We start from the raw sequence: 144179 nt of genomic DNA on the forward strand, positions 1-144179 counted from the left end.
TCTCGAACTCGAGCCAAGCTCGAGATACGAAATCGACTCGTTTAAATTAATGAACCGAGCTCTAACAGAGCTAGGTTCGGCTCGCCGGATCGCGAACCGGCTCATTAATTTAATGAGCAACGATTCGGAAATCGGGGGGATTTGGGAAATTTTTGGGAGTCTCTATCGGGACCGAAAGAGAGTCGTGTCGCGGGACTCTCTTCTATTCCGTCTTTGCGATTCCCATATTTCTCTGCCATTTCCCATGCTTCTCTCGCAATTTTTTCAGTATCATCCAGATGTATGCAAGGGGAACAACTGTAGCATTCAATTTCATCGGATCAACGATGCTTACAATGTAAATAATTAAAAAATACCCCCTTCGCTCCAAGTTTTAATCCATTCCCTTGTCTTCCTTCCACAAATTCAGAAAAATCGATAACTGATTTCTTTCGGCGACCCTTTTCCTTGTTCAGATGGTGATGAGCAGTTTGAGGGAATCCGATGAAGATGAATCGTATTCTTACAACACCAAATGCTACGAATACGCGGGTGGTTGCGACGAACCCTTCAGGGGAATGAACGATTCGACTTGGGATTTATGGGAAGAATGGATGGGTTGGGTAGGAGCCGAAATCCGAGACTACTCATCTCACATCAAGCCTTACATCTAATTCCTTTCATCATCATCTTCTTCTTTGATTTTCTTCTGATTCTGTGAATTTCGTCGCCGCAAAAGGAAGAGGTTGTTGGAATTATTATTTGGCATATTTTTTGAAATTTTTGTCTTGATCTTCATATATTCACAAATTTTCTCATTCCCATATATAACTTTAGCTCTGGAAGGATTAGTTATCCTACTTCTTTATTTCTCTTTAGCATATTGTGGAAATTATCTAGTTATCTTGCTCCTCTAAGTTCTTCAATGTATCATTGTATTCAAAACTCTGTGAGATTTATTTCAATAACTGTGACTTGTTTAATTGCTGTTAGTTTCGTATCTCACACTGTAACTGACACTGAGTTTCGCTACTACTGTTTTTGGTCTCTGCTTTTGAGGGTTAGTAGATATCATTCTTGTCTTTTGGTGTTCTTATTTTTTTGAGATTCCTGAAGCATGAGTGAGAGTTCTGTTTTAGTTGTGGCATCTGGAGCTTAAGAGTATGATAAATTTATCTTGTCTTTTCTTCTGATTATTCTTGTTTTCATACTCAATTAAAGTTCTTATCGTATTTTCAAATCTATAAGCTGAAATTCAAGGAAATATCCCAGCATTAGATATTTCTTTATTGTTACTCGAAGCTTCCAACGTGTTTTGCCACCAGATTTGCAAACATTTTGTATTCTCCATTGCTTCCTTTGCTCTTTGCAGTTTTTCGCCTACCGTGTCATTAATAATTTTTACTGTCAAGTATCCTTTTGGCAAGTGATTGCATCCTTATTCACTTCAATAAATACTGAAAATTTGAATATTTCTACCAGATTCTATTTGAATGACAATAACATGCCAAATATAGCAGTGATCTGCATTCTGATTTCTATGGTTTCATTTCAGGTGGGTTCAACTTAAGTTAGAGATGGCAAACTTCAGAATGTACATAAAACTCTTTCTTCATCCAAGAACTTTTATCTTAGTTGTCTGTATCGGTTGTTTTGGTTGTGTTGCCATCTGGGCCGTTGATTTTTTTTCTTCTTCTTTTTGCTCTTAAAAGAATTAACTTATTTTTTTATTCCTCCGGCACAATAGAATATGCCTTAGGAGGATGAATCATCATGAATGTGAAGAGTTGTGGAAAGGACTTTAAAAATTACTCTTTAATATTTAAAAAATAAAGAGTGGAGTAAATATACTTCTTAGGTAGGTGAAAAGGAATATACTTGTCATTAATATGTGACTCTTACCTCATTTGAGGATATTTGCTTGCTTATGTACAGTGTAATCTTGATTCATATTAATATGAACCTATATTTGGTTGGTGATTGGATTTGGAGTTTTGAACTATAGGTTCATATTAATAAAGACTTTTCATAGTTACTTTTAACTGGTGGATGTGGCCAGTGGTCACCAAAGTTCAAACTCCTTCCCCTACTTGAAGATTCTTTTTTTTTTTTGGATTATTGGTTTTCAACGAATTTTCACTTTAAAATCTTATTAAAGTCCTACTTGAAAGTCACAGACACGACTTAACAATGTGGACTTAAAGCAATATAAGAGATGAACATCTGATGCCCTCCTTTTTCTGTTCAGTTGGTGAAAAGAATATGCCAGCATGAATGATTTTCCAGAACAATATTTTTCTTAGAAATTAAAAGTGAAGGCTCCTAAAAAACCCCTATTTTTCGAGGGTACGTTTCTAGGGAAATAATACTTTTTTTCTAAGAATTAGTTTATTTCTACCTAGAATAGATTTCCCAAGGGGAACGGGACAAAGTGACCCTATATATCTTTTGCAAAAGTGGAAATCAAATGGGAATTCATTCTGCCCCTCATGCCCAATCTTATACAGGTATTATATACATAAGTTATGCCCAATTTTATGTAGATGTCATGCCCAATTTTATGTAAAATGTATGCATAATTTTATATACAATTTATTTAATATATATTTTTTGAAAAGTTTTAAATGTATGTTAAAGCTCAAGCTCGGCTCGAATTCAGTTAAAATTATTGGGCTCGAGCTCGATAGAAATTTTAGGCTCAAGACCCGGCTCAGCTCGAGCTCGAGTTCAAAATATTTAAATCAAGATCGGCTCGAACATAAGGTAGATTCGAGCTTGGCTCGGCTCGATGAGACCCCTAGTACCATCCAACTGATACATCTTTGGATGCAAATTATGGAGAAGATATTGATATTGGCAAATATCAAAGACTTGTAGAAAAACTTATCTACCTCACGGTAACTAGACCAAATATATCATATGTAATAAGTGTGGTGAGTCAATACATGCATAAACCACAACTTACTCTTTGGCAGGCCTTGGGAAAAATATTACGATACTTAAAAGGAGCCCTACGAAGAGAGTTGCTTTATAAGAAAAATGGCCATTTCAACGTAGAAGGTTTCTAAAACGCAGATTGGGTTGGATCAGCTGATGACAGGAGGTTCACTTCTGGATACTGCACTCTTGTTGAAGGGAACTATGTTGCATGGAGAAGCAAGAAACGAAATGTGGTTGCAAGATCTAGTGCAGAAGCATAATACAAGGCTATGGCTCACACAGTTCGTGAATTCCTCTGGATCAGGTCCCTTCTTCCCAAATTAGGATTTTGTAAAGGTGGTTCTATGGGTCTATATTGTGATAACCACGTAGCTATTCATATTACTTCAAATCCAGTCTTTCATGAAAGGACCAAACACATTGAGGTAGACTACCATTTTATACAGGAGAAATTTCAAGCGGGTATAATCTCCCTCAAACATGTTTCATCACAAGATTAGCTCAACCTCACACGTCCAAGGTAAGAAAGCCCACACATCTAAGATGTGGCATATTGGTAAATAAGCAGACTTCTCATAAAGATGACATGAAATTGTAATTATTTGTCTCTTTTATGTTTTTTCTCTTGTATTGTTGTAGTCTTAAGGGCATTGTAAAAATCTATAAATAGAGGCCCTTGGTTAAGAGGTAGGGCATCAAACTCTCCTCCTTTTCTCAAATTCGTCCAAGCTCTCTCCCTCTTTGGTAGGCACTCATGCTTCTCTCTCGTCCAAGCTCTCTCCCTTTGGTAGTAGATCTATCCTCTCTCTCTCTTCTCCTTTTTCTTTTTACTTTGGTTAAAATTCTTATCATGGGATCCCAAATTCTACATGTATGTTACAATCCATCTCTTCGAAAACTGTTTTTTCCTAGTGATGTGACATTCTTTGAGGATCAACAGTTTTTATCCATCCACTGGTTCTCCACTTGATTTTTCTATTGCCAATGAGTTTCCTAAACCTATTGTGCCGATTGATGACTCATCAACTCATGGCCATATTAATGTACTCACCCAGCCCCATTACTCTTGGAAAGAACCTAGGGCCTGCAACTAATCTTCTACCTCTCGCTCCATTGCATTTTTTTATCCACCTTCGATGATCACCATCTTGCTGTCAGTTTCTTGCATGTATTATCTAAGGCCCCACAAAATCCAGGATGGAAAACAACCATGGACGAAGAGATGACAACTCTTCATGAGAATCAAACATGGTGCCTTATTTCTCTACCATTTGAAAAAAAAAATTGGTGGGCTCTCAATGGGTCTTCATTGTCAAGCAAAATCTGGATAGCACAGTGGCCCGCCTTAAATCCCGCCTTGTGGCTAAAGGCTATACCCAATGTTATGTGATTGATTATTAGGAAATCGTTTCTCCAGTCGCCAAGCTCAACTCAGTGCATCTCTTATTATCTTTCACTACTAATTCTTGATGACATGTTTTTTAGCTAGATGTAAAGAATGCCTTCCTCAATGGTCATATTAAAGAGAAAATTTATATGCAACAACCACCTGGATATGTGGTTGATGGAGAGTTGGTATGCCACCTTAAAAAATCATTATATGGTCCGAAGCAATCTTCGCAAGCTTGGTTTGACAAGTTTAGTCAAACAATTATTTGATATGAGTTCACAAGGTGCTTTGTGGACCATTATGTATTTGTCAATCAAACTGAGAAAAGGAGTTGTACTACTTGTTGTATACGTAGATGATATTATTTTGACGGGTAGTGATACCAAGAATATCAGTCAAGTAAAAAATAAGATATGCAGTGAATTGAAGACTTGAGACTTGAGACTCCTTAAGTACTTTCTCGATATTGAAAATTTTTAGTCCAAGCATGGTATTATTTTATCGTAGAAAAAATATGTTCATAACTTGCTTGAAGAAACGGAAATGATAGGATGTCAATCGATCATCTAGAAGTGTGCATGCCAAAAATATAAAGCATGATCGATCATCCCATTTGGATTGATTGATCAATACCATCCAAACAAACATATTTTACATGGAATGATCGATCATCCCACTGGATTGATCGATCAGAAAAAAATCTTTCCAGTCAGGTACATAAAACACAATCGATCATAGGAAGTTCATAGATTGATCATACTTGTATTGCACAACCAGTGGAAATTCTAATTGATCAATCATCCCCTATCAATGATCAATCGACTTAACTTTTGGGGACCAACGGTAACATATTGATCAATTAGTCCATTGATTAATAAGTCACTTTATAACAGCAAAAGTGTCGTTATGATTGATTGATTGATCAACCACTTTATAGCGATCAATCAATCTTTACTGACTTTTGCAAATTTGCAAAAAATGACCAGTTTGGCTTGGGGAAGTTATAAATACCCCACACATAGAGAAGTTAATGAAGAATTATTGGTAAATACTTTGAGCACTTACTCTCAAACTTGCAAACTTCTCTAAAATACCTTTGAGTGAAAGTGAGCCACAACATTGCATATCCTTTACTCTTTTCTCTACCTATTCCATGCATTTCACATAGTCAAGCTCCACTACATTCTCGTTGTGTTGAAAAGAGGTGAATGCTTAGATCTCTCAAGGAGAAGGTACTCTCCAAGTAAAGGGTGTAAGTTTTTATTTCTTTTGTTTAAATTTGTGAAAATTTCATATAGAATCTATTCAATCTAGATAGAAAGGGCCAACTAGAGCTAGAATCTAGCATCAATCTCTTGGGGACATTATTTTTGTAAAAGCATAGATTGAGATATAAGGGGCTTAAACAGAGCCAAAATATTTTTGAGTTAAATTCCAACTATTAGAGTTTTAAAATAGTGAAATGTTACAAACAAAGGTTCTTGGGCAGTGAATACCATTAGGGAAACATCAATAACAAAAATTATCCTTGTGTTATGGTGAGTGCATGTTTATTTTCCATCTAAATTACGATTTTGCATGATATTTTGTATACACATCTTACATACCTTATAATTTGAAATACTCAATTCACCCCCTCTTGAGAACCCACTTGGGCCAACACAAACCATATGTGGAAATTGCATAATTTTTATATGGTTTGATGATAGCTCTTAGAGCTCATGACTTAGTGAATTCTTACAACAAAATGGGTACAAAAGAGTTGTGGATAGAACCTTGTTTATTTTGTGTCATGAAGAAGATTTGTCTATTGTCCAAATATTTGTGAATGATATTGTTTCATCTCCTTATGTGAATAATTTGCTTAAGTCATGAAGAATAAAGTTGATGGGTGAAAATTCAATCTTCTTTGGACTTTAGGTGGTTCAAAGTGGAAGTACAATTTGAAACCTACTAGCACACCTAGGAGTGCAGCCTTGAAAGTTGACTAGGGTGACTCTAGTAGACCCATAGAATCAAATAATATGGAGATATAATAGGTTCTTTACTTTTCTTGGCAGCTAGTGCATTATACTTACAATTTTTCCTTTGCACTAGACTTCAATCCGATCTTTGAGAGTCTCACCTAGTGGTTGTAGAAAAATCTATTCAATACTTAGGTATTTAACACTCGTCATTCAACTATATCTTATCAATTATGACAATTTGAGTGTCATTAGCTTAAGTAAGAACTCGACTGCCTATCTTGGTCCAAACACATTAAAATTGGACAATACCTTACTCAAGAATTGGTCAAATTAGTTTGATCAAAATTTAAATTGTTCCTACCCAAAAACCATGAGCAAACATTTCCACTCGTCCTGAGGAGTCAATTGATTCTCTAAGCTAGAAGGAGAATTAGACATGAGCAACCTTCCTTAGACTAACTAGCTCAAGATTAGTGATAATGAAGGGTATCCCCATTAAAAACAAACTTAAAACTTAAAAATTCAAGAGAAAACTTAGGATAGACATTCTTCTTCTTTTTCTCTACTTGTGCCTTACTTGAATATCATCTTTTTGGTGTATGAGAAAAAAAAGGGGGAGAAAATGTGTAGCTTAGATTAAAGGGGAGTTAATATACACCAAATAAAAGCACATTAAAACAACAACCGCCTTGCATGCATAAATTAAGGGAGAGTTAATTACCATGCATGTAAAGATCTAGAGGAAGCCCAAGTTTAGGAAGTTTAGTCCTTGTGCTGTTATGATAGAACATTAGGACTTTACTTCACGTGGTTGATAAATTTTGGAATATGCATAGAAATATGATTTTTTGGCAATAACATACCATTTCCAAAATTATCAACATGTGCTTTTAATGTATAACTTCAATCAAAGGATATTGACATCATAAAAAAGGGTGAGATTGTTAGACCAATGGTACAATCATATTCATCTCCATTATTTTGATGATAACAAAATGGGTAGCTTGAAAGTGTGCTATTACTAGTGTTATCAATGTAGCAAAAGCTCAAGACAAAAAAATGATAGATCAATTTGGCAAGTCAGGACATGAAGCAAAAAACACATTGAAGATTGTTATTGAGAAGAAGAAATTAGAAAAGACATGAATAAAATTTTGAAAACTAGATGTCAAATATCATTAGAAAATCTCAAGAACTCTAGCTATGTAAGTAGATGGCTAACCAAAGTTTGATTTTTATGTACTCTATGTTATGGAGCTTTAAGGCATAAAATATTTCAAAATCATGTTTTTATTGAATGCATATAAATGTTTTACAATGTTAAATCCCTTAAAAATAGCCTATATCATACTTATATGTCAAAATAGTACATTGACATATGGTATGATTGATCATACTTGTGGCATGATTGACCATCAAGAATGTAGTCTGACATAACTTATAAAGTATGATCGACCATCCCTAATTGACCATATAGAATTTTGCATAGCCAGTTCTATAAAAGCATGATCGATTGATCTGATTTGGTTGATCGATCAATGAGTTTTCTAAAAGGTTAAAATTTTCTTGATGGATGTCTTGATCAAACAATGGGCATAGGGAACCTAAAAAAATGTAACCGTTATACACAGTTGATTGACCATACCTTTCGAGTGATCGATCAACACTTTTTGTAGCTTGTTGTTAATGGGAAAAATGGCTAATTTGGCTGACAAACTTATAAATAGGCCCCCAAACTAGTAGAGGATCAAGAGTTGAACTTATATTAGCATACCAAACCTTTGAAAAATCCTTTTGAGCTTAAAATTTCTATTACACCCTTTTTGAGAGAAAAAAAAGGTTGTATTTTCTCAAATCCTTCATCTTCTTTCAAATTTCCTTGCATTCAATAGTTCCATCAAGCTCCTAACAACTTGTCTCATGTGCTTAAAATTTTGGAGGTTGGAATCTCACTTGGAGAAGAGCTATCTCTCCATAAGAAGATTGTAAATTTGACTTCCTTTTGTAGAGTTTCTCTAGTACCTTAAGGGGGGGTTAGTCAACTTGAAGGACGAGATGATCTTCAACCGCATAACGCCCTTCACACTTGAAGTCGTTAGTGGAGAGCAGAGGAAGCTTCATCTCGATGCAGGGGATGAAGGGGTCCTTTATCTCCACGGTTTAATTTTGATAATCTGGAAGAAGGCCTTGTTTGATCTTCTTCGAATTGAAGGATGGGTGACACTCGCTTTTTCCCCTCTCTCTCCTCTCACCCCCCCTCGCGCGTCGTCATTTCTCATTTTTTCTTCCTCACTCCCGCACTCCCTCTCTTGTCTCCCTGCCCCTTGACGTCGCTGCTGCCATAAAATCGATCTCGTCCTTCGTCTCTGTTCACCGTCTCAGTTCCCTCTCGTCTCCGGCCTCATCTCTCAGTCTTCTCTTGCACCCCCTCTCTCGTCTCCGTGACTCCCTCTCTTCTCTCGGGCTCGCTCTCTCTCGCTTCTCTCTCTCTATTCCCTCCCAACCTCCCTTTCTTCTCTGTCTTCTCCCTCTCTTCTCCCTTTCGGCTTCCCACTCTCTTCTCTCTCTTGCTAGTCTCCTTTCCCCCGAAAATACCTTCCGATTTCGTTCGATTTCCCCATTTCCATTTCGATTTTCTTCGATTTTGGACATTTGGGCATCGATTGCTTAATATCTACTTTGATTAGGCATCGATTTCACCCTTCGGCTTCGGATTTCCCCAAATTTCAGAAGGTATGCCTAAACCCTAATTTTTTTTCATTAAATTAGTGTTTTATTTGATTTAAATTTATTTTCAGTGCGTAATTGGGGGTTATTTGTGCATTACTTGGGGATTTAGGGTTACGGTTTATAGTCTAAATTCTTGATTCGTGTATGGATTATTTTTAGGGTTTGCTGCTTGGTATTTAAGGGTCCAGTAATTAGGGTTTAGGGTTTATGGTTAAGGATTTAGGGTATTTTAGGGATTAGGGTTTTTAAGGTTTAGGGGGTTTAGGGTTTTTAAGGTTTTGGGAGTTTTGTGTTTTTAAGCTATAAGGTTTTTTGGGTTTAGGGTTTAGGGCTTTTAATGTATTAAGTTCTGGAATTAGTGTTTAGGGTTTAGAGTTTAGTAGGTGATAGGGTTAAGGGTTTGATGGTTTAGGTTTTTTTTTATGGTTTGTGTTTTGGGTTTAGGGTTTAGGGTTTAGGGTTTAGGGTTTAGGTTAAGGATTTAGGGTATTTTAGGGATTAGGATTTTTAAGGTTTAGGGGGTTGATGGTTTTTAAGGTTTTGTGTTTTTAAGCTCTAGGGTTTTTTAGTTTTAGGGTTTGGAATTAGGGTGTAGGGTTTAGGGTTTAGGGCTTTTAAGGTATTAAGTTCTGGAATTAGTGTTTAGGGGTTTTTAGTCCAATTCAAACATGGTTGAGTCGCCTACACGGGCGTCCATTAGCCAACGAAACCCGACCCCTATCACTGACGAGGTACAGTTCATAGTGACTGCGAAGTTATATGGGGCTCTAGTAGGGGTCTTCGGTGAATTTGGACTTGATGTGTGTGTGTTTTCATTGTTTAGTACATATGCATTAGTGAAAATAATTTAATTAATTTTGAAATGTGTGAGAATGTTGTTGAGAATTTTTGAAGTTCTATGGAATGTTTTTGCCATGTGGTGAGGAGATTCGGGTATTTTACATATCCACCACATGGTATTTTTTTTACGGTTTGTGTTGGTATTTTTTTTTATGGTTTGTGTTTTCGTGACGAGTAAAGGTTGTCTGATAAAGTTTTTTCCGTGAGGACCATCTCGGATTTAGATTATACATGGCTGCAAGAAGACAACCAAGTGGTCGAACATATGATATTTTGACATTCGATAATGATAGCAAAATGCTCGATCTCTTGGTCGAGCAGGTCAATCTAGGGAACAAGTTGCCTAACGGGATGTGGAAGCATGAGGTATACATGGACCATGTAAATAAGTTCAATGAAGACACAGTCATGAAAAAAACTGTTGTGCAGGTGAAGAATCAAACAAGAGCATGGAAGAAAACATACCAAACGGTAACGAGCTGTATCAACACCAGTGGGTTTGGTTGGGATGCAACCACACAACGAGTTACTGCATGTAATTCTGTATGGCTTGATTACATAAAGGTCAGTAAATCTGTATGGCTTGACTACATGATGTACTATAAAATATTTTTTATGTTTTCCACGTTAGTATAACTCTATTCAAAGACGTCTAAATGATGTTTTATTCTTGTAGGAGCATAAAGATGCTGAGAAGTACAGACGTGAAGGCTGCCCCCTGTACGACAAATTAGCTGTAGTGGTGGAAAACACAATTGCGGTAGGGTCAGGAGCTACAACCTTTGTAGATCAGGGCGATGAGGTGATCCGTGAATCAGAACATGTCCCGATGGATGAGCCAGAGGATGTTGATATAGTTAGGGATACTCCATCACCATTATTAAGCATAGATGAGTCTCTAGGTAATCAATCTGAAAGAAGTAAACGGTCATCTTCAAGTCGTCGTAGAAAGAGAACCGAAATGCCCGATGATGACACTAGTAGAAGAATCTTTGATGCAATAGATCGAATTGCTAAGACATTTGAGAATTTCATGATGAAAGACGATATTGTAAGAGATTGGGTCAAAGCCCTCAGGGAAATCCCAGACTTGCCTACAGAATTGAAGTTTCGCGCTCCTTCATGGTTGGATACGCCAAGTAAGAAGGTCATGTTTACGAAGATGACAGTGGAAGAGCGGGTCGAGTGGCTTAAATTTTGTTTTGAAAACTAACTGTAATGCGTTATAAATACACTATTCTTTTGGAATATTGTTATGTATTAGGTATGATATTTGAATTATGAGGTTGCAAGACTTATTAGTATGGTTTGTATTTAAATTTGATATGTTGTTGTGTTTATATATTGCATGGATGAATATGGTGCTTTGAGTATGGATGTGGAATGTGGATGAATGTAGGATGTGGGAATGTGGATGAATGTAGGATGTGATTGAATGTAGGATGTGGGAATGTGGATGAATATTGTTGTTTATAGGTGTGATTGCAAATAGGTTATAATTGAAGATTGATGTTTACTTGTGTTTATGAATTTTAGGCGATTGAATTTGTGGATTTTCATGGATACTATGACAGACGATGAAAAGGTTGCAACTATGGTTGCATTCACAACTTTGTTGATCGCCATGGAAAGATACTATCTGTACCATTGCAACAGACATGTACCACATTCTTGTGGGATGAATGGTCCATTGTATTTGCAAAAGGCACTAGACAAATCACCAGTTAAATTTCGGAAAGTTTACAGGATGAACCAACTGGTATATCACAAATTGGCAGATATACTTACTAGTAAAGGGTTTTTATCAGCAACAAAGACCATCTCAGTTGAAGAATAACTTGCATATTTTCTCCTAACTGTTGGTCAAGGACAAGTGTATAGTGTCACAACAGAGATGTTTGATAGATCAAACTGGAACATAAGTAAGTATTTCAACAAGGTGTTGGATGCAATCCTCAAACTTCACTCTGATTACGTCAAACGGCCTTCAGGACGCACACACTCGAAGATTTTAACCAATTCAATCTTTTATCCCTACGTTAACGTAACATCACTTCCTATAACTAAATAATTTTAGATTAATATACAAAGTTAGTAAATATTAATTGAAAATGTATAATTAGGATTGTATTGGAGCAATTGGAACTCATATCAAAGCCAACATTCCACTTGAAAATCAACCAAGGTTTTGGAATAGAAAAGGTTATCTCTCACAAAATGTGATGGTTGCATGTTCATTTGATATGCAATTCACTTATGTATTTGTTGGATGGGAGGGGTCAGCAGTTGATTCTCGTGTACTGAAGGACGCATTGACTCGTCGAGATAAAATCTTTTTACCTGAAGGTAAGTAATATATTTTTATGCAGTCATTTTTTATCTATTTATCTTCAATTATTTTATGTGGTATATAATTTATATTATAGGAAAATATTATCTAGTCGATGCTGGTTATGCAAATCTTCCGGGATTTTTGGCTCCATATCGAGGAACCCGATATCATCTGCAAGAATTTGGAGATAATATTCCTAGAAAAGAAAAAGAATTATTCAACCGAAGACATTCATCTTTACGGAATATTATTGAGCGAACTTTGGTGCTTTAAAAGCTTGATTTCAAATGTTAAAAGGCACTCCTCCATTTTCTTTTAAGATCCAGGTGAAAATTGTACATGCTTGTTGCATATTGCACAATTATATACGTGCAGAAGATTATGATGATATATTTGAAGATGAAGATGATGATTTGGGTGGTGAGCTCAGTGGAGGAGGTGATGCGGTCTAATTAGGTGCAATGGATGATACAGACAACGACGATTGCGATGATCTTGAGGATGTGGGTAGCCAAGTAACAAACATTCGGAGGCAGAGTGCATTAGAATTCACAAGAGCCGCACAATTTCGAGATGCCATATCGACTTCCATGTGGAACGATAAATGATGGTTTACTCTTATTACTTTTGAACATACGTCATTTATATGTACTAAACTTGTAACTTGTTGATTTTAATATTAAAGGCACGGACTCGTTATTTGAATAATTTTTTTTAGGTTATTTTCAATGTTGTATATGTATTTATTTATTAATTTTTTCAATTTTATTACTATATTAAACTTCATATTTAAGTCTCTGGTAAATAAAATATAATTAAAGTATGCATTTGATTAATTAATTACTTTTAATTTTGTCAAAATATATTATTAATTAATACCATGCGAATCTATCTTATGTTATTAATATAATACTTTTTATTCATTAATCATAATTTTTTTATTTACTCTATTGTATTAGTGATTTAATATTGGTAATTAAAATATTGGTAACTCAAACACTTGGTTTAATTAAATTATTTTTATAATTATAAAATCAATGATTTTAAATTTCTAAGATGAAGATGAAGTTGTCCACACTAACACCCTATTTCGAAGATTTCGAAGATGAAGTTGTTCACACTAACACCCATTTCGAAGATGAAAATCATGTAGATGCATAAGATGAAGATGGAGATCAAATTTTCATTTTGTTGACTGGGGGGAGGGGGGTTCAAGTTCAAGTGAATGAACTAGTTTAAGTTCAAACACTTGTTGGTGTTAGTGTGGATAAGTTCAAGTGCATTGAAAACAGTTTCCAATGTTAGTGCCCAAAATGAAAAATATGATGTATACAAGAGAATAAGTAATTTTTTTATAATATATTTAAATAGAACATATACCTAAATAGATAATTAACCAAAACAAACATAGTTACTATACTAATAAGTAATTTAATGTAGAATTAAAATATATTAATTAATTAAATGAGATATTATATTAACAAATGATTACAATTTATTGTAAATTAATATAATAATTACGTGTGATAATTAACTGTGCACTAATTAATTATAAAAATTAGATAAATAAAAAGAAAAAAATAATAGATCGCTACAATATTCAAGTTAGGGGTTAATCAAATCAGGAGGGAAGTACGAACAAGGGTCAAGTTTAGGGTTCATCAACTTGATTCCTTTTCTCCTTCACCTTTTCCTCTTTTAGATTCTCCTTCGCCTTCTCTAGAAAAGTAAAACCTTAACCTAACGATAGAAGATCTCATTTGAAGCTGCTTGGTGATGGGGATAAGATAGTTCTCCTATGGTTGGCCATTTTGAAATGGCTTCAACAAACATTGGTAGGTAACAACCCATATAGCGGCTTGGACAACAATTGGAAGAGTTTCCCTAGCAAGCAACGGGTGTGTAAAATTGGAGGCATTTTTGTCAGAGTACTAACCCACATAGACACGGAAACTTGGCACTTAGGTGGCCAAAGACAACGACACTTCGATTGACCATTATTTTGTTCTCCACGGAGCCGTTTGCGTGCTGCTGTTGTTGAGTCTTAGATCTCTTTTATGGATCACAGAGATCCATCCAATGATTTACATATGATGAAATGAACGTGTAAATGCCGGTCGCGACATTGTACAGATCAGAGGCGAAGTCGCTGACTCCAAGTGGTAGTGGAGAATTAAGGCATGGAGTTCGGTGAGAGGTTCCCGTAAACGGTTGTCGAAGCGCGGAACGAAACCAACACGGAACACCACCGAGATGTCCGAACTTTTGAACTGAGAAAAAACTGATAAACAGGAAAGCCAGAACGCGAGATTCATATCTGCGAGGGGGCTCACCGAGTCCTGCAACTTGCTAACTATTCGTTCAATCGACTGTATTTCAATTCAACTGCAAAAACAGTCTCGAAAAAGGAGGTGGAGAGCCGATTTAGAAAAAAACGAGAAGTTGGGCCAATCAGGTCAGCAAGACTGTCTTAAATGTTAAAACCGCACTCTTTTGAAAATTCAATGTTTTTCAGATTTTCCAGTTGTCCTTTCGAGAGATGGGGGGCGTGTATTTAAGTTTACTCTGACACTCGCAGAAAGAGAGAAGCTGGAGGTCACTTTCTTCTCCTCTGACGACGAAGAAGCGGTCTCTTTGCTCCTGAGAGGAGACCTCACCATGGACAGTGACGAAATTATCTCTTCCAAGGACAGAATCCATCTGGAGGAAAAGCTAGCGACCGAGGCCGCCGACGAGACAGCGCATCTGATCAGCCGTGGTAATTCTGTGCCTCTGATTCGTCATGTAAATGGCAATCCGGTGTCCGGACTATTAGACTACTGGCATTCTCTAAACTCCTCACATTACTCCTATAAAAAAATTGGATGGAATTTACATTGCCAAAGTTGACCTCATCATCCGTATCTTGGTTTATATATCTTTTGTGAATCAAGAATAAGATGTTCGTTTTATTCCCAGACATCTTTTTTATTTTATTTTTTAAATTTGCGTCTGTCGTTTTACTTGCATATTTTTGTTTAAGCTATGTTGCTAGGGCAATTTCAGTATTTTTTCTAATATAATTTTTTTTTTATCATTTTCTCGAATGAACTTGTTTTAAAATTTGAATGCCACAAACATCAAAAATGAAATTTTACTCTTGTGCTGAGAAAAGATGGATATATGTTGCAAAACCTCCTGTTTCCACATACAGAAGCTTCAACTTTAAACAGAGTGCACACCCTACACAAAAAAAGGACTTTGTTTACTGCAACTGTTAGTCAGCATGATTGTCCTTATTCTTATCTAATACCAAAACCAGTTCCGGGTTTATAAAATTTATGCATTTTAACTTTCGAACTTTTATTCTAAAAGCAGTTGAAATTGCAATTGTACTGACGTCCTTTAAAGACCTTTTCTGTCTGGAGGCACTTTGTGCTCAACATATTACCAAATAAGTGTACATTTGGGTAATTTATTGGGCTTCCAGAAAAGGAAAGAGCCATTGGGAAAGTAGAAATGCAGATTCAAAGACTGTTCGACAGTATATTCTAGGAGTTATTCTTGTGAAAACTATAAATGATGAGACTAGAGCATATTTTACAGGGATTTTGGAAAGCAGAGATTATGTGCTTTTGGTAATGTTTCATATAGGATGAGCTAACTATCACTAAAAAAGAAAGCCATGCAGTTCCAAGAAACAAAAACCATACTGTCCTGTGTGAAACTTTTTATATTTGTACAAGTGGCTGACTTAAATTTGAGGAAAAAGGATTATGGATGTCAGTTCTTTGAAAACCGACGTATATATTTATAGCTTTTTTATTTTTCTATGATATCCTTTTAATTTATTTATTTTTATTTAATAAAATCTTCTTTCTTGTGTTTGAATTGCTATAGATCCTTGGTATCAAGTGGGTTTTGTCCTCACAACTGGAGTTAACAGTGCCTATGTCTTGGGATATTCTGGCGCCATAATGGTTCCTCTAGGTTGGATAGCTGGTGGAGTGGGATTAGTTTTGGCAGCGGCCATATCCCTCTATGCGAGTATACTTCTCTCCCGTCTTCATGAAGTTGGAGGAAAGAGGCACATAAGATACAGAGATCTAGCAGGCCATATATACGGTCTATTACTTACTGAAACTTCTTTAGATTTTATTTTCAATCTGTCTGCTGTCATTGTTAGGAATCTGTAGTTATTAAAAGCTCCGTGAATATATTGTGTTTTATGGTTTATTTAAGAACTATCTTATTTCTTATATCGTCCTCTAAACTGTCTACTGAATGAATTCACGTGCTCTTGGTCTAATGTCTGAATTTCGATGAAACATATTCCCCTCTTCAAGTTCGTTTCTTACATGACAAGCCACAAGGGTCCTAGAGAGCACCTTGTTTTTTTTAAACAATCCAGCAATGTTCTGTAAATATGTCACAGCAGTAAATTATCCTAGTTTGACCATTTGAAGGATCGCCAATTTAGAAGGCTCAGATGTAAAATTCGGATGCATTGGTTATTTCTGTTAAATATGATCTGTGGTTGCTCTTGTTCAATCAACTATTGCAGGACACTCTGACATTTAAATTTCTTCACTTGGCTGATGTATTCTGATTGTGATGTCTGTCTGATGGGCCATTTTTCTAATGGTAGTTCTGGTTTTTTAAGAAGGTACCATATATGGTGTGCCACATGCTTTCCTATCTCTTTTGGATTCTCTGTGTTATACTTGCCGTAGCGATAACTTCTTTGTTTTACATGTCAAGGGTTGTTTGAGTTTCCTTTTACCTCCTGACAGATGTTTACTGCAGGCAAGAAAATGTATTATCTGACATGGGCGTTGCAATACATAAATCTATTCATAATCTGTACTGGATATATCATTTTGGCTGGGCAGGCTATGAAGGTTAGTTGAATTTAAACTGTTTACTCATATAGGACTCCAGATTAAAGAATATTTTTTTCTTATGAGCTCTTGCATCAGAAGATCATTTCTAGAAGTTCAAAATTCTGATCTCTTGCATCAGAAGTCACTTGAGAATAAGAGTTAAGCGCAGGTAGGCTGGTTTTTAAGCTGGCACTTGTTCACCTACTTAATGTTCATTCTAATTAATATGGTACTTATCCCCTGTTCACATGAAGCGAAGGACGGCTTTGCCCTTGCCTTGGCATGAGACGAGCCAGCTGGGTCAGCTTCCCTTCATGCAGAGGGAGGAGAGGGGCATATACTAGCTTATGTTGGTCAATTTTCAGCTTAACAGTTAGCATAGTTTGAGCATCATTGGATTTTTGTTTGTACTTCTCACCAGTAGTCTTGGCAACACTCTAAACAATGTTGATATGTATGTATATATATGTGTTATACATAGAGGGCTGATCCAATACGAAAAACCGTTTGGTGCGAAACATGCGAAACGGCTATTTCAGCCTTTAATCATGATCGGACGGGTGAGATATTGTTTCGCATGTTTCGCACCTAATAGCTTTTTGTATTGGATCAACCCTCATTATACACACACACACACACACACACACACACACACACACACATATATATATATATATTTGAGTGGTGATGATTTTATTGAGGGGAAAGAAAGAGCAACAGGGGGAGGGGAGGCTCTCCAGAGAATACAACAGAAAATTAAAGAATACTCTAAACAATGTTGATATTAAAGAAAGAACAGAAAAAATTCAATCCATCTTACACCAGTTATTATAATGCCTAAGCATTGTTTACTCTATAGCATAACGGGAATCTTCCTTTGTAACCACTGGGAAAAAAAAAAGAAGAAAAAATTCAGCACATTGGATGTCAGTAATTGTAATGCCTGAGCATTATTTATTCTTCAGCATAATGTGAATCTTCCTCAGTAACCACTGCAATGAGCAGCTAGTTTAGCAAGTAAAGGGTTAATTACACTCACCCCCTTGATTGTATTGTTATGTATTCTACAATCATCTCTCCCCCTTTTTTTAAAAATGATTGCCTTTAAATTCTAAAAATTAATTACGGGTCCACCTCTTCACCATAAGTGGAGTCTCTTGTTTTGCCTCTTCTCATCAGAGAAGGGAGGAGGGGATTGGGGGTTTGTGCTCTCTTCTGCTGCTCCTCTTCGTGAGGTAGTGGGAGATTCCGTTCCACCCTCCTTCTCTTTGAATAGAAGAAGAGGAAATGGTGTGGCCTCCACCTGTGCCGAGAGGTTGGCCCTCTTTTTAAAAAGAATACAAAATTTTGAGTTTTTGTCATTTCCAAAATCCTCCATTGTCATGTGGAATCCTGTTGGATCCTGTCAAATCTTATTTAATATGTTAAAATTAATTTACTTCTATGTCCTGTAGACTCTTGTATGATCTTCTTTATTATCTCATCAACTTGCTGTTTGTAATCCTTTTTTCTCTAATTTCACTGCATATCTAAGCCAACTTGCCACCTTCATCTTTAGTAGGAAGTGCTACTTGACTTCCTCAAAGCTGTTTGAATGGTTAGCCTAACAATTGCCTTTGAAGAATTTTACCTTCAACATTTTGAGGATGCACACATTGCATATCGTAGGAGCTAACTCCATCTTTGCCAGCCAACATCCTAGGCTTGTCATCCTCTTCAATTTCTCAGTCCTTTTGAAAAACTGAGCCTAGGCAATAGTAATAGTCTCTTTGGGGGGATGGTTTGACCTCAAACCGCGTTAGAGACATTTTCTCTTGAAATTTTCCACTAAACCACGGTGTACCTTACTATGGTAAATTGGTTTACATTCTTCTACAACAGTACTTGGTGTAATAATTAACCTTTAATAAAATGTACTAGATATGCTGCATCTTCCTTGAAAAAATCCATGTTATAAAGCAGTGGACTGTCCTACACATGCCTGTGTGTTAGATCGCTCTTCTTAAAAAATAAAGATTCGTAAATTGGTTTATTTTGAAGCTCTTGGATTTTCAAGCCTGCTTTTGTAGTTTCATTTTATACCATTTCTTGATTTATCAACCAATACCATTTCTGTAGAATGACTTATGCCTAAGGGGCCACAAGTGTCAAGCACTTTGTTTTACACTGTAGGACTCTTGCGTCCTGGATGATTTAATGACTCTCTTAGGACATTGTTTCTCCTAGTACCAACTGAACTAAAGCTACTTTCTTGTCCCAGTAAATGGGTTCCTAATTGGATAAGTAGGCTGCAGTAGGTTGACAGTGGTGTAAAATGTTTGCTAATCATTAGAACTTAGTCAAGCTGAAAGTTCAGCTTATATATTCTATGCAATCTTTTTTTTTTTTTTTTTTTTTTTTTGTGAAAAAGTATATATTCTATGCAATCGATACAAAAGATATTCCTACTGTGACCTCTTGAGCAAATGAATCGTCATTTCTTGCATTATTTTAAAGATTTTTTATGAGATTTATATTATTTTCATTTGAGCTTTTGCTTTAGATACCAGATGCATCATTATATCATTTCTAGAATTTGTGAGCAATAGTACTGGAGTTCTTTTGTTTTACTTTTCTAAAAATTAAGGTTTTTGGTGGCGGAAGGAGAGAGAAGTGAGAAAAAGAGAGTAGGAGAAGAGAGAGATTGAGAAAAGAACCAAAAGAAGGCTCCCCCCAGCTCTATTTAATGATAGGGTTTGATCAAAATTACAATAATACCCCTATACGTACAATAATACTTATTCTCCTTATATCTCCCTAACTATGTATCCTATGTACACGAAAAGTTAACCAGTAACATAATCCAATGCATAGAAAAAGATTACATATAGAAACAAAACTACGAAAGTAGTGAAATGACCAAAATACCCCTGGGCATATTTTCTAACAACTTGAATATTGATCTGCATGAGGTTGTGCTGTACAACTTCATTTCAGGTTTGACTTATTGTAATTTATATTTGGTTCTCACAAAGCATATTCGCTTTCAATTTTGGGCCTATTGGTCCACTCTTCATTGGGCTTTAACAATGCTATAGGTAGCCAAAAAAAGCTCTTTGCATGCCCTGGTATCACATCTTAGTTTGTACTAATACTTGTGGGTTTGTTCCTCTTTATTCTTGGCAAGTATCTTGCATTACTGGAAAAACTCTTTCAAGTTAAAGTTGCAAATTTAGTGCAATGGTTCTGTAAGTTGTTTCTCAGTTCTTGTAAATGCAAATTTAGTTCTATTGCTTCCCCAATTCTTCCTACATCTGCAACATAGTTGGTCTTACTATTTACCCAGACTATTTGTAGACCTTGCTGCAATGTGATGGATGTAGACTCAATCACCAATACTTTTAGTTTTCAGAGAATAAAGTGGTTCTACATTGTCCACCTTGCTCATCTTGTCTATTTATCAGTTACTAAAAGCATTCATGCTCTCAACATGGAGAATAAGCTGACACAATTTTGAGTAAATAGGCCTTGTCAATTTCAGTTTTGGTCAGTTTCTCCAATTTTCTTGAACTTCTTTGTCTAATCTACTCTTTTGGCAGGCAATCTATCATTTGTCTAATCTACTCTTTTGGCTTTTACAGGCAATCTATATCTTGTATAGGGATGATGGTGTCTTGAAGTTACCATACTGCATAGCAGTTGCTGGCCTTGTCTGTGCCATCTTTGCATTTTCAATACCCCATTTATCAGCTCTAAGGGTTTGGCTTGGAGTCTCAACCTTCTTGAGCCTAATATACATAGCTGCAGCCCTAGTGCTGTCAATCAGAGATGGTACCTACTTCTAGTCCCTCTTTTTTTTTTTTTTTTTTTTTTTTGTTGAGAAATGTGATGAGCTTTTGTTAGATGCAAAAGTGGAGTACAAGGTAAAGGACATTGCTAAAGTACAACATAACATACAAGGGAACCCACAAGGGGGTTGGAAGATACAATTGCTAGAATCTCTCCAAAAACTTCTGCTTTAGCTAGTTTATCTGGGAAGGAATGTGCTGGTCTTGGAATATGCCTCCGTGCAACCGTCCTTGAACTTGAAAAGTCAGCAATCTCATCATATACATATCTCAGTTTCCATGGAGGGGCCTTTTCCTTGCTCATTCAACCACTTATGGCTGAGTCCCTTCTTTTGCCTGTTATAAGAGCTTTCAACTCTGTGTCGTTGGAGTTGCAGATTCCTGCTGGACCGAAATATGCGAGAAAGGTTGATCCACTGCTATTCTGAAATGAGCCTAGGGATGGCAATGGGGAGCATGGGAGGGCTTAAATGGTAACCTCCCTGACCCACTTGATAATGGATGTGTTTCTCTTAAACCCGCATGTGGATGGGATGAGGATGGGTTTAACCTTAAAAATCCAGCCCAACCTGAGATATAAGTATATATTTTATTTCACAAACACACCCTTTATCTTACTTTAAATGATAGTATATGTAAAAGAGTGAATTTTAGGATTTTGGAGAGAGACAGAGACAGAGAGAAAAGATGGGAGAATTCAGAGCGCTGGAAAGTCTTTGGTTGGTGGGTGCTCGACCCCAGGCTTTTTATGAAGTTCTGAAACAAAAATTGCAGAAATGCCCCTTCTCACTTAAAAACACTTAAAACCCTTATATCTCCTTACATGTTCAAATTACATGAAAATTGAACTAGAGATAAAATTAAACACATAGAACAAGATCGTACAGATGCTGGACTTTATAGTAAATGCAAAGAGATAATATTGCTCTTCAATAGATTTTCTAACAGTATAATAGGAAAAAAAAAATTTTTGTTTTCTTTTTTGTGGGGCAGGTAGGCGTGGCAGAGACGAGATTAGAAATCTAACCCTTTCATGGGTTTTCATGGTGCCAGTTTGGTGGGGCTGGTTGTCACCATCCATAAATGAGCCCAAGTTCTAGCTGAATTCGAGCTGTCAATCTAGAACCATCGAACTGGAGTTTTATCCAGCCAGTTGGGGGAATCTTCCAAGAGATCATAGTCGGGGGTGTTCGACTTTTAGAATTGATAATTTGCTGCTAGAATCTTCTGATGATTACTAGGAAAAAAACACATTTCATGAAGTGAGCTGGTCTACAAGAATGTTCTACGCATAATGTTGAATTTTTGGAAAAGAAAAATAATTCATTGATTTTATTAACTAAGTACAATGAGCCTCAATTTATAATAGAGGAAACAAGTAGAATCGTATTTCAATTAAACTACCCTTGTCCCGGTTACACCCAAAGTCAAACACTAAAAGATAAATCCAAGAAAAATTAAACAATCAAACATAAATAAAAGATGAACATAACTAAAACAACTTTAGTTGAGATTCTTCTATGGGATCTCCTTCCCATGAGACTTCTCTTAGACTCCACCATATTAATTTTGGCTCTGTGAGACTTCTTACTATGAGAATCATATAAGACTATCCCATATCTTGTTTTTCAACATGCTCCTTCAAGTTGGAGTTTATAAATTTAACTTTCAATGAAAAAGATTCTTAGTCTTCAATCTGCAATGGCTAATTTTTTATCTTATGTTCTCCCCCTTTCTTTAATAATTTGGTAACAATAAAATTACCACAACATGTGGAATAAAATATCTTTCTTGTACTTTTTTTCTACTTTTCCCCTTCTATCTGGGAGGTATTAGCGAGATCCTAGGTTGAAACAAAAAAATAATTGTAATAATTATCTCCTCCATTAAGGTGTTTCGAGGATAAGTACTTAGTCGGACATAGACTCTCAAAAAATAATAAATATGAATGATAAGAAAAAAAGTGTTGAAACCAACCTTATAAGATTTTGAATAAAATATTAATAATAATCACTAAAAGGGGTAATGCCTGTCACTCAAATAACGACAATAAAAACCCAAAGGATACCAATAAAAAAATCTCAATGGACTTAAGAAACACCTCTTTTTTTTATTTTTTATAAAGATGTATTTATACTAACAAGAGAAAATTTACAAAGGGAGAGGGAGCAAATCCCTTACAACAAGAGATTGCAGGGGAAACTCCCTCCTTGGCAAGCACATCTGCTGCCGAATTTGCAGATCTCAGAATTTGAGACCAAATACAAGACAAAGATGATACAATATCCAAAATCTCCTAAAATATGTCCCAATGCCTCCATGGGGGAGGGGAATTACGCTGGCACCCACCAATCACATACCTTGGAGTCCCCTTCAATATGAATAGGCCCACTGCAGTTGTCTTTAAACACCCGAAGCCTATTAAGAAGGCCATGTAACTCTGTTGACGTAGAGTCAGAGATACCTAAAGGACCAGCAAAGGAGAAACATTGATTTCCAGATGAATCCGAAATCACGCCCCTAAAACCAGCGATCCCTGGATTGCCAAGAGAAGAGCCATCAAAATTCAATTTTAGGTAACCAGTATCTGGGGGAGTCCATTCCTTCATAAGTTGAACCTTGGTTCCAATGTGCATCCTTGCCAACTTCTTGAGGTTGACTTCTTGTCTAGTTTGGACACAACGTAATCCACATTAGAGAAAACTTCAATCATCATATGGCCATTGGGCCTAAAGAAAAACCCTTTCTTGGTCCTCCTTTAAGATACCTCAAAATTCTTTGTACAACATCTAGGTGTATTTTGCGAGAATGCTCCATAAACTGACTCACTACACTCATTGCAAAAGAGATATCAAGTCTAGTAACTGTTACATAAATTAACTTGCCTACTAACCTCTGATACTGTGTTCTATCATTTAATTTTGCACTTTGATTATCGTGAAGATCATGTCCCGCTTCCATGGAGTATCAACTGGTTTTACTTCCAGGAAACCATCTCCTGGAGCATATCAGTTATATATTTTCGTTTTGTCCTCACAACCCCTTTGCTTTTTGCCACTTCAATGCCTAGAAAGTATTTCAATAACCCCAAGTCCTTGGTTTGAAAACGTGTCGACAAATGAGACTTAGTATCCTCTATACCAAAAATATCGCTTCCAAATAGAATTATGTCATCTACTTAAACTAGTAGCATCACAATTCTAGAGGACTTCTTCATTACAAATGAGGAGTGATCACAATGACTCCTCGAGAATCCCATAGATATCACAACACTGAATTTTTCAAACCAAGCTCGCGAACTTTGCTTTAGCCCATAAATTGCCTTCTTGAGTTTACAAACTTTATTTGTCTCCTCCTGAGCAATATACCCCGAAGGTTGTTCCATATATACCTCTTCTTCTAGATCATCATACAAGAAGACATTTTGGATGTCCAATTGACATAGGGGCCATCCTTGATTCACTGCAACTGAGATCAAAATACGAACAGAGGATAACCGAGCAGCAGATGAAAAGTTCTCAAACACATCTATACCATAAGTTTTAGTTTACCCTTTTGCTACCAACCGAGCTTTATACTGCTCAACAGAACCATCAACATTATATTTTATTGTATAAACCCATCTGCAACCAACAAATGTTGCCCCTGAAGGTAAATCACACAGTTTCCAAGTGCCCCGGTCTACTAATGCCTCCATTTCAACCTCCATAACTTGCTTCCAATGGGGAGATAAATGAGCTTCCTGTACTAATGAAGGAATAGTGGAGGTAGAGATGGACAAATCAAACTTTTTATAGTTGTCAAATAAGGAATTATAAGATACAAAGTGAGACAAAGGATACCGCATACCTTTTTTGACACCTTTCCTGAGTGCAGTAGGATCCTTAGATGATTTAGAGTCATGAACCAATATGAGAGAGGAACTTGAAGCCTGAGATGAAACTTCTTTTCTAGTGCTTATACACTTGCAAAGGTTTCTCAACAATGACAACTTATGAACGTCCAATAGGTTCATCAACTGGCATAGGATAACAAGTTTAGGATCAAAAGGTATGACAGGAGTTGAGGGAAACGATGTAGATGAAAAGAAGGGAACATCCTCGAAGAGTGTAACATTTGCAGACACAAATATTTTTCTGGTGAATGGGCAAAAACATATGTATCCCTTTTGTGTGCGAGAGTATCCCAAAAATATACATTTAATTGCTCTAAGTGACAATTTATCCCCGGAAGGTCCCAATACATATGCAAAATATACACAACCAGACACCCAAGGAGAGAGAGGAAATAAGGGAACTGATGGTAAGAGGTCCTGAATAGGAATTTTACCTTCCAAAATAGCGGAAAACATTTTATTGATAAAAAAATAAGCAGTAAGTACAACATCACCCCTGTATGACTTGGGTACATTCAAGTGTATCATCATTGTCCTAACAACCTCCAATAAATGACGATTCTTACGTTCAGTTACATTTTGCTGATGAGTGAAAACACATGAGGTTTGATGAATAATTCATTGATTTTGATAAAAAATATGAAATTTGTGATTCATGAATTCAAGGTCTTTGTCAGTACATAAAATACGGAGTGAGGCAGCAAACTGGTTCCTTATTTCATTGAAGAAAAGTTTTAATACATCAAAGGCCTCGGATTTTTCCTTAAGAAGGTAAATCCAAGTGCATCTACTAAAATCATCAATAAAAGAAATAAAGTTCCTATGACCAAACTTACTAGTCACTGGATAAGGACCTCAGATGTCTGAGTGTACAATCTTAAACAGATGACTGGATTTGTGAGGTGAGACTAGAAAAGAACTTTTGTGATGCTTGCTCAATTGACATGACTCGCGCTTAAAAGAAAGACTCGAACGAAACTCTGTAAAGACTTGAATTAGTTTCGCTGCAGATAGATGACCTAGCCGAAGTGCTACTATAGAGGAGAATCTACCGAGTGTAACACTTGAATATTATCTGGTTGGTGGCTCTCCAAATAATATAGTCAATCTCTCTCATGAGCGGAACCAATCATCATCCTCGTTGTGAGATCCTGAAAAATGCAGTGAGTAGGATAAATGTGAGAGAACAATTTATAGACTTGGCTAATTGACTAACAAATAACAAATTTAAAGGAAACTTAGGGGCAAGAAGCACTGATTGAGGAGATAAGGAGGCTGGAGTGACATTTTCTACTCCTTGAACAAGAGAGGTAGATTCATCAGTTAGATTTACATGTTTTATAGACTCCTTCAAATCAAAAAACAATGATGATATACCTGATATATGCCTGGAGGCCCCTAAATCAAGAACCCAGGATGGTGATGAGTGAACATGATAAGCTGGCATAATTGAGCTAACACTGGTAGGAGTAGGAACAGGGATGGAAGCATGAGTCACGGATGCAAAGGGTGAGGTAATAGAGATTTGAGCCATCCACTATGCAATTTGCTGTTACTGTTGTATCAACTGTTGCATCTCAGTTGGAGCTCCTGGTGTAACAGAGGTAGAAGAGTCTGAATGTCCACTTCCACTATCATGAATGGTGGAGTTAGCCCATGTAGGTTTTCCAAACTTAATCCAACACCTGTCAGAATAGTGATTATTTTGTCCACAGTGAACACATTTTCTTTTTGACTTACCATCATCGTGTCCTTTACCTCAACCTGAGCCCTCTCTACCTCGGCTTCTACTAGTACTTGAGCGATCTCTAGAGGAGTCTGTGGGGACTGATGTAGTGTTTGAAGCATTAAGAGTAACACCTTCATTATCTTATCATCTTTACCTGTTTTGGGTACCACAGTCTTCTCAATCCTCATAATGAGATTAAAGGTGGTAGAGAGAGTAGAGAGAGTAGGTATCTCATCTGAGGCTAATACTTGAGCTTTTATTCCATCAAATTCAGAGCCTAACACATCAAGAAATTTTGCAACCAGCTACTGACTTTGTTGTTCCTTCAATTCCTTTTCATTCGTAGTAAACGGATGATAAACATTAATCTCCTACCATATACCACAGAATGCACTGTAGTACAATGTGACAGTTCTATTGCTTCTTTGCAATCCAAAGAAATCAGTATATAGCTCAAAGACTCAAGAGAGATTACTCTCCAGAGCATATAAAGACTCTAGGGACAACCACATTGCCTTTGTTGTTTCACAATTCATCACTTGATTTCTCAATGTTGAATCAATACTATTGACAATCCATTGTTAGGACTTAGACGCCCTAATTCAAAACTAACGAGAGAAAAAATAATTAACCCAGAAGAAGAAAAAATAAGCAAGCACGAAAGTACAACAAGATTTATACAGGTTCGCCTCTAGGTGAGACTACGTCTTTTCTTCCGCTGCTGCAGTAATCCACTGTGAAGATGAAATAGTTTACAAGAGAAATTGCACACACTCACAAGTGTTTTTCTCTAACCTCTCTCGGCCGCAACTGATGATTTTACTCCGGGTCATAAAACCCTAACAACGGCGCCCCCAAATATAAAGAGAAAACTAGGGCAACCGCAATACAAGAGTAAAATTCCCAAACTACCCTTAATGATCCGTATACCGACTCAGCGTACGGCGTTAATTAGGTTCCACAACTTAACATCCAAGTCATAACCTGGCTGTCCTATGCCTCCCAATCATCATTTGGAGGAACCGGAGGATCATCTTTAATGAATTTTGTCTTCTTTCTGCTCTTCAGATACATTCTGACAGATTTAGCCCAATTTAGATAATTAGACTGTGGCAGTTTCTCAGATATAATCATAATTATATCCTTTCCATCATGTCCTGAATTCTCTCTAGATGGAGTGTAAACTTCTCCTGCATCGGCCATATTATTGAGAACCTATTAACACTTCCAGAAAATTTCTAATTTATCACTAGAGTGGGCCCCGCCTCGCAGAATTAGGTTTTGGGCAAAAGACTAGGATGTGTGCGCTTTAATAGATCAAGAACCAGTAGCATGCATCGAATTCAATGAGAATAATATAAATTACTCAATTAGGGCTGACGTCAACCAAATCTGGAATGATGCAAGCACAGTTACTGGGATGGGTGATGCACATCCCAAAAACTTCCAATATAAACCCAGTTAGGACAATTAAATCATAGAGAATCCCTCAATGATAAATAGAAACCAATAACCCTAAGGTTATGGTAGAGAAAAAGAGAAAAACTTGAACTTTCACGAACCAGTAACCGAAGAACTTGTAAAACCCTTATTCTAGGAAGTTATCCTCTTCTAATATGATGGAAAACTGTAGTAAGATGCTCCTAGAAGTCATCTACCGCTCTGATACCATTTAAAAATTAAGGTTTTTGGTGGTGGAAGGAGAGAAGTGAAAAAAAGAGAGAAGGAGAAGAGAGAGATTGAGAAAATAACCAAAAGAAGGCTCATAACTCTATTTAATGATAGGCTTTGATCAAAATTACAATAATGCCCCTATACATACAATAATGCTTATTTTCCTTATAACTCCCTAATTATGTATCCTATGTACGTGAAAATTTAACCACTAACATAATTCAATGCATAGAACAAGATTACCTATAAAAATAAATTTAAGTGGTAAAATGACTAAAATACCCCTTGACATATTTTCTAACTATCTTCTACCCTGAACAATGGTAGATTTCACTGCTTCTCCCTTGTTTAATCATTCAAAAATAAAATTTGAACTAATTTTATCTTCCAAAATTGCTTTTATCTTTTATGTGAGCTGGACTATCCAAAGGTTTTCTAAAACTAATTTTTTTTCAGAGTTAATTTGTGATGTTCAAGTGAAACATAGGCATATAACTAACATGTTCTGCCATATTTTATGTTCTCATAGGAATAAATTCACCTCCTCGAGATTATGACATTCATGGAACAAAGGCCTCCAAAATCTTCAGCTCTATTGGTAGTGCGGCTAGTCTTGTTTTCGCTTATAATACAGGGATGATTCCAGAAATACAGGTAAGTTGAGGTCTGTCGTCACTGACTAGAATTTTTTGAAGAAAAAATGTTTACTATATAGCTAACACCTCCCCCCGGATTCAAAAACACCTTAATCAAAAAGTAATTATTTTTAACCCTATTTAATTAAGAATAGATGAGTCCACCTCTTCTCCTTTTTTACTTTGACTTTGACACTAGGAAAGTGGTAGTGAAGGAGGATGTTCCTTCCCAAAGAGGGAGAGGGAGGGTGGGGGGGAAGGAGAGAAGGGGGCATACAGAGGAGGAAGAAGCAGATTTTTGTGTGAGAGGAGGCCACCTCTTGCCTTCCTTGCACTTAGGGGAGCATACTTCTCTCCTCTGCGTACTGTGTAAACAAAAGGGAGTCAAGAGGTCAGGATGCAGGCACTGCTGTGAAGCAACGTGCCCCACCTCCTTTGGGTGAAACCAGAAGTTGTGAGCCCTCAATGTGTTGAATCTTCCTAAAATAAATTAAAATTTATGATAATATAATGGTTATTACGGTCCTTAGAAGCTAAAAAGAAAGGAGAATGGGTGAATATAATCATCAATATGGCCGAAAGTTTTTCAGAATTAAAAAAGGATAAAAAAAGAACTGTAATGAAAAATAATAATATGATAGGATCAACCCATTGTGCTACGTATTGGACTGAGAGTTTAATTGGGTTCTGTTGGAACTGAGGTTCCATATACTGAAGTAGGACAGCAAGGACTACAGGTTGTAGGGTTCTAATATGTGCTGAATTAGGTCACAAAGGGGTTGACTAAAAAAATCAGGAAATATGAATATTAATTGCATGCTAACACAATAACAAACATAGCTTAAACAATGATAATATGGTAAAGTCACTATAGACATGCATAACAATCACTAACTAAAAGAAATAAAAAACAAAAAAGAATTTTGGTGAAAGAACTTGAGGTGAATGTGAAACTGTAGAGAGATGTTGTACTTGAAGGATATATTGTGAAATTGAAGAAAATGTACTGTAAATTGAAGGAAAAAGGGTCAAAAGAGGAAAAATAACAACTTTAGTATCATGCTTACAGGAAAAACGAAAAAAAGTGACTCCTTTTCTTGCTGAAATATAACTGGAATGGAAGTACAATGAAGAAAGAAATTTTTTGGAAGGTAAAAATTAAGAGAAAAACAAAGAAAAGAGAAAAGTAGGCATCACACCTGATTTTTAGAATTCACTTCCAAGAGAGAGAGAGAGAGATGTCTCACACCCAAACAACATAATTCTGGAATTTCCTTCAAGCTGTACAGGTCTCTGGTGGCTTTAAATAATGACAAACCTAAAATTTAATGGCCCAGATTTAAAACATCTTATTGACTGAAATTAAAGGCCAAGATTAAAACTTAAAAGAATCCTAATGGACCTTATAGCAACACTAAAAAGTTCCATCAAACTGAAAAATAGAAGTTATAATAAAACCAAACTATTCACAGAAACCAAGCAAAACATAACCCACTGAAAATAAAACCGAAATTACAACTAGAACTCATCCAATTTCCAAAACCTACTATTTATAGCCAGTAACCTAGTATTTCACGAGAGGATCAAACACATAGAGGGTGGTTGCCATTTCCAATACGTCCTTTGTGAAGTCTTCAGAACAAATTGGTAAAGTGTTTACAAAACCCTTTGAAAAAATGAACATCTGGTGTTATGTGAGAAGCTGGGTCTTTTTAACATTTAATCTCCAGCTTGAGGGGGAGTGTTGAAATACTGGTACTAGGGTATTTTGGTCTTTTCACAGACTCATTTAGATCTCATATAGTTACAGCAGGTTAGACATCATGTCTGGACTTTATGTCTATTTTTATTAAGCTCTGACTTGTATTTAGGGAATTATAAGTATATTTGTATTGGAGGGCATTATGTGCATTTCATGTAACTTTCACTTAAGTGAATGAGATAAGGAGAAGGATTGAGTTCTGAGCCCTCAATGGAACGCAGACTAAACAGCTGCTTCTCTGTCTCTCTTTTGTTTTCTCATTTCCTCTTTCTCCCCTTCTCGAATCTCATCCATATTGCAAATTAACAAAACACTTAAGTGTTTGACCTTCCATAATGAATGACATTTAGATAAAAAAAGCCATGGTATGCCTAAAAGGATATGTGCAACGTCCATGGGAGCAACATCAACCATATGCAATCAGTATAGGGAGCAGATTGCGAAGGAACCAAACACCTATGCTTGATTGGAATGGTTGTTTGGTCAACCCAAGCCACTTTGTAAAGACGTGGGTGTGGTTCAGGTTTTAAACCTAGCCTTTCAGTGGCATTTTTTGAAAGAATATTCATGTTAAGTGTGGAAAAATCGTTGTCCTCCTCCAATCATCTTCACACTCTTAGGTTGAGTAGCTATGCACCTCACAACATTCATGCGAGTCATCTCATCTCTTGGCTTAACACTGTCCTCATTACTTGCTTCTTCGGCCTCATGAACAATGCATTCTCCATCATATTCCTCTTCATCTCCATCTTCAACCCTAGTATAGAGATTCCTTGTAGAACACTATTAGGTACAGTGGCCTGCACCCCACACTTATAATAGACTTGTTTGGTGTTGCCCTTGGAACCCTCAGAAACAAATCCTTTTCCTTTGTTGTCTTGAACTTGAGGTTTGGACTGGTTGCTACCCTATGTCACTGTTGAGTTGTTAATTGTAGACCCTATTACTAGTGAACTCCTCAACTTGGGAAGTAAACCTTTTGGTGGTAGTTTCTTAGCATACTGTTCCAACTTGAGGGTTATTTGGAAATTGGATGAATTTTGGAATGCCTCATCAATAGAGTCCTAGTGTGTGGAATCATTGCATGTCTAATTCCAGGTCGTAACCTTGTTTGAAATCGAGAAAGTGTCAATCTAGGATCTTCTTGAGTTTCACAATGAAACATCAATTCATCAAATTTCCTCATATATTAAAAAACTTTGTTATTTTGTTACAATGTTTGCAATTGGGCCATAGATTAGACGTGAAGGTATTTTTCTTTGAGTTTTTCTTTCATGTCATCCCATAAAATTATAGGATCTTGACCTAAATGTTGGATTTGCCTTTCCAGATTAGTCCAGTGAAGTTTGGCTTGGCCAGTTAGCTTCATCTTGGCAAAACTCACATGTTGGTTATCCGTCATGCTATTCTAATCAAAATAACTATCCAAATCAGATAGTCAATCAAGAAAAACCTTTGGATCAAATTTCCCATAATAACTATGGGTCTCAAGTTTATCCTTTTTAGTAATATCACTCACCCAGTCATTCTCATTAGGACCATGTCATGGTCCTGGGTCTTCTCACTCCTCTCCTAAAATGCCTGATGTGGAGAACGTGGGCCTAGAAATGTTTCCTTGAGCTGATTCCCTTCTAACCTTTGTAATAGCTACACCGGTAATGGGAATTTGGCTGACTGTTTCCCCTCTTATTTTGCCCTTGTCCACTAAAATGATTAGCTACCTCTAGACTCATAAAATGTTCTTGGTCACCTTGGAAAACCTATCAACATATGTAGTTCACCCAACTTAGCATTGATGCTCACTAATAACTCCACCATTTGTTCTAGGGACATGGTTTTGTGGTGATCTAACCTACGAGTGGGCATACACAGGGTAATAAGAGAAAGGTATGAGAAGGTTTAAAATAGTGCACCAAAAAAGGCTCTAATGTCAAAATAGATGTAGAACAACAAGGACGTAAGGTTCTAGGGTTCTAATAGGTGTTGAATTTAGTCACAAAGGGCTGACTAAACAAACCAGGAAATAGGGTACATTAATTGCATGTTGCCACCATAAGAAAAATAACTTAAACAATGGATATATATGCATAACAATGGAAATAATTTTAAAGTTACCACAAATATGCATAACAAGAAAGTGCTGCTAAAGGAGAAAATACCTGACTGATGAAAGTTCTTAACACATCTGGAAGGTTAAAAGACAATAAAGTTTGAAAGGGCTCAAAATAGGTCAGAAAAGGAAAAAGATGTAGTTTTCCAGGTTTGTCGTACTTTGGTTTAGGTAATCTAAACAAGAAAATGTCATTTTGATGAAAGAATTAAAGGTGAATGTGAAAACTAATATTCCTGTAGTTGATGCTATAGTTGATGTAAATATTCCAGAAAGTGAAGAAAGTAGTGAAATTTGAAGAAAAGCAGATCAAAGGAGGAAAAACAGTAACTTTAGGGTTTGCTACAATATTTTGCTACTATAAAAACGAAAAAAAAAGTGGCTTCTGTCTGCCTGAAATAGAACTGGAATGAATGTACAGCGCAAGTAGTAGTTTTTTGGAAGGCAAAAAGTAAGAGAAAAACAAAGAAGTGAGGAGGAAGGAAGCATTACACTACTTCTAGAATTCACTTGAGAGAGAGTTTCACACCCAAGCAACATAATTTTGAAATTTCCTTCAATGTGCCAATTACAGGGCTCTGGTGGCTAGATTTAAACATCTTAGTGATTGAAACTAAGGGCCAAGATTAGAACTTAAAAGAATCCTAATGGACCTTAAACCAACAATTAAAAGGCCCATTAAACTAAAAAACGTAAATTAAAAATAAAAACAATAAATTCTTATGGTTCAGGAGAAAACCCAAGTAAAACATAACCCACTGAAAATAAAAGCGATATTACAACTAAAAACCACACAATTTCTTAAACCTGTTAACTAACAACCAAATATTAGGCTCTTCATTGAGCCAAATAGCTACACTTCTCATTTTTTTTTTCTTGAACTTGTTTGGAACTCTTTATCCCCATCACATACCATGCTTACTTTTGAATTTGGCAAACCTGCTTGACCAGACCAGTCTGACCACCAATCAGCTAATCCACTTGGCTAAACCTGTCCAACCAGCAACCAGCCTAGTTCTGGATTTGGCCTTCTGCTCTAAACTGGGGGACTTTTAGCTTGAGCTCTTAGGTTTGAGTCACACATATGGTTCCGGTGTTAACAACAAAAGCAAAAAAAATAAAAAAAATGACTGGTTCTACCAGTTAATTTGGTCTCGTCACCTCAAAGTTTAAACATGAGACTCTGAAGACCTGAACTCATGACCTTTTAGAAAGGGAAATTATCTGACCTCCATGCTATTGTCAAAATTGTATCGCAAATTAAAAAGTTAGATGTCTATAAACAAGTATTCTATGACTATATAAAATTGTTTTTAATTTTATTACATCTTATGACATCATCCTGATTGAACCCTGTTGAACTCTGATTGTTCTGAAATGTTCATCCAGCCAGTTTGAGTGGCTGTTTCTATAATGTTGGACAACCTCATATTTTTGTCTCCCTCAAGCTGCCAAAGAAACTGCTTAGTGGTTCTTGGTTTATAAATGAGATAATTAATTGGAAATAACGAATGCAGCTGCAAATTCATTTTATTTTGAATTATTGTGTATGAATTCTCACTTTCTATGGCCTCAATTATTGTGAAGGCTACGGTGAAGCCTCCCGTGATAAAGAACATGCAGAGAGCACTTATTTTTCAATTTACTGCCGGTAATTTGCCCCTGCTTGCCGTAACTTATGTGGGCTATTGGGCTTATGGATCCTCAACATCAATATACCTCCTCAACAGTGTTTCAGGTCCTCTTTGGATTAAGGCCGTAGCCAGTGTAGCAGCTTTTTTCCAGTCAGTCATTGCTTTGCATGTAATTTTTCACTCCTCAACTCCTTAAATTTAGAAATGAAAAATAACAATTCAAATTTTGGAATTTTCACTTAGTTGTTTGAAACATGATCAAAGGTAAAGGGCAGTGGTCCAACGAGTTCCATTTTTCATCGAGTAAAGGGGGCTTGATGAATTGACGTTGGTGATACCTCATGTATTAGTGATAGTAATACCGATTGTTGCTAAGGAAATGGAAGAGTTAAGACTCTAGTATAATGGTTTGCCATATTGGGTACCCAAAAATCTGATATGTTTAGACCTACACAACCATATGGAGTTTTGTGGCTGTTCTTGTGGATGTACTGAGAAAAATGGTCTGTTTCACAGTCAGTTAATAGTTTTTTTTTGTGACTTCATGGGAGAATCTCTCTTTTTTGCTTGGAAAGTTACAATTAGTTTTCCAGGGAAATTGAAAGGTTTTGTTGTCCCATGTGTGCTTTCCCACCGAAAGATGACTAATCGTTTTTGTGTTGTTGTTCTATTTGCAGATATTTGCAAGTCCTACGTATGAATACATGGATACTAGATATGGAAGAGGCAAAGGAAATGCATTATCTTTCCATGTTCTGTCATTCAGAATATTAGTTAGAGGGGGTTATCTAACAGTAGTCACCTTTTTGGCAGCTCTTCTACCTTTTCTGGGAGATTTCATGAGTCTCACCGGGTCTTTGAGCACTTTCCCTCTCACCTTTGTTCTTGCCAACCACATGTACTTAATGGTGAAACGAAACAAATTGTCAGCACTGGAGAAGGGTTGGCATTGGTTTAATGTTTGCGGGTTCAGTTGCTTAGCAGCAGTTGCTGCCGTTGCAGCCGTAAGGCTTATCATAGTGGATTCTCGTAATTACAGTCTATTTGCTGACATTTAGGCTCCAATTGACCTAGATGTGGATGTTCGGATCTTCCTAACCTTGTCATTTTTGGGTAATAAGGTGTATAAAGCATAGCATGCTGGGGGGGTAAACTATGAACATGGTCAGGTATTCTGTAATGAGACTATATATCAAGTAATGCATTCTTTTTTTGTGAAATTATTTTATTTATTTATTTTTTTTTTTCCTGTGTTCTTAAACAAAGCCATTCATTAGTAATCGAAATCCGAATCAGATGACTCTTTTCTTCGTTTTCTTTCATTTCTGGTCCCCGCCACGAAGATCGTATTCGTGGAGTGACCACGACCACAAGCTTGTCCCTCCACCTCCTCTTAACTCCAACGCTGCATCGTTCCAACCTTGTGCAAGATCCAGTTCCACAATCACCAACACCCAAGCGATAGCGGAACCAAATGGGCACTGTTTTCGGCAGAATCGGCGTCGAAACGCCCAAATTCGAGCTACTTCAGAAGTCCCCTGATTACGAAATCCGTAATTACTCTCCCTCTATCATAGCTGAGGTCACATACGATCCTGCGCAGCTCCGAGGCAACCGAGACGGCGGCTTCACCATCCTCGCAAACTATATCGGTGCACTCGGGAATCCCCAGAATCGAAAGCCGGAAAAGATCGCCATGACTGCTCCCGTCATAACTCGAACGCCTGAAAAAGCCGGTGAAAAGATTGAAATGACGGGACCCGTTATTACGAAGTCCACCGACATGGTCACCATGCAGTTTGTGTTGCCGTCCAAGTATTCAAGCGTAGAGGAGGTGCCCGTCCCCGTGGATGAGCGAGTTGTTATAAAACGAGAACGCGAAAGGAAATATGGGGTGGTGAGGTTTAATGGAGTGGCTTCTGATGAAGTGATCGAGGAAAAGTTGGAGAAGTTGAAGGGGAGTTTGGAGAGGGATGGGTTTAAGGTAATTGGGGATTTTCTGCTAGCCAGGTATAATCCTCCTTGGACTTTACCAGTCTTCAGGGCTAATGAGATTATGATTCCTATTGAATGATGAGTTGAATTCAGAAATCGATGAAGGGAAATTGTAGCGACTGGTGGATGTTCCATTTTTACCTGAAAAATGCAGTTACATTTACGAATTATAGATGTTGCTCTCGTGTTGTCAATGGGAATTAACAGGCCTGAAACATCTCGGATTTTTTTCTGGGCAAGAGGTTTCAAAAATAAAATTGCTTCGTAATAATTTACAATCTTTTCCAATAGGCGGTTTTCATTGTTTGCGACGGTGTGGCGCGATCTAAGGCGACTGGTTTGCTGGGTAATTTTCTCGTCATTATTCCTCTAGGAGCAGCTTCTCCTACATATTTTCTTGTTAAATATAGACATAAAAGTGGTGTATAAATTTATTCAAGTACAAATAAAGTAAAAAATATTATACTCACATATGTAACTAACATCCTCTAAAGCTCCCCTTTTTTTTTTTTTTACATCCTAAATAGGAGGAAGAATGAGGTTATAGACTTGTGTCCTCTAAGCTCTATTTATAACTGATAAAAATATAATATTATAATTATATCACCCTAGTAAGAGTGATGAAGAGACAAAAAACATAAACAAATTATATCAATGATGCCCTAATTATATCATATCTTCCTATATTCCCCCTCAAGTTGGGAGATAATGCCAGTGATCCCAATTTTAAACATATAACATAAACGTAGTAATAAACTCCTCTATCATGATGTCTCAAGGATAAGTATGATACTGGACACAAACTCTCAAATGGTAGAAATGGGTGATAAGTCGAAACCAACCTCAAATGATTTTAAACAAATATAATGATAATAATTACTAAAGTGGGTAATACTTGTTATTCACTAGACGACGATAAAAAATCCAAGGGTACCAATAAAAACACCCATATATATATAAAAAGGCACCAACCAAAGCAACACTCCAAAAAAGGGTTAACCAAAGGGTTAAGTAAGAGTCAAATAAAGGACGATAGGAGAAAGATTGCCAAAGGGTAATGGGTAATGAGGAAGATAATGTGTAGAAGTCGGGGTCATCATGTGCTTTATTTTCCTAAGGAATTCAAATTCTTCATAAGATGAACCAATGCCGATAACAGTCAGCAAATAATGAACCCAAAGCAAGTAACTGAGGAGCCATTTTTCAGTAATAATGTCTCAATCAAAGAGGCACAATAACAATAGAGAAAATGGGTTAATGCCCAAATAACACGTACCAAATGTGAAATTATATAATAATGGATAATCAATAAATAATGAAAGTCTTTAAGAGTAATAAAGACACCTGAAATAACCTGCAATAAGTCCATCCTTGAATAAAGAAGATGTGCACCAAATAAGGAGCTGAAATCGAGTAATAAGCTGGCAATAATCCAAGATAATAATCATGCTAGAGCCAAGGGACCAAGTCAGATTGAGTTAAGTGACCGAGTCGAGTTGGATGATAAAATTATAATATTATAATTATATTATTCACCCTAGTAAGAGTGAAAAAGAGACAAAAAACATAAACTAATTACATCGTATCTTTCAACATGAAGGAAGCACTATGCATGGAGTTTGACATGAAAAATCCAGGTGAAACAAAAAAAAAAATCTTAGGTATAGAGATCTGTGGAGGTAAGAAATATGGGAAGTTGTAGCCATCGCATAAATGATATTTGAGTAACGCTTTCGCTAAGTTCAACATGAAGGAATCCAAACCTATAATTGTAGTGCTTGAAAAACTGAGACAAAAAGGAATGACATGTTCAAGGTACTATACTCTAATGTTGTGGGTCCTTTGATGTATATTATGGTTTGCAGTAGAGCTGATTTGTCACAGTGGTAAATACATATATGGCAGGTTCAAGTAGAGACCATTGGAAATCTGTTGAAAAAAAATTGCATTTTCGGATTTATCAAACTCTTCCATACAGTTTCTTTTCCAAACTATTCATGATTTTCTGCCGGCCAGGTATAATTCTCGACTTTATCAGCCTTCAGTCTTCGTGAGTGAGTTCATAATCCCAATAGAACGATAATATGAACCCAGAAATGGAAGGACAATATAGTTCAATAATTCCCTGTCAATGATGATATGAACCCAGGAACGGAAGGGCAATATGGTTCAATAATTCCCTGTCAATGATGATATGAACCCAGGAACGGAAGGGCAATATAGTTCAATAATTCCCTGTGAATTATGATATGAACCCAGAAATGGAAGAGCAGTAGTAGGGGCTCGTTGGCGTCACTTATTTACCTGAAATATGAAGTAAAATCGGAACTTTAAGGGGTGGGCGTCCCACAGAAATCAAATATATATTATGTAAGACGCCTGACACTGATTATGAAGTTGTTTTGTAACAAGTCAGTGTCAGGTGATCTAAGGCAAGAGGTATAGCGATCTCATTCGGAAGCAAATGCTTCCAGTTCATTACAGAAAACATCATTTTCCAATTTACTTGGAAAAAAACCTTCGACATAACACCAGTGAGGATCCATGCAGACTGCCCTTTAATGTACAATATGCATTCTAAAAACATCGTCTAGAACTCCAAAATTCATCACATTCACGAAAGGTTCTAATGATTACTAAGCCATCTCAGCCAGATACCAGTTTCACTACTATAGTAATAATATTAAGAACTATCAGGGGCACTCTTAGGTATTGGATCGCATATATGAGTCCTATCACTTGTCCCTTGAGAGTTTTGGACCCACCCCCTGAGAATTCAGAAAAGCTCCATCCTTTTGGAGCAAGGAAACGATCTTCATTCAGCACAGCAAATGCATTTGCCAGCAGGAGAAAACCTTCAAGCAGCGTCCACAGACCCATTCCTGTACAGCCATTAGTCATTTCAGTTCAACTATTATAACTAGTTATACAACCTCAGGTAATGGAAAGTACTCAGAAGAAAAGTTGTGAAAAAAGGAGCATAAATGCTCTAAAGAAAATTCCCACTGAAGAGAAAAATAGCATGTGGGGCTTTAGTTCACTATGGTGGCTTTTTCAAAGAAAATGTCAATAAGGGTTAATAAAGCAACTGCACATTGCTCATAACCGACAACAAATATGAATCCTGAGAACAAAACTGTTGCAGTCAAACATTTTAGTAATAATACAGTGGACTGGCCTTCCAAAGGAAGACAAATCATCACCAATAGCTGACTCTGCACAGGGATTGTGATACTTCATTTTAACTGCAGCATGGAACATACACAATGAACCAGTTAAAATGTCCCCTGTACTTCAGTTTCTGCCCAGAGGGAATCCTAAAATCACATGATCCTCAAATCCATAATAAATATCATATCTGGAGTTCATAGGCATATATCATAAACATTACAAACAAGGTTGCTCTTTCTCAGAAAAGAACATTTCGGCTTTGGCTTCTAAATGAAAGTAACTTAGATGGCAAACCTCATTGCATTAATTGCCATGGAAATCTTTATTGACAGGCAGCCTCTCTCATGGCTTTCTATTTAACAACCTAACATTACACAGATACATTGAACCCAGAAGCTCAATGCAGAATGATGTTTGAAAATTTTCATGCAATTATGCACTGAAATGTTGCCAGAGCAGCAACATCAATCTTGGGTGGTCCAATTATAACAAATCCTACAATCATCTGCTACATCTCATGACTCTCCTCCACCATTCCACTGCAGCAACCACTCACAACTCTCCCCTGCCACTCCAGTTCAGCAACATAAGCTAAGTACCAAACGCATTTGATGTCATAGTTCATATGTTGCAATGACATTTCACACCATAAATCCACAATCAATCAGACTAAGAAGAAAAAAAACTAAAATGATCTTTCACTTTGATGTTAGGGGTAGCAATGCAGCAGCCAAAGAAATTGATTCTGGTTACTTTCTTCAAACTGAATCATGTTGATGCTTTGGAACTTGCAATTTTAACTTTTTGTTTTTTAATAAAGATAACATAAAAGCAGCATCCTAGAATATAATTTTTCAGTTAAGAAATCCCATGATTCACTTTGAAGCACAAAAAAAAAAAAGAAAGAAGGTTATTCTTCGTGACCACTGGATAGGTAATAGGAATGATTTATTATGAGGCTTAACTTGCATTTCCTAATTCAAATCAGTCAAACTTCATCATGAGAGGCAGATAGCAGAAATAGGAATTGTGTGACAACAAGCTTGCGAGGAATAGCTCACCCAAAATATCGGCTGATAACCACTACAGTTTTAATATGATGTCGAAAAGTAAGAGAATCTTTAATCACGCACAAGTAACATTTCCACATATTTATCGAATGACAAGCTTAAACAGATAAGGCCAGGATCACAAAAAATATCTGTTAGCCCAGTTCACAATTTTTGGGTACACTGTTGATTCAAAAAATAAAAAAAATAGAGATCATTTCACATAAAAAACAAGCCTAAACAAACTAGAACAGCAACATAACAAACCAAGTAACATTTGGGAAACCTACAAGCAAAAATGACCGTGAAACCCAAAAAGCAGATTTTTTTTTGACACCTACAAATTAGAGGAAACACCCTGTAATCCTAATGACATTTGAAACCAAAACCTCAAACTAGAAAACTCCTCGTGTGGCCATTGAATCAAAGACCCAACTCAAAAGATAGAAGTTGATTCTTGAATAATAAATAAATTGGCATATAATTAAGTCTGCTCTACACTATTATTCATAGGAAGAAAAATAACATGAAAGCGGTTATTACACTCTATGCCCTAGATATAATGATGCCCATACCACAATGACACCATGAGATGGTTAACAAAAACATTTTTAGTTGTTAAGGTCAGTTGATTCAATTCTCTCCCCTTCACACAACAGTTGTCATGAGAAGAATTCTTTTAACAAGTGGTTTCTCTGATAGCAGCAAAAAAGAACACAAAAAAAGAAACGCAAAATTAAGTAAATTCTTCAGCCCAAGAATTGGAATAATGAACCACAATCGCCAGAAATTTAAGCACCTGGTGATTGCGAGTAGAACCAAAATAACAAAGAAACAAAATCAACAGCAAGAGAAACCAACCTGACATAAATTCAGTAGAGAAACTAAGATAAGTAGCTTCTCCAGACAATCATAAGAAGCTTCTCAATCAACCCAAGAGTCTACCTTCTAATAACCTAGCAGAAGTATCACCTTAAGAACTTTCATGGATATGCAATCCCATCAATGCATTCCCAAGTTTCCCAACTCATTGTTTGCATCCTAACATGCCAACTCACAAAAAGCAATCACTAAAATGCTAGCCTTTATATTCCTCAATCAGCAAACAATCACTTACTTTGCTGCTTATCTATCCAAACAAATACAAATCCCACATAGTGCCAGAGGAATTGAAGACAATCCAGTCCAGTCCAGTCCTACAAGGTCTCCTAAAGTATTTCTGGCCTTCGGCAAATTCCCCATGGGGATAGGACACACCAAACTACGCAATTACGTCGAGAAAACCACAAATTGCATATAAACAGATAGCTTTGCTTCACTGATTGGGAGACAAAGAAAAAAAAAAAAAAAGCGAGACATTCACATCAAATCAAAACAATCCCCCAAATGAATACCTGTAACGGAATAAAATGTCACTTCAGATCTGAACGATCGCGCTGACTACTACTGCCCCTGATTTGGATGACAAAGGCAAGGAAGCCCTCCGTCAAGAGACTTTATACTCTAACCAGAGAGCTTAGAATGTCTGGAGATGACAAGCGCTAGAGAGAAGCAGCAGGTGGATTCTTCGGCCCTAAGACTCTAACCCGACCTGACAAATTCGTACAACCAGAGGTCCCCGTGAAAAATCCGTGAGACCCGCGGGTCCCCGTAGTCGAGTGACCTCCGCCATGAGAAACCAAGAATAATTAATATAAAGAAAAAAATTATTTAATTCCATAACTATTTAATCCATAGTCAAAGGTTACAAAAACTAAAAAATATACTCCCAGATCTCAATACAGAATGTCGTTCCCCAGAAGAAATTTGATTCCAAACAAATCGAATCCAAGAATGAGTAACACTGAAGATAATCACAAAGCATCCCTTTAGGCCTTTACTCGGAAAGACACCCATAGATCCAACTGGTAAATTGTTCCCAGTCCCGAAAGAAAATTGAGATGGAAGAAAGAAAAGACAAACGAACCTCAGAATTCATCATACCTGGTGTCCACGTGAGCGGCAACTTTTCTCTTCTGTTTATATTCTTCAGCGGAAGAAGAGACTGGTTAAAAAAATGGGCCAGACCATGTAAGGAGGAAAAATGATGGCTGATGGTGGACGGAAGAAGGTGGGCGGTAGGCGGAAGACTATGAACTAGTTCCCCTCGAGCTAAAAGTTTTTCCAAGTGCTTCGTACTTTCAAATTCAACAAACACTATCAATTTGTTTGCCCTTGTATTGTGAGATTAGTGTTAGGTTTGGTGGGGGATAAACCTAGAGGATGGAATGAATAAGTTTATTAACTTTGTTACTAATTTCTCCTTCCTTTTTAATTAAGTTAATGTATATCTATATTTTAATGATCAATGTGTAAAGTTGACTTTGTTAAGAATTAGACACCCTAATTCGATACTAACAATAGTAATAATAATCGTAGAAGAATAAATAATCAAACACGAAAACACAATATTTATACACGTTCAATGATCATTATAACGGTGGTCCAAACCCTAGGAGAAAACTAGGGCAACCGAATTACAAGTGTGAAATCTCAAAATTATCCTTAATGAAATAATAGTCAATATATAGGCACCCTAAACAATCCGCCTGCCGACTCTATGTAAGGCGTTAATTAAACTTCACAATTAAAATTCAAATACAAGTAATAATTTAAACAACAAACACACACTACAAGGAAAATTACTCAATACAACAAATTTTTTCTCTTCAAATTAATTTCACCACTAAATGTCACTCTTCTAAAAAAAATTGAATTTTGTTGTTAAAAGTCAAAACTATTAACGACATAATTTATTTTCATCGACAAAAATGACATTTAGCAAAAAATTAAAATTTCTTTGAAAAAAACTTTCCTACGAAAAGGTGGAAAGTTGGACTCTGGCATAAAATTTGTTTCGTCAATAATTGTTTTTGCTACTAAAAAAAGTATGCATTAGTAGCAAAATTCAAATTTTATTGGTAAATGTACACTAAATGGCAAAAGTTTTTGTCAAGAAACAATTTAAATTATGTATTTATTTAAAAATATTATCATTTGGCAACAAAATTCAAATTTCATTGGTAAATGTACACTATTAGTGTTGAAACTTAGGATTTCATGATGTATGATAAAAATAGAAGAGGATTAAGGATTGAGAAGAGGAAGCAAAGTTGTCCAGAGAAGATTTAAGAAAAGAACAGTAAGAGTGGCAAATTTGGAGAAGGAGAAAAGGGGAGGAAAATAGGGTTATGGTCTTGTTCCAAACCCTCCCCCTTAAGTTCTATTTATAAATCATAAAATACAATATTATAATTATACCCTTAACCCTAGTAGGAGTGAAGAAGAGACATAAAACAAAAACTAATTACATCAATGACACTCTAATTACATCATATCTTCCAACACTCCCCCTCAAGCTGGGAGGTAATGGTAGTGATCCTAGCTTGAAATAAATAACATAGATGTATTAATAATCTCCTCCATTCCGGTGTCCCAAGGATAAGTACAATGCCGGACTCAGACTCTCAAAGTGTAGAAATGGGTGATAAAACGTAAGTCAAAACCAACCTCAAATGATTTCAAACAAATATAGTGATAATATCAATAAAGTGGGTAATGTTTATCATTCATAAGACGACGATAAAAACCCAAGGGTACCAATAAAAAGTCTCAATAGACTTAAAAACACCCCCATATAAAAAAGACCAACCATAGCAACACACCAAAAAGGGTTGGCCAAAGGGAGTCAACGAGAGTCAAATAAAGGATGGTAGGAGAAAGGCTGCCAAATAATAAAAGGGTAATAGGGAATCAATAAGAAGATAAGATGAAGATGGGCCCATCATGTGCTTTATTTTCTAAGATAATTCAAATTCTTCATGATATGAACTAATGCACCAAAAATGGTTGAGAACACAACAGTCATCAAATAATGAACCCAAGGCAAACAACTGAGGACTTCTTCTTCAATAATAATGTCTTAATCAAAGAGACACAATAACAACTGCAGTAATGAGCCAATGCCCAAATAACTCATACCAAATATGTTGTTATATAGCAACGGATAGCCAGTAAATAGTAAAAGTTTTTAAGAGTAATAAGGGCACATGAGATAATCCACAACAAGTCTATCATTGAATAAGGAAGATGTGCACCAAATAATTAGCTGGAACCAAGTAATAAGTTGTCAATAAGTTGAACCAAGTGTTGTTAATCTTCTAAAAAAGAATAACTAAACTGAGTATTGCTCGTTCCAAGAGCAGCGACAAAGTCTTGTCAAAAGAAGAGAAGAGTGAAAAAAACAATAATGGATGTTGCATCTACACTTACTGCAATAGTGATTAATTCAGACACCAAACCGAGAGCTAGACATATTAAACCAACTAATTAGCAGTCATTGACATAAGTGTCTTGTTTTTCTTCTCTTTGACAAATAAATCAAGGAAATTTTTTGAAAATATGATGATCTTATAAATATTCTTTCCAGATATTGTTAGTTAACAAACAAAAGTTTCCAAGGGTAGATCATGAGATACTTTCTTGATATTGTTGATCAATAATAACAACTCAAAAAGTGAAACAAAAAATTTGGCTTAAATTCGGATTTTCGCATGCAATAGGATACCAACATGACCTTCGATTCTTCCAATGTGAATATCTCCTTAAATATAGATCAAATTGATATGAACTTAAAATGAACCACTATTGATCATCGTGTTCATTATTTATTTTTGTATGAATGGCTAGTTCAAATAAAAATTACAAAATAGAGAGCACTAAAAGTGGGAGCACATAGGCCGAGTATAAAAAAATAAAATTTGGCATCAAAATGTATAAACCTATTCACCCATCCCTCTAGGTTTGTATCTCACGGGACCTAACAAGTGCCTCTATTCTTGAAAGGCCCCAATTATCTATTTTGGCATTTTAGTGACATTTTTTTCTAATAAAACATAACGGAAAACTATGTGTAAATATATCAATTTATCGACTTAAGTAATTGTTATTATGAGTATAATTTTAATAAGATAACATGTTAACATAATTAAATATTTTTATAGGACTATTGGTTGTTTGCAGGCTTAGATATACATGTAAAACCCTTTGTGAGTCCAAGACTTAGAAGTTGCATAAAATATCTAAACAAAAGATACAGTAGATAATATGCATAAAATGTTACAAGATCTTGTCACAGTTATATAAGTAAAATGAAAATCTGAACCGGGTCACCGTCCATAAACTTGGGTTGAACCGGAGGGCCGTATGGTCACTTTTAAGCTTTTTTTAACTCCAACTTGAATCGTATAAATTGAACAGGGTAAAGTAGTCGTGCCCATCTGGTCGTCATCAAGATACCAGAGGAGATAACAGGCAACAGCTCGACAAAAGGCCGCCGCGCCATGGCAGCGAAGCTCAATAGTAGATAGGAGAGGCGAAGAGAAAGTCCTAGCGCTGATAAAACGGACGAGCTCCGTAATTTGATCTCGTTTAATTATACTTTAATGGCGTCGTTCCAGCTGTCGTATTTTCTCTGTGCTTCAGCTCCGCAGTGTTCTGGCATAGCGACGGTTAGAGCTCACAGTTTTCAAAAATGTCTAAAGGCTCAAGCTTTGTGTCGATTTTATTGCGGAAGTGGGACACCGTTATTGATTATCCGGAATTCAACAGAAACGGTTTCGTTTTTGGCTTCGTATTTTCAGGAGTCCCGGAAAATGGTGGTACCAAGAGCCGTCATTAATAGCGACAATGGCGCTCTAGAAACGCAGAAATCTACCGGAAGAGGTAGGAAAAAGGCAGCAGGTTCGCCCTCAACCCGAAAACCTAGGCGTTCTAAAAAATCTGAAGTTAATGACAGTGACGCTGAGGAAAAAATCTCAAGTAAGGAAGTAAGTACAGTGAAAGAAAAGCCCGAAAATGAAGAGGGTGAGGAAGAGGATTTCGATGACGGGATTGACTTCCCTTATGAATCTCCCCCATTAGTCTGTTGCTTTGGTGCCGCTCAGCGAGAATTTGTTCCGACAGTTCGGGTCTCCGAATGCCAAATGCACCCGGACAAGTACTCCACATGGAAGGGACTGCAATGGAATCCACCGGAATTCGTTAGGGCGCCTGGTGGGCCGCCATCAAATGTTGCCATCTCTCACGTCAGACTTGGCGGCCGAGCAGCCTTCATGGGGAAAGTTGGGGACGACGACTTGGGGAATGATTTAGTTTTAACACTAAATAAGGAGAAGGTTCAAACTCGAGCCTTGAAGATTGATGGATCATCCAAGACTGCACTCTCATACATGAAGATTAAGTTTGAAGATGGAAAAATGAAGGCAGAGGTGAAGATTGAATGTGCAGAGGATTCTCTTCGTAGTACAGAGCTGAACTTGGCGGTGTTGAAAGAGGTAGGCACAAACAAAGACCTTTCTTCTCTTGCTCAGAATTAGAACGATAAACTAGGAATAAACAAAACTACAAATCCTAATACTAAATGTCGGAAAATGTATAATGACTAAACCGAACCGAAGGCCTGAAAATTGGGTACGAAGGGCTTGCCGGATAGGATCATCTGATGAATGTGGAAGTTGTGATGATCATAAAACCAAATCTGGAAGTGATATTCTTTTTGTTGTGCTTATTTTCTTCCATTGAGCTGAGCCAGTGCTTATTGTCTTTGAACATTCTATGCAGGCTAGAATTTTCCATTTCAATTCGGGAGTCCTCACATCTCCTTCAATGCACTCAAGCCTTTTTAGAGCAATAAAATGTTCAAAGAAATTTGGTGGACTAACCTTTTTTGACTTGAATTTGCCGCTGCCATTGTGGGAATCTCGTGAGCAAACAAGGGAGGTAATCAGGAAAGCCTGGAACGAGGCAAATATAATTGAGGTGACAAAACAAGAGCTAGAATTTCTTCTAGATGAGGATTATTATGAGAAGAGAAGAAACACCAGGCCCCAATACTATGCAGAATCCTTTGAGGAGACGAAAAGAAGACGTGATTATTACCATTATACGAGGGAAGAGATTTCATTGTTATGGCATGACCAAATAAAAATGTTGTTTGTGACCGATGGAACGCTTAGAATTCATTATTACAGTCCTGTATTTGATGGGGTAGTAGTAGGGACAGAAGATGTGCTTATAACTCCCTTTACATGTGATAGAACTGGTTCAGGGGATACTTTGGTGGCAGGTATTATGAGAAAGCTAACGATGCATCCGGAAATGCTTGAAAATCAGGATTTGTTGGAGAGGCAGCTGAGGTTTGCAATTGCAGCAGGCATTATTTCACAGTGGACTATAGGTGCTGTCAGAGGTTTTCCAACTGAAAGTGCTACCCAGAACTTGAAAGAGCAGGTTTATGTGCCTTCCATGTGGTAGACCTCATGGCACCATTTTGTACTGCAGGAATGGAGAAATATAGACCATTCAGATGTCTGGAACAAAAAAGGATTAGGTATAACCAAATCCAAACAGGGAGTTTTTTGTTTGGAATTTACGGTATTCAAATCAAACTGCTTCACTTACCTATTTGCTTGCAAACTGCTTCTCCAAGTGCTTCTGTTTACTTGTTCAGCTAGGTCATTGCAGCCATTAAGGTTTGGGGCATTTAGAATGTAGTTTCACTGAGACTTAGCATTAGTAATCTGTGTTCTTCAAGGGATGAAGATGGTCAAGTAACATATTAATAAGTCTACAACATAGTCTCATTCCCCCACATTCAGTAGAACAGGCTAATGATGGTCTCTTCTTCATCTTCTTCTTCATTTATTTATTTTTTTAAGCTGCTTGAACTCAAAATGATTTTTAAACAATTAACTCAGTAGGTAGAGGTTTCTACTGCAACAAAAGTCTGCCTCGGTAAGATAGATGTTGTCTGCTAACAGAAGATTTGCAGGATTTATATTATTGAAAATCTGTCAGATAAGCTCAATTTTGAGCTACATTTGACCATCGAGTGGAAGTCCAAGAATAAATAATGGGAGTGGGAGCAAAATTAAGAAAAAGAAAAATAAAAACCCCAGTAAAATATACAAACATCTTCTTCCTCCACCCACTCCAGGCGATCTTGGATTCTCTGACTAAACATTGCTTTTTGAAACTACGTTACTCTGTTCCTTTACCTTTCTTTACACCCTGTGTGTTATCCGACTCGTAAGAGCAAAATTGTTTACGTGGACGCAGATCCTCTGGCTGACTCAAACCAAACTCCCACTGCCAAATTCTGCCAAACCGGCGGAAAAGTATAGAGATTTGCCTAAATTATCCCATGACATCTTCCGATGCAACGAGTTTTCCTGTGCAAGAATTTTTAAATTTCAGCTGCGCGAGAAGCGAATGACAGGGGGCTTCATCGCTTCATCGCCGAGCTGATCGCTTAGAGCTAGTTTCGACCCTCCATAGAGGTCGTTGTTTTGCAGACGCAACCTGGGTAGGGATTCGCGTAGAAATTCTCCTCCACTCTCGGTGTCTCTCCTCGTTGTCTTGGGTATGGTGCTCCCAGCCTATTAGCATGTAATCTTTTCGTCTTTGATGAGAAGTCGTCCCAGCTGATTTCCCCAGAATCCAATTCGTCGACCAATTTCACGAACTTCTGCCTGTTAAAAAGAGAGAATCAGCAAGTTCATACTGATGGCCTGAAGAAAACATGAAATCCAAAAGAAAAGTCTGTAAAGAGACGACATAGCCATACTTGTCAGGGTTGATAGTCTTTCGGAAACCTTCAAACCTCCTGTGACCCTGCACTGCTTTAGCCATGTTGCCATCATATGTATACACAAAAACATCGCTCTCCAGGGCCAGGATATAATCCAAGGCTGCGAGTCGATTCTGAAACATTTTGAAACGCTCCAATTCCACTACGGTTGCAAGAGTAGAGTGTGAATAGACGTTGGGGTACTCGGCCTGGAGAGCGGCCATCGTGTTTTCTCCGTAAATTTGCCCGGCAACGATGTAGATGTTTGTAGATGCAGGGTAGCCCAAAGCTTTGAGGAAAAGCGCAGATTCTCGGGGAGTGAGTGGGCATCCCCCCTGAATTCGTTTCTCCTTGCTGTCAATCTCTTTCTCTTTCCAGTGTTTTACATTGTATCTCATGACTCGGAGCTCCTCCGCCTCCTCCTCCGTGAGGTTGTGACTGCAACCCGTAAATGACAGCATGTCCTTCTCATATCTGCAATGGTGAATTTTCTCATCGATCAGTTTTTAAACGACTGGGAGGCCCTCTCGTCGAGAAGCTAAATTTTCATTTCTTTTTTATCAAATTTCGACCAGATGAAAGCGTATCAGATAGCGAAAACCGAAGAGAAGACGCACCTTAAATGCAGAGCGATGAAGGGTTTGCCATTATTTTTAAGCCTATCCACAAGTGTCTTTCCCAATTCTTCAATCTCGTCCGAGTATCGGAGTGCCTCATAGTTTGCCCGGCACCTAAGACGTTGGATTGAATTTGCAAGGCCATTGTTCGCCAGACGAGAATCAGTGTGCGTAAACTGCAACACCTTGTGCCGCTTCATCAAGTTAACCATCTCTCCTCTGTAATAGCTTGCCTGCGAAAATGGAGGTCCCTCTTTTTAAAAACGGGAGTCTGATGATTAATCAAATTTCTGGGTAGATAAACGAGTTGTACAGGTCTCGCACCTTGGACCAGGAAATAGGTGCCTTCACAAGCGGCTTCATTTTAGCATATGCCTCCGGGAGAGCCTCCACTATCTCGACATCGTCCCTTAAGACATCTATGAATCGCTTCCAGTTGAAAATGTCCTTAAAATCACTGCAATTTCGGTTCCATTCCGATCATATATGATCCACAAAAACAATCAAAACACCAGTCATCAGCGTGCTGCGAAGAAAAGGTTCTTTACCTGGTATCAAGCCAAAAGGAATCATGATCGAGGGAAGGAAGAAGCAGAGTCGCATTCATGATCTTCGCTACCGCGACCATGTCGCATATCTGAAAAATTGGACCAGGACAAAGATCATTTCCCAGGTATTCATCATATAGACAACGAAATGGAAAGGCGTTAGAGGGTTATAACTGATACCCCTGTTCTCATCTGATTTAATCCGCCATTGGCATGTACGAGAAGGTACCCATTTGTACCAGATCCACTCCCTGAAGAAAAGAAAAAGAAATCCCCATGTCAGTCCTGTCGATTTTTCATTTTCTTTCTCGCTCAGAAGATGTGGGATAAAAACAGTAGCCGTACTTATACGATTACTGGGTCGAGCGATGCATTGATGAAAGTTATCGCTGTTGGGTTTCATCCAAATCTCCGGAGTCTGTAATGAATAAAGTAAGGGTCAGAAATTTTCTCCATGTCACAAATTCAAGACATTTCTAGACAAAAAATTAAATTCGATCCCATTAGAATGCATGTTAGGGTCAAACGATCATTCAACTACGAATCGAAACTTGAATAAAAGTACCGTACTTCATGTTGAGGCTCTCCTCAACTCCCAACCAATGCAAACGGACAGATTTTAAAGAAAAAACGACATTTTTCAATGACAAGCAGCCAAGAATGAAAAAGAAAACCTGAGAAGATCATAGGAAATGCATAGAAAGACGACAGATAACATCAAATCTGAAAGGAACAGAAACCGAGGCATAACAGAGAAAAGATTCGAATTCGATTGCCATCATCAGGTGATGAAATCAAGAGCATTAAGAAAAGCTTCGTATTCGATTGCCATCATCAGGTGATGAAATCAAGAGCATTAAGAAAAGCTTCGTTTTCGATTGCCAGCATCAGGTGATGAAATCAAGAAAACTTCCAAGAGGAGGTGCAAATTCATCAAATAGACGAGGAATGTTTTTCAAAGACGGGACAAAGATTCCCCTCAAAATTGTCACTCAAACATCTGGTCTCCTCCTGGAGAAAATTTTCCGGGAAAAAAAAGTTATCAGCTCGAAGAAACCAAGAACCATTACCCAGAAAGAAATCTGCCGAAGGCTCTGACCCATAATTCATTGGTGCGCCCAGTTTAGAGCATCCAACAAGAAAACTGGTTTGAGAGAGAGAACGTAAAAAAGAACAAAACAAGAACCAAGAAATCCGAATAACAGCGATTCAGATTCATTGTCCGAATAAACTGAAATTCGTGAAAAAAAAAAATTATTAGTATCACGGCATACCAAAAGAAACCAAAATGTCGAATGAAAAAGGAGAAAAAAAAAAACAGAGGACCGCCATTTCACAAACCGAAAGAAGAAGCAACAGGCGGAGAAACGAAAAATATAAAAAGAAAGAAGCTGCTCTCACCGGAAGTTTGACAAACCTATTCTTCGCCAATCCCTCGGTCTCTGCAACCGCATTATTTATGAAACCCGATTCTTCCTTCACCATATGTTGAAAAATAATAACTCCCTTCTCCGTACCCTGCTTCATATTTACATCCACATTGCTATCGATCAAAGACAATCTCAAAAACAACAAAATGATCGCGAGCGTGAACACGCACGAAAAAACCCGTCTCCCGAGGTTCCTCCCAGATCTAATGGATTGCACAAACATGCTCCAACTCAAAACCGTAGCCTCTGCCCAAATAAGCAGCCACTGCGGCAAACAAAACAGCCTACGTCGGAGACCGAAATACTGATTCAACGGGCCGTGGCCTTCTTCTTTATCGGAAGGATCCGCTTTTTCTGAATCGAGAAGATCAGCAACCCGTCGCCGAGCCATAGGCCCGAACGCTCTGGGGCTGCTGCTGCTAGATGCCGTAATGCAATTGGACATCTCACCGGCAAACCTCTCTCCCACAGAGAGAGGTAGGATGAAAGAGAGAACAGAAGGAGCGGCCAAGAAACCCGCGCGCAGCGTCGTTGATGGCGCTCCAGAGAGAACCGTCGTTACAGTTTCTTTGCTTTTTTTTTTTTTTTTTATTCGAATTCGTTATAGTCTGATAATTTCGGGAATGACCCATGTCGTGTCTGATTTTTATAAGCGGAGATGAAGACCAGAATTGCTGGTTTAGAAAAATTAGCGCTTACTCGTATGGCAATCTATGGAGTCTAGACTTACATAAGTAAGATTTCCTCTAATCTCAGATTTTATTATTTGATTACAGTTTGGGAAGTTGCTTCTTCTGAATCATTCCTTCGTCTTTGAAACAGAAACTCTTCAGTTAACCCTTTGTGGGTCCCCTCCCCATCTTAAAAAGGCTTCTTCCTAAATCAACTTTCACGTTTTGCAGATCACATTTGATGTAGTTTCCTCAATCTGGGTAAAGAATCGATCGCGAATGACCCTTTTATTGATCTCTCTATATAACATTCTAAAACTTTATTTGCCTTTCTAAATCATATGAACCAGTTGATGGGTCAGCATTAATTAAAAGACCTCGTTTATGAAATAATCATTATAATTACTCTTTTACAAGTTCATGTCCTTGAGAACTCATCTTTCCAAGAAAATGGTTCAGTTTCAGTCGGACGTTAAAGTTAGACCCGGCTCTTTTAATGGTTCCAATCCACCAGACATTTGGCTGGATCCGACTGGAGGAGTCGCTTCTCTCTCCTTGTTCGTGTAAATTCATTTTCTGCTCCTCAACAGATCGGAAATCTTTATAATTTTACGACTGGTTTGAGCCGGTGAGAACCGCGAGGTCCGTCGCTCCATTAAAGACGGGAAGAAGAAAAGGAAGGAGTAAATTAAACAAAGAAAAAAAAAAAAAAAAAAGGAAGAATGTCGGCTCTCAATTTTCTTATCTATCTGTTTTTTCTGCAAAGAAGCGTCCTTCACGTTCCTCCCGTAGATATCTTTTAGCTTTTCTCCGTTAAAGGAAGAAAAGACACGTAAAATTCCGCCGCAGAAAGTGGGAAGAAAACTCAATACTGGCGTTTTCCATTTCGAAGGTAACGTATATACTTCATACCATACAGTGCAGGCCTAACTGAGCGAGCTTCTTCTTCTTCTTCTTCTTTGAGACGGCTGATGGAAGGTATGCGTCAGGGGATCTAAAATGGGACGATGATGACCAATGGAGACCTACTTTCCATTGTAGAAAGTGGTGGGCCCTATCATGCTTCATCAACGCAAGACCCGGAGATTAGTGGATGATAAATTGATGATCGATGTCTTCGGTGGGCCCACCCACTGTGTTTTTATTCTTCGAAACGCAGAATTAGTGCCTAGTGGAATGGCGTGAAATTGCGAAACTGACCGGATTTGTCTCTTTCCCTTTTGATTGCCAAATTTTTGGAATGGTAGTGGAGACCCACGACTCGTCCGGCGGTAACCCGGGTGAGTTGAGTTAACAAACGAATTGAGTCTAGCGCAGTCTATTGATGATTGACTTGTTCTTTACGCGGCAAACAGAAACTGTCACGTGGCGGCATGGTTGGCAGGGGGAATCCAGCCGTACACAAGGAGTGGGAGGATCTCGGTGATTCGTTTCGGAGATCATTGCACGTACAGAAAATGGATGCTAGACATACACGTGTCTTATGTATTATCACGCCGAGGTGGGTTTAGTGGCTTAGTGGAGGCGCAAGTCTTTCTCTCCCACTATAACGAGTTAAAAAACAAAACAAAAACGACAGATTTGTCTTTGTAAAAAATAAATGATGATAAAGCAGGTGAGTTTAATGGAAGTTTGAGACAAGTGATTGAACACTTCAAGTAGTGAAAACTGACGCATCATCTGAGATTCGTCCGCAGTTGGGCGGCGAAGATTGCAGCCAAACACAAGCTTCTTCCGTGAAATGAGTTCATTATCGATTTCTGGCGAGTCTTTGCTTTAGGATCTGAGAAAACTCAAAATAGTAATGCCCTTTTTCTTCGTGGCAAGGTTAGCTCCCGCAGTGAGGTGCCAGATCGGAGTGTTGGTGTTTTCCGACAAGTTGCCTTCTTCGTCTTGTCTCTCAAAGGGGTTTCCAACTTTTCGATGGAATTTACGCAAGATTATTGCTTCGAGTTCTTGACTAGAAAGGCAGAGATGGCAACCGGATGAGTGAGTTTTTTTCCTTTGAAACCGTCGTTTCTGTATTGGAATTTCGCCTAATCTGGTCTCCTGCTTTTCACAGACCTTAACAAAAAAACATGAATTGGTTGCCCATTTGTCGTCCAGACACTCCGGCCAGTCACGGAACTCAATTCCTTGAAGCTGGGATGGTTCAGAAGATTCCATCTCACATCCACACCTACCTCATGCTGAAGGTCAAAAATGCCGTCTCAAGGTGGGGTGGGGAGGGGAGGGGTGGGGTTTATGAGGGTTTTATATGCTAATCTCTCTATGAGGAGACCTTGGAAAATCATTAAGAAAGGTAGTTCTTATTATAGATATTATAATAAAGTACATTTTGTGATTCAATTATTATAATAAAGGTAGTTCTAAACCAACCCTTACTATCCCTATATCAAGACCCTCATAAGTGGATTCAATTAGGTCATGACATTTTGTCTTAATTGAATCAAATTACCAATCTAGTAACAAAAAAAAAATCTAATGAAAAATCTTATTAAATCCATAAGCAATTCCTACTAGGGCACGAAGAAGAATTTAAATTAAATATTTCTTAGAAACCAATAGAGAGAAATATTATAAAAACTTTTCTTGCGTTGCATCTAGGGGCATTAATAAAGCTTAAGTTTCTTATTATTCTAATAAAAAACAATGAGAAAAATAAAAAAATAGAATTTCAAAAGCCATAAAAACACGCAAATTTGGTGAAGGAATTTCTTTTTAGGGAAAAATTTGTCATAGGAAGAATGACCCTTTTTTTAATGGAGAGACATAAGCAGTCGAAAGAGTGAAGCACCATTAAGGGTTGTATCGAATTGAGCCGAGCCCAAACCTGCCTATGTTCGAGTTGGGCTTGATTTAAATATTTTGAAGTTGAGCTCGAGTCGAGCCCAACCTCGAGCCTAAAATTATAATTGAGTTCGAGCCCAATAATTTTAATCGAGATTGGCCTCCAACCTACATTTAAAACTTTGCATAAAGTACATGTCTCATGTGAACCCATTAGCAACAAGTTTAGCCTTGTACTACTTAATATTGCCTAATGAATCCTTCTTGGTCTTAAAGACTTATTTACAACCAATGGTCGTCACCCCATTAGGCAATTCTAGGCGATCTAAAAGTTTTTTACTCACCGTCTCATCTTGTATGACATTGTACCATGCTTTGGAATTACGCTACTCGTTACTTGTGAAACATCTCAGTTACATTCTCAATACCAATTTCATATTCACATTCTTATAAGTATACCACATAGTCACTACAAGTTGTTGGTTTAATTCATTATTATGTTGATCTTCTCAATTTTGTATCAACAACCTCTTATGAAGGTAGTTGTACAACTGGAGGAGGCACTTCTACAAGAGATCGTGGCTCAATAGACTAGATTATGTAGTGGTTGTTGTTCAATAGAATCAATTAATGAATAATCAATCATTTATGTATTGTGGGTGTCATGCCTAGATTCTAATCTATAGAACATCTAGCATGACAATATTTCTTCCAAACATTGTAACTCTTTTTTTTTTACCACATTCATCATTGCAACATTATGCCCCTACAATAACATCATACTCTCAACGAGCACTACTAAATGACGTGAAAATATAGCATAAATTGAATGACCTATTATCATATGTTCTTCCTTGTAATCTACATAACACATCTCTAAGTATCCTAAGGTGTAATTTTCCAACTACAATGGACATAAAATAGCCCAAATATACTTAGTCCTTATACCTTCCCAAATCTCCTATTTCTGACTCTGAATGTGCTTCACCCCATGAGTGAAGTATGTTACCAACTCCCTTATTGATCTCAAAAGTATATCTACATAGATAGGTGAGCTTTTGCCTGATAAGTCCTACTCATGGTCACTAAGGAATTAAAATAAAATGAACAAACGAAGAATCAAGGGAACTCAATCCACAAAGTTCAATACTCGATTTCGATTTGTAAACACTCCATACATTTAAACCTATTGATATTTCTACTATTAACAAAAGTCATTCATCACATGGACTAAAAATCATTACTCGACATCCAAATAGGGAACCGATGCCTCACAACAACAATCTATTTACAAGTAAGAACTTGATACAAAACGTGAATAATTTACACATTTACTTACTATACCACATTTTCATTTCAAAAGTCAAATATCAATGTAATAGTTGTCTTTCACACACACACACATACCCTTGTTGGTCACCCAACAAGGTCCTTATGGTTGCCTTATATACACATATATCCTTGCTGATTACCAATAAGGTTCTTATGGTTGCATTATACACAACATAATACCATCGTTTAATTATCCATCAAGGTCCTTATTCCTTACTTAAGGTGAGGCACAATATTTCCAGAGCCAGATTTAATAAGTCCACATTCATAGCATTGGTCAGTTTCATATTCATTTCCCTCTATCAGTGTCCCCAAAGAGGTCTAAATTCCCCACTAGGCGTCCCAAGCAAAGTCCACATCATCTTGCCATTATCCTGACAAGGTCCATATAACCCTCTTCCGGTACTCAATTGAAACTTAGAATCCCCATTGTAGATAGGGCATAATTATCCTCTCCTAGTCACCCAGTTGAGGTCCAAACTCCCCACAACATATGGGACACAATTCACATATTAATAATTTATTTTTTATAAATATAAACACACACACATAACCCCATATAGTCCAAATAATTTATAGCTGTCTTATAAAAGCATGTTCACAATTCCACACTCTTAAGTAAGGTGAGGTGAAATAAGATCATCCATTCAAGTCCCATAACAAAATTCTCAGCCCAAAATCCAAAGGTTCCTTCACTACTATAGCATGCGATGATATCTTAGAAGCAATCACTACATGTGCACACATAGCTTCTAATTCAATAGATGACAAGTAAATAAGACATAATTTCATTGTAAATCACTTCGAGACCTGATGGCAGCTTATGGTTTAAAACTTATGAACACATCTACAAAATCTCACAAATCCAACCAAACAAATATTTGCTCAATCCATAATAGTTAAGAGATAAGTGTAAGTACCTAAGTATAAAATTCTAAAGGATTCTATTCCTATAAACAAGAGTTATTATTTATCTGTAATCTGCATCTCGTTCCACATGGTATCAACCAAAATTTAGCTTTTATGTAGAACCCAAAAGAAAGAAATATATTTCAAGTAACTTAAGAATGAATAAGGTAACACATGACAGTGCTTCAATACTCATCCAAACAAAGACTTAACACCATATCCATCTCATGTTCCAACTTTCTCTTTATGCATAGCCTTGGCAGGTACAAAAAATTTTTTTGGATATCCTCTTAATACAAAATTACAAGACCTATAGAAGTGAAGTACAATAATCCTACATAATCGTGAATAAAATAGCATAACATGTTGACCAAATGATAACTCTCATCTTGATTTTGATGATAAAAAACTTAATTGATTTAACAATAGAAATTCTAGCATTTCAGATGCAAATCCTTCAAAAGACACAAAAGTAAAGGTCTATGCAAAGAGCCGACAAAAGCTTCTCAAAACTTTAGACTATACAATTGTGTCAAAGTGAACGTGAAGAAACACCCTTAAAAAGAAGAAGCAAAGAATTGAATACTAGAGTTTAGAAAGTCTTGGGTAATCACAAAAAATCATTCTATGTAAGAGAGCAGCGCCAAACCTTCTAAATTGAGGTACAATGAAAATATTTGGAGCCTTAGGACAAAATTCTATTTCTACATGTTTTATCGATACATACACATATTTTAAACAGGTTAGAATCAATTAGGATAATTTTTAATCATGCTTTAAAAACACACTTAGAGAATTGGCACTTGATTGATTGATCAACATTTGCCAATGATCGATCAACCTTATGTGCACAAACTAAAAATATAAAGCATGATCGATCAATCCAGAAAGAGTAGTTTTTGTGTAACCAAAATGTTCAAGAAAGGGAGGCATAAAAAATGAAGTTTTTGCATCTATGAAGAATTGCGTATGTGAAAAAAAAAAAAAAAAATTGAAGACCAATAATCTTTTTCATTGCAAAATGAAGTTATAAACTCCAGTTTGAGGGGAAGTGTTGGGGAGCAGATATAAAAATGTTTTACATGACTTTCACAATAAGAAGTCTTACAAATCCAAAATTATTATGGAAATAAATCTCATAGAAGGGTTTCAATTAAAATGTGTTTTAGTTATGTTAATCTTCTATTTATATTCAGTTGTTTAATTATACTAAGACTTGTATTTTAAGCGTTAGACTTTGGGGGTATAATTGGAACAAAGATAGTTTAATTGTAATTAGATTCTACTACTCTCTTATATTATAAATAAAGACTCATGTATTCAAATTATAACAAGTTAAGATTTTTTCTTTTCTAGAAATTCAACAATAGGAGATAAAAATTTATTAGGTTAACCCAACCAAATAGCCTAAATTCTTGTCAGTTTGACGAGCTTAGATAATCATAAGCTTCCCAAAGATTCCAAATAATCTAACCTTATCTAAAGTCTAAGACCCTCAAGCATTCATCATCCATGCCAGCTTCAAGTTAAACAAAGGAAGACATCATAAAATTCGTTCACCTTTATTTCAATTTCTTCTTCCCCATATGACAAATTACAGGAGCATCACCCAACGCACACAAGACAAAGATCCAATAATGGAGATTGGAATTTATTCACAAAATGACTTAAAACAGGGAAAAGTCCAACGTGAACGAGCACACATTGCCTCATGCCACTCATACTGATGAACAGTGTTGACAGAAATATTTAGTAGTAAACTAATAATACTGAATGCCCTCCACATCACTGAATGCAGGTTTACCACAGCTTCAGCCATTCCAAGCAAGGGCAAAGTCCCCAGCAAAACTGAGAGGGGTAGTCCTTTATGTACACATCTCTGCTCAGTCCAATTATGTAGAAACTGAAGTAACGGTTGTTTTTCGTCATGGTGACACGAGTAACTGGGACAACCGAGACTGTGTGCCTCTCACATATAACCCTTGCAGTCGGTGGCACTGGAGGCCTGTCTGCTATAACCTCTGATGAGAATTTGTTGAGAAGGAAAGAGTCCGCGAAATAGGCAGGTGTGCATTGGTGAGCTTGGGTGTTACATAGTTGTACTCCTCTGGCCCTATGGAATACGTCATCTGGGACTGAGGCAGCACCACTAGATGCACTCACTTTTCGGGTAGAAAGCGTCCTCCTGCATGAACTCAAGTAGATTATATGTAGGTCATGACACTAACCGAGTATGAACTAGATATACAAGCAATCCTCATATCTCTACATGCAAGAGTGGAGCCAGGGTGAAATTGCACCAACAATGCCCTCTGCCGCATTGCCTACGCCCTTCCAGAAATTTCTGGCTCGGCCACTGCCTAGTTACTGCATACTCCATGGTCAATTAGTGTAAAGGTAACTTTATGCTTTGAAGTATAATTTGAGGCCCATCTTAGAGTCCTTTAACAGTGATACTCTTTAAAGTGAAGGCAACAGATGTGGCAAACTGTTCTAAATAAATTTGCCACGATGAATCCTTTGAGTTTGGCAATATCAGCTGCAAATTCTGGGCTCTAAAGTACAGAAAGGGAATAGCACTCAACATGAGCTGTTCATTTGAAACTAAAAAGCCAATCCATGAACTTGGTTCATTTGAACTTATCAGACATCTCAAGTGATAGAAATAAATCAATCAACAAAAAATTTAAAGAGGAGTAGGTACCATCTAACAACAGCAGTATTGCATGTGAGCAGAGAACCTTTCCCTGCACATGTGTCACATTTGATTAACCCTTGAGATCCACATGTTAAACATGGAAGTTTTCCCTCACCCTTGCAGTTCAAGCACCTGCATATAACAAGAAAAAAGTCCCGTGAACTTATGAGCTTCAAATATGACGAATCTTCTCTATGTGGCTAGAATCGTCTTACTTAGTGTCAGAACCATCTCTGTGAGCAATCAGACCCCTCCCATGGCAAGCAGAACATGGGGTCATCTGCTTTTCCTTGTAAAATCCAGGTTCTAGTGCTGCATTGCATGTAGGACATGGCACGTCTCCTCGTCCTTCACAACCTGCTAGTTTTACTTATTAGAATAAAGAAGAAACAACATCAAAGATAATTATTCTCTCAACGCATGCCTTAGAAATGCACAGGCGATTATTGACAGAAAACAACAAGTGAAAGGCACAGATTGCCAATTCCATTAAAACAGTTATTCGAGATATCGTAATGTCAAGGTCATGAGTAGCACAAGTAGCACTGAGTTTCAGAAGAACCAAAATTTCCATCCTTCCTTTTACTTGATGATTAAATTTTGGAAAAATAATATTTTAGAATATATAAGTATTTATCTTAAGAATTTTAAAAGCCTCGAGCCAGAACATGTTGCAATGTCCAGAAGGGCACTCTCACCAGTTGCTTCCTTTCAATTCTTTTGACAACATCTTAAGAAAAAAAAGTTACTTTTGCTGAGTCATCTTTACCTGAGCATTTCTCAACAGCTTCAGAATGAGGTATTTTAGTCCTTGTTTCTTTATGTGGAATGAATAATAGAGGGAATTCAGACCTCAAATCCAATTCCCATGTCCCCAGCTCAGGCTCATTATGCCTCCCATCAATTTGGCCACCAAGGTACGGCTGTATCTGTCTCATAGTTTCTCTTTCCTCAATAAAAGTTTCTAGAGTTCCAACATAGACATTGCAGTCCTCTACTGCACAAACTTTCCATGTTCGAGCTGGACGACTACCCCAGCAGCAACGGTGGCCAACATGATCGATGAGTAATTCACGAATCTCTACCTCATCCAGTAATTGCCTATCAAAATAATTCACCACATGACAATGAGTACCTAGTCTGTGAGTTCATAAGAAATTTCAAACAATTCAAATAGAAGAACTATCAACGTAAGGATCATTTGAAATCCATACAAGGATCCAAATATACCTTCCAAAAGCCTGTGAATTTCTTCCACCCGTATTCCCTCCATATCCACCTGGGTAGACAATAACTTGTTCTGCCACAATTTACATAGAAAGTTACCCAAGTATCAGAAACATTTCTATGGATGTGATAAAATGAAATTTGGTGGCAACCTATGGTCAGTAAAGCTGGACCCAAGTTCGAATCATTGATATGAAGATTAATGTTCCTCAAGTGCACCGGTATCCCATTTGAGTTCCAAAATCATAGATGAAAAAACTTCCTTGCAGGTTGTTATTTAACAAATTTAAATAAATTCAAAAGAGATATAAAATCTCTGTTCTTATAAGTCCATTCTGAGTTACCCATGACTTTCCAAAGAAACTAGAGTAAAGCATGAAAAACCTTTTCTTTCTTGATTAACCAAATATCAAATCATTTCCCAAAAAATAAAATAAATAAAACAATCATGTTATAATCAGCAGATATACACTAGAACTCCCACATTTGTTTTCCCTCAAGAAAAAGATAAAACCCTCCGAGAAAAAAATTGCCACTCGATCTCCAGTTAAAAGCAATTTTCCAAACTCCCACACGACAGAAGCAATGAAAGAATGAAAAAAGTAAACAAGAGGGGGGAGAAAATTAAAAAAAAAAACGCTCCTTTGCAAGAAATAACATCTTAATTTCCACTGAAGCTTTCCAACATTTTCATAGCCCATGAACTAACATCAGAGGACCACCATATGATCAGAATAGTCCTGCAAAGGCATGCGTTCCTACAAGAACATTGAACCAAAATGATAGGAAAATAGAGAAAAGAATTCCATTATTGCATAATAGTTGAATCCTATACGACTTCTATTTTGTTATCGCAGACTTCCTCAAACTCTATAGTCCCCATCAGCTAAGTTGCGACTAAAACTCCGTGAATGGGCAGTTTGGGTGTTAAAACCGGGAGGAAACCTTCGTCAGGAGCTTTGAGGAATCGCCGTTCTTCACTCAAAATGATTCAGGAGACCTCTATTCCTCAACTAGAGCACCAAACCAGAGAAGGGTCAAATTAAAAACGATATAAAACCGACTTAGAGCAGCCTCTGCAATCTTGTCCACCCAAAGTTTCACAAGAAATCACATGTATAGCTTAATAATGTTGGCTGCATATAACATACCATTGGGGGCAGGCTCGGGAGAGCTGATGAGAGCGCCATGGATAGAAGGGGGATAGTAATCAGAGAAAGACGAGGCCGATCGTATTTCTTCAACGCTAACATCCGCCGCGATAGAGGAAACTGGCGGATACACAGAACCAACCCTCTCAACATACTCGTACGAAGGAGAACCCCATTTCTCCTTCTCTTTATCTAAAAGGCAACAAAGTTTCAGACACCATGAAAAATGACAATCAGAAAAAATAAGGATTCAGGGAAGAGAGGCATTTACCAGCAAGGAGAGGCACGTCCATTGCTCGTGCAAGACTTCCACCAGAGGCCGAAGACTCTTCGTTGCAAAGGAATCCAACTCCAACTGACGATTGATTATCAGCAGCAGCAGCAAGCGATTATATAAGATTAATCCGCTGGCCCACACGTTTAAACTAGTCGTTGAAACCTGCAATACTCGTAAGGAAATGGGGAAAATTGGACTCGGGGAGGTGAAAGCTGTGAAATCCGACGGACGCTAGTAGTAACTCCATATAGCGCAGATGACTTCCGCAAGGTTAGGAGTCGTTTTGGGGAAATTTTCTTGGCATAGATTTCAGCACCAAGTGCAGAGAGTCTAATAAAGCTGCTGACTTTAAAAAAAGAAAATCCATTTCTTTTCACTATCTTTGGGGGGTTTTGTTTTTTATTATAAGAAGTTGCCCTGAAACTTCGACGATGTGACATGGGTTATTGTGTTGGCCTTTATCCTGACGTTTATTTTCTATAGGGCGAGTTAGATTGATTCGGCTCAACTCCAAAACAGGGCTCTAAACAGATCTAGACTTTATCCATATCCAACATATCGGACAACACTTCCTACTTCATTTCATTTCCCCCTTTTTATCCTCTTCCCTGAGTCTCTCTTTCACCTAGCCGTTTTTTTCTGTCCGCCGAACAATCCTAACACTAAGGGCCTATTAGTGCACTCTATAAACGAAAGTGACTCTTGAGGGGTGGTTAGTCAACTTGAAGCCAAAAGATGAAGATCAGCATTACACCATTCATCATTTTACGTTGTTAGTAAAGTGCCAGATTTTATGTCATCTGGATGCTAGGGATGAAGCGGAACATCATCTCCATGTTATAAAAAATGGAAAGTGGTTTCTGACCCTTTTTACCATTCATCCAGATGAAGGAACGCGGGGGTTTGAACCCCTGATGTTTTTTTTTTCTTCCCTCTCTCTCCTTGCACCCCCTCTCTCGCTCTCTTCTCATTTTTCGTTTTTTCTCCCTCTCTCCGCACCCCCTCTCTTGTCTCCCCACCCCTGACGCTCCGCTCCCTCTTCTCTCGAACTCTCCTCTCCGGCCTCCATCTCTGCTCCCTCCCCTCTCTGGCCTCCGTCTCTCGGTCTTCTCTCGGACTCACCCTCTCTCCTGCACCCCCTCTCTCGTCTTCATGCCTCCCTCTCTTCTCTCGGACTCGCTCTCCGTTTTTCTCTCTCGCTTCTCCCTCTCTCTTATCCCTCTCGCCCTCCCTTTCTTCTCTCTCTTCTCCCTCTCTTCTCCCTTTCAGCCTCCCACTCCCTTCTCTCTCTCGCTATTCTCTTTTCTCCTAAAATACCTTCTGATTTCGTTCGATTTCCCCATTTCGATTTTGATTTTGATATTTGGGCATTGATTGCTTAATTTCTACTGCGATTAGGCATCGATTTCCCCATTCGGCTTCGATTTCACCCTCCAGCTTCGGTTTTTCCCAAATTTCAGAAGGTATGACTAAACCCTAATTTTTTTTCATTAAATTAGTATTTTATTTGATTTAATTTTAGTTTTAGTGCCTAATTGGGGGTTATTTGTGCATAATTGTGGGATTTAGGGTTACAGTTTAGGGTCTAAATTCTTGATTCGGGTTAGGGTTTATTTTTAGGGTTTGGTGCTCGTTATTTAAGGGACCTAGAATTAGGGTTTAGGGTTTATGGTTAAGGATTTATGGTATTATTAGGGATTAGGGTTTTTAAAGTTTTGGGGGTTTTGTGTTTTTAAGCTCTAGAGTTTTTTGGGTTTGGGGTTTGGAATTAGGGTGTAGGGTTTAGGGTTTAAGGCTTTTAAGGTTTATGGTGCAATGGATGATACAGACAACGACGATTGCGAAAGTCTTGAGGATGAGGGTAGCCAAGTAACAAGCTTTCGGAGGCAGCGTCCATTAGAATCCACAAGAGCTGCACAATTTCGAAATGCCATATTGACTTCCATGTGGTACGATAAATGATGGTTGTATCTTATTACTTTTGAACATGTGTCGTTCATATGTACTAAACTTGTGACTTGATGATTTTTATATTAAAGGCACAAACTCGTTATTTGAATAATCTTTCTTTTAGGTTATTAATAAAGTTGTATATGTAATTATTTAATATTTTTTTCAATTTTATTACTATATTAAACTTCATATTTAAGTCTCAGGTAAATAAAATATAATTAAAGTATGCAATTGATTAATTAATTATTTTTAATTTTGTCAAAATATATTATTAATTAATACCATGTAAAAAATCTATCTTATGTTATTAATATAAAATTTTTTATTTATTAATCATATTTATTTTTTATTTACTCTATTGTATTAGTGATTTAATAGTGGTAATTAAAATATTGTTAACTCAAGCACTTGGTTTAATTAACTCATTTTTATAATTAATAAAATCAATGGTTTTAAATTTAATGGAAAAATATTTTTAATTAATAATATGTAAAAATATATAGTGTGTTAAAGTTAGTATTTGATAGATTTTTCCTATTTAATCTTGACTTTTTTATGTTAAAGAGCACCATATATTATCAATAAATTAATAACTTAAATGTATTATATTCATTTATATTATTTTTAACTTTATTTAATTATTTTTTATGATTAATCATGTGCACAGTTAATTGACTCACGTAATTATTGTATTAATGTACAATAAAAAGTAATCTTTAACTAATATAATATATAATTAAATTAATTAGTACATTAATATATTTTAGTTATACATTAAATTAGTTATTCGTGTAGTAATAATGTTTATTTTACCTAATTTAATGTTTAAGTATTATATTTTAATTAAGTATACTTTACAAGTTACTAATTCTCTTATTTTTTGTGTTTTCCTCATTTGGGTGCACTAACACTGGAAATTGTTTTCCTGTGGACATGAACTTGTCCACACTAACACCCATTTTGAAGATGAAGATCATGTAGATGCATGAGATGAAGATGAAGATGAAGATCAAATTTTATGTTCGTTGACTAACCCCCCCTTAATGAGACCAGTTAATTCATTTTCACTCACTCGACGATACGTTTGCCTCTCGCTCATTCCATGAAGATGACACTCTCTCTTATTCGCTCATCATCCATCTACCAGTCGTTGTGCACGTTAATGTGGAAGTTCTTTTTGTCTCTTTGTTAATAGCCTCGAGCCACATCTCTTTCTCCTTCTCGATTAGTAGGTGGCTGCTAATTCTTATTCTTGGAATTATATATTCTAATCACATTTTTGTTTGTTTTCTGAAACTGCGTGATAGTGGGAAACCTGATTTTTTGGGGGAATTGTTTGTGGAGCCTCGTTATTACTAGTGATCCATGAATGTGACTTAATTAGATTAATGCTATTACTGGCCTCCTTTTGTGTTCACCTGCTAGTATGTTCTTTTACTAGTTCTTTGTTGAGTAAATTCACTTTCGCTCCAACTTCCCTAGTGAAAGTAATCCTAACACTAACAGTCTGTTTGTGTTCACCCGCAAGTATGCTCTTTCTTTTACAAGTAGATCTTTATATCATGAATTTTTCAATAAAAACATAAATGAAACTCATGAACATACCTCTTTACATGGCGTCAATTTCCAGCATACGGCATTTATCGTCTCCGACGAACAGAGTGAACGGCGTTATCTCATGTATCACAGAGGCTCGTCGATGGCAACATTCAGGCATGCCTCTACTAGACCAAACCCCCTCTTATAGCCTCCTCTCCATCAAAGGAGACCACCAAACCGACGGGAAATTGTAAGGTTGTAACCGACGACCACCTTCAATGGAAAACCAACGACAGACGGGTCACTTAAGTGACGGTTCGTGAACCGTCTAGGTGACGATTCATGAACCGTCTTACATTCTCCCACTTGACCCATACGCCTACTGAATATGTATCAATGATTATTGATACATCTTCAAGAATATTTTCCATAGATATAATATCCTTATACTCAACAAATTACATGAATCGTAGCGGTAAGTCCTTTAGAGCCAGTATTACCTTCCACGTATTACAATGCAACTGTCTCCTTTGAATGAGAACCTTATGTGGCACATTTCTTTATGAATGAACTTTTATAATGCTCATTCTGGATCATCTTATATTGTCATTCTCTAAACTTTATGTATACAACCAAATAAGAGAAGACACAAATGAACTTAATGGAGCTATTCATTGACAAAATTGCGATACAAACATAAAGTGAATCTCAATTATAGAAATTACTTAATAGAACTGAGTCTCATATGTTCAACATGTCCCTTATAAGCAATGGATGGTAGACCTTTTGTCAACGGATTAACAATCATTAATCCGGTGCTGATGTGTTCCACAACACTTTGTTTGCTTTGACATGTTCTCAAATATTTAAAAACTTTATCAATATGCTTACTACGACTTTCGCTCTTATTGTTCTTGGCCAAAAACATTGATGCGGAATAATCACAGTAAATCCTTATTGGCTTAGAAATTGTGTCAACAATTTCAAGCCCTGAAATAAAACTCCTCAACCATATAGCCTATGATGATGCTTCAAAACATGCTATAAACTCTGCTTTTGTAGTAGAAGTAGTAATCAAAGATTGTTTTGCACTTCTCCAAGAAATGGTTCCTCCATATAATAAGAAGACGGATCCTGATGTCGACTTTCTCGAATCAAGGAAGCCAGCAAAATTAGAGTCTGAATATCCAATCACTTCCAGATGATCAAATCGTCTGTACGTAAGCTTGTAGTCATTAGTCCGCTGAAGATATCGCATGACTTTCTTTGCAGTTTTCCAATGGTCCAAACCAGGATTACTTTGATATGTGCCCAACATTCCTACTACATACGCACTGTTGTCGCCGTGAAAGAAGAAGACGTTGTCGTCGCCGTTAATGAAGAAGATGATGTTTGCCTTTCTCTTCAGTCTTCGCTGTCACCCGAACTCCGACAGAACTCTCGAAAGCCATTGCCGCTGAACCACCTTCCAGTGATCTGCACCAGCGTCGCAGACAGAGAAGACGAAGGTGATAGTTTTAATTTTTATCTAAACATAGGAACTATTGTTCCTTTATTTTATTTTATTTTCTGCCGAGCATGATTCAGATTCAGATCGGATCGAGACCCAAAACTGATTCAACCTAACAGACCAGACCAAAATCCAGATCTGGACTCGGACCGAGACTGAGACCCCCAAAAAATGAGTCAACCCAACAGATCAGTCCAAAATCCAAACCAGGTCAACCCAGCGGTAGACGAAACCAGAATCAAAGACCCAAACTGGGTCAACCCAGCTATATGAAGCGAACCAGACCAATTCTTTGGGTGTTTTATTTTATTTTGATCATCGTCAATCTCCCTGCATCATGGTGAAGGAATCAACACCGATTATTCATATTCAATCCAAAAACTTTGGTTTTACAACCAGCGTCATTCTTACGGAAGTTAACTACGACGTTTGGTCCTAGATCAATGAGATACAAATTGCAGGACGTGAGAAGCTTGAATATATTATGGGGGAAAACACAAATCCCAAAATAAACTGATGCTTCCTATACAAAGTGGTACGCTAAAAATCAAAGGGTCAAGGGGTAGTTGCTAACCTCTATGTCACCAAATATTATAAAGCGGTATATTCCTTACGTACCACACGCAAAATCGGGAATGCTCTGGTCAAAGATTTCTACAATGGGTCAGATGAATTTCATTAAATCATAGAGTTTTCTCCACCAAACAGACTAGTTGCCCTCTGCCAACATATTATGGTGATCTTGTGGAAAATTTCCAAGAACTTGATCATCATGACAAAATTATAATGAAAGATCCTGATGATATTATCGCCTATAGAAAATTTGTTGAAAGATTGTGTGTACACATTTTCTTAAACAAATTTGATGCAAATTTGAACAAATCTGAGGCAAAATTCTCAGAAAGGGCCCGTTATTAGATCTTGAAGAAACCTATGCTTACGTACATCGTGACTCCGTTCGTAGAACCACTTTAAATGTTGACGTTGATCGTGTAGAGTCATCTACAATGGTGGCACGTCGAGCTAAGCCTAAAATAGCTCGACCAACTGGTCCTACCAGTGATCAAAACTGGGCATCAGGATCCCAGAATCGCAACTATGAGATTGGAGCAGCAAAACCAGAGCATATTTGTACTCACTATGGTGAGATTGGGCATACAAAGACAAGATACTATGAACTTATTGGGTATCCAGAATGGTGGGATCCTACCAAAGCACCTCGCAAACGAAACTCTAAACCAAATAATCATGTTTTTGTTGCAATAGAAGAACCTCCACCTCTCACACAACTGAGGATGCATCAATTTTAATTGCTACATCTGGCAAGGTTTTTAATACTTCTATTCCTAGTAGAAAAAGTGAATGGATAATTGACTTCTGGTGCTATTGATCATATGATCTTTGACAATCATCGTGTTAAAATTATGAAACCATCTGAATAACATATCGTATCTACATCAAATGATATTCCCTCTCACGTTATTGGAGAAGGTTCCATCACCCTCACTGAAAATCTGAGTCTTGATTCTATATTAGTTGTTCCAACCCTCAATCATAATTTATTATTAGTGGCTCAAATAACTCTCACTCTGCATTGTATTGTGATCTTTTTGCCAAACCTTTGTGTTTTTAAGGACATTCGAAATTGGAGGACAAGTGTTTATGGTACTAGAAGGGAGAAGCTCTATTATCTTGATCTGAAGCTAGAGAGTTCTCATCAATTAGCTCAAGCATTCTTCGTGAATAAATCTGCAGATTCTGAAATTTGGTTATGGCATAAACGGTGATTATCTACGTTGATGTATGGCGTCTGGTGATAAATGGTGGTTTGTTTTCTTTATTGATGATCACACCCGTATGACTTGGATTTGCTTAATGAAATAAAAAATTGAAGTTAGTTCATTGTTCAAACAATTTCACAGAAAGATAGGCACTCAATACTATTCTACAATACAAACTCTCTGAAGTAACAATGGTGGAGAATTTTTTAATCAAGGTTTGAAAGAATATCTAGATGATCATGGTATTACTCATCAAACTACTTGTTTGTACACCCTTCAACAAAATGGGGTTACAGAGCAAAAGAATCGCCATCTTCTTGAGGTTGTCTGTGCTTTCTTGTTTGAAGCGTATATGTTAGCTAGTTACTGGGGTGAAGCCATCACAACTGCAGTTTATCTTATCGACCGAATACCCTCGAGTGTGTTACAATTTCAGACTCCCTTGAGTGTTCTTCATGAAACCATAAGTTCACCTGCTGCGCCGAATCTGCCACATAGAGTTTTTGGGTGTGCAGCCTTTGTTCATCTTCATAAGCCATTGAGAAATAAATTGGAACCCCGAGCTCTCAAGGGTGTCTTTGTTGGCTATGATCAACATCAGAAAGGCTATCATTGTTATCATCCTCCCTCTCGCAAATTGTATGTCATTCTTGATGTCGTATTTCACGAAGATAACGTGTATTATTCTACTCCCAAGTCTTCAATTCAGGGGGAGAACAAGATTGAATTGCAGACCCTTGATCATCATTTAGACACCTTGGATACTACAAGTGGTAAGTATTCAGATTATAGTAGTGAACATCAAAATGATACAAATGAGCATGATTCGTAGGATGGAGACAAACAAGACCAAATGGAAGTGATGCAACTAGAGTCTCATCCGACATCTTCCCCCCTTCATAATGTACCAGTGGATCAATTACTTTCTGAGTTCGAGTCCATGTCTGAGCCTCAAGTAAGTTCTGAAACTCAACTAAGAGTGCTACCTCATCGAACCACAAGAGAAAAACCTAGAGTCAATTATGAACCTCTTCTCACCTCAAAATCTCAGTGTCCCATACATAATTTTGTGTCTTATCATAGATTGTCAAAGGCAACTGAAGTATTTTTGAATCAATTATCTGCTATATCTATTCCTAATAGTGTGTAGGAAGCTTTGAAATATCCTAAGTAGAAAGAAGCAATGAATTTAGAAATGAGGTCCCTCCAAAAGAATTCAACATGGGAAGTGGTTGACCTACCTGTAGGAAAGACACCAGTCAGATGCAGGTGCATATTTACCATTAAATATAAAGCCAATGGCACCATTGAAAGGTTCAAAGCAAGGCTTGTCGCCAAAGGATATACTCAAACATACAAGATTGACTACATGGAGACATTCGCACCAGTGGCCAAAATCAATAATGTTTGAATTCTACCATCTCTGGTTGTGAATTTTGATTGGCCCTTATATCAGTTTCATGTTAAAAATGCATTTTTGCACGAAGATTTCCAAGAAGAAGTATATATAGAATTATCTCCTGGATGTATTATACAAACCAAAGGATGCAAACAAGTATGTAAACCAAGGAAATCTCTATATGGTTTGAAGCAATCCCTGAGGGTGTGGTTTGGAAGGCTCACCAATTTTATTAAATCTATCGGATACAAGCAAACAACTCAGATCATACTCTCTTTCTAAAATCCAACAAGGAAGTAATCACAACTCCTATTGTGTATGTTGATGATATGATAGTAATTGGGAATGATCCAGAAGAAAAGAAAGCATTGCAAAGTCATCTTGCCAGAGAATTTGAAATGAAAAATTTTGGCTACTTAAAATATTTTATTGGTATTGAAATGTCAAGATCGAAGGAAGAAATTTTTCTATCTCAACGATAATATGTTTTGGACTTGTTGAAGGAAATTGGTATGACAACATGTAGTCCAGTCTGTACTCCCATGGAAGAAAATCTAAAACTGGGAACATTTAGATCAAGTCCCCCCTAATAAGGAACGTTATCATAGACTAGTCTGGAGGTTAATGTATCTTGCACATGCCAGACCAATTTTAGCTTATGTACTCAGTGTGGTTAGTCAATTTATGCACTCTCCAAGTGAAGAACATATGAATGTTGTCAATCGTATCTTGCGCTACTTGAAATCATCTCCAGGGAAAGGAATTTGGTCACTTGGAGAAGTAAAAAAAAGAGGTGGTGGCTAGATCATCAGTTGAAGCCGAATAAGGGGAATGGCCAAGGCAATATGTGAATTATTATGGATAAAGAATATGATGCAGGAACCCAGTAAGGTAGCATGTGATATTGCCCACAACCCAGTCCAACATGATAGATCTAAACACATTGAAGTTGATATGCACTTAATCAAGGAAAATCTAGAAGAAGGAATCATTGAAGGCGCTCATGTTCGGTCTCAAGATCAGCTTGCCGATGTGCTAATCAAGGCAATGTCTTACCGAGCCTTTAACAATTTTCTTGACAAGTTAGGCATGAGTGATATCTATGTACCAACTTGAGGGGGACTGTTGAGATTTCCTCTAAGATTTCTTCCCTTACAAGGAAATCCTGTAAATATTCCGTTGTTACGGTCCCGGTTCATGGATCGAGTAACACGGCGTGGGATCTGAGGCTCCAGCACTATGAGTGTGTTGTTGGACTCGGTACGGTCAGAGAAAACCCTTTTCTTGACCACGGCAAAGACGGTTTCACTCCTCTTCTTGATGTTGCTCATGCTAGGATTGTAGTCCTAGCTTGGGTAGCCCTTGGCCTACGTTGGGAAGCTCCTTCCTAGCTTCTTTTGGACTCAATGCTAGAAAGAGACTTGCTTGATGCTGCTCGCGATGTAGGAGATGAAATCTCTCAATTCTGGCTCGGTAAGAGAGGGGAAAGCTTTCTCTTCTTGCTGGTGATGGAGAGGAGGCTGAAGCCTCTCTTTGAACGTGGAAAAGGGACAGAAAGTCTCCCTCCCTTGCTCGGTATGAATCAATGGAGAATGGGTCAAGAGTGATGGTGGGATATGCAGATTTTTTAGGAAAATATATACCTTGATACCTTCAAGGGAGATTTCTAACCCTAGAACTCGTCAAGGTGAGTCCCAAGCCTATTTAACCTAATTCTCAATGCTTTCCTTTTCTCTATTTCCTTACCCTTTAAATAGGGTTTGACGTCATAAGTGTTTTAGGACTAAAAATACCCATACTGCCCCTACGAACATAATCCTTACATACTTAATGAAAAATCATACTTAAAGCAATATAAAATATGAATTATAAAACTACTAAACCCGTTGAGTCATTGTCTTCTCCTTTGAGTGACTCAGTGTGCGATTGAGTCCACAACATCCATAAATCCAGTAATTATGTTTTTTTGTAATCCTTGTAATCAATCTTAAACTCTCCATGTATAGTCTATAAAATGGCTATTTAAGCTGACGATGTAAGTAAAATTTACCATTTTATTTGTTGTTTCTATTTATTTTTGCAAGTGAACTTGAGGATGGGATAATATTGGTCGTCCATGGAAGTTATTTTCCTAATGAGTTTTTAAGGGTGGCTAATTAGATCCATTGAGGGTTTCATATGTGTTGGCCTTCTATTTATGTATCCATTTTACGTGAACTATGGATTGATCTTGTCACATAATTTTATTTTATGTACACCAAATGAATACTTATGTTGTTTTCTTATTGTTTGCTAAGCTTTGATAATTGCTATTTTTATTATTAGTTTTTGAAAGTTATTGATTTGGGGAATGTTCAATTGTAGCATTTTCGATTTAGGGAGAGTCAATAACTTTCTACCTTTAGTAGTAGCTTATTTATTAGAAAAAATTTAAAAGTTAGTAATTCTATACTTGGTGGTTTCCATCTAAGTTACTAGCTAGAAATTCCCCCTCTACTCATTATTTTGAACTTAGGAGGTCCCAAAGTAAATGAAAGAAATTTTTGTCCTAGGAGAGTTCCATATGGTGGTGTAACTTACTTTAACAAGTCAATGGCTGGTTTAGAGTGTAATAATTAGGGAGATATGTTGTAACCTGGACAGTTTTGGAAGAACTAATACAACTGTCTTTGACTTTGGTTTTCTTTCTCTTTACTAAGAATGATTTCCTAGTTTTTTTTTCTTACCTCAAGCTAGTTACTCTAATTACAAAACAAAACTCGTAAATTCATGTCCTTCTCTTTGAACTTGAAAACTACGAATGTCTTCGAATTGAAGACAGTAGTGACTGGATCATATTCCAACATTGTCCTTCAAACTTAAGTTCTATAATTTTGCGGCATTATCTCATCTAGGCTTGAACTTTGGGAAGTAAATATTCTTTTTATTGTTATATTTGTTTGTTTCATGTTGCAAATTCTGGCTTATTTCATACATCTCTTGAAATTCTATTGACCATAGCTTATGCTAAACCCCTAATACAACTACCCCACTTTGTAGCGGGTTAGTATGATCTTCCTCCCTAACTGATACCTATAGAGCATCCATAATGTGCACCACTTAAATGATTTCCTGAACTGAGACTTTGTCTCCATTGATGTCATCACAAGTACAAGCCACATAGAACTGTTTCAACACAAACAAAAACTAAAAAAATAAAAAATACACAAGGAATCAATTGACCAATTTACAAAAAAAAAAATCCAGAGATAATTCTGGAATAAGGGAGATTTATGACACTTATTTGGAATCTAGAATTAGGAAACAAAAATTTTTAAATAAAAAATTTCAGACTTTGTCAAAAAGGAAACTAAACTCATAATGGGAAAGACTTTGCTTAAGGAAACTAATGTAGTGTGTGATCAAATAAAAAAAAACTTTTAAGGAAGGAAAGATACTCAAGTTGGTATAATCTTGATTAGATTTTGAAAACAAAAAGAAAATTCAACCAATATTAGCAGACCAAAAAGTGAAGCAAAAAATTCGGCTTAAATTTGGATCTTCACATGCAACATGATACTAACATGACCTTTGATTCTTCCAATGTAGATATCTTCCTCAAGAAAGATCAGATTGAGAAACAGTTTATTAGGATAGAAAGTATACTCAAGTAGATTCTGAAATATAATTATCAATATAAATCTTTAGTAATGTTGGTAAAAGTCGTTCAGGAATTTGAGGCTTTATGTTGTGAAACAAAATTTTTCTGCTGCTCAACTTTGATGCTTCAAATGTCGTTTTTTCTTTCTAGAAAATCTGTTTTCAACGATTCTTTTTGAGTTGGAAACTAGACTCAAATATATTTCTATTGGTATATAATTTGCTATAGGAAACATATGATAAGAGAGTGAAACATCCAATGGAAAATAGGAATTGGGAAAGAAGTTTGAAACTCCTTTTTTTTTTCCTTTTCTTTTTCTCCTTCTTCTTCTTCTTCTTCTTCCTCCCTTTCTTCTCCATCTTCTTATCCCTTTCCATCTCAAATCTCTACCCACTCTAATACCATGTTGATTTATAAGGCCAACATATAAACACAAGATAACTCAAGGGAAGGAGAGAAGATATGAACTCTAGCTCTTAGGAGAGAGGAGGGAAGAAACTAAGGGAGAGAAAGAAGAGGAAAAGAGAGGTGTATGGACAAATTTGAGCCAAGAGGAATAGGCTTTAATGGCCTACCCCATGCCTTAAGGTTGTATTTATAGTTTTAGGAAGGTGCGTACAATGACTACAGTACCCTTATGGCTACATGTTTCAAAAGGAAAATGACATACACCAACTTACATAATTACCATTTTATGCATCACTATGAAAGTTCTTCTTATTTACTAGCCATGTCACCCCTACACGCGTGGTTGTTTCTTACCAAATAACATCTACTATGTCAATACCACGATGAGGAAGAGGAACGTACACAAAACTCATTACTCATTTTTGTAGCTCCCAATTACCTTCAATGAAATGCCTAGTAATAATCATGTATTCTATTTGTTTATTTTGAGAATTTCATAGATCGTAGTAAGACTAATCTTATTAATCATTTTATAAAGTTCTTAATTTTTTTCCTCTGCCTCATACACCTCCACATACTTCTTAATGGTCTTACGGAATATTTTTCCATAATTCACATTTACCATCTCCATTACAAAATTAAATCCCTCCTCTTCTACAATCATAAATGGATGTTCATTCATAAGAATCTAATGAACAATGAGTACTTTCAATCTAGCTTGATCATATTTGCCCTTTAAATCCATAAAAGGAAGGCTAAATGTTCTTTGATCAATATTAGACCACACTGGTTGAAAGTTTATGGTTTATATTTTGTTATTGTCACTTTTCTACTATGACAATGTTTCAAATATCGACTCATATGTAGGTCACTCCACTACTATTAATACTCAAATTAGTTTTACAATGAACACATTGAGCTTTTTTGTATCATCTAGAAGTGAAAATTCTTTAAAATTCCAACCACACACAAGACCTCTTTTGCCTTTTTGTACTCTGGATAGAATCACCTTTTTCTTCATTTGGAGTATAGTTTTAGGGGGACATGATTCTAGTGGAGTTGAGTCATTTTTTGTGATCACACTAGAACTATTGACATCAAATGAGAAGAAGGTATTGACATTCCTACTTTTATAACAACAAAAAAAAAAATTAAAAACATAAAGAAGAATAGCAATCCACACAACAAAGACAAATTAAAAAAAAAAAGATTAACAAATAAATCTAGACACATTGATGAGAGAGGAATTCAAAGATTGGCTCTAGTCCCATAGACAAGTTTGTATAAAACAACACAAACTTGAGTAGCTCAAAATTCTCTCTCCTCACAATTCCCTTGCACTAATACTTAAATATCATCTAGCTGTGGTCCAATGGTGAATTCTTCCAAACTTTTTCACTCAAAAGAGAACTCCCAAGAATAAAGCTCATTCCTCTTAGCTACAAAATTTGAAAGTCCAAGGGGGCCCACAAGCAAACGCTTTTAATTTAATAATTATTTTTAAACAACCATTGAACAAGTTACCCTAAATTACATTGATTCATTGGGTGGTATTTGAAATTAAGCATGTTAGGAATTATAGTATTCGGTTGACCTTGTTTCATGTTGACCAAGAAGTAATGGTGAGGTTGACCTTGTTTCATGTTGACCAAGAAGTAATGGTCAGGACTACTAAATTGCAATTCCTAAATCTACTAAATTTAAAAAACCCAAATTTTAGGCATAATCAATCAAAATTGCCAAAATTTATCTTGTCTTTCCTCAAACAACCTTGAAACTCTCAATCTAAAAAAAATGAAAAAAAATTTAACGCATCATAATCGACTAATGCTATAAAGTTCTGATTAACAATAACTAATATGGATACAATTAAGGTGATATTTTAATGTTTTTATTAATAGATAATTATAAGAAAATGGAAAAAAAATTGGTTGATTTAAAATATTTTATTGTCTATATTAGTTTTATGAGATGATTTTTTTTACCATGTCTTCTCTTATCCCCAAAAATATTAAAATAAATACAAAATTATTTCTTATCGCTTTAAGGAAACAATTGAATAAAAAAAACAAGAAGACAGAAGTGGCAAAAAAAATATAAACATTCATCAAAGGAAAAAGAGTTTTAACTTTAGGTTATTTTTATGTTTCTATAATGGCCCAAATAGTCCTAAAAGGATTGTTAGCAATAGTGGAAGTTTTGAAAAATATTTACAAAAATATTTCTAAAAACATAAAAATAAAACTCTTTTTCTTAAAAAATGAAGGATAATTTCTGATATAATATCTTTAGATGTTGTCAATTAGAAAACCAAAATTTGAACATGACCAACTCAATAAGTTAAATCTATAGGTCGTATGGTCACTACAAAAATAACAAATAATTCATTAAAAAATACCAAATTGAGACCCCACATATCAGCCCATTTTTTGGAGAAACATTTTCTCCTCATCTTCTTTTCTTGCCTTGACAATCATGGATCCCCCTTTTCCTCCATATTTTGGTTCAAACAAACAAATTTAAATCTCTAATTAGTTTATGTAGAAGGAGAGGGAGATGCTAGGGTGGGGTAGCAGAGCCCCTTGGTCCCCTCCTTAGGGAAAAAAGAGTGGAAGGGTCCTGTTAGGTATATGCACCGGTTTTATGAAGTTGTTACAAGTAGGTCAATACATGATCGTGGATATAAATATCAAACTAAAAAGGTTTTTTTATTTTCTTACTATTGGAAGATATGATGTAATTAGGGTATCATTAATGTAATTAATTTATGTTTCTTGACTCTTCTTCACTCTTACTAAGGTGAAGGGTATAATTATAATATTATATTTTTATTCATTTATAAATAGAGCTTAAGGGGGATAGTTTGGACACAAGTCCATTACCTCATTCTTCCTCCTCTTTTTGTCTCCAACGTGTGTTCTTCTTCTTTCTCCATGATGTAATCCGTGGAGTCCTAAAAAATCAACATGGTATCAAAGCATTGATTTTCATGACTCGTAGCTATAGTGATTTAGAATTCCAATCTTCCTATATGCTCAGATTATTACTGTTGCCCATTCTAAGTTGCTCCACGTTGGTTGGTTTGCTGTTTTTATTGGTTGCTACCTCGCAGCCTTTGGTATCTCTCTCTAGTACTCATCACCGTATTTTTACTGGAAATTTGCTCTGCTCGGCCTGATGGTATTCTCTGGGGGTTGAAGGGTATGACTCCTTCCAGAAGTCAGAACTATTGAAACTCGTGGTATTTGTGGTTGTTCTCCTCAACAATGAAGACATCTATGATATCCTTGTTTCTTGTCCTTTACAGCCTCTCTAAGGTTTGATGGACCTCTAAATGTTGATGTCACCGAGTTCCAGACCAATCTGGTTCCATACCCGAGAATCCATTGTATGTTGTCTTCCAATGCCCTTGTTATCTTTGCTGAGAAGGCGTATCATGAGCTGCTCTATGTTGCCGATTCTAGAAGCTGAGTCACAAAAAAACGTGTTCAGCTCTCTTAACTGAAAAGTCTCCCCTCATCTATTAGCTGGTGGTATTCGTATCTTGCTAGTATTACCACTGGAAGTCGGGTTGCTCTGTTGTTGTTAATTGCTCGGTACATTTTTGTATGGTGTCGCGTGAGAGAGTCCATCACGTGTGTTGCTGTCTGATTGTCGTCCAAAGTTGCTGTCAATGAATTCTGTTTTTCGAAAGTTTCTCTCGTCTCCTTTGCTGGCTCGATCCTCTGGTATCCCTCATGTTGTCTACCTTATTCACGTGACCTCTGTTTGATTTCTTGAGATTAATCTGGCAATCCAAATCGTCTCTGATTTGGCTTACTAAATCCCATCATCGGTACGTTCATCATTCTTGTCATCGGTTGCTATCGATGTTGCATTGTTGTCTCATAGTTGTATTGCGCCAACTTTGTTTCTGTTTCTGGAGGACAAAGATTCGGCTACACTGATCCTACCAAGTTTATCTGTTGGAGATGAGATCTTTGAGTCGAAGGTCTCTTCTTCGTATGAATCCGAGTTTATTTACAGAAGTCTAGTTTGGAAAATCATCAGAGATTAAGTTGTTGTTTTCGTCTCCTTTACTAGGTGGTCATCTCTTTGTTGACCTGTTTCCATACTGAGTTTATTCATCTCTTTTATCCACCTATCCATTGGTTTAGTTGATTCCAATTATTTTTCGGAAGATTGTCGAGCTGGTGTCTCGGTTGCTGTCTTCTGAGCCAATTACTTGCTCTGTTCTGAAAGATCTCCAGTTGTTTGTGATCTTCTGTATCTTACTATCTTGGTTTAATTTTGGTTGATCTTCTGCCAAGAATATATTTGATTTGGGTTTGATCTTTCTCTATTCGGAAAGATCACGACCCAGTGCTAGTAATCTTGCTCTCGTATATTTGATCTACCACCTAAGCTATAGACTCGTGAACCAGTAATTTGTACGTGAAGATCTTGATTTGATTTTTCTGCTTTTAAGGTAAGTCAGACCAAGTGAACCAGCTCTTGCTGATTATACGAGTTGTTGCTGCTATTCGTTGGTATCATATATGTTGTTGATTTATCATAACTGGTTTCGCTCGAATTTAACTCGGACTCAAGTCAGCCTGACTCAGTTCACTTGCTCTTTGCCTCTTGTATACTACTCTCGGTCCTGAGTACTCTATCCATTCCTCCTGTGACTCAGTTATATTGGTTTGACACTGACTCAGCATAACTCAATATTTTAACTTTGGCTCACTCACTCTTGACTCGGATCCTTGACTTCAACTTGATTATTATCTTGGATTATCGGCAACTTATTATCTAAGAGGTGGCATATGGGTAAATAAGAAGATTTTTCATCAATATGGCATGAAGTTGTATATACATATCTTTTTTTTGTCTCTTCTTTTATAATGTTGTAGTCTTAAAGGGCATTGTAAAAACTATAAATAGAGGTCTTGGCTAAGAGGTAGAGCATTCAAGTTCTCTCCCCCTTTTCCCCAAAGTTCGTCCAAGCTCTCTCACTTGGTAGGCACTCCCCCTCTTCTCCTCCAAGTTGTCTCCCTTGGTGATTGATCTCTTCTCTCTCTCTCTCTTCTCCTTCTTCTTCTTAGTTTGGTTGAAGTTTTTATCATGGGATCCTAAATTCTACAACTATAAATAGATACCCTTGGCTTAGGGTTGAACATTCTAGCTCTCTCCCCTTCTCTTAATTTGTTCAAGCTCTCTTTTAACCTAAAGGCTCTTTCTCTCCCTGTCTCTCTTCTCTACTTCTTTTCTTCTCCTCTCCCCTCTTACTTTGCTCGAGGTTCTAATCATGGGATCTTAAATTCAACAGGGTTCATTATTTGTTGACTGTTGTCGGCATTGGTTCATCTGATGAAGAATTTGAATTCCTTAGGAAAATAAAGCACACGGTGGCTCCTACATCTTATCTTCCTTTGATTCTCATTACCCTCTTATTATTTGGTAACCTTTCTTCTACCATCATTAATTTGACTCTCACTTACCCCTTTGGCCAACCCTTTTTTGGACCGTTTCTTTGGTTGGTCCCTTATATATATATAGATATATATATCGGTATTTTTAATTCATTTGAGACTTTTTATTGGTACCCTCGGGTCTTTTTTTACCGTCGTCTTATGAATGACAAGCATTACCCACTTTAGTGATTATTATCACTATATTTGTTCGAAATCATTTGAGGTTGGTTTCGATTTATCACCCATTCCTACCATTTGAGAGTTTGTGCATGGTGTCATACTTATCCTTGGGACATTGTGATGAAGGAGCTTATAAATACATCTATGTTTTTTGTTTCAAACTGAGATCACTGTCATTACCTCCCAGCTTGAAGGTGAGTGTTAGAAGATATTATGTAATTAGGGTATCATTAATGTAATTACTTTATGTTTCTTATCTCTTCTTCACTCTTACTAGGGTGAAGGGTATAGTTATAATACTATACTTTTATTTATTTATAAATAGAGCTTAAGGGGGATGGTTTGGATACAAGACCATAACCTCATTTTCCTCCTCTTTTTCTCCCCAATGTGTTCTTCTTTTTTCTCCATGAGGTACTCCATGGAGTCAAGAAAATCAATATCATAATTTTTTATTTTTTATTGTGAATATACAACATCTAAGAATCTGAAAAATTATTAGGTAGTCATGGGTCTAATCTACTTCCAATATAGAGAGAGAGAAAAGAAAAAAGAGAAAAATTGGATTCATTCTATGTTGTCTGTAGCAGATAATTTTCATTGATTTCACGGAGATGGAAACAAAAGACACAATACATGTTTCCATATATAAAAGTGTGGAAAGTTGACCATTCCGGTGTGGTAGTCCAAGTTTGAATTCAGTTATTCTGATAAATAATTTCAAATTTTGAATATTTAGTTAAATAAAAAAACTATCTAGTATTATTACAAAAAATCATTAAAAAATTAAAAGGATTTTTTTTAGATTTTATGTTTAATGATGGTAAATCCATAATTCATATATCAAAGATGTTATATTTACGATTCATATTCTTTAAGACAAAAATGTCCGTAGTACTAACCCACAACAATCTCATAACATAAGATTATGACAATACATAAGATAGTATTCCACGACAAAAAAGTGTCTCTATCTTCAACTCAACTCAAGACATCTTTTTTTGAGGAACAATTATATTAATCCATAACGGAATACTATGTTATGCACTCCTATAATACTATGTTATACACTCTCATGTCCTATGTTACGAGATAGTTGTGGGTTGGAAACAGGTGCATTGTTGCCCCAAATAATATGAATCATAAATATAACATCTTTTGTAAACTAAATGTGGATTTGTCATAATTGAACATAAAATCTATAAAATTGACAAAAAAAGAACAAAAAAATAGAAAAAATTACAATTTTTATATTCGATGGTGTTAAATTTATAAGTAATGTATCAAATATGTTATATTTATGATTTATATTTTTTATACCGAAAATACCCATATTTCCAACCTAGAACTATCTCATAACACAGGACGAAATTGCCCCAATTTCACAACTAGAACTATCCCATAACATACCATTCTTGAAGTGCATAATATAATGTTCCAATACAAAAAAAAATGTCCTTGTTTTCTGACTTATCATAATCCTGTGAATTAATTATGAACTAGAAATAGGGCCATTTTTGTCTCAAAAAATATGAAAGCAAATATAACATCTTTTATATACTAATTGTAGATTTAACATCATTTAATATAAAATTTATAAATTGACCTAAAAATTAATATGTTGGTAAAAAAAAAAAGCTCCTCGTTCTCATTTGAGCTATATCCAATTTAATCGTAGTCAATCCAGGGTCAAAATGGCATTAGTGTAGTTACACGCTGCAGGTTGGGCCTTATCTTTCCTTTCCCCAACCACGGCCTTCAAATAGCTACCCTGCTCTGCATTAGGGTTTCTCTTCTGAGGTTTAGAGAGAGCTCCGCCCGCCGCGCTTCATTTCTATAATATCCAGCGACAATGGTGAAGGGCAGGCAAGGAGAGCGCGTCAGGTTTAAACAGCTTCATCGATCTTCTTCATATATCGTTAGATTTATTGGGAAATTTTGAAAATCTTAGTGTCTTTTTACTTTACTTCTTTGCAGATTGTACGTTCGGGGGACAATTCTTGGATACAAAAGGTAATATTTGGTGCTTGGAAACCCTGGATCAGAGGCTTTCGTAGTATAACTTTCTTGGTCCCATCTTTTCGTTATGTGATTTGATCTGTGCTGGTTCGCTAAAACCCTTGCTATACATTATGTTCTGTCGTTTTAATTTGTATTAAATCGATGTCGTAAGTTTCACCATATTTAGATGGTGCTGAACTATGTTTTTTTTTTTTTTGGTCTAAGCTGTTCTCCTTTACTCTTGGTCATCCTTTGTGGAACAGAAAATAAACTTTTTCTTTCCCGACTACTCTTCTGTACTCTAGCTCATTTTCAATAATTTCATATTTTCAGTTAGCATCGAAGTTTTTGTACACCGTTTAGGATTCACAGGGACTTCGTGTAGTTCTTTACTAACTTGTGTATGGTTTAGTTCAATCTTGATATTCAATTTCTTTTTCACCCGTTCATTCTTATTTAGTTTAAATCATGTACAAGTTAGTTTTCTCTTGTCCTGTTCACCCCTTCCTTCTAATTTCTATTGCTATTGTTATTAGGTCAAAATCGAATCAGTATCCAAGCACATCCTTGATCCAGATTGAGGGTGTAAACACGAAAGAAGAGGTGACATGGTACCAAGGAAAGCGTATGGCATACATCTATAAGGCTAAGGTGAAGAAGAATGGCTCCCATTATCGTCGCATCTTGGGAAAAGTTACTAGGCCTCATGGAAACAGTGGCATAGTCCGTGCCAAATTTAAGTCTAATTTGCCCCCCAGATCCATGGTACTTTACTGATTTTGCTTGAATGACCGTTTCATTTTTATTTCTCCTACACCACTCAAGCTGTGTTGAATACGGTTTTCTTCTCTTTACAGGGAGACAGAGTAAGAGTTTTCATGTACCCAAGCAACATATAAGGTATATATATCTGTTGCTGGTTTGTGCACCCCGTACCAGTTGTAGCTTTTGATTTGGCTCGGTATTACCCATTATATTACGCCATGATTTGGAGGAAATAACTAGAGCAGAAAAGTCCAACTGCTCATGTTCTTTATGTTAATATTTCCTGTTTCTTTTTCTTCTTCCACTTTCAAGATTGGTTAAGTGCTCGTGGAACTATCTTTAGGTCCATAGAATGATTGTTGTCTCAGGAGTCCTGGTATAGATTGAGTTTGACATTAGTTGAGAATTAAGATTATGTCATTGACTAGATTTAAAGTCCAGAACTTGTGCATACTGACGGGATTTGTTAAACAGAGAAGATAGATTTAAAAACTAAGTTAGGAGTGCCCAGTAAAAAATATGATTGTTAGTTTGGGTTTCTAAATTAAGATTATAGAGAAACGGGGGTAACCCTGGCCAAATATGGGCGAGGTCTTTCATTCCACCAGTGGTTTCATGGGTTTTCCCTTAATGTGTGCTTCACTCTCCAATTTATCCTTTTAATAAGTCTTATTTTATGTGGAAAATAAAATATTGCTGACTATTCTTTGTTGTTCTCAGTTTTCTTACTTTTTGTGGCTCACTTTTCATTGGTTCTCACGCTTGTCTTGAGCAGGACAATGTGTGGAGATCATGGAACGATGACGAGTTTTATGAGTTTAGGATGATTTTAAATGTGAGTTTTTTGGAATTTTTAAATGTTGTAGAACTAAAGTAACTATCTACTTGGCGCTGCTGTTATTTTCTTTCTTATTTGAGATGATGAAACAGATGAGTATGCTTATTCTTGTGTGCTCCATTGTTACTTCGTTACTGTTGGAACTGTAGTTGCTAAAGGTTTTTGTAGAACATTTTGAACTGGACACTAAACGTATCAGGTTTTTTGTCAATATGATAGTGATCTGCAGGTAGGAATGAATTTTGGCATAATTTAAATGATTGTTGTCTCATGGTCATAAAACCGGAAGGTTCAATCGGACTAGGAGCCCAATCTAAGTCGTATATATAACAAAGGATTAGAATCGAAGCAAAACTTAGTCAACTCGACTGAGTTGGCCGATTCATATCTGGTGTGTGCAGCGAGTTAGAGGGGGAGCCGCTTTTTGTCGGTACGCATAATGCAAAAGTTCCACATAGCCGCCTTTCCCTGCTCAAATCTGGTCAGACTATAAAATGGGCATAGATGGGGATTCAGACTTCCACCCATACGGAAGTAGCAGATTTTCGCTATGTAGTTTCAGATAGTTCTCCATTGTTAGCAGTCATGGCTTGATGCTTTGTGAGTTTGCAAGAGGAACTCCTGATTGAAACACTCTCAAATCGTCGCATGCAGTCATGGCTTTCGTTCTAGCAAAAGAGGATAAAGCAACTATATTTTCCGGACTTATGGTGCAATTACATTTTCTGGATTGATGATTCATCAAACATGCTCAACACCGTCGTCTTATCCTCTAGTTTCCAGAGCAAAGGAAAATCGCATATCGAACTTCTGCACCAGGCATGAATCCATTCTTTTAACAACATCGCGGCATCCTCTGTAGGAGTGGCTCGGCCTTTCTCCAAACAGATTGTCTACCATCACCTCCCTCGTACTTGCATAAATATTTCGTGCCCACGTCTTAACCTCCGGATTGGAATTAGAGGATATTATCTGTATCCAACTTGTAAGTTCCTACTTATCCTTCGGCAACACGGGTACTGCTCGCTTGATTCGACTCTGTAACAAAACCAAAAACAATTTTGTGGAACTACGTGATTAAAACTCATACAACATCTGGGCAGTACGACGAGGGACTCGAAACGTAAGATGTAATGCTGGATATAGAACAAACAAAAGGAAGAAGAAAATAATTTATCATATTTTCATTGATGAGAAGACATGTATTTATAGGATTATAATAACTGTCGTAGCATTTACAACTCTTCAATTATGTGTTGTAACTGGATGCAATTTAATTTGAGTTCATCCGTTATTTTTATCTCTATCATGCTTCCGCAAGATGGAGCTCCGAGAGGAGAGTCCAATTTTGGCCTTCAAGAGGATGAAGCTTGTTAGCGGAAGCGGTTTGGTGAGAGCATCTGCTAATTGATCGGCAGATGAGACATGAGTAACCCGAAGAGCACCACACTGAACTTGTTCTCAAATAAAGTGGTAATCCAAAGCAACATGTTTCATGCGAGAGAGATGCTGGATTGGAGCACAAATTTATAACACTGATATTGTCACAATAAAGCACCAGTTGTTGTGAAAGAAAAACACCAAGTTCAATGAGAAGAGAGCATATCCAACGGAGTTCAATTGCAGTGGTTACAATAGAGCGATATTCCGCCTCAGTGGAGGATCGAGTCACAATTCATTGCTTCTTAGAACTCCAAGAGATAGGATAGCGACCTAAGTAAACAAGATAGGTATTTGTGGAAGTGAAATCATCCTTCTATCCTACTCAGTCAGCGCAACAATCACTTGTTTGCATCCCAATGGTCAGTTGTAGGGTAATGCATAAACTGAAATAACTTATTTACCACATAAGCAATGTCAGGACGGATAAGAGACAGATATTGGAGACTACCAACAACAGTCCGATATTTAGATAGATCAAAGAGTGTCGTGCTAGACTAAAGTGTGTGTAGATGTCGTGGCAAGAGGTGTAGTTACGGACTTTGCATTTGTCATGCTTGTGTGAGTAAGGAGATCAGAAATATGTTGTCATTGAGACAGAAATAATCATTGAGAATGACAGGTAAGAGACAAATATTGGAGACTACCGACAACAGTCTGATATTCAGATGAAGCAACCAACCACGACTTACTACAAGGGTATGAATAGTGGTAGACTTGACAACGGGACTAAAGTTTTCATGATAACCAACCCTAGGGCATTGGTGAAACCCTTTGGCAACTAAGTGAGCCTTGTACCTGTTAATGGAGTCGTTAGAGAGATATTTAGTACGAAAAATCCATTTGTAACCAAACGGATCCTGTGATGGATCCAAGGGAACAAGTTCTCATTTCCAATCAAAACAAGAGCATCATACTCATCAGACATAGCCTGACATCATTTGGGATCGTTGAGAGCTTGAGTCACGGTAGTTAGTTCACGGTCAGTAGATGTAGGAAGTTGGGCTATGAGAGGTTTAATTTTTGGATGGGTTTGTAAATGTTGTTTTTGGATATGGTGACAATAACATGGGGAGGGGAGGAAGCATGTAGGGATGATGGGTGTGGGTCGGCCAATGAGGGAGGTGTTTGAGTGGGATTAGGTGCGAGGTCTTAAATGGAGCTTGCATAAGGCGCATGGATCAAAGCAGTGGTTGATGTGGCGGTAGTCGGAAGGAAGGACACAAAGGAATAACAAAGGGAGAGTGTATCAGATGAAGGATGGTCAAGGTGAGATTGAAGTGTAATGAAAAGGAAGATAAACTTAACAAATTTAACATGACGTGATGCATAAAAACGAGTGGTAGTGGTTCAAGACATAGATAAGCATTTTGAGTAGTAGAGTATCCAAGAAAAACACACACACAGGAACAAGGAGTGGGTTTGTGGGTAGAGTGCCTAAGCCATGCATAACAGAGACAACCAAAACTTCCAAGTTTAGAGTAGTTAGGAGGAGTAGCAAAAAAATTGGCATATGGTGAAAGAAGAATAAGTGTGGGAGTAGGTAGACAATTGATGAGATAGACAGTTGTGGAGAAAACATATGACAAGTAAGATAGAGTTATGGAGGCATGAGAAAGAAGAGACAGACCTATTTCGACAATATGACGATGTCGTCGTTTGAAATACTCAATGTGTTCAGGTGTATGTGGAGGAGGCGTGAGACGAGAAATGACATTGGTAGCCAAAAAATAGAACATTGCTTTTTATTCCCCTCCATTATCATAATAGAGTATTTTAGTCCGTTTACCAAAGAAGTTTTCAACAAGATATTTGAACCGGACAAATGTATGAAACACATGTGACTTTTGTTTGAGAATATAAAGCTAGATATACTTTGTAAAGTGATCGACAAAAATAACATAATATTTGAAATCATTAATAGAATAAATAGGAGAGGTCTAGACATCCGAGAAAATAATGTCAAGAGTGAAAGAAGAGACAATAGAGGAGTGGGAGAATGGTAATTTGTACTCTTATTGCAATGACAAGAATTGCAATTGAAAGTAAAATTCAGAGGAGGTGATCAATCTAACTGAAAAGTAGGGACAATGTGCCTTAGAATTGGAGAAGATGGATGACTTAAGCGATGATGTCTTGCAGATGAATTGGTCTTGACACAAAAAAAGGCTACTAACAATGAAGACTGGGCTAAGGACGACGGTCACTCATACATACCATTTTTAGTTCGACCGTGCAAAAGTGTTGCCCCCGTGAAAAGATCCTTCAAAAGAAAAGAAGTAGGTAAAAAATCAATGGAAGTATGATTGGATTGACAAAAATGAGAGATGAAATAAAAAAATTTTGCATGGTAGGAACACAAAGAATACTATTTAACAAAAAAGTGTGGGAGGGTGTAGAGAGAGATGTGGAACCGGTATATGTAATAGGGAGACTCGTGGTTGTAAGAATGTCATCAGTACTGTCATAAGGAGTGTGATCAGAGAGATTACTTAACTCGGACATAACATGGTGTGATACGCCACTATCTAGGAGCCAAGAAGAATTGGTAGAAGGTCTCATGGTTGTAAGATATGATCGCAGTTGCCATTGTGCCAAAGGGCGTGGTTGTAATTGATTTGGGCAAGGAACTTGTGGTGGTCACAATTGTGGATATATCTGACGAAAAACAAGACACTATGGAACAATGTGTCATTAAACACAGCACCACTGGCACTGTTCGAAGTATGTCCGGGGCCGAGGTTGACCATGAGCACAGATTTGGATGACTAGCAAAGAATTAGTTCTTGTTGACGAGTTGGAAGACCGTTAAAGTAGACTTGAGGGCAGGGTGCCTCCTTTTTTTCTTATTCTTTTACTATCGCACATGTGAGAGTTACACATGCATCAACCTTCTTCTTCCCGACCTCCTTTTTAATCATAAATTCAATTAAATCGAAGATCGACAGGATGAAAATAGGAAGAGGGAAGAGAAATACCAAGCACCAACGATGGCGGCTTCTAGAGGCTCCGCCGAAGTTGGGGGGACGGTGATGAGCCGAGTTGCAGATGTGGGATAGCAAAAGCTGAAATTGTCAGTTGCTCTTGAGGCTTTGTCGGAGCTCGACTTTTGGTTAATTTCGTAGTAAAAAAAGGGCAAATATGCATATTTCTATGATTCAAGAAGGGATAGATTTGGACACCCCACGGTCATCACTACCCTCATGACCAAGTACCCAAAGTGTGGAAATCTGAATAAGGCCAGAGAATTGTTTTCTAGCATTAGAGAAAGGGACATATAGTTGCATGGTCTGCCATGAACATGAAATTGAGAATGGAACTCTTGGAAGGATTGTTGGTAATTATAGAGAAGAATCATGAAGAAATTAACCTCTTATTCAGCAGATGGTGAAAAGAAGCGAATTCAGTTAATTATATCAGTTGTCAAGGAGCAGCATGAAGAAGAAAAGGTAATCACTTAGCCCATGATAATGCTTGTGACAAGATTTTATTCATCTGAATCGTGGAAATGGATGATTTTCCCATGGGCCGTGAAGCCTTTGTAAGTAGTTGTTATTCATATATATCTAAGAGGGGATTGGGCTCTCAAGTTCTTTTAAAAAGTAAATTTATTACAAGAATTTTATTTACTTCTTTTTTAATTTTATAATCATTAAAAATGGAAAAAATTAGAAGAAGAAAAATCAAAATAACATGAACATGAAAAGAAATTAATTTGGAAGTCATTTGTTCTAATTTTATGGTAAAAATAAAAATTATACTTGTATCCATGATCCTTTTTTTCCTATTTGAAAGGGGGAACTAACCACACCAAATAATCTTTGAAATTCTGATGAAAACAATTACTCTCTCTCTCTCTCTCTGCTTTGTGTGACTGCCAGTAGGAATTAATCTGTCTGACATAGATTCTAGCTGAAGTCCGATCGAACCGTGAATATTATTTTCAAAGAAAGGATCAAATGAAGCTAGACTTTAAAAGTGAAGAAAAATTGAAATTAATATCGATCATTAAACATAGAATAATAAATAAATACATATATAAAATAAGAAGCAACTAAGTTTTGAGTTGATTAAATTAAAAACTGGATGAAACTTATTTGTTTACATCCAAATAAAACGGTATCTTTATGTCGAAATCTAATGGCGTGCATACACCTGAAAGCGGTAGACATGATAAATGTATAAAAAGAGCAACCAGCACTACAAGGAAAAAAAACCCAAGTAAAACATTTTCCAGTTTCCTTATCTTTATCATCTCTCTGCTTGGGTCCCTAAGCATAGTTTGGATCTACGTAATTAATTCAAGTAAATGGAAATTGGGATGGGCAGTGCTTGTCGAACCAAGACAATTCAGAAATCTTCCATAAATGCGTTGGCTGAACCATTCTCATTGGCTAAACCATGAGCCTCACAGCAAATTTCAGAAATACCTTCCGGGAACACCTAAAAGCAGTATTTACTCCGCATGAAAAATCTTTTCAATACAAACAAATATATTTACTATATAACAATAGACCATCACAACAAGGGGTAAAAAAACAGAAGCCTCAAGGAAAATGGCAATAAGTGCAGATACCACAAAGAGGAAAAGGAAACTGGAGTATATAGCCTAACTTGATACCCCAGTAAAAAGATTTCAAGTATGGGGTCTTGAAACCATAGGGGGCTTAAAAAATTTACCAGATTGGTACACATCGGCCCCTTTCCTCTGTTTCTGTAACCCAGCACCCATTCTGCTCATGAATGTGCTCTAGGTAAGGACAGAGCACCAACCAAAGATGAATTTTGGTGAAGATATAAATTGGCAGCTAAAACATCTTTTTAACTAGTATTTGTACACAGATGAACTAGACTGTGGCGGGGGAGGTGGCAACCGGTTTGGAGTGCGACGACTTCCAGAGTTTGAACCTGAGTTTGCATCCCCATTTTGCGCAGGATCGCTGTTACGCCGGCTGTGGCCATTAGAGCCAGATTTTGATGAATCGTAATGATCCACGGGTCCATTAGCTGCTGCATCAAATGCAGATCTCCAATCATCACCGGATGGGGCAGATGTTCTTGGACTGCTCTCTGCAGTGTCAGACTATTTGTCAGCTTTAGGTGATCAGGCCCTCTCATAAATAAATATATAAAGGAATCTGTAATACTTAAACTAAAATAATTAGCTCAGGAATTTAAGACCCTTTAAAGATGATGGGTAGCATAGATGCACAGCAGAATCAGTTGACAAGGCAGTAGGAGTTGTTTTCGATCTGCAGTGCTGGACAATACATTCTAATGCAAACAAACAATATGCTACCAAGGAACAAAGGCTTGCTGCTATCAAGCAGATTACAGCTGATTGTCCAAGACTAGTGCACAACACAATATTTAATCATTCTTACTTACTGCAAATACCAATAAAGTGACTTAAATAGTAAAATAAATTTTACATATACATAAAACTGATAATATTTGTGTTATCATATTTAATAATATGTGAATACTGTTTGGGCTAGATGACCTTCTACCCATAAATGCCTGTTACATGCTGTAACTTTCTTCTGCTCGTAAATTATAGTACATATTGACCTTATCCATCTAAACAGGTAAATTTCATGCTTTCTAAAAGCCAAATTACCTGATCCACCTCCACCATTAGACCAACTAGCAGCAGCAGCGGCTCGATTATCATGGATGCTTAGTTGACGAGTAAGTTTGGAGAGGAGAGATGATTGTTTCTGGAAACGGTCCCTTCTCCGCTTCACATTTTGGTCTTCCTGAAGTAATTCTTCAATCTTCGCATTACTTTGGGCACTAAAAAACAGGGGAAGAAAAGGGAGAGGGGCAAAAACGTTGACATCATTTTAACAACAAAAATGTATCAGCTACTTTGATGACTAGCCCAAGCACCAATGCCGTCACTGGATGAAACAGTGTCATTATTCAAATTGCAACAAGGACACGACAAGATTTACACAAATGCAATAAGCATCAACTTTATTATTTCAAAAAAAAAAAGCATCAACGTTATGTAAAACTAACCTTACAGAGCTGTATAATTGATTAAGCATGTCTTCCTTTGCTTTTTCAACTTGACAAAGCACTACTGCCTGCTCACGAGAATTGCTAAAAGTGTTAGGGATTGACTCAACTGTTCAAACTTTTGGACACACAAAAATGAAATGAAAGGAACAGATGACCCAAAATGTTCCGAATAACTGTGCATCCACCATCTTTGTTTGAAGAAACTCAAGACATTATCAAGGACATTGCAGTGATATGATGTCACTAATACAGCCTTAGTATCCCTGCAGCTAACTCAGCTCTTTATTTATCCTTAGAAATTTCCTTTTTCCATATATCTTTATTTCAGTTATTAGAAGTTCTTATTTTATGAGTCCATTGGACTTGGGCCTGTGCCTCAATGATCACATATGGGGGTTTTTCTAGTGTGGTATTGGGTTCAAGTTTCACCTACAGTAAAGAGGGCATGTGCTTGTATAAGTCAAAATAAAAAAAGGACTGTCCCTTTTGTTGGAGTTTCCTATTATATTCTTGTGACTTTTTTATTATTTAGTACTTTCTTATTAAGATTATTATTAGTACTTGCCGTTTGAATATTTAAAATTTAATTTAAAAAGAGTTATTCAGCAAATAGAGGATAGAGTTCTAGTAAATGAAAAAGGGAGAAAGAAGCTAAAAAAGCACAATCCAAGCCCAGGACATGACATCTTAGTCCGTTTGACGGCAAGCTATCATGTATGACTTTGAAAGTCCTTTCAAGGTCAAATTACAACTTTGTTGCAAATAGATCTGTAATTTGCTACTGAACAATTTTACCAGCAAACTAAGTTCAATGAAAAAAAAAGTTGTATCACATTCCAATTCAACCTACAGCTGCAGCACTCACACTCTCCACTCAGTTGATTATATTTTTGGTACATTACCAAATGGATTTCACCACACATAGCTCTTCGTAAATTGCCCTACACCTTTTTTACTTCTCTTAGTTTGTATTTTCCCCATCAGCTCTTTCTCGATAGGCCTGCTTGCGTTCTCTTTTGGTCGTTTCCGTAATAAAACCAACACCGTAATACACACACACACACACTCCTATAGCCTTTCACATGATAAAAACAACACCATATATGTATAATCCTTTTTTGAGAAAGAGTGCATTTCATATTTTCATTAAAAAGCCCAAAGGCTAAACAGGAACATCAAGGAGCAGGCGCCCTTACAATGATTACAATTATGATTATGTATAATCGTAATTACAATGATAATAAGAAGAGGGGTTACCTTGGGAACATTCGCAGCCAGACTATTCAAAACTGCCTCTGCATAACCACGTACTTCTTGCACCATCCACTTTAGCTCTTCTTCAGGATCTGCGGGTCTTCTTGCCATTGTATCCTGAAATAACAGGCAAGTTAAACCAACATGGATAAAGAAGGCTACAAATGAAGTCCCACATGCAGACATATGTTATTTGACCTTGATAATAAGTGCTACTAATTCTACCATTTTCTGAAGCACCAATGAAAATTTTAAGAAAACTATTCCAATCATTCATTCAGTCATATAGAAGGCCTGGCACTTCATTTTGTTTGAAAAAATCAATCAAGGTAAAATGACAACCAGAAAAGAAAATATCATTTTCAGACTTACTAGAGAACCATCTGAAAGACTCTGCCGCATGGCTGGACCACCTTCTCCCTTGGTCAATGGACCTCCCTTAGAAGAAGGTCCGATAACACCTCGAATCTTGTTCACCCACTCAACCTTGTCAACCATACTTTCAGCCTTCAAAACAACAGCACTATGGGCTGCATGTCCAGGGGAGAAATTTGAGTTTTAATATAATACTGATTTAAAATTACAAAAAAAAAAGGATAAAAGACCACTCGAAACATGAATGTGCACCTTTCAGCACAGTCTTGTAAGGAACTTTGCTAGTGATTTTAAAGACAACACTACCACTTTTTCCAGAATCTGGACCATTTGACTTATCCTTATCCTTATCCTTTTTGGATTCCTTTGAGCTTTTGGCAGGTGGTTCTTCTTCATCAGAAATCTCTTCTACATTACATTCCTGGACATTACAAATAAAATTAAACATTGTCAATAGAAAAGTATCATATGATTTGAATTGTAAACATTTAGGGGAGAAACGGAGAAACAGACATACAGCAGAAATAAGGAGAGAGGAAGAGAGGGCAGGATGGAGATGAATTAATGTTTAGAATTGCAATTCTGGAATAATATCAAATGGAATTTCATTGCCGGGACCATTTTGTAGAATAATTTTTCAGAAGTAAGAAATTCCAGAGTGTAATTACTGAAATTACTGTCCACATTCCATAAACAAGCAGTACTTTGCTGTTAGTATGATTGACTTAGGTTGATGAAGAATTAGGTACTAGAAAAACTAGAATACTAATTAACTTGAATAAATCAACCAGATCAGAGCTATTTTCATAATTTTATATGACAAACATTAAGACAGTCCTGTCTTATTTGTTACTGACATAAAAGTAGAAGGTCATTAAGACAGTCCTGTCTCATTCTCATCATTTTACATGACATGTATACAAAGTTCAGTAAAAAAAAAAAAAGGTTGATATAGGCCTTTTATATGCCTAGTATGAAAATTAGCATAAGACGATGTATTCTTCATTTGCTACACAGGGGTAGCTCAGCGGAGACAGCATCAAACTGAAGATATGGAGGTCACAAACTCAATTCACGCTCAACGCATCATTTATTTAAATATTTTCTTAAAAATAAAAATAAACTCTTCATTTCAATGCCAAATGTTGAAGAGAAGATATGGATTACTCTTACAAGACACGTCTCATAGAGCTAGAATTAATATGGTGAAGTTTTACAAGAGTCTCACAAATGAGGTCACACAGAAGAGTTTCAGTTTAAAAGTGTTTTATTTATGTTAGTCTTCTATTTGTGTTGAGTTATTTAATTATGCTAGGACTGATCTTTAAGTATTAGAGATTGGGTGTAATTGGAATAATGCTAGTTTAATTGTAATTAGACTCTACTACTTTCCTCTATTATAAATAGGGGTTCGTGTACTTAGATTACATAAAGTCAATGAAGTTTTTTTCTTTTCCATAAATTCAACACCAACAATATGAAGAAAGTTGTTCATCCAATAAAAGAGTAGGTTTTTTTCATCATTCATGTGACTTTACTTGGTTAAGAAGAGAACTAGAAAAGGTTATGTTCATCATTCATGTGACATTTACTTTGGTTAAGAAGGGTATTTACTAATTTCAGGTAAAAAGAATGAACAAATATATTAAAGGATATTTGACTAATTTACATGACTGTTGCAAAAAAAATGGTTAAAAGAATATATTTTCCATCTTAAATGATAAGGATTGAAAAAATATGCCTAAGAGTATTCTTGTCAAGATGACAAGAAAAGCTTAAGACATAGGGACACTGAAGTAATTTACAAGGTATGGATGACATAGGTGAAAAAGACCCTGTTACTTCCAATGGAACATATAGGCCACAAGGTTAAAAGGTATTCTTGTCATATTATATGATCGTAAGAAATATTTGAGATATGATAACCAGAAAGGAGAGGGCTTTTCAAACACTCCACTTCCCCCAACCACCACCGACCAAGAAGTTTAATAACGACTTTACATGAGCAAACACAAGTTTGAAGCAAACAAAGAACATCAATGCCATTGCATAAAAACTGGGCAGACATTGCCTGTATAAAAAAAGACTTCTAAGAAAAAAGTAGGCCTATCAACTATCAAGGAGACAACCAAAAGATCCTCTTTGTTTTCTTTGGTGACTACGCAGGGAAGTATCATAATTCATACTGCATACTTTTCTTTTTTAAGTAGAATGAGACATACGAAAAGCCTTTGCATGTGGACCACCCACAGAACAAGTTACACTAACTCCCTCATAAAAGGAGGATATGCGTAAGTGGTGTGGAGTAATTGGAGTTCATCAATTGAGGACCCATGGTCCTTGCTATCTTCCTTCCCCTCTTAGGTTTTGTCTTTGCTTAAAATGTAGTCTTTAACTCCAGAGGAGAATTTAAGACTTCCATTGTATTAGATCCACCGAAAAGGAGCAGATTCTATTGCCAATCACACAAATGCATCCTAGAACAGGCAGGTCCAAGTTTTTCTTTGTTTTTTGATAACTTATGCAACTCCAAGTTAACGACATACAACTGTCCAATACACGGCAGTGTAATAATATTATCAGTACTTAAATCCCAACAGTTATGAAAATAAGGGAATCATGAACTTTAGATATCAGAAGAAACCACAAAAATGTAAATATTGAGCAAGAACACACCTCCAAAGTGATGACGCCACGGAAATGTCTTTCCTCTTGCTTTTTAGTGTATCCTAGCTGGAGAAGAAGATTAATATGATGAGATATACAACAAACATTATGAAAGAAGAAAAAGAACAACATGAAATAAAGAAAAAAAGGGAAAAAAATATATATGTGATAGTAAATAGTAATAAGCTCCTCTCATTTCTCTGAAAACAAAATAGTAATAAGCTCTTTATAAAACCCAGACTGGACCAGCCAATAGAAAAGGGGTTCAACCAGAACCGGTCCCTTTGTCCAGGTTAGGGGTATGTAAGACCCTGGAGGAAAACCTGGCTGACCCGGCCAGGCTGGGCAGCCAAGTGGGAACTGCATGAGGGGGAAAATTCACCCCACATGACGCAAAGGGAGGAAGAGGGGAAGGGAGGGGAAGGGGCTGGAGGGATCCGCACCATCGTACAACAGATATGATAGCAGGAAGGGTGGCAGATCCCTCTGAGATCTGACGGTCAAATCCAATTGAACCGGGTTGGACCAGGCCCTGTCACCTCACCCGGTCAGGTTGGTTTTTTATACATTGGTAATAAGAGCTCTCTTTTGCTTATCATTTGATGACGAAACAACTAAAAGCTGAAAAGTAGAAAGTTGGTAGCATGCCTTGCCACTTTTCTCATTCAAAACAAACCATCGCCTGCTCCAGCCATTAGTTTTCGCACTTTTCTTCAGCAAATATCCTGAAAAAGAAATAATGATGTTCACATGTTGGTGAGTGAGACATTTCACAAAGGCTTGGGTATCGACAGTTCCAAAAATCTCCAAAGGTGATATAAATTCAAGTGACACAGTATACATGATCAACTAAAACAGACATAAGACACAAAAGAACTAGTAAAAAGTAATAGGCAACAAACCTGCTGTGATGTCTCCACCTGCAGCAGTCTGTAAAGACCCTTCCTTTGCATCCTTCTCTGACTCTTTGGACTTTTCTTTCATTGATTTCAAGCTGCCTCCACTTTGTTGACCTCCTGTTTGAGGGCTTGTAGCCTGAAATAAATAGTATTAATAAAAGTTTATCTAAGTCAACAAGACTTCTATAGTAAAAAAACAAAAACAAAAAAGTGAACCTCCAGATTTTATAAGCAAAATGATAAAAACTCACTCTGTTTAAAATTGACTGCTCAGCATCATGTCCTTTCTTCGAGGATCGATTCTTCAACTCCTCTTCCCGGCGTTGCCTATCCATCCTGATAATGGAAAGATGATGAAATATATATATTTATATATGAATGCCCTAAAAATAACTAGAATATAATTGTAGATGTATAGTCATATAAACAGAAGAAAAAAAAACAGAAAACAAAACGCAACAGCACTGTCAGAAGAAACAACTAGAATAGCTGTAACAGGATAAACTAGGTAAAAATATACCTCCTTTGCACCAAACGGATGAAGTGCTGGGGAGGAACAAAAGCACGTTCCATGTCAACCAACGCAACAACCATTTTTTTTGCCTCATTTCTGAATCCATCCAAAGCAGTAGATGCAATCGCAATAACCTTAACCACACAAGAAATTGCAGTCGGTAAGAAACATCAATCCCTTGTTTAACCAAAAGAGAAGTAGCTTTAGACTTAGGACACAAAAATGGAAAATTTAAAAAGTACACCACAAGCCCCAAAGCAAACAATTGACATCAAGCTGATCATGTTTTATTTGAATGATATCAAGCTGGTTTTTCAGTTATAGATCTATGAATCAAGCCAAGCAGATTTTCAATTGTTACCTCCCGCTTAAAAGGAGGATATCTTCCAAGACCTGGTGTTGCATTTGCAGCTGCAGAAACTATATCTTGCAACACACGGTGTACCTAATTGTGCAATAAGGACAGAGGAACACATACTAAGTAAAAACCGGAGCACTAGAAAATAGAAAATGCAGGAAACTCAAAGACTTCATTGCAATAGAAATAAAATTGAATCAGCACAAGTTACTAAGTGCCTCATCGAGATTATACCTCATCAACACAAAGACGTGAAGGTTCCTTAGCTAGTTCTAGGACACCTTTTATCAAGGATTTCAGACCTTTCTCAGGAGATATAAGATACGGCTGATAACCATCAGCTTCAAGCACAATCTGAAACAAAGTCCACAGTTGGAAGTAATAATCAGATATGCTAAATATAAATAAAGCATAGTACCATTATAAACAAAAACAAAACATGAAAAGAGCATCATAATAATTACCCTTTTGACATTGTTAATATCAAAATGTCTATCTAATGGAAGTTGCTTGATTCGATTGGGGAAATTGCCCTCAAAACTTGCAACAACTTTCCAACCAGCACCCTGGAGAGAGAATCCAAAACATTGATAAATTCATGAACTTGTTTCAACATGTAGAAGTATACATCCTTAGGAATCATAATCTACATCCAACTAATAACAAAACAACAGAATGAACATTATCACATATATTTTTTAACAAGATCGTTGTCATCATATCATCTGCATCATGATCTTATCCCAGTAATTTGGAGTCAGTTAAAAGCGCTCCCTATTCCACTCTATCATTTTTCTAACTGCATGGTTGGGTTCCCTTTCTTCAAGTTATTCCACAGACTTGCATCCAAGCCACACTTGACCTCCATTTATTAATTATGAGTTCCTTAACAGTCACTGCTATAACCTTGCCACTGTTAGTCTTCCATCAAGCATGCTCACAGACCAACACAGCAAAACTCAACATAATCATTACAATCACCATAGAGAGGTACCCACCATACAACTTATACGCTTCAATGTCAATGTCAAGTAACCAACTTCTTTTAACCCTTTGGAGATTAAACCAAGTTACTACTTCACAGCTGTACTTGCAAAAATCAGATTGTAAATAATATTAATAATGAGATATACAATTTGGCTGTAAAATTTCTCGGTCCAAAACCCTTGTTCACAAGCCATACTGCTAGACTTCTATATCTTTAGACCTGAAGTGCAACTTTTCCATCATACTTCTTGCAAATAATCCCACTTGAAACAAACTGGAACCAGCAGTTGCTGCATTTCTCAGTTTTCAAGAAATAAAATTTCTGTTATGCCTTTTTTGAAGTATGATAAAATTTCTGATGTGTCACTGAAGGAAATGATACTTACTTCATTTTTGTCTTGCTTTTTTTACTTTAAAGAAAATTGGCAATTAAGAATTTCAAATATTTGACAAGCCAAAGTCTTGCATACTCTCTCTGGAAACAAGACCGAGTATGTCCTTATGTACTGAAACATAAATCCAGTAAATAGTTCTAAGATCTATTAATAAAATTTTCAATCAATTGGAACTAGCCGATGATTTGTTCATCTTATCCAACCTCCTTGGATCATGTGACTCACCAAACTAGAATAACATAGCGCATGTGAAGAAAGAAGAAATTACATGAGCATAAAGAGATAGTCGAGAACTACTGACCTCCCCACCAGCAATATGCAGGAGGAATCTATCCTCAAACTCGCGGCAAAGCTCCAAAGCAATAGCTCTTGTTCCTTCTGCACTGTGAACCATTTGTTCACCAAGCTTTACCAACTCATCTTCAACCATCTGGGACTTACCTTGTAGCCTGAAATGATAAAGAGTCAACAATAAATGTATGGCTTTTAGTAGACTGATTATCTTCTAGAAAAAAATCATCCAACCATCTGAGTTCAAAAAATTGCACTTCTTTTCTTTCATAACTGGTCTATTTTATAATAGTTCAGAGCATCTTCAACAGCAGAAAAACAAAGAAGTTCCTTATGTGTCTAGAAAGTTTGACAGTATATTGTATAATAAGAAGTCCTCTAAGTTTTTGTTGCACATCTAGTATATGAACAGAAAGAAGCACTATGGAAACAAAATATAAAATAAGATATATCCTCTACAAGCTCCTATTCAAAATGTAATTCAGCCTATTTGAATGCAGTTTTCTTCTTTACAGAAACTAAGATCCTGCTTCCTACAATATGTCCTGATTTTTGTAATTTCTTTCTACCTTCCAGCCTTCATGTTCTCTTTCCATATGCATAGCCATGTTTGTCATGGAAAATAGGACATGTAGTTAACTAAAGTAATATGGCAAACTGCAATGCGTACCATTTAGCCTCTTCAACTTCTGTACATGCAATGAAATCTAGAAAATTTATGTTTGTAAAATACTTTACCCAGATAAAAGGTTAGGGAGCCTGACTTTCATCCTCTTGCGTATCTGACGAGCAAGAGTCTCAACCAGGGCTAATCTGCCAAGCTTGCTCTGAGGGGCCCCAGTCAATATAGATTTAAGACTTTCACTTTCTGCTCTCCACGCAGTTTCCAAGGAATTTTCTGAACCTGTCGAACCAGACTGTGCAGAAGCAATAGAAACCGATTGACCAATGAGGGCAACCCATGTAATTTCAGATGTGTTTCGAGGACCCTGATTCAAGAGAAGAGCCTGAACGGCAGCAAGGGTTTTCTGATCTGATGCAGCCTGATCAATTTTACTAATTACACCAATTGTTCTGGTACCTAAAGTCAAAAAACAGAAAAATAAAAGGCTCAGTCCTCTTTCAATGGACTGAAGCTGTACGCACTACCTATGTCAACAGGAACCCACCATCGGAGTCGTACTCTTTTGCAATTCTAAGAGCTCGTGAAGAAGAAATTTCTGGTGCTTGGACAGCAGGAACTATCACCAGTAAAATAGCATCATTATGCTCAACATACTGACTGATCTGCTACAAGGACAGTAAAAACAATAAATATCACTATAAGAGACAATTCCTTCAATATAAACCAACATTCCACAAAGGTGATTAATTCTAGAAGCCAGTTAAAAATAAAGATGGAATGCAAAATGTACACTCACCACGGAATCATCCATAACACGTTGATCCAATCCAGGTAAATCAACCAATTTTAATGGTGGAGCTGAAAGAAGGGCCAAGTCAGTTAATTATACACGATATTAAGTCAATAGCGGTACCAAAGAAATCATCTACAAAGAACAGAAATCATAGTTCTCATACAAAACATGGAATTGTTGACAACATATAAGTAGAATCGGTACTAGCATGAGGATTACATTGTTCAAGAAAAAATGCTATTTGTCCCAATAATCCTTAGCAGATATGTGCAAGAGTCCGCCCTCTCCTCACCATCAAGGTTAAGTGCCAACTGTGTCAAGGTTGCTACATCAATTATATTTCGCATTTGCTACCCATTGTTATGTTGACACTCCTTCACACTTCCTTACCACTCCACCATGTCATTATAGCCACTCCACTTTTGGATGATTGATCCATGTCAAATTTATTTACCCACAACCAACCCTACCCCATAATGCACCCTTAGGACTTTGTTGGACATATCAAAAACAGGTCAACCCTTATTTATTATCTATTAGTGCTACTATTAAGTCTCATCCATTCTAATTTGTCCACTCTCATTTTTCTATGCAGCAATCTTATCTCTCCCACACTATTCTTATAAAGATGTATTTGACATTGCATAACATTCTAATCCGACTCCATTGCTGGTCTACGAGCTATATCACAAAATGCATTAACAAAATCATTAATAAATAAATAACTGAACATAATATTGGCAAATTTCCATCACTAACATGCAATAGAGATAGATTGCTCCAGCATGCTGGAGAGTATTCAAAATTTAATAATTAAATAATAATTAAATATATCAATAAGGTCTGCTACCAATTCATTCTCATTAGACCTTTATATTGGTTTAGATAAAATAAGACTTTCTTACGTCTTCAAGCTTGGTTGAGAAACTTAGCCAAAACAACAAGTAATGAACTACACACGAATAAACTGTTGAGAATAGCCACACTAGGAGACAAGTGTGTGCATGAATGTTGACGATTCATTTGTACCAAGAAAGGTGAAAATAGCACAGATAAGATTTGAGAACACAATAATGGAGTAGTAAGAGATAGGTCAAATGTTGCCAGGAGATGTCATATTGCTTGTAAAATAAAGGCTTGAGCATGTAAAGATTGGAAATAGACAAAGCTTAAGCAAATAATTGACAAGAATCTAAACATTTTAGCAGATATAACACAAAGCATACAATAAATATCACAAATTACCTAGCAAAATACCAAACTTAGAAATGAAAAATATCACCAATAATTTAACAAGACTAACTTCTATTCTAAAATTAATACCAATGTAAATTTTGATATATGAAGTATGTAGATGCAAGCAAACTGAATATGTGACTCAAGAAACTAAAACAATGTCACAGCTACATCAAAGCCATTATATGATTTGAAGTGTCCTTAGTTAAAAATAGAAATACTTGGATTTTGATATATGAAGTATGTAGATGCAAGCAAACTGAATATGTGACTCAAGAAACTAAAACAATGTCACAGTTACATCAAAGGCATTATATGATTTGAAGTGTCCTTAGTTAAAAATAGAAATACTTTTACTTGGCGTCTGTATTAACCCTTAAAAAGTAAATAAGAAGGTATATCTCGTATGATATTTAGGAATACATCAAATGATACCACCACAAAGGATCATTTGTGGACCACCTGAGTCTTAAAGCTTTTGAGTTGTCTCACACAAACAAGAACATTTCACAATTTTATTATCATAAAAATATGGAGAAAAGTTTGTTAAGGGAGAAGAGAGCCATGGAAGAAATTATAGGTGGCAAACCTGTACTAGTACGTAACTTCAACTGGATGTCTTCACGACTCTTTGACCCAGAAAGTGCACTCAGCCTGTCCTGGAGAGAATGACGAAGAGCACCTATTTTACAGGGCCGAAATACAGATGCCACCAGAGTAAGCAATAAAGTGAGGTACCACTAACAAAAAGGAACAAAGGAAGAAGAAAGTCCATATGCAATTAATATCCACGAAGAAGCGATGTCAAAACAATGACAAGACCTAGAGTGTGTTAAAAGGCCTCACTTGCAGAAACAGGCTGAGACTTATTTTCAATTTGCAAGACAATCGCTTTGCTGCTGACAGAACTATCTCTATGCAAATCAATAACAATTGGAGCTCGAGTGGCACCATTTTCTCCCGTTGGCTGTTAAGAGATAAGCATTAGCAAACAACACATACACGCAAAATATAAGACAAGGTGAAGTCAGGATGAAATGGTGAAGATCCAACACTGAAGAATCTGCGTGGATGATACTTACCAGAACAGGATGCCCAATCAGACTGTTCAATACTGCCGATTTACCAGCGCCCTATAAACCAAAGTTCTGCAAAGTAAGGAAACATGGAGGAAGGAGGAGAAAGGAAATAGCAGAATAGAACGCCACTGATTTTGCTCAAATAGTTCTACTAAGCCATTATGACTTTCGATCCAGTAAGGGCAAATCAAATTTCAATGAGCAGATCTGAGAAATAACGGAACAGCAACAACCACCAATAAAGCAAAAACTAGAAACATATACAGCCATCATTTCTAGGAATTTCAAGAATAGCATGAGATTTCCAACCTCGAATTCAAAAGTGGTCCACAAGACAACCAAACCGACAACTATCAATTTGACACATATAAATATTAGAGATAGAGAGGAGAGTAACATGAATGGAAGCACTTACAACATTGCCCAGGGCGACGACGTTTAAGAAAGTGGAAGCCTTTCTCGACGGCTCATCGGGGTCTTCGTCCGCGAGAAGGGCCGCTGCTTGAAGCATGGAATCCGAAAGTTGAATCAGCTCCTCCATGGCCTCCATGGCAGTCAATCCTACAAGACGAAGATCCGGACGCAGAGAACTGATTCAAACAAGGATCGACTCCTAGTATAACCACTCGATGAGATCCGGATCAAGATTCCGGCCGGTCGTCGGGCACCAAACGATTAACGAACGGAGCGAATGAAAATGACCTAAGAAGAAGGAAAGAAAGAGAGGGAGATCTGGGATCGTTCAACTAGAAGGAAGAGAAAAAGGAGCCCTCTTCGCTCTTCTTCTAATTTCTCGTTCTGCTTTCTTTGACGATCGAAAATGGGGGAGGACAAAAGCGGAGAGGGAGAGAGCGGAGGAGGATCGAAGGGCGAAGGTGAAGCAACTGGGGGCTTCTATATCTATTTGGTCCCAAATATCGTGGCTCGCTTCACAAATTCTAAGTGATCGGAGTTTGCATCAATTTATATTCGATGAAACGAGGACGTGATAGATTTCTCCCTTTGGGATTTTGATTTTTGAACGCTCCCCTCTCTGCAGTAATAATGACATGCTGGGTGCCAAGTAGTCAAGCCGTTGGGATATGAAGGGCATTATATTCTTACTAGAGGAAACTTGTGTGAAATAATTTTATTCAACAAAGGTAAAAATAGAATTTTTCCAAAAGATATCCCCCTTTTTTTATATATATCCTTCTTCAACCAATTATTTTGCAATATCACTTGTTGTTGGTAGATTATATTGTAGTTCATTAGATTTTCGATCAACAATAATCGTTATGTACAATTCAACTTGAGGATTGTGTCCTTGTTATGATCCTGAGGTTAAGTATTTGTTTTCCGTTACCTACCAAGTCAGTCTTTTGGGTAGTATTGGCTAGTTGTTTAATATTTACCAAAAGACCGGCCTAGTAGGTAACGAAAAGTTAAGTACTTGACCCCAGGATCATAACAGTTCTATTATATCATTAGTATTTATATATATATATATATAAACATATATTTTTAATTTTCTACCATTAGCTTTATGATATCAACTATAGATTCATAAATTATATTAGAATCCTTTTATCCTCTAAAAGCAATTATGTTATGTACTTATGTTCCATATTATATGTGTAATGTTATGCAAATTTTAGATGTTCGCCTATTTTTTGAAGCATAAATCCAATCAAATAGTAATTCGCACCTCTAATTCTAAATGTGTATCACTCTATAACATCATTCAAAGTGTTGTCCATATAAGTAAAAATAAACTGTAAATTCTAATATGTTTTTTTAAACTTATATCTAGGGCGGTTCAACTTCACATCAAATTAAATCTCGAAAAAATAGAAGAATTAGTGGTAATAAGGGCAATGTAACATTCTCGTTTAACAACATAATTGATAACATAGACTTAGTTTTGTAAAAGTCGATACTCTTTTTAATCCACATCATTGTATTGCATACATAACCAATAACATCTTCATTATTATGTCTTTATAATCTTTTACAATTTCTTGGAATTGTTGAAGAATTTATTGAGTTTAAAACAAACTAATGAATTAGTTGATGATTTATTCAATTATCATAAAGAGAACACTAAGTATTAAGTTTTCACTCCAGGGATTTGAAGTGGATGTCCCTAAGGTTACACTTTGCATGCTTGAAATAATATTTATTGTGATAGATGCACATGATCAACTTGTATTCTTGATATGCTTACATGTTATATTTTGTGTTGATTGCCAAGTTATCCCTCATTGATCTTCATATATTCTTCTATGTGTAGAATGTTGATAATCAATATCTACCTGTATATTATGATGCATAATGAACCTCCAATAATGATTAAATGATACTAATGGGGTAAGACAACTTAGTGAAAGAATATGGTAATTCAAAATTTTTAATTGACTGACTAAATTCAATGAGGTTAGTATCTAATAGTCATTTCACATGTTCGAATGATATTAATTACACTTGGATATTGACCAGTATGTTTGAAATCCCTCGTCGGTAAACTTGTTTGTTGCCTATGGTGACATTTTATTTACCATTAATAACATATACGTTGTTTTGACGACAAATCATATAGTTGTTCAATTGAATCTATTTAAGATAAAAAGATATTGTAATATAATTATTTATTTGGACATATTTTTGTATGGTTGAATTTGCATATTTGTATGTAGCCAGTTCTTCTAGTGTTATTTGGAATTCTAAAAATAATTGTGTCATTGTTATCATATAGTATGGATGTTCTCCATGTGTGAAAAAACTCTTCCAAGCCTCTTTCATTGTTATCTAACGGTCTAAACAACATCCACACTATTTTCTTATATTTTACTCTTCCATTTTCAAAGTTTAAAAGGATTTTATCTTAAGATAAAATTTATGCCGATAAGTAAATGAAATGTGGGCCTGGTAGGATTTTATCTTTTAAATAAATATAAAATAAATCCAAATAATAAATAGTAAATTAATAAATTTTAATATTAATTACATTGATATTAATCTAAAGAACAAAATGTGGGCCCGTAGGTTTAAAAGGACTCTATCTTGTAAAAATAATAAAAAATACAAATAAAAACTAACCCAAAAGATGAGAAATCAGTATATTAAATTAAAAATAATTAATATATCAACTCAATGACATTAATGTAAAGAGAAAAATACGTGCCTAAAAGATTTTAATGGACTTTTATCGTATAAAACTAAAGTAAATAAGTAAATAAAATAAATCTAAAAATAAGAAATCAGAATATTTCTTAAAAATAATAATTAGTGAATAAAATTTTATAATAATTATATTTATAGTAATGTGAAAATTATCTTATAATATTAATGTCAATGAGTAAATAAAAAAATCCAAAAATTTAAGAGATCATAACATTTCGTAAATAAATAAATTTTAATATTGTTTATATTGATATTAATCTGAATAAAAGATTGTGGGCCCTGTAGGACTTATTATCTTATAAGAGAAATAACTAATTTTTGCGAGTCTCGTGTATCGCGCAGGATCGTCGTCATCATCGAGAAGAAGAAGAAAGAGCATCAACCCAACACTGAGTCGAGAATGAATTGTAGAGAATCAAAAGAATAACACAGAGCATATATATGAAATAACTAATTATGTTGAAACCAGTTGCGCTAAAAGCTCGAGCTGGTAGTGTGAGGCGGCAACTGATATAAGAACGGGTCCAGGCCAAGCGTGGACTTTTATATACCAACCTCCCCCTCACAGGAGGCGCGGAGCCGGAATGAACATCCGGGGTTTCAAACCCAAAACCAACCTACTCTGGTACAATGTTGAAACCAGTTGCGCTAAAAGTTCGAGCTTTAAGCTTCATTCTTCTGATTTTGATACAATTCCAGATCAAATTTTATCATGGTATCAAAGCTAGACGAGATCTCGAGTTCCATTCGTCCAATGGATTCTTCGAATCCATATTACCTTCATCATGGAGGTAATCCAGGAAATGTTCTCGTTACTCAACTTCTCACCGGTGAAAAATTCAATACCTGGCGTCGCTCAATGATAATGGCGTTAACTGCCAAGAACAAAGTATGTTTCGTTGATGGATCTCTTCCATCTCCTTCTGAAACATCTTCTATGTTTCATTTGTGGACTCGTTGCAACAATATAGTTCTCTCCTGGATTTTGAATTCACTTTCCTGAGAGATAGCTGCCAGCATCATTTATGCTGATTTTGCTTGTGCGATGTGGTTCGAACTCATTGAGAGGTTTTCACAAGGGAATGGACCTCGCATTTATCAACTGCAGAAGTCCATCACATCTCTCGTTCAAGATGATCTTTCTGTAAGTGCCTATTTAATGAAAATGAAAGGTCTCTGGGATGAGTTACTCAATTACTATCCACTACCTGTTTGTTCCCGTGGCGCATTGAGATCTTTGATGGAAATGTAGCAACAAGAGTATGTCATACAATTTTTAATGGGACTAAATGACTCATTTTCGCACATTCGAGGTCAGATCCTTCTTAATGATCATTTGCCTTCAATTAACAAATTGTATTCTCTGATTATTCAAGAAGAAGGTCAACGACAAATTGGATTTGTAATGTTACTTGCTATAACTACTGTTGCTGTTGCAACTGTTGATGCTCAACCCGTTCGTCAGAATAAGTCTAACAATCGGAGACCTATTTGTTCTCATTGTTCCATACCAAGACATACAGTGGAGAAATATTTTAAATTGCATGGATATCCTCCAGAATATCGATCTAAAGGCAGGTCTTCCAATTCTTCTAACTCTTCCAATTTTTCTGCTAATCATCCTGCGTCTGTTAACAATGTTGCAGCAGAATCATCAACTAGTCCTTCATTACCTTTAACTACAGAGCAATGTCAATAGTTGTTAGCATTACTCAATACTCAATCTTCCAATTCTTTGCCACACAATGCTAATATGGTAACATCTCTACTTGAACATTTTGTTATTTCGTTTAACACTATTAAATCTAGTTTGATTCCTAGTGGTGAATGGATCATTGACACTAGTGACACAAACCATATGATTCATTCTATATCCTTATTTGATTCATATAAGTCTATACATAATTCATTTGTCAAATTGCCAAATGGTTCCTTTGCGCCAGTTACACATATTGGATCTATTAATTTGTTTCCTCAACTCACATTATACAATGTTTTGTGTGTTCCTTCCTGCAACTTTAATATAATTTCTATTAGCAAGTTTACTCAATCTTCCTCATGTTGTATCACATTCTTTCATGATTTTTGTTTTCTTCAGGACCCCATCCATTGGAGCATGATTAGGAAGGGTAAAGCTTGTGAAGGACTTTATATACTGCAGAAACCAAATTCACCTGTGAACTCTCATAAAAATGTGGTTTCCAATTCTGTTTTTGGTTTTAATTCCAGATTTTCAGTTTTTGACATTTGGCATAAGAGATTGGGTCATCCATCTCCATCTTGAATGAATTTTTTATTATCTTTTGTTCCAAAAATTGTTGTTTCTAATTCAATGGTTTGTGATATATGTCCTCTTGCTAAACACAAGAGATTACCTTTTCCTTTACAAAGTCAGACAAAAACCTACTGTCCTTTTGAACTCATACATTGTGATATATGGGGACCATTTCAATCTTCTTCCTTGGATGGTTTTAAATACTTCTTAACGATAGTTGATGATTATACTCGTAGTACTTGGTTTTATTTGTTGAAATCAAAATCTGATGCTCGGGTTCTTTTACAACATTTTATATTTCTGGTCGACACTCAATTTCATACTAAAATCAAGTCTGTGAGAACTGATAATGGCAGTGAATTTGTCATGCCTTCATTCTTTGCTAGCAAAGGTATAATCCATCAACTCTCTTGTGTAGCAAATCCATAATAGAATTCAATTGTAGAAAGGAAACATCAACACATTTTAAATGTGGCTCGAGCACTCATTTTTCAATCTCATTTACCATTTCATTTTTGGTCTGATTCAATTCTTACTGTTGTTTATTTGATAAACAGAATTCCTTCTCCATATTTGCAAGGTAAAAGTCCTCATGAATTGTTTTTCAATAAGCCTCCTGTTTATGATCATTTGAAGGTTTTCAGATCATTGTGTTATGCTTCCACTTTATCACATAATAGAACCACGTTTGCTCCTAGAGCTCGTAGATGTATATTTCTTGGATATCCTCTTGCCATCAAAGGTTACAAATTATATTATCTTGATGATCATATTTCTTTTGTTTCCTGAGATGTAACATTTCATGAACATATATTTCCTTTTAAATCACTATCTCAGAATTTGCATTCATCTACTCCAGTTGTTCTTCCTAAACCATTGGTTGATTTTTTTTCTCAGCACTCTAATATTTCATCTCCTTCAAATAATCATTCATCTCCTATAACTCTTGAATCTGAACCTTATTCTCAAAATCAGCATTCACATACAATTTCTAAAGTAGATCACACATTACTTGTTTCTAATGATCAACCTCTTAGAAGATTTTCTCGGGCTCACAGGTTATCATGATATCTACATGATTTTCATTGCCATATGGCTTCTTCAACAGCTTTACCTCCAACATCTTCTAATACGATGGCTGGTTCTAAAATAGGTACTTTGTATCTTCTTTCCAATTTTGTTTCTTATTCTCGTCTTACATCTAAATACACAACTTTTGTTTTTGCTCTTTCAACAATTTTTGAGTCTAAAACATTCACTCAAGCTGTCAAAATTTCTCATTGGAGGACTGCCATGGTTGAAGAAATTACAGCCTTGGAAACAAACACAACATGGATTTTAACAACTCTTCCACCTAATAAGGCTACAATTGGTTGCAAATGGGTCTATAAGGTGAAGCTTCGATCTGATGGGACACTTGAAAGGTATAAGGCTCGATTAGTTGCTAAGGGCTTTACACAAAAGGAAGGTATTGATTATTTTGATACTTTTTGTCCAGTTGCTAAGATGGTGACAGTTAAGTGTCTTATTTCCATTACTGCTATTAAAGGTTGGCATCTAATTCAATTAGATGTCAACAATGCCTTTCTTCATGAAGATTTGGTTGAGGAGGTGTATATGGATTTACCCCCTGGTTTTGGTGATAAAGGTGATAAAAGAGTATGTCGGTTAACAAAGTCCTTGTATGGATTAAAGCAAGCTTCACGCCAATGGTTTGAAAAATTTTCTTCAACCATTGTTTCTCTTGGTTTCAAACAGTCCAAAGCTGATTATTCTCTTTTTACCAAAACTCAAGGATCCAGTTTCAAGGTTTTATTAATCTATGTAGATGACATATTGATAGCCGACAATGATATGGAATTTGTAGACACTTTCAAAGTTTTTCTTCATAAGCAGTTCAAGCTTAAAGATTTTGAGCCCTTGAAGTATTTTTTGTGCCTTGAAGTGGCACGCAATCAATCTGGTATATCTCTCTTCCAGTGAAAATATGCATTAGATCTTTTATCTGACACTGGTAATATGCATTAGATCTTTTACCTGACATTGGTTTTCTAGCATCTAAACCTGCCAAAATACCTATGGAGCAATATTTTAAAGTTTCAAAATTTAAAGGAACACCTCTTGAGGATCCTAAGCTTTATAGAAGATTAATTGGAAGGTTGTTTTATTTGACCAATACTAGACCAGATTTAACTTTTGTTGTGCCTCAACTAAGTCAGTTCTTGGCTACTCCTCGACTGCCTCATCTCCAAGCTGCTCATCGAGTGTTGTAGTATATTAAGAAGTCCCTTGGACAAGGTCTTCATTTTTCGTCTTCCTCTAAACTTGACTTGATTGCCTTTACCGATTCTGATTGGGTAGGTTGCCAGGATACTCGGAGGTCGATCACTGGTTTTTGTATATTTCTTGGCAGCTAGATCATTTCATGGAAATCAAAGAAGCAAACTGTGGTTTCTAGATCATCGGTTGAGGCTGAATATCGAGCACTTGCAAACACTGTTGTTGAGTTGCTTTGGCTTATTTCATTGCTGAAGGATCTTCAAATTTCTCATAGACATCATGTGGCTATTTATTATGATAATAAATCTGCTGTTCACATTGCCACCAATCTAGTGTTTCACGAGCATACAAAACACATTGAGATTGACTGTCATTTTGTGCGTGACAGAGTTCAAGATGGTTCTATTAAACTCTTTCACATCAATGCTTCTCATCGACTTGTTGATTGTTTTACTAAACCACTTGGATTGCCGTTGTTCTCTGATTTTATTTCCAAGCTTGGCATTCTTGACATTCATGCGCCAGTTTGAGGAAGAGGTATTAAGAGTCTTCGGTTATACTGAGTTAAGCTGAGTTGAGTTGTTGAGTTGCTGAATTAAAGTTACTAAGTTGTAATACATGTTGAGTTGTAATGCGAGTTGTAATATGTGTTGAGTTGTATCGTTAAGTTAGAGAGTTAGCGCCAACTTATTTGATTTTTTTGTTTCTGTATATAAGGACTTACAATAGCTTCTGTAAGTTAGCTTTGATACCATATTGAAACCAATTACTCTAAAAGATCGACCTTTTAGAGAGGGCGCAACGTGAATATTAAAGACAGTCGGCGGGACTTCTCCATCACTCCCCTGCATGTGCGACGCCCACAACACCAGGGACCATGTTAACCCACGGGATCATATTCGACAACCGATATGGGGGCAGCAGGAGGATTCGAACACACGAACGACTTGCTCTGATACCATATTGAAACCAATTGCTCTAAAAGATCGACCTTTTAGAGAAGGCGCAATGTGAATATTAAAGATAGTCGGCGGGACTTCTCTAACACTCCCCCGCACGTGCGACGCCCACAACACTGGGGACCATGTTAACCCGAGGGATCATATTCGACAATTGATACGGGGCAGCGGGAGGATTAGAACACACGACCGACCAACTCTGATACCATATTAAAATCAATTGCTGTAAAAGATCGACCTGTTAGAGAAGGCGCAACGTGAATATTAAAGACAGTCGGTGGGACTTCTCCAACACTTCGCACGTGCGATGCCCACAACACCGAGGACCATGTTAACCCGGGGGATCATATTCGGCAACCGATACGGGGTAGTGGGAGGATTCAAACACATGACCGACTTGCTTTGATACCATATTGAAACCAATTGCTCTAAAAGATCGACCTGTTAGAGAAGGCGCAACGTGAATATTAAAGACAGTCGACGGGACTTCTCCAACACTTCCTCGCACGTGCGACGCCCACAACACTGGGGACCATGTTAACCTAGGGGATCATATTCGACAACCGATACAGGGCAGCGGGAGGATTCGAACACACGACCGATCTGCTCTGATACCATATTAATACCAATTGCTCTAAAAGATCGACCTGTTAGAGAAGGTGCAACGTGAATATTAAAGACAGTCGACGAGACTTCTCCAACAAACTACCTAGTCTTCATAGTCTAGAATAACCCAACATTTGAACAAATTAACAGTTGAAAAACGAAACAGATAAAAGAAGGAAGAGCATAAGATTACAAAACAGAATAACACATAACAGAAACAAAACGAAACAAAAGGAAATAGCGCGGAAGCAATGAAAGCAAAATTAACTTATATGTGTCGTGAAACAATAAAACAATCGAGTGTGAGACTAATAAATACTGTTCGCTTGACCGTCAAAGAGATCATCCACCTACAATCCAATCCAATTAGGAGGGGACTCATTTCTAATATATTATTCTATAGGAGACACTAATTGTGATTTAATAATATCTAAATAATACTTTTTGATATTTTTTTATTTATATCTCGTGTTTATGTCGATCCGCTTGTCACATTGAGGGAGTAAATTGGCTTGTGGCTTGGCCTCAATGAACTCTCACTATGAATGGTATCGAAAATATAAACTTGGTTGAGGAGCTTTCAAACATCTGAGCAAAGGAGTCTCACATAAATATATATGTGAGAACAGGATGATCATAAATGAAGAGGGGGACAATGTCACAATCTCAATTGTCTCCCATGCCTCCAACGAAAGGGCCTTCTCTTCTCTGGACGTTGTCATGGATTTTTGTAGTCATATGTGTGTATTCTCATTACTCTCATTCTACTCCCAACTTTGCCTGTGTTTTGATCCCATTGTCACTATCCGGGCAGTATGCTGGTTCATGGCCTTTGCTTCCTTGGACAAAAAGTGCCACACCAGTGTCTTCGCTCTCCCATGAGTCTGATAAAGAATAAGATCCCATTGGATTTATCCCATCTTGTATTTATCTTAATATGTAAGTTTTATATACTCTATTCTAAATTGTATAAATATCACCATTACTCAAAAAGGTGTGATTCATTTTATCCTCTAATGTGGTTCAAATCAATATCTAACATGGTATCAGAGCAGATTGATCCTTCTGCATCTATCATCCTTCCAACTTTTTTTTCTTTCGCTTCCACTGCCTCTCCACCCGTAACTCACTCTCTACCACACCCTTTCAAGATGAACCACCTGGATGATGTGTTCTCTCCGATTTCATCCGCCCCAGCCATTACTAGTGCCGTTGCTCTTCCTAGCCGCTCCTAATGCCATTTGCTCTTCCCTGCCACTACCAGTACCACTACTCTTCCCAGCTGCTACCAATGTCGTTGCTCTTCTCAATTGGTCCTAATGTCGTGACTTTTCTCAGCCAGTGCCATTACTCTTCCACATTTCTTCACCGGATGATGTGATTTCGCCCACCCCAACTGCTATTAGTGTTGTTGTTCTTCTACATCTCTTCATCAGATAATGAGATTCTGTCTATCCTAGGCACTACCAATGTTGCTATTCTTCCACATCACTTCACCAAACGATGTGTTCTCTTCGATTCCATCTGCCCCACCCGCTACCAGTGCCACTGCTCTTCTACATCAATTCACCGGACGATGCAATTCCGTCCGCCTGAATCGCTACCAGTGCCTCAATTATAAAGGTGTAGTTCTGTTCATCTTCTAATGTGGTTCAATTCAATATCTAATAGAGACTTGGGTGCTAATAGGGCATATCAATTCTAACAATGCCCACATCGAGTGTAATCCTATCAAATTAGGGAGGAAAAAAACCTTGAAAAATTATAACTATCTATTTCATGGAATTCTTTTAAGGGGAGCTCCTACAATAGGAATGATTCAGCTGGCCAAGGTGAGAAGTGGTCATATTCTATACATTCTTCAAAAGGGGTTATTGAATTTTGTTTGACTTAGATATGCCAAACTATTGCCAAATCCTTTGAGATAAGTTAAGATTAGTCTACTATTACGCTTTGAAGATTATATGGTTTTAAGATGGTTCCTTGATATAGTAAATTGTCAATTGCCTTTTATTGACTTGTAATTTCTTATAATCTTATGGTGTACAATTACATAGATAGTTGACAAATATCACATGTTCAATTTGTTTTAGATATATTAGTTTGTAGGATTATGGAGGATTTGATGTTTAATCTAGTTCTGAAAGCATAGTCTACACTTATGATAACTATATGACCATCTTTTGATAGTATTCTCATTCTCATTTCTTTGTTTTCTTCATACAAGAGTTGCGCTATTTTTGGTAGTCTAGTGCACACAACATTAAATGAATCACGATGTGAGAAGTTATTTATGAACAATAGGACTTCTCTATCCAAGGGGTCCAAAGCCTCAAATGAGGGGGGGATTATAGCAGCAACCTCATACCTCATGGAAATTGTTTGTTGTGAGCCTTCCAATATTTGTGTAGCATTTTGGGCAATTTGTGGTTGTATTAGGCTCTTAGCAATAACCAACTTTGATTGAGTTAATGTTGTCATTTTTTTAACTACAAACAATAACTCTTGTTGATTTCTAGGGCCAACAGATGAACACAAGAGATCTCAAGGGAAGGAGATGTCAAGAGTCTAGCCAATACTCCCGAAAAGGTCGACCTATTAGGGAGCGAAAAACCAAACTCTAACACCCACCATTCCCCTTCTCTCGCGTCCATGACCGCTACACTCCAGGATTCGAATGCGGAATGTGGTGCCCAACTCTGATACCATGTCAAGAGTCTAGCTAATACTCCTGAAAAGGTAGACCCGTTAGAGAGCGGAAAGCCAAACTCTAACAGGAAATAAGAGAGAAACTCTAGCGCTTGGGAGAGAGGAGAGAAGAAATAAAGGGAGAGGAAAAAACGAAAGTAGAGAGAGGCGTCTATGGACGAATTTGAGCCAAGACGAAGAGGCTTGAATGCTCTACCCTACGCCTCAAGGCTATATTTATAGTTGTGAGAGGGCTTTTACAATGCCCTTAGGGCTACATGATTCAAAAAAACAAAAAACATAAGAGGACATACACCAACTTGCATGATTATAATTCTATGTCATCTTTATGGAAGTTCTCCTTATTTACTAGTCATGCTACCCCTAAATACATATGTGTCTTTTAACACTCCCCTTCAAGCTGGTGTTTGTAACTTCACTTTGTAAACAATTTTGATAAAGAAACTCGTGTGTTTGAAAAAAAAATTTGATTGCCTTGCTTTGATTCATCTTGTTCACATCTTGTTTTTAGTTTTCATCATGTTCTCATCTTGTTCTCCTCCTTAGTTCGATGTTATAGTCACATAAAATTTGATTACTACAACATGTGGAATTCTTCATTGTAGATTATACTTTTTCTTCTTCTTAGAATTTAGAAGGCACAACCACTGCAACACTCAACTTCCAATTTGAATTCTTACACGTAAAGAAAATAAGAAGATGACATATATCATATCAATAGAATAATAAATGTGACCTGACTTGATTCAACTTGTAGAATCTTTCATGGTAGATTTTGTCACCTACTCCATCCTTCATACGGCTCCTTCTATTTCTCCCCCTCAAGCTAGGAGGTAATGGTAATGATCCCTGTTTGAAAAAAAAGTTATAATAACTATCTCCTCCATCAAGGTGTCCCAAGGATAAGTACCCAATTTGAGAGATTCTCAAAAAAGTAGAAAACATGGGTGATAAAGCAGTAGTTAAAACCAACCTCAAAGGATTTCAAACAAAATAGTGATAATAATCACTAAAGAGGGGTATTGTTTGTCACTCAAAGGACGAAAATAAAAACCCAAAGGGTTCCAATAAAAAATTTTTAATGGACTTAAAAACACCTATATATAAAAAAAGGATCAACCAAAATAACTCACCTAGGGGTTGGCCTAAGAGGGTAAATGAGAGTAAAAAAAGATGGTTGGAGAAAGACAATAGAGTAAAAGGGTAATGGGGGGTTAAAGGAAGAGAAAATACCCACTACCATAATAAGAAGGAGATTGTAATGGTAGTACTGAAATAACTTAACAAATTTGACCAAGTATGACCCAAGAGGGAGATAAAAAAAATCCTCTATGAGCATGATGACTGAAGAAAATTTAAAAAATATCCAATAAAAAACTTTTGAGATGAAACATAATAATGAAAACTTTTTGAACATAGACTTCTCATATAAGACAATTACTTTTTAACACAACTTGACCAATTTAGAAAGAAAATATTCAAGAGATAAATTTTGGAATAAGGGAGATTTAGGACACTAATATTTGGAATCTAGAATTAAGAAACAAAACTTTTTTATTCAAAAATTTTAAACTTTGCAAAAAAGAAAACTAAACTCATATAGGGAAAAACTTCTCTTCAAGAAACTAATATAATGTGAGATCAAAGAAAGGAAACTTTCCAGTAAAGAAAGATACTCAAGTTGGTAAAATCTTGAGTAGACATTGAAAAAAATAGGAAAATTAACCAATATTAGCAACACAAAAAGTGAAACAAAAAAATCAACTTAAATTCGGATTTTCACATGCAACAGGCTACCAACATGATTTTTGATTCTTCCAATATGGATATCTCTCTCTAGAAAGATCAAATTGAGAAACTATTTATTGGGATAGAAAGTAGACTATTTTTTTTAGTCATGTTAGTACAAACAGTTCAGAAAGTTGAGGCTTTTTGTTGCTACTTGAAACTTTTGTACTACTTGATCTTTTCTTTTTTAAATGTTGATTTCTCTCTAGAAAAATCTGATTACAATTATTATTTTTGAGTTGGAAACTAGATTCCAAGGTTTTCCTATGGTATAAAATTTACTATATGAAACATATGGGTAAGAGAGTGAGAAAACCAACGAAAAATAGGAATTGGGAAAGAAGACTACAGGGGAAAACATAAAAACTCCCATTTTTTTTCTTTTTCTTGTTTTTTTTTTCCTTTTTTTCTCCATCTTCTTCTCCTGTTCCATCTCATATCTTTGCCCGCTCTAATACCATGTTCATTCCTAGGGCCAACACATAAACACAAGGGATTTCAAGGGAAAGCGAAAAGAGAAGAACTCTAACTCTTGGGAGAGAGGAGAGAATAAACAAAGGGAGAGAAAGAAGAGGACAAAATAAAGAGGTGTATAAACGAATATGAGCCAAGAAGAAGAGGTATGAATGCTCTACACCATGCCTTGAGGCTATATTTGTAGTTGTGGGGAGGTTCTTACAATAACTACAACGTCCTTAGAGCTATACGATTAAAAAAAAAAAAGACATAAAAGGACATATATCAGTTTGTATAGTTACAATTTTATGCCATTTCTATGGAAGTTCTTTTTATTTACTAGTCATGTCACCCCTGCACACACGTGGGTGTCTTTTAATATTTCTCTCATGTACATATTTATCCAATAGTAATATTCCTTGGCACATTATAGTTTTCCTCGAAATTGTAGTATTTCATTAGGTTGTAATATGTACTATTTTTTAAAATCGAAACTCCATGACGTGAGTGGATTTGACCGGCCTTCATTCCAAGTTTTGAACAAATTTATTCTTTTCAAGCTTGGACTTCATTTGAGTTTGCCTAGATTTGTCATTTACAAAAATGTTGATGATGTTAAGGTTAATATGTCTAAATTACAATAGAGGATTCTATTACTCGAATATCACATATTAAGTATAAAAACGGGCATAGAACCTTTAAATTTATTGAGACTTGAAGTGGAAGGAATTGTGATATTTGCATGGCAGATTGTGGTAGTGAATAAAAAATGTTGGTCGGGTTAAGGTTAATATATCTAAGTTAAAAAAGAGGACTCTATCAATCAAATATTACCTCAAAATGAGCATAAAAACCTTAGATCCATCGATACTTGAAGTAGAATAATTGTAGTATTTACTTCCAAATTGTAGTATTTTAGACCCTTGATGGGTAAAATGTCATAATCTGATCATTTGAACAATAGAAGAGGACTCTATTACTCAACTATCTCTTATCAAGCATCAAAATGGGCATAGAGCCCTTAAATTCATTTAGACTCAAGGTGGATTGAATAATGGTACTTACATTCGAATTTTGGTATTTCATGGTATATTATGGTATACTATGCCCTTAGTCGCTAAAATACTATAATCGGGTTATCTAAACTAAAAAAGAGGATTCTGTCACTCAAATATCACCTATTAAATATTAAAATGGGCATAAAACACTTGAATCTATTCAAACTTTAGCTGGATCATTTACCTTCGAATTGTGGTATTTAATGGTCAATTATGGTATTTTAGGCCCTTGGTGGGTAAAATACCATAATCGGGTTATCTTAACCACAAAAGAGGACTTTATCACTCAAATATCCCCTACTAAACATTAAAATGGGCACATAACCCTTAAATCCATTGAGACTCAAAGTCGAACAAATTATGGTATTTACCTCCGCATTGTAGTATTTCATGGCACATTGTGGTATTTTAGGCCCTTGATGGGTAAAATACCATAATCAGGTTATCTCAACCACATGAGAGGGCTCTATCAGTCAAATATCCCCTATTAAACACCAAAATGGGCATATAACCCTTAAATCATCAAGACTCAAAGTCAAACTAATTGTAGTATTTACCTCTTCATTGTAGTATCATGGCATATTGTGGTATTTTAGGCCCTTGGTCGATAAAATACCATAACCGGGTAATCCGAACTACAGAAGAAAACTCTATCACTCAACTATCATCTATTAAACGTTAAAATGGGCATAGAACCCTCAAATCCATTTACATTGATATGGATCAAATCATGATATTTACCTTCTAATTGTAGTATTCATGGCAAAATGTGGTATGTTAGGCCCTTGGTGGGTAAAACACTATCATCAGTATTTTAAGGCTAATTTTGTTGAACTATAAAAGAGGATTCTATCACTCAAATATCACTTATTAAACATCAAAATGGGCATAAAACCCTTAAATCTATTGGGACTCAAGGTCAAACAAAATTGTGGTATTTACTTACGAAAAGTGGTATTTTAGACCTTGGTGGGTTAAAAATTATGGTTGGGTTAAGGTTAATTTTGTTGACTACAAAAGAGAGCTATATCACTCAAATATCACCAATCAAATTTCATAATGGGCATGGAACCGTTAAATCCATTGAGATTCAAGGTCGAATGAATTATGGTATTTACCTTCAAATTGTGGTAATTTAGGCCATTGGTGGGTAAAAATTATGGTACAATTAAGGTTAATTTTTCTAAATTACAAAAGAAGATTCTATGACTCAAATATCACTTGTTAAACATCAAAATTGGCATAAAACACTGAAATCCATTGAGATTGTTGGTGTTTACATATGAATTGTAGTATTTCATGAAAAATTCTGGTAGTTTGGTCATTTGTGGGTAAAAAATTATGATTGGGTTAAGGTTAATTTTGTTGAATTGAATATGAGGGCTATATCACCCAAATATTACAATTTTAGACGTAAATACCACAATCTATTCAACCTTGAGAGTGCATGGATTTTAAGGGTTTTATGCGCATTTTAACATTTAATAGGTGATATTTGAGTGATATAGCCGTCTTCTATTGTTCAACAAATTTGACATACCCATTAAGTCCAACAAATTTTGCTATGAAATACCACAATTCAGACGTAAATACCACAATTTATTCAACTTTGAGTCTCAATGGCTTTAAGGTTTTACAGTCCATTTTGATGTTTAATAAGTGATATATAAGTAATAGAATCCTCTTTTGTAGTTCGAAAAGATTAACCTTAAATTGACAATAAGTTTTACCCACCGATGGCCTAAAATACCATAATCAACCATGATGTAGCACATTTTAGAGATACATACCACACTTCGTTTGACTTTGATCTCAATGGATTTCAAGTGTTATATGCCTATTTTGACATTTAAAGGTGATATTTGAGTAATATACCCCTCTTTTGCAATTCAACAAAATTAACCTTAACACAACCATAATTTTTGACCCCCCAAGGGTCTAAACTACTATAATCTATCATGAAACACCGCAATTTATTTGACCTTGAGTCTCAATGTATTTGAGGGTTCTATGCCAATTTTGATGTTTAATAGGTGATATTTGAGTAATAAAACCATCTTTTATAGTTTGTTAAAATTAACCATAATTAGCCACTAAATGTTACATTTGGTTCAAGAATATTAACATTAACCCGATCATACTTGCTTACTATTAACAAATCCATTTATGTCAATTTCAGAGAATTGGGAAATTTCTACGTGAAAATTGAAATTGAAGATGAAAGGAAAAAAATGCACAAACCAATTTTACGTGGTTTAGCCCTAGGAGTGTAATCCAAGGGCGGAAGGAGAGAGGGAGAAGTTTTATTGAATCATAATAAAATTTCCCAATCAATACAAGGCTAAGGAAGGATTATTTAATTATTTAATTAAGAATTCAAATTTCCTTAATTTAAGAAATATAAAATCAATCAAGATTTTCTTCTGACAAATCATTCTTTTCATTAATTTCCTAAATTATTACAGTAATTTCTGATTGTTCCCATATAGCTTTTCTCTCTCAATTGCTGTTCATCTTACAGAATGGTGAAATAGGCTAAGCAACCACGAGTCAGCTCTTCTTTATGACTTGTCAGAAGAGTAGCTCAGATCATCACGAATCTGTGGTGGGCAACTTTCTCTTTCAAATCTCCATTTTCTTAGCTTACAGTTGATTCACTTTGAGTTTTAACTTGTACTCTGCTTTAATTTCATGGGTTAACCTGTGCGTCATGATCGATGATTGTGTCCCCCCCCCCCCCCCCCCCCCTGATTTTCAATCATCGACCTTTTATTTGCACCCTCGTCCTTATCAAAACAGAAAGAGATACGAGCACAGTTTTGCAAGAATCTATCTTAGTTTTTGATTCTCAGTTGGAAAACCCACTTCTCACGGAAGAGCCCAACTTGGGCGTATTTTCTCCACCTGTGAATCTTAATGGCCATTAACTGGCCGTTCCTCCTCCCTGAGAGTTTGAGACACTGAAAATGCATGGTAGGCTTTTGTCTTTCCGATCGTACGAATTCTTGTCATCTCCGTGACTCTGGTTTTTACGATCAATTAATGCTTTTGCAGGTCTAAAGGAACCAACTGAATTCTTATGGCTGATTGGTTTGTTACGAATGAGAAAGCAGTAAAGTGGTTGGGATCTTTTAATGGACGATTTTGATCTTAATTTAGTTTCCTATTGAGATGCATCAGAGGCAAGTTTGATTTCAAAGGCCGAATAGTAATTGGTTTCAAACATTCGCGACGAAACATCAGGAAAACGCCCACGCCCACGCCCCAGAAAAGAATGATTCTGTCGTCAACACAAAAAGACTCTGCCCATCTTTCTCCTCAACTCGAATCGTCCGCCTTGACTTCAACGCAAGCCTGCAATGGATTAGAGTTACGCCTTGCTTTGGTCCACTACCAAATCATCCTCTCTTCCCACGCTTACGATAATACGAGTCATTCTTCGTTCTTTCCAACGCAAGCTTTGGCTCAACTAATCGGGTTTATCGTCTTGCTTTCATTGCACAGCAAGCGAGCATCACTGGAATTTCCGTCTGCTGCACTCCTCCCCATCGTCAGGCTCACCATCTCAGCCGTTCAACGACGGCACCCCCGATATTGTGGTCCCTCGTCTAGCCGTAGCTCAGCTACTGGGATCGGCACCGTCGGACACTCAATTCAACTTTTTCCCGGACGTAAAACGACGGTTCAACTTAATTTATCTCTCAACTGCAGTAACGACAAAAAGGCCCGCTCCATGGTGCCACATTCTTCCTTGCTCCCCTCCCCTCGCTCTCTCTCTCGTTTCTTTTTCGTTCGCCATTAACGCTCCAAGTCTTCTACTATGCGTTCTCTCGCTGGAAACCGAAGCCAATGAAAATTCCTCGGTAATAGCGCCCGGTCGAATAGAAAGTGGAAGAAGCACTTAAGAGAGGAAGGAGAAGTTCTCTTCTTTGGGTACTAGCCCTCGTGCACCCAGCCTGCTTCGTCTCCGTCTTCGTAGGTGAGCCTCTGCTTCATGTTTTCCATTTCAGTTTCTTCCGTGTTGTCTGCGTTTAGTGGGAGGAGTTGGCGGACAATGAGTTGACTGTTACTTTAAGGTAGAGTACGGAAAAGGATTTTCCCGGAGATGGCTGCGTTTGAATCATAGTTCCTGTTCTTTTCAGCTTCGGCATTGCAGCTTTTTGATGATATCTTTTGAAGAAAGTTAAAAATATGTAGTTTTGGCTTTTGTTAACCGCTTTATACTGAGATCCTCCAGAAAAGTTGGTGTTTTTGCATCTGTTGCGTCATTTTATTCTTGTTGCTGAAAAGTGTTTGTTGGGTAGAAGGATTATAGGATTCAAAAGGTGCGGATTTGAAGATTATTTGCTTCTATATCTTTCCGGATCGCTGCATTGAGAGGTTTCAGCTGCAGCCGATTCTCAGGTATTATTAGTTGCTATTCATCATATTCTTTTATTTTTTCCGATTGGGAAACAATTCGACCTCGCTGAAGATTTTTTCCCTATTTTCGAGCGTCCCTGTGGAATGGAAGAATATGGATTTTTTTTGCATTTTTTGGTAACAGAAAAGCATGGAACTTTCATCAATGGCCAACTCTCTACTCTCTTTCTGCGCCGTGACTTTCGGCGATGATTCTCAGTATTGGTGGTAGTTGGTACTCGAAATGACTAAAATGCCTGTGTCGTTGGAAAGAGAAAGTGATTAAGGCACTGACCCCAGGGGTGATTGGTATTCTCCTCTCTGGTGGGTCAAAATTGATATAATTTTATAGGCACCGACCAGTAGTGCTCGAGTAAAAAAATGATTTTTTTTTCTTCCAGATTTCCATCTACCATGAGATCAAAGAACTGATAGCTAGTTATATTTCACCATACTTGGATGTGCTGACGTAAATCTCTTTAAATTTATGCTGCACGGATCCGTTTGGTTGAGCTGCAGTTCATCTGGTGGTTATTTACTGATTCAGTTCTTCGATGCGCCAGATTCCCGTGGTTTGCTCTCATCTTCTGACTTCTGTCTGCACCAGTGCAGTTCTTCTGGGACGGGATAACCTTTAGATAATGCAGACACCAAAATCCAGGTGAGATAAACTAGAGTTTCTGTAACTATTGTTTCTTGTCATAGAATAAGCCGATTAATTCAAAATGTTCGTCTTTTCTTTTTGTTTGTGTTTCTTCTATCTTAATCCGACTCGTTATTTTTCTTTTCTTTCTGGAGAAGAGCTCAGAGACGCTGTTATTTCTAGATCTTCAGTCGTTAGTCTTGAAGCCTCTGTTGATCGATATGTTTGAGTTTGCCTGGCTTTCTCATTTACTTTATATTATGCCAGGAGTGGAGCCCCCGAGGTTCCTCAAAGAACATCTCCTGTTACCCCTCGAACTCGGCAATCAAAAACAACCACCGGATCGGCGTCAGAATCACCCTCTTCTGGGCGTCCAGTGATCAAGACCTCAGCTGATAGAAGTCCAAAGGTTCTTGAACGGAAATCACCTAGAAGCCCCGCATCAGAGGTATGTGACTTATGCTAGTAACATCAGAATGATGAAAGAGTAGATTTAAGCTTTTTTTGGTTCCTATATTTTGCTTGTCCATGTCTTTCTGGAGATTCGAGTTCTTTAATTTGGACGCTCCTTGAGTTTTCTCATTTTACGATTTCCCAATATCAGAAGAAACGGCCAGGCAGGATTCCTGAACTTGAAAATCAGATCTCCAAACTTCAAGAGGAGCTCAAGAAGGCAAAAGATCAGCTTAGTGCATCTGAGTCATGGAAGACACGAGCGCAGGAGGGAGATGATTTAAAGAAGCAGCTTGCAGCCATGGCTGCGAAGCTTGAAGAGTCACAGAAACAGCTTATTGACCTTGCAGCATCTGAGGAGGCCCGCCTTCAGGAGCTTCGCAAGATATCCCAGGAGAGAGACAAGGCCTGGGAGTCTGAGCTTGAGGCTCTCCAGAAGCAGCATTCCATGGATTCGGCTGCTTTTTCTTCAGCAATGAATGAGATCTCAAGGCTCAAGCACCGGCTTGTAGTGGCTGGAGAATCCGAGGCTATCCATGCAAAGCAAGCAGAGATGGCTCACTTGGAGCTCCAGGCTATGAAACAAGACATGGCTGCTACCCTTTCCCTACTCAATGACCTGAAATCCCAGATTAGAAGTTGTGAAGAATCTGAAGCTCATGCTAACCATGTTGTCAAAGAAACCTTGACCATGTTGGAAACAAACAATGCTGCTATGGCAGTTCTAAGAAACGAGGGGTTAAAAGCTGCGGATTCTCTCACGTCCATATCTGCAGAGTTAGAAGAATCGAGGTCCCAGGTGTCTTCACTAGAGCAAATCATCTCCAAAATGAAGGCTGATAAGCTTACGGTTATCTGTGAGATCTCCAGCAACTCTGAAGGTGGAAATGAACTTCAAGATACAGTTAAAGAAGCAGAGCAGCTCAAAGCTGAACTGACTTCAGTTAAAGCAGAGGTTGAACAGTTGAAAACCGCTTTAGAAGCTACTGAAATTAAATACCAAGAGGAGTGTATAAAAACTATGATGGAAATTCAATCCGCTCATGAGCTGGTTGAACAGATCAAATCTGAAACAAACAAGAGACATTCACGAGTAGAGGAAGAGTTGAAGAAAGCAAATGAAGATATAGTGGAACTAAAGGCAAATTTAATGGACAAGGAGACTGAACTCCAGGGAATAGTGGCTGAAAATGAAGGGCTAAGCCTTGAAATTGAGAAGTGTCTGTTGAGAGAGAGAGAGAACGAGCAGGATAAAGAACTCAAAAAGTTGCAGGCTAATGTGGCAGATTTGAAAGCTAACTTGCTGGATAAAGAAACGGAACTACAGAACATTGCGGAGGAGAACGAGTTGTTGAAATCAGATATAAAGAAACAGCATTTGGATACAGAGGCAGAGGCAGCTAGGGCTGCTGAGAGAGAGGCTTTAGCGAAGTTGCATTATGTGAGTGAGGAAGCTGATAAGAGCACAAGAGGGGTAGTCAGGATCACTGAGCAGCTTGAGGCAGCCCAGGCTGCAAATTCAGAGATGGAGGCAGAGTTGAGGAGGATCAGAATTCAATCAGAACAGTGGCGTAAGGCTGCTGAGGCTGCAGCTGCAGTGTTGTCTGGGAATAATGGTAAGATCATGGAGAGAACTGGATCATTGGATAATGTGGAATATCATGAACATGTGGGTGGGAAGCTGATGAATTCGCCTTACTTTGATGATCTCGATGATGATTCCCCTAAGAAGAAGAATAATATGTTGAAGAAAATAGGTGTTCTATGGAAGAAAGGACAGAAGTAGTAAGTAGAAGATTTGCTGTTTATTAGCAAATATGCACCCAACATTGTAAGAGTGGTGGTAAGCTTTTCTTGTGTTTTAGTTATCTTTATACTGCAGTTTGACTATGTGTCTATGCTCTTCTTGTGTATGGAGAGAGGTTGTTCATGAGTAGCTTCATTGTTTTGTCTTCTCGATTCTTCCTGGCTCTTAATATATTTATTGTTCTGAATGACTAAATTTGCTAAGAAATTTACAAAGTTCTTGCCTTTCACGAATAATTCTCTCATTTACCAATAATTTCTACAAAGAAAACAAACTACTGTAAAGCCACCCGTTTGACTAGATGATGTTTCTGTTTCATCATCCCACCAGCACTTAAAGAGCATAAATGATACCAGGAATGTAACCCAACAAAGTCAGCAACAAGTCGATCCAGAACTCAACCTTGCAATAGCAGCACAACGACCCCTTCAATGGCGATTCTCATTTCATTTCAAACTCTACCCAGAAACAGAAGGGCATACATCAAAGAACAGAAAAACAAGAAAAGAAAAAACAGAATTACTCCAAATCCTCAGAACCCATGACTGCCAGACGACAGCTTCAGGTTCAAGGTTCAGCTTTAGTACGGAGAGCGACCAAGACGAATGTAGTGCTTGAAGAGGCCATGGAAGGCCACCTGGAGTAAAAGCTCTGGGTGCCCGACGCCTGGTGTTTTCGTATTCTAATCTTTTCTGAGGGAGTAACTGACTGTTTTGCTGATTTGTTGAGATTCGTCGTTCTGGTCAATGGTTGTATGGGATCAGAAACAGAGATTTGGCGGTTTGCCCATTGAATTATTGGAAACAATTAAAATATATTCAAAATCTAAATGCCTGGAAGATTATTCCAACTCCGATATCGAAATCTGATCCGTTAAGATAATATTTAAATTTGGATAATATTCTGATTCAAAACCCTGTAATGAAAACTACAGAACTCTTAAAAAAAGTCTCAAATAGAGAAACTTACGAAGGGAAGAGCTTAGTTGACGTGAAATCCAGAAATAGAGGTCAGAAGAACGGTCTGAGAAGAGCTTTAGTTGACGTGAAATCCAGAAATAGGAGTCATAAGCCGACCGTTCTTCCTTTTAATTACATTATTGGCACTTTCTTTTCCTTTCTATTAGAATTATGGTTTTAAATAGATAATTTATAAAATAAAATTATCATGATATTAAAGGTATAGGGCCCACTTCTAGATGTTGTCATTGGATGTTCAGTACAGGGAATAATGGCCAGCACATCCCCCTGTAGAGGTAGATTAAATGGGTGCATTGACTTAGTGGGCACATCCCTTGGGACTAAGGAGATATGTCTCTCTTGAGAGGATGTATCTTTTCTAAGAGGATGTGTCCTTATTGAAAAGTCATTAGTGCACCCTTTGAAAATCTATATAAACCTCTATGGTCTTACAAGTGAGGCTAATGCTATTTGCACACCCAGTCTGGCTGAACGGGAGCAAACTTATCACTTGTAAACGAAGTATAAAAGATTATCTTGTGCACTTCAAGTTTTGTTTATATTCTTCAAGATGAAAGGTACGCTCTCTTTATTCTTCTTATTTCAATTCTATATTTATGTATTTGTATGTGAAAATTAAATTAATTATATAATTTGCAAAATCCCCAAAGGGTAATGCATTTTGTATAAATTAAATTAATTTTATGTGTGTTTATTTTGAGTATAATTTGTTTTATGAGTTATACTAATTTTATTATATGATTAGCAAAATCCCCAAAGGGTAATGCGAATTGTATAATTAGATTAGTATGCTGTAAATTAATTCATATGAATCCCCAAAGGGTAAGTATGAATTAATTTATTTGTTTGTTTGTTGGTTTGTGATTGTTGGTTGTTTATCATGTGTGGAATGATTTGCCTAGTAACTCTCATGAATCCCCAAAGGGTAAATGGGAGTACTAGATGGTTGAAATGATTCTATAATTATGTATGTTCTCCCAAATATTGAAATATTTTTTGGATGACAGGAATATCCAGTAGTGGACATAATTTTGCTGAGTCCCTAAAGAAAAATGTACTTGATGGGACTAATTATGTGAACTGGTTACAACGGGTTGACTTAAGGCTACGAGGCTATAGGTTTGATAAGATTATCAAAGTGGATACTCCTCCTCAAAGACCTTCCCGAATAAACTACCCTGATAATCTGAAACAGTATAAGAAGGACCTTAGAAAATTCAAGCAATGGGATAATGCTAATGAAATTTCTATGTCACATATTCTTGGGGCTCTAAGTGAGACTCTCTTGATGACTTATTTTCATGTCCCCACTACAAAAGAGATTCTCGACTCGATTGAGGCTAAATATGGTAAAAAGTCGTCTACTCACATCAATAACTTATGGCAAAAGTTCACTCGTGCCAAATGGGAATAAAATGCTGATGTGAGAAAATATGTAAATGACATGCTTGCCATGACAGATGAGTTACAATATCATGGTAGACCAATGGATGAAAAAACTAAAGTGGTCACCATTACCAACTCTTTACCCAAATCTCTCAAATATATTCAAGACTTTTATTCTTTGTCCAAGACAAAGTGGACTATATATGATTTGGTTAATATGATCGACCACCAGTCCGAAAGACTCAATCCAAGTATTGAGTTAAATAAACCTTCACCTAGTGCTAACGTAGTTTTGAAGCTGAAGAAAAAGAATTTTAAGAAGAAGGGAAAGAACTTTCGATTTTAAAACTTCAAGGACAAAAAGGTCAATCAACAAAGGGTTGAAGTACATGCAAATCAACGTGTTTGCTTCTTCTGTAATAAGCCAGGACATATAAAAAAGTATTGTAGGGCTTTGAAAACCATGCAAGAAGGGCAACAGGAGAACACCAGTGAGTCCTTATCTCTTGAAACTTGTACTATTTATATCAAACCTTTTAGTTGGTGGGTTGATTCTGGTGCAACTATTCATGTATCGAATGAGTTGCAGGGTTTCAAGGAGCTAAGAAAGATTGAGGACAAAACAAGCTTTATTTACATGGGAAATGATGAAAAGGCCATTGTGGAAGGCGTGGGAACTTACCGGCTAAAGCTTGTTGATAATAAGTTTTTTGATTTAGAAGATCGTCTTTATGCTCCTTCTATGAGAAGAAGTCTATTATCTGTATCTTGTCTTGAGAAACTTGGATTTACATTTTACTTTGGAAATGGAAAGTTTCTTATGTTACAAGATGATAAAGTTATTTTGAGAGGTTTTTGAAATTCTGGTCTATATCAATTGCAACTTAGTGGAAATATGGTGTTCAATGTTTCTACTTCTTTGGATATTAAAGAAAATGAATTGTATTTGTGGCATTTACGACTAGGGCATATAAACAAGGATAGAATTATAAGACTTGTGACACAAGGATTATTGAAAAATCTTTCACATAATGATTTTCCTATTTGTGAGTGTTGTATATATGGGAAAATGACAAAGATACCCTTTCCATCCAAAGGCTCAAGAAGTTCTCATGTTTTGGATATTATTCATTCTGATATATGTGGACCTATGAATGTGAATACTCGTAATGGTCATTCGTATTTTATCACATTTATAGATGATTTCTCAAGATATGGAAGAGTATATTTACTGCATAGAAAAAATGAGGCCTTAGATTATTTCAAAACCTTCAAATTGGAGGTAGAAAATGCCACAGGAAAGAAGATCAAAACATTCCACACCGACAAAGGTGGAGAGTATTGTTCGGAGTTATTCTCTGAATTTTGCAAGTCAAACGGGATTATCCATATGTTTAGCATCCCTTATACACCTGAACAGAATGGTATTGCTGAAAGGAGAAATCGAACCTTACTAGAGATGGTAAGATCTATGATGACACTTGCAAATTTGCCAATATCCTTTTGGGGCGAAGCATTATTGACAACTACCTATATCTCAAATAGAGTGCCTTCAAAGTCGGTTGAGAAAATACCTTATGAGGTATGGTCAGGCAAAACTCCTAGTCTTAACCATTTTAAAGTATGGGGATGTGTTGCTTAGGTTTTAAAACTTGATCCTAAGGACAAATTGAAGGCTAAGACTCGAAGATGTTTATTCGTTGGGTACTCTGAACATTCGAAATGATATAGGTTATATGATCCTAAGGAGGAGGTGATTATTGAAAGTAGACATGTAAAATTCATTGAGGATATATTTGATTGTGATGAAGATTTAGGTATGAAGTCTCACTTGGAAGAATGTGTTGAAATGTCTTCTTCTGAATCTCCTTCTAATATAGAGAATTCTACCCAAATGGATATTCGAAGAGGGACTAAAGAAAGAAAACCTAGTCAACTCTTATCATCTTCAGATTTTTATACCTATGCTGGAGAAACTTATGAAAGAACAAGGTTGAATGAAGATGTTACTGATCCTGACACTTACGAGGAAGCACTCCTTGATGTGGATTCCGACAAGTGGAAGTCGGCAATGGAAGAAGAGATGGACTCTATGTATAAAAATGAAGTTTGGAAACTTGTTGATCCTCCTACATCGGTTAAGCCCATTAAGTGCAAGTGGATTTTTACAAGGAAGAGAAATGTTGAAGGTAAAGTTGAAAGATTCAAAGCTTGTCTTGTTGCCAAGGGTTTTACTCAACAATACGGGATTGATTATGATGAAACATTCTCTCCTGTTACAAGAATACAGTCTATTCGAGCTCTCCTGGCATTGGTAGCATATTATGACTATGAGTTGTTCCAAATGGATGTTAAAATTGCTTTTCTAAATAGAAATTTGGATGAGAAGATTTATATGGAACAACCACGTGGATTTGTTAGATCTGGAACTGAAGCAAAAGTGTGTAAGTTGGACAAGTCTATTTACGGTTTGAAACAAGCCTCAAGATTATGGAATATCAAGTTCAATAAAGCAATTACAGCGTATGGTTTTACTCAGAATCCAGAAGATCACTGTGTTTATATAAAAACAGTGGGAGATCACATTGCTTTTCTTACTTTATACGTAGATGATATTTTATTAGCCGGGAATGATATTTAGTTACTCCAAGGTATAAAGACATGGTTGTTTCAGACATTTGATATGAAAGAACTTGGGGAAGCTTCTTATATTCTTGGCATTAAAATTCTACGGGATAGATCTTTGCGAAAATTGAGTTTGTCTCAAGAGAAGTATATTGACACTCTTCTGGATCGGTTTCACATGTCTAACTGTATACAAGGTAAAGTACCTTATGATAGCACTAAAAAGATGAGCCATGTGGATTGTCTTTCTCGCCTCAAAGATAAGTTGGACGAATCTAAGTATCCATACGCTTTTGCTGTGGGGAGTTTTATGTATGCTCTTTTATGTACAAGACCTGATCTTGTTTATGCTGTTGGGATTCTTAGCCGGTTTCAGGCTAATCCAGGTTTCACTCACTGGGAAGGGGTAAAATGGGTAATGCGCTATCTAAAAAGAACAAAATCATATGCTTTGACTTATCAAGCGGACAATTTAGAATTGGTTGGTTATTCCGACTCAGATTATCAAGGATGTGTTGATACCCGAAAGTCTACTTCTGGTTTTATCTTTATGTTTGGAGGAGGTGCCATTTCTTTGAAAAGCAAGAAGCAAGATTGTGTCGCGCAATCCACCATGAAGGCAGAATATGTGGCTATGAACTTAGCTACAAGGGAAGTTATCTATCTTCACAAATTCTTGCGAAGTCTTCTAGTGGTAGACTGTGTGGAGCGACCTATTCCTCTCTTTTGTGATAATGAATCTGCTATTGCTATCACAAAAGATCCGAAGTGTCACTCCAAGGCTAAACATATCGAAGGAAAATACCACTACATACGAGACATGCTGAGGAAGGAGGAAGTTGTTCTTTATAAGATATCTTCTCCGGATAACTTAGCTGATCCACTAACCAAGTGTCTTCTCGTGACCAGTTTCACTTTCCATGTGGGGAACATGGGTTTGATTTGTTTATAATTGATGAGACCAAGTGGGAGAACATTGTTTTGTATGCATTGTGGTCTCAATGATTTGTAATACTATGTATGTCATGACATTGTAATTTATATTCCATGGAATGAAGGAATGCATATGCTTTTGTGAGATAATATGAGTACTCAGTGTATGCCTTGAGATTCAACTTCCTATTAGGTATGCACTTGTACGTGTATATGTGAGGGTCTCAATAGGGAATGACGGTTGAGTCTCTAAATTATCCAGGCCAATGGGACTGCATAGGCACAGTTTCCTTTACGGTTAATACTCATGCTGGTATAGAGCTTTACCCTGAGCTCCTCAAGTATTGAGTATGCTATGGACGGTGAGATGCCTTGATGTCCAGCTTTTCTATTAGGTATATACTTGTATGTATATACGGAAGGGTCTCAATAGGAAGGTAGGGTTGGATGTCTAAATTATTCAGGCCTATGGTACTGATTAGGCACAGTTACCTTAGTGGCTAATACTCGAACTGGTACAGAGCTTTACCCTGAGTTCAGGTCCGAGTATGCTATGAATGGAGACCGTTGAATTGGCAAATTTGACAAGTATGGATTTGGTTTATTCCCCAGCCTTGGATATCTAAGATATATATTGTGTAGGCCCGGGTTAACTACACATGTATATTAAAGTGTTTAAGGTAATGCCTATGGTCATGGTATGGTTTTATGTGTCAAAATTGATTTTTCATATTTTTTTTCGAAAATCGGAATTTGAAATGGATTCTAAACCAAGTGGGAGTTTGTTAGAATTATGGTTTCAAATAGATAATTTATAAAATAAAATTACCATGATATTAGAGGTGTGGGGCCTACTTCTAGATGTTGTCATTGGATATTCAGTACAGGGAATAATGGCCAACACATCCCCCTGTAGAGGTAGATTAAATGGGTGCATTGACTTAGTGGACACATCCCTTGGGACTAAGGAGATATGTCTCTCTTGAGGGGATGTATCCCTCCTGAGAGGATGTATCTCTTCTAAGAGGATGTGTCCTTATGAAAAGTCATTAGTGCACCCTTTGAAAATCTATATAAACCTCCATGGTCTTACAAGTGAGGCTAAGGCTATTTGCACACCCAGTCTGGCTGAACGGGAGCAAGCTTATCACTTGTAAACGAAGTATAAAAGATTATCTTGTGCACTTCAAGTTCTGTTTATATTCTTCAAGATAAAAGGTACGCTCTCTTTATTCTTCTTATTTCAATTCTATGATATATGTATGGTTTTCATGATAATGGAATTATGGAGGATTTAAGATCTATTTTCTATGATGTTTATATTATTATTAGACATCAAGTCTAACATTCTCGAGTTCTTAACAAGGGAGTTTATCAACAATGGGCTTGGCACAAGCATACTAATCTAAAACCAATGGAGAGAGAAACCGAAAATATTGGCAAATAGAAAAGTTAGGAAGCTCATTCTCAGCTCAGCAGCAGCTGAAGTTAGATATTCATTACTCGCAAAGAAAGAACACATGAGATGTGTTTTTGTGACTATTTCTAGTTAGCATAAGCTAAACTAATCCATAAGCTGCTTGAGCTCAATTTGAAAAAAACTCAATTCAGTTCAGTTGTTATTTGAGTTTGACTCGAGCTCAAATTTAGAATAAGGTTTGTTATTATAACTAATCAAGCTCGATATTTTTCAAGCTCACCTTGTCAACTCAAATAAGAGCAGACGATGTTTTACTTTTTGATCTTCTGCTTTGAAGTTGATTGATGTAAGCCAGCTCTTGTCCTAAATTCGATTTGTTCAGCTTCATAGCCTCCAATGTCGGCTCAACTCATGGGCCGATTGTTAACATAATTTTTCTTAAGAAAATACCCTTTACCCCAATTATTTTTGTCAATTCCCTCTTTAGTTGATTGATAATTGTTCTTATTTATTTCAAACCTCAAAGACGATCAGTCACTTAGTCATTTCAGATCCTTCAATATCCGATGTTGTTGTTTGCCTATAGAATAAATGCTATAGATGAAAAAGTTTGATCTTTCTATTAGGTCTATTAAGGTAAATATTGTATATTAGTAAGTTCCTGATACTAAGCTCATCACCAAATTCTCTATATTTATTTTTGTAGCTCTAAATGTATATTGAGCTGGTGCTTGATCTTGAACTCATTTAAGATTTTTGAGCTCAAACTCGAGTACAATTTAAAGCTCGACGTTAAGCTCGAGCTTGAGCTTGAAGTCTTAAGGTTAAACAAAGTCTTTCTCACTTTCATGCCACACTAAAGTGAGTTCTTTCATAGCAGTGGTTCAGGCCTGAATTCCACTCTCTTCATGAGCTTCACAGTGATGGACTAGGGAAACCCAAACCAAGGGAACAACGTCTCTTTCCATAGCCAAATCTATTACAACCGTGGAGCATGACTTTAAATTAAGTAGTTGAAAACTGATTAAACTGAGACATCAACATAGCCAAAAAGTCAGAACTCAGAATATCAATCGGAAGAAGTAAGAGCAGAGACGGCAAGGGTTTCTAGAAAGGACGAAGGAAAGGCGAATACTTCCATCCGTAATATGGACCAGTGTTGCACCTTTTCTGGGTTTTCCAGAAACTGCGTTATCACTTTTGTAAAAGGCAAGACAGAATAAAAGAGCGTCCGGATTTTGTCGAGTTTATAGCCACAGATCGTTGTAGTTTTGATATCGATCTTCTTTACGGGTATTCTTCGTCCAGTTTGTAGCCTCGAATATAGGCTTTTAAGAGCAGACGATGTTTTACTTTTTGATCTTCTGCTTTGAAGTTGATTGATGTAAGCCAGCTCTTGTCCTAAATTCGATTTGTTCAGCTTCATAGCCTCCAATGTGGACTATAAGGTAGATTAATTAAGGACCTTATCTGCAAAATACTTTTAGTTGAGCCGATAAGGAAGGATTGTTCACATCTTTTGCTTTGTTTTACTACAAGAGTTTTGCAGATTGCCAGACCAATATTTCTGGCTCTTCTTCCTCCTCCTAATCATGCTGAGCAAGACCCTAATCAAGATTATGAAACCTATCAGATCCGGCTGTCTATTTTTTAGTTCATTCTCTACTACAGACAACGTTTTGTAACTGAAGTTGAAGCTGTCATATAAACCATTAACAAAATCCATTTAGGACAAACTAGAAACACCATTTTTCCTTCGTTAGAGAGTAGATAGAATGACTTGGGTGGGTTAGTCGACAATGAAGTGGAATGAATCCCCCCCGCATTATCTAGTTCATTAAATAACGTCGTTAGTGTATAATGAATTACATTGAAGTTAAATTACATCACTTCATTCTCTCAAGGGAAAGCTGATTCAGACCTATTTTGCGAATCAATCAATTGAAGCGCGCGAGTCGCGTTGCTCCTTCCCCCCCTCGGCGCGATCCTTCAACAAAATATTTTTTTTCTTCTCCCTCTTCCCCCACCCCCGTTGGCCTTCCTCTCTCTCAGCCTCCCTCTCCTCTCCCTCTCGACCTCCGTCGTAGAGCAATCCATTTCTTTTCGTCGACTTTATCATCATCTGATTTTACAGCATCACACAATACCGCAACAATTTCTTTCATTGTATCAATGAATATGAAATTGTCATCAATGGACATTTTCGGTCGCTTTCTACGACGACTTGAAGTTGACGGGTTTGCACTTCGAGACTGATTATGTGTCGACTCATTTTCTGTAAAGAATAGTGATGGAGTATCTCTACCTAAATCGACATCCTCGAGCATGTCCAAACGTGAATTTTTTTCCTCATGCTGGACATTATTGGACATGTCTGTGTTAGTTTGACTTACTGTCCCCATGGCTATTGAGTTTCCCACTACCAAAACCAATTTTTCATAAAGGGGACAACCTTGTTGTCTTTACTTTTTAACATCTTTATGCTCTTACAAGAATAAAACATCATTTAGACGACTTGGAATAAAGTTCAAGTAATACGGAAGACATACAAAATATTTTACAGTACATCATAATTTACTGACCTTAATGTAGTCTTGCCATACAGAATAACATGCAGTAACTCAGTGTGTGATTGTATCCCAGCCGAACCCACTAGTGTTGAGACAACTCGTTACTGTTTGGTAAGTTTTCTTCCATGATCTTGTTCGATTCTTGAGCTGCTCAACATTTCTTTTATTAGCTGCGTCTTCATTGAACCTATTGACACAATCCAAATACACATCATGCTTCCACGCCCCATTGGGCATCCTGTTCCCCATATTGACTTGCTCCACCAAGAGATTGAGCATTTTGTTGTCATCCTGGAGGTCCAAATGTCATATGATTGAGGAGTTTGTTGTCTTTTTCCAGCCATTTATAATCTATATCCGAGATGGTCCTCATGGAATTTTTTTTACCAGACAACCATTACCCGTCATAGTTACTAGGGACACACAGAAACACAACCAACAAAAAACAAAATACCAGGTGTTGGATATTTATAACACTCAAATCTCCTCACCACATGGCAAGAAAATTTCATAGCACTTCAAACATATTCAACAGCATTCTAAAACATTTCATAATTAATCGAGCTAATTTCGTTGCAGATGACTAGAACAATGCAAAAAACATACTCATCAAGTCCAAATTCATCGAACACCCCTGGTAGAGCTCCATATTACTTTGCAGTCACTACAAACCGTACATCGTCAGTGATGGGGGTCGGGTTTCGTTGGTTAACGGACGCCCATGTAGGCGACTCAGCCTTGTTTGAACTGGACTAAACACCCTAAATCCTAAACCCTAATCGAGAACCCTAACAAATTAAAATAAACCCTAAACCCTAGACCTTAACACCCCTAAAAGCCGCAAATCCTAAACCCTAAACTCTAACCGAGAACCCTAACAAATTAAAATAAATCCTAAACCCTAGACCCTAGACCTTAAAACCCCTTAAAAGCCCCAAACCCTAAACGCTAGACCTTAAAACTCCTAAAAGTCCCAAATCCTAAACCCTAAACCCTAGCTGAGTAAACTAAAAAATCAAAATAAAGCCTAAACCCTAGACCTTAAAACCCCTAAAAGCCCCAAACCATAAACCCTAAGCCCTTAAAACACTATCACCCCAAAAACTGAGAACCCTAATTTTTTTTGAAAAAACCATAAACCCTAATTCTAGACCAAAAGAGTACACCCTAGACCTTAAAAACCCTAAAAGTCCCAAACCCCAACTCTAATCCCGAAATTAAACCCTATCAAGACGAAATTGAGCCCTAAATCCCACAATTAGGCAATCAAGATAAACTAAGCACAAAAATTAAAATTAAATCAAATACAACACTAAATTAGTTGAAAAAAATTAGGGTTTTGGCTTATCTTCTCAAATTTTGGGGAAACCACAACTGAATGGGGAAATCTAAGCCCAATCGAAGAAATCGACACCTAAATGTAAAAAATTGAAGGAAATCGGGGGGGGGTGGGTTGAGGAGGAAAGAGAAGAGCGAGAGCGAGAAGGGAGAGGGAGGTCGAGAGTGAGAAGAGAGGGAGGCCGAGAGGGAAAAGAGAGAGGGAGAAGGAAGAGTGAGGCCGACAGAGACACGGAGAAGAGATGCGTAGAATAGAAGAAGAAGATGGGGCGAAAAAAATTGAACGATGATGAGAGAAACCTGAGAGTGAAAACGAGAGAAAGCAGAGAGAGCGAAGACGAGAGGAAGAAGATGGGGCAAAAAAATCATCGGGAGACGAAGGCCGAGGGAGAGGAGAAAGGGAAATGATGAGAATTTTTTCCTTTCAAGGGGGGGGGGGGGGGGGGGGGGTGGGGGTTGAGGAGGAAAGAGAAGAGCGAGAGCGAGAAGGGAGAGGGAGGTCGAGAGTGAGAAGAGAGGGAGGCCGAGAGGGAAAAGAGAGAGGGAGAAGGAAGAGTGAGGCGGACAGAGACACGGAGAGGAGATGCATAGAATAGAAGAAGAAGATGGGGCGAAAAAAATTGAACGATGATGAGAGAAACCTGAGAATGAAAACGAGAGAAATCAGAGAGAGCGAAGACAAGAGGAAGAAGATGGGGCAAAAAAATCATCAGGAGACGAAGGCCGAGGGAGAGGAGAAAGGGAAATGATGAGAATTTTTTCCTTTCAAGGGGGGAGGGGAGCAACGCGCTTCAAGTGGTTGATTCGGAAAATAGGTATGAATCCAAATTCCCCGATATTTGCCTGAGAGAATGAAGTGATGTGAATCACTTTCCAAGTAACTCATTCTACACTAACCCATTTATCTAATGAACTAGGTAATGCGGGGTAAATTCATTCCACTTCATTGTGGACTAACCCCCCCTCAGTCTCTACAAATGCTTGAATAAGAATATAGAATAATAAGGAATGAGAAGGACAACTTTGAGGAAAGGAAGATACAAACAAATACTTTTTAATGGTAATATTGATGAAAATTCCAACTTTTCAAGTTATTTCATGGAAACTGTATCCTTCTTTCAAAAGCCATGTTTCTTTTTTGTTGGTATGACCTATCAAACAAAAGAAATCAAGGATCGATTTGAGCTATAAAACAAAGAAAATCAAGGATTGGTTTGAGTTGTCAAATAGAAGAATCAAGGATTAGCTTCCTCCTTTCATGGATCATCCATGAGAAACAACCAGTCATCTCTTCTTGTACAATATTATAAATACAATGTACATCAAGATGAAAAATCAATGAAAATAGAGAGGATTCTTTGCGTTATCCTGGTATCAGAGTGGGTTTCAAAGTGGTGAACGTGATTTGATCAAGATCTATTGTGCATTTGTTCTTTCAAGTAATGGGTGAAAATTCCAGTAAAGAGCAATGGTTTCAAAGGTGGCCAGAGCAGACTCCTTGGATGTCGTTCTTCCTAGAGTGGTATTTGGGTAGCAGTTACTGATCTCAACGTAGCACAATCATCCTCTATTAGACGGCTTCACGAACAACGTTCTTGCTATCGATGCAAGCGAAGAAAATGTCATCAGATCTTCTTCGACCTTTAATAGAATTGAGAAAGTGCAAATAGGAAATTTCATGAAATGTGTTGTTGAGCTTGTTGTGAAGATCTCAATTTTTTTTCTAGCAGAGATGCTTCTTGTTATCCTTCGCTGAGTCTCTTCACCAACGGGTCACCTCCTAAAATTGGAGCATTGTCGTTGGGTTACACAAGGGCTTTAGTGAAAGGACTCTATGCAATTGTTTCTGGCAAAGGCGTAGAAGACACCATTCCTTCAGAAGACCCATTTTCATCGAAAACTTTGCCTGGGGAGATGCTTCCTGTTATCCTTCATCTGTTAGGAAACTCACATTTCCTATTCTAATTTGGGCAACATATTTATTATTCAATTATATTTACTATTTAATGGAATAGGCCGAAATTAAGTGATCTAATTTTGTTAAGCCCATTAAGGAATATGGGCCAATTGAGTAGATACCATAGGGAATTATGGGAACCCTATATAAGAAGACACATTATGGTTATAGTCCCCAATATACTAAATCACACATAATTTTCCTTCTCCCCATCTGGAAGAGACACGAAGGTCGCATTAAGGAACTAAGGAGTTTTAGTTCAAATACATTTTTCATCTAAAATTTAGATTCTCCAATTTGAGAATGGAGGAGAATACATTAATCAAGAATTTTGAGTTTATTTTCAAACTCGTGGCCTTCTATATGATACTTCTTGTGCCCAAACACCACAACAAAATGGCTTTGTTGAACAGAAGAATAGGCATATCTAAGAAACATCTCGAGCTCTCTTAATTGGAGCATAGATGCCAAGTAAATACTGGGAAGAACCTATAATGGTGTCTTAAAATTTAACACTTTTGAAGGCATTCGATTCGACAAGTGTATTGTTTGTTTTTGCTTGATTTGAACCGTTCTCTTATTAAAAGATTTATTGGTATTTATTTCCTAATCGGTTTAAGGAAAGAAGTAGTAAAGATTGTAATTTTTCAATTTCTAGGTTGCACATTTGACAAAGAAGGCAAGTTTGCCTCTTTGAAAGATACCCGATTTGGATTATGATTTGATTCAAGTTAGATCACAGATTTGACTAGATTTGAGATAATTTCCTAATTGAGAAATATTGTAATCCTCTCTAATTGCTTTGAATACATTAACCAAAAGTGTGACCCTCGGTTCACACACAAACTGAGGGTTAATTGAGAAGAAAGTCTAGGTTTGATTCAAGGCTAATGACTCCATTGAAAGATATAAGGCAAAACTTGTGGCGAAAGGATATACATAGTCGTATGACATTGATTATCAAAAGACTTTCTCACCAGTAGTAAAACTGAATACAATTCAAGTTTTGTTGTCTCTTACAGCAAACCTAGACTCGTCGTTACACTAGTTTGATATAAAGAATGCATTTTTTCATGGTAATCTTGAGGAGGAGGTCTACATAGAAATTCACCAGGGTAAAGTGCATCCTCGAAAACTAAGGTTGTGTGTACTATATGGCTATAGGCTAAAACAATCACCACATGCATGATTTAGACAATTTAACTTGGCTATGAAGAAATATGGCTTCAAACAGAGCAACTCGGATCATACTATATTCTTGAAACATCGACTGGGAAAGGTAATGACTTTAATAATCTATGCAGATGATGTGATTATTACATGGGATGACATGGAAGATCTAGAATTCAAGACCAATTGACAATTGAATTTCAAATGAAAAATCAACAAAGACTCAAACATTTTTAGGGCATTGAAGTAGCAAGATCAAGAAAAAGTATATTTATTTCTCAAAGGAGATATGTTTTAGATTTTCTATCAGAAGTTGGATTACTAAATTGTAAGCCAATTCCAATTATCCACCATCACAAACTTGGAGAGTGTGTAGATTAGGCGCCAACAAATAAAGAAAGGTATCAAAAGTTGGTCGATAAGCAAATCTATTTATCCCATACTCGATCAATATTAGTTATGTTGTAAGCATAGTGAGTCAATTTATGCACTGTCCTTGTGAAGATCATATGGGAGCTGTAATTCAGATTCTTTACTATTTAAAGTTCTCTCCTAGAAAATAACTTATGTTTTGCAAGAATCATCATCTAAATATTGATGGTTACACAAATGCAGATTGGGTTGGGCCTGTTTGTGACAAAAAATCTTCCTCGGGTTACTTTACCTTCATAGGAGGCAATCTGGTCACATGGAGATGTAAAAAGCGAAAGGTAGTATCGTTGTCTAGTGGCGAAGCTGAGTTTAGAAGAATGGCCAAGTGTCTTTGTGAACTGCTTTGGCTTAAAAGATTGCTAACCAAGATTGGATTTACTCTTGGTGCTAAACTGAACTTGTTTTGTGACAATAAAATGGCCATCGATATTTCTCGTAACCTAGTCCAACACGATCGAACCAAACACGTTGAAGTGGATAAATATTTCATCAAACAAAACCTTGAAGCCAAGATAATTCGATTTCCATTTGTGAAGTTTGAAAACCAATTGGCTGATATACTTACAAAGGTTGTTCCTAGCAAGACCTTTTACATCTCACTTGACAACATAGGCTTGAAAGATATCTATGCATAAACTTGAAAGGGAGTGTTGGCATGAGCTATTAGACAGAAGAAATCAAAGATCAGTTTGAGCTGTAAAACAAAGGAAATCAAGGATCAATTTGAGTGGTCAAATAGAAGAAATTTAGGATCAGTTTCCTCCTTTCTTGGATCGTCAATGAGAAATAATATGTCATCTCTTCTTGTATTGTATTATAAATACAGTTAAATCAAAATGAAAATTCCATGAAAATAGAGAGGATTTTTTGTGTTATCACTTTTTAGAAAAGTTCCTTACAGAGAACGAGACTAAAGAAAGAAACATAGTGTTTTCAATCTGTTTTCTGCCGTTTGTAGCCTCAAATGGAGACTTTGGAAACAGATTTTGTTGTGATCTTCTTGTAAAGGAATTTCTCAATTGCAGAATTGGATTACAGATGTACATTTGACTGGTATGGTGTGAATCATTGCAGCCTACTCTTTCTCTTGAATCAATTTGTTTAGGTTCGCTGCCTCCATTCTTAGACAATTTGATATCTGAAATATAATACCATTCACCCCCAATAAAGAGGGATTTGCTAATTTACATGTTTATTTCAGTGTCAGTGTTGTTTCTTAGTAGTTCCATGTCTTTTTTTTAAGCCTAAACATGAATTTCTAACGACATGAAATTCATCATATAAATTTAAACGGAAGCAAAGATCATACCTCCTTCCATACGCTTCAGATTCCTTCTCTCTGTTCTCTGTTCGGCGCTTCCGATCTCTGTACACTCTCGGCGATGGCTCAAACTGAAGGGGCTTGAGTGACGAGACGGGGGACCAAACTGAATCCAAAAAACGTAACTGTGCCAACCTCCCATCAAGGTATTAATGGCATCGTGTTACCGAAGGAGTTGCAACTGGTAGCAGTTTGAGACCATACTTAATAAGAAATTGTTTCTCATGATAAAACGGTTAACATTCTCCCACTTGGTCCAAACTTCTAATATAATCTTAAACCCATCAATAATCTGAATTGAAGTAATAAATACATGAATCATGGTGATAGGTCCTCTAATGACGATTATTATCTTCCATCTATTACTATATATTTATTTCTTATATTTTACGACCCTATGTTTACTCTTGGTCCAACACAAATGAATTTTCTCAAAATTAAAGTGCACATAAATATGAGAAAAAACATCACATTAATTAAGAATTTCACTGAAATAACATTGTTCATACAATGAAAAATTTACATAATGGAACCAAGTCCCATATTCACAATATGATCCTTGAATTTAAACGGTGGCATGCTCTTAGTCAAAGGATTTGCGATCATTAAGTCAGTGCTGACGTGCTCAATGACCACTTTATTTTCTTTAACACATTCTCTTATGGCCAAATACTTTATGTTGATGTGTTTACTTCGACTTCCACTTTTGTTGTTCTTAGCTATAAAAATAGTGGTTGAATTATCGCAATATTTTTAATGGCCTAGAGATAGAATCCATAATTCTAAGCTAAGAAATGAAACTCTTAAGCCATACACCATGTGAAGTAGCCTCAAAATAGGAAACTAACTCGACTTCCATAGTCGACATGGTGGTCAAAGTCTATTTGGCACTTCTCCATGATATTGCTCCACTGGCCATCAAGAAAATGTATCCTGATGTTGATTCGTGGGAATCAATACAACCAGCAAAGTCAGAATCTGAGTAACCAATGACTTCTAGATTGTTCGTCCGTCTATACATCAGCATGTAGTCTTTGGTTCATTGAAGGTACCTCATTACTTTCTTTGCAGCTCTCCAGTGGTCTAACCCGGGATTACTCTGATATCGCCCCAACATTCCAACAGCAAATGCAATATCAGGTCTTGTGCAGACTTGAACATACATTAGGCTTCCGACAGCAGAAACATATGGAATGTCCTTTATTTGTTCTCTTTCAAGGTCGTTCTTCGGGCATTGGTTCAAATTGAACCTATCACCCTTCACAATGGGAGTTACACTTGGTGAACAACCCTTCATCTGAAATCTCTCTAACACTATATTAAAACAGGTTTCCTGAGACAGACCTAATAAACCTCGAAATCTGGCTCTATGAATCTTAATGCCAATGACATAAGATGACTCACCCATATCTTTCATATCGAAATTGTTAGAGAGGAATTGTTTCACCTCATGTAGAAAACCCTTATCATTGGTTGCTAGCAAAATGTCATCCACATATAAAACAAGAAAATAGATTTTACTCCCACTGACCTTCTGGTATATACATTGATCCATAATGTTTTCTACAAACCCGAATGAAGAAATTACATTATGGAATTTCAAATACCATTGGCGGGATGCTTGTTTTAATCCATATATTGACTTTTTGTGGTGGCAAACCAATTGGTCACCATCACTAGAGGGGAATCCTTTAGGTTGTTTCATGTAAACTTCCTCCTCTAGATCTCTATTGAGAAATGTCGTTTTCACATCCATTTGTTGCAAATCTAAGTCAAAATGGGCTACTAATGCCAAAATTATGTGCAAGGAATCTTTCTTAGATACAGGAGAAAAAATTTTCTTGTAATCGATTCCTTCTTTCTGAGTGAATCCCTTAGCAACGAGTCTTGCCTTGTATCACTCAATGTTGCCTAATGAGTCTTTCTTTGTTTTAAGACCCATTTACATCCAATGGCTTTAAATCCACTAGGCAACTCAACAAGATCCCAGACTCCGTTACTCTTCATAGAATTCATCTCTTCCTTCATGACATTGTACCATAATTCTGATTCTTTGCAACTCAAGTCTTTTGAAAATTACAAGGGATCATTTGCGGTTCCAAAGTCAGATTCTTACAGATACACAATATAATTATCAGGAATTGCTGATCTTCTGAGTCTAGTAGATCTTCTTAATGTTGAACCATCATTTTCTTGTTAAG

General features: G+C 36.8%; 9 protein-coding genes across 16 annotated transcripts; 5 read left to right on the plus strand and 4 right to left on the minus strand.

Moving 5' to 3' along the window:
- Positions 1-14212: 14212 nt before the first annotated feature.
- Positions 14213-35538, plus strand: LOC137966295 (probable proline transporter 2). Its single transcript, XM_068812875.1, has 8 exons — positions 14213-14633; positions 14757-14936; positions 16058-16282; positions 16964-17058; positions 20661-20850; positions 28695-28819; positions 34260-34475; positions 34984-35538. Exons 2-8 carry the CDS (start codon positions 14837-14839, stop codon positions 35362-35364), a joined length of 1332 nt encoding a protein of 443 aa, XP_068668976.1. The 5' UTR covers positions 14213-14633; positions 14757-14836; the 3' UTR covers positions 35365-35538.
- Positions 35539-35677: 139 nt separating this feature from the next.
- LOC137966507 (heme-binding-like protein At3g10130, chloroplastic) lies at positions 35678-36405 on the plus strand. Its single transcript, XM_068813146.1, has one exon. The coding sequence runs from the start codon at positions 35781-35783 to the stop codon at positions 36378-36380; it is 600 nt and encodes a 199-aa protein (XP_068669247.1). The 5' UTR covers positions 35678-35780; the 3' UTR covers positions 36381-36405.
- Positions 36406-38630: 2225 nt separating this feature from the next.
- LOC137965797 (uncharacterized) lies at positions 38631-42708 on the minus strand. 3 transcript variants are annotated; one of them, XM_068812144.1, is made up of 3 exons: positions 42505-42708; positions 41916-42184; positions 38631-39183 (listed from the first exon to the last, which is right to left on the minus strand). In XM_068812144.1, the coding sequence occupies exon 3, from the start codon at positions 39179-39181 to the stop codon at positions 38948-38950; it is 234 nt and encodes a 77-aa protein (XP_068668245.1). In that variant the 5' UTR covers positions 39182-39183; positions 41916-42184; positions 42505-42708; the 3' UTR covers positions 38631-38947. The 3 variants fall into 3 exon arrangements, with proteins under 3 accessions (XP_068668245.1, XP_068668244.1, XP_068668246.1); XM_068812143.1 differs by lacking the exon at positions 41916-42184; XM_068812145.1 differs by lacking the exon at positions 41916-42184 and having other exon boundaries at positions 42488-42708.
- Positions 42709-45874: 3166 nt separating this feature from the next.
- Positions 45875-48145, plus strand: LOC137966188 (fructokinase-like 1, chloroplastic). The gene is made up of 2 exons (XM_068812733.1): positions 45875-46895; positions 47182-48145. The coding sequence occupies exons 1-2, from the start codon at positions 46005-46007 to the stop codon at positions 47872-47874; spliced, it is 1584 nt and encodes a 527-aa protein (XP_068668834.1). The 5' UTR covers positions 45875-46004; the 3' UTR covers positions 47875-48145.
- A 732-nt stretch (positions 48146-48877) lies between these two features.
- LOC137965323 (O-fucosyltransferase 19-like) lies at positions 48878-52229 on the minus strand. Its single transcript, XM_068811635.1, has 8 exons — positions 51756-52229; positions 50700-50772; positions 50535-50605; positions 50355-50443; positions 50131-50263; positions 49807-50039; positions 49187-49663; positions 48878-49091 (listed from the first exon to the last, which is right to left on the minus strand). Exons 1-8 carry the CDS (start codon positions 52227-52229, stop codon positions 48878-48880), a joined length of 1764 nt encoding a protein of 587 aa, XP_068667736.1.
- A 6823-nt stretch (positions 52230-59052) lies between these two features.
- Positions 59053-63130, minus strand: LOC137966346 (uncharacterized). The gene is made up of 7 exons (XM_068812929.1): positions 62834-63130; positions 62563-62754; positions 61415-61484; positions 60954-61285; positions 60400-60541; positions 60191-60316; positions 59053-59671 (listed from the first exon to the last, which is right to left on the minus strand). Exons 1-7 carry the CDS (start codon positions 62853-62855, stop codon positions 59287-59289), a joined length of 1269 nt encoding a protein of 422 aa, XP_068669030.1. The 5' UTR covers positions 62856-63130; the 3' UTR covers positions 59053-59286.
- Positions 63131-82484: 19354 nt separating this feature from the next.
- On the plus strand, positions 82485-84414 carry LOC137965648 (large ribosomal subunit protein eL33y). The gene is made up of 5 exons (XM_068811930.1): positions 82485-82589; positions 82683-82718; positions 83243-83471; positions 83564-83606; positions 84247-84414. Exons 1-4 carry the CDS (start codon positions 82558-82560, stop codon positions 83603-83605), a joined length of 339 nt encoding a protein of 112 aa, XP_068668031.1. The 5' UTR covers positions 82485-82557; the 3' UTR covers position 83606; positions 84247-84414.
- Positions 84415-90164: 5750 nt separating this feature from the next.
- LOC137965555 (dynamin-2A-like) lies at positions 90165-104195 on the minus strand. Of its 2 annotated transcripts, none has more exons than XM_068811822.1 (22): positions 103665-104195; positions 103253-103303; positions 103017-103137; positions 102760-102852; positions 100938-100999; positions 100686-100803; positions 100255-100597; positions 99527-99674; positions 98308-98409; positions 98078-98197; positions 97847-97930; positions 97492-97619; positions 97223-97307; positions 96975-97107; positions 96721-96797; positions 96082-96138; positions 93658-93826; positions 93403-93560; positions 93034-93147; positions 91774-91841; positions 91370-91545; positions 90165-90819 (listed from the first exon to the last, which is right to left on the minus strand). In XM_068811822.1, the coding sequence occupies exons 1-22, from the start codon at positions 103797-103799 to the stop codon at positions 90575-90577; spliced, it is 2787 nt and encodes a 928-aa protein (XP_068667923.1). In that variant the 5' UTR covers positions 103800-104195; the 3' UTR covers positions 90165-90574. The 2 variants fall into 2 exon arrangements, with proteins under 2 accessions (XP_068667923.1, XP_068667922.1); XM_068811821.1 differs by having other exon boundaries at positions 100686-100806.
- An 18098-nt stretch (positions 104196-122293) lies between these two features.
- On the plus strand, positions 122294-125975 carry LOC137966484 (interactor of constitutive active ROPs 2, chloroplastic-like). Of its 5 annotated transcripts, none has more exons than XM_068813114.1 (5): positions 122294-122521; positions 122847-122946; positions 123491-123604; positions 123854-124034; positions 124191-125975. In XM_068813114.1, the coding sequence occupies exons 3-5, from the start codon at positions 123585-123587 to the stop codon at positions 125823-125825; spliced, it is 1836 nt and encodes a 611-aa protein (XP_068669215.1). In that variant the 5' UTR covers positions 122294-122521; positions 122847-122946; positions 123491-123584; the 3' UTR covers positions 125826-125975. The 5 variants fall into 5 exon arrangements, with proteins under 5 accessions (XP_068669215.1, XP_068669213.1, XP_068669214.1 ...); XM_068813112.1 differs by having other exon boundaries at positions 123507-123604; XM_068813113.1 differs by having other exon boundaries at positions 122850-122946; positions 123507-123604.
- Positions 125976-144179: the final 18204 nt, after the last annotated feature.

The sequence above is a fragment of the Aristolochia californica genome, unplaced genomic scaffold (assembly GCF_029961685.1).
Source record: "Aristolochia californica isolate CCGP_79_NKW_82.1479 unplaced genomic scaffold, dmAriCali1.0.hap1 SCAF_5, whole genome shotgun sequence".
NCBI lineage: Eukaryota > Viridiplantae > Streptophyta > Magnoliopsida > Piperales > Aristolochiaceae > Aristolochia > Aristolochia californica.

Bases quoted from the DNA above. Each gene is read 5' to 3' on its own strand.
- LOC137966295 (XM_068812875.1), top strand. From the start codon at position 14,837: ATGGACAGTGACGAAATTATCTCTTCCAAGGACAGAATCCATCTGGAG. The intron at 17,059-20,660 runs GTTAGTTGAATT...TGGCTTTTACAG, and splicing joins TGGCTGGGCAGGCTATGAAG to GCAATCTATATCTTGTATAG. The intron at 28,820-34,259 runs GTAAGTTGAGGT...ATTATTGTGAAG, and splicing joins GGATGATTCCAGAAATACAG to GCTACGGTGAAGCCTCCCGT.
- LOC137966507 (XM_068813146.1), top strand. From the start codon at position 35,781: ATGGGCACTGTTTTCGGCAGAATCGGCGTCGAAACGCCCAAATTCGAG.
- LOC137965797 (XM_068812143.1), bottom strand. From the start codon at position 39,181: ATGGGTCTGTGGACGCTGCTTGAAGGTTTTCTCCTGCTGGCAAATGCA.
- LOC137966188 (XM_068812733.1), top strand. From the start codon at position 46,005: ATGGCGTCGTTCCAGCTGTCGTATTTTCTCTGTGCTTCAGCTCCGCAG. The intron at 46,896-47,181 runs GTAGGCACAAAC...CATTCTATGCAG, and splicing joins ACTTGGCGGTGTTGAAAGAG to GCTAGAATTTTCCATTTCAA.
- LOC137965323 (XM_068811635.1), bottom strand. From the start codon at position 52,229: ATGTCCAATTGCATTACGGCATCTAGCAGCAGCAGCCCCAGAGCGTTC. The intron at 50,606-50,699 runs GTACGGCTACTG...TCTTTTCTTCAG, and splicing joins TCGACCCAGTAATCGTATAA to GGAGTGGATCTGGTACAAAT. The intron at 49,092-49,186 runs GTATGGCTATGT...TCTTTTTAACAG, and splicing joins AAGACTATCAACCCTGACAA to GCAGAAGTTCGTGAAATTGG.
- LOC137966346 (XM_068812929.1), bottom strand. From the start codon at position 62,855: ATGGACGTGCCTCTCCTTGCTG. The intron at 62,755-62,833 runs GTAAATGCCTCT...GTTGCCTTTTAG, and splicing joins GGACGTGCCTCTCCTTGCTG to ATAAAGAGAAGGAGAAATGG. The intron at 59,672-60,190 runs GTACCTACTCCT...GAGTTCATGCAG, and splicing joins AATACTGCTGTTGTTAGATG to GAGGACGCTTTCTACCCGAA.
- LOC137965648 (XM_068811930.1), top strand. From the start codon at position 82,558: ATGGTGAAGGGCAGGCAAGGAGAGCGCGTCAG. The intron at 82,590-82,682 runs GTTTAAACAGCT...ACTTCTTTGCAG, and splicing joins AGGCAAGGAGAGCGCGTCAG to ATTGTACGTTCGGGGGACAA. The intron at 83,472-83,563 runs GTACTTTACTGA...TTCTCTTTACAG, and splicing joins ATTTGCCCCCCAGATCCATG to GGAGACAGAGTAAGAGTTTT.
- LOC137965555 (XM_068811821.1), bottom strand. From the start codon at position 103,799: ATGGAGGCCATGGAGGAGCTGATTCAACTTTCGGATTCCATGCTTCAA. The intron at 98,198-98,307 runs GTAATTATTATG...ACTTTGTTTCAG, and splicing joins ATATTAACAATGTCAAAAGG to ATTGTGCTTGAAGCTGATGG. The intron at 97,620-97,846 runs GTAACAATTGAA...TGTGTGGTTAAG, and splicing joins ATCCTCCTTTTAAGCGGGAG to GTTATTGCGATTGCATCTAC.
- LOC137966484 (XM_068813114.1), top strand. From the start codon at position 123,585: ATGCAGACACCAAAATCCAG. The intron at 123,605-123,853 runs GTGAGATAAACT...ATATTATGCCAG, and splicing joins ATGCAGACACCAAAATCCAG to GAGTGGAGCCCCCGAGGTTC. The intron at 124,035-124,190 runs GTATGTGACTTA...TCCCAATATCAG, and splicing joins CTAGAAGCCCCGCATCAGAG to AAGAAACGGCCAGGCAGGAT.